At 54.1% G+C, this 109,998-nt stretch overlaps 3 protein-coding genes and 2 long non-coding RNA genes across 10 annotated transcripts; all 5 read right to left on the reverse strand.

The window, feature by feature from the left end:
• Positions 1–6,167: 6,167 nt before the first annotated feature.
• On the reverse strand, positions 6,168–13,924 carry RBM15 (RNA binding motif protein 15). The gene has a single exon (XM_038168250.2). It carries the CDS (start codon positions 13,802–13,804, stop codon positions 10,925–10,927), a length of 2,880 nt encoding a protein of 959 aa, XP_038024178.1. The 5' UTR covers positions 13,805–13,924; the 3' UTR covers positions 6,168–10,924.
• Positions 13,925–21,954: 8,030 nt separating this feature from the next.
• Positions 21,955–24,068, reverse strand: LOC119713986 (uncharacterized). The gene is made up of 3 exons (XR_005261135.2): positions 23,796–24,068; positions 22,178–22,324; positions 21,955–22,091 (listed from the first exon to the last, which is right to left on the reverse strand). It is a non-coding gene; the product is annotated as an uncharacterized lncRNA (long non-coding RNA).
• Positions 24,069–24,160: 92 nt separating this feature from the next.
• Positions 24,161–26,343, reverse strand: LOC119713987 (uncharacterized). Its single transcript, XR_005261136.2, has 3 exons — positions 25,746–26,343; positions 24,473–24,575; positions 24,161–24,370 (listed from the first exon to the last, which is right to left on the reverse strand). It is a non-coding gene; the product is annotated as an uncharacterized lncRNA (long non-coding RNA).
• A 9,363-nt stretch (positions 26,344–35,706) lies between these two features.
• On the reverse strand, positions 35,707–61,709 carry KCNC4 (potassium voltage-gated channel subfamily C member 4). Of its 5 annotated transcripts, none has more exons than XM_038168451.2 (5): positions 61,395–61,701; positions 58,702–59,448; positions 51,194–52,130; positions 49,501–49,686; positions 35,707–36,783 (listed from the first exon to the last, which is right to left on the reverse strand). In XM_038168451.2, exons 1-5 carry the CDS (start codon positions 61,560–61,562, stop codon positions 36,722–36,724), a joined length of 2,100 nt encoding a protein of 699 aa, XP_038024379.2. In that variant the 5' UTR covers positions 61,563–61,701; the 3' UTR covers positions 35,707–36,721. The 5 variants fall into 5 exon arrangements, with proteins under 5 accessions (XP_038024379.2, XP_038024377.2, XP_071884566.1 ...); XM_038168449.2 differs by lacking the exon at positions 35,707–36,783 and adding an exon at positions 43,224–43,905; XM_072028465.1 differs by lacking the exons at positions 35,707–36,783; positions 61,395–61,701 and adding exons at positions 43,224–43,905; positions 60,413–60,732.
• A 3,232-nt stretch (positions 61,710–64,941) lies between these two features.
• Positions 64,942–86,724, reverse strand: SLC6A17 (solute carrier family 6 member 17). Of its 2 annotated transcripts, none has more exons than XM_038168436.2 (12): positions 86,453–86,724; positions 79,321–79,727; positions 75,934–76,091; positions 75,579–75,705; positions 74,695–74,876; positions 73,491–73,601; positions 72,197–72,438; positions 71,271–71,463; positions 70,703–70,895; positions 70,349–70,508; positions 69,580–69,742; positions 64,942–69,185 (listed from the first exon to the last, which is right to left on the reverse strand). In XM_038168436.2, the coding sequence occupies exons 2-12, from the start codon at positions 79,604–79,606 to the stop codon at positions 68,817–68,819; spliced, it is 2,184 nt and encodes a 727-aa protein (XP_038024364.1). In that variant the 5' UTR covers positions 79,607–79,727; positions 86,453–86,724; the 3' UTR covers positions 64,942–68,816. The 2 variants fall into 2 exon arrangements, with proteins under 2 accessions (XP_038024364.1, XP_071884732.1); XM_072028631.1 differs by lacking the exon at positions 86,453–86,724 and adding an exon at positions 84,618–84,726.
• Between the last annotated feature and the right edge of the window lie 23,274 nt (positions 86,725–109,998).

A 109,998-nucleotide genomic window follows, 5' to 3' on the forward strand; every position in this document is an offset into this window, starting at 1 on the left:
GAGCAAAGCTTGCTACTGATGCAGCAGAGCAATAAAAGCTTTTACACAAAGCCTAATGAAACAGCCTCCAGTTTTTACCACATCTCAACAGAAACCTGGTGCAACATCCCTGAACGCCTTTGAAAAAAAAAATCTACTTTATTTAGATAAAAAGTCTTCTAAGTAATGGCAGACAGGGAACTGTTCGCCTGCTTCCTGATTAATTTTAGCACCATAAAAATGAAGAAAGAGGGGAGGAACCAAACACAGGCTCAGCTTCTCCAGTGGGAAATCGCAGCACCTGCTGCTGTCACTACAAATCAGCTCCTGCTGGGATGTTGAGAAATGCACAACTGAGGCCCAAAGAGCTTGGCTACAAGGCTGCAATCCTTCCGGGGAGCTAAAGGGGCGACAAATGTTTTTCCATCATTATTCACATTCTGCGATTTACTCCCACGTATAACCCTGAACAGCAGCAGCTCTGGCCAAAAGGGAGCGAGGAGCAGCAGGAGCTGGGCCAGGCATCCCTCAGGAGGGATCAGGCAGCACCTGGCAGACCTGAAACCCACATCAATGGACTTTGCAGAAGCCAAGGTAAAACGCTGGTTTAGATGGGATTTATCAGCTCTCGCTCTAAAAACTAAGGATGACAGTGCGATTGGAGATCGTATCAAAAAGCATACGTACTGTGTAAGTCCTCAACTCATATTGCAATTTTTATACAAAGGCACACTCAGTGTATGCTTTCTAGGGCCCTGGCTATCAGCTGTAGCCTCCTCTTGATGGTTGTGCGTTGGTGGAGGCCTCTTCTGCATCATCAAAAGGCAGGGCAAAGATTTAAAAACTCAGCTTCGGCCGTTCCTCACTATACAAGCAAGCCTCTCCTGTCTTGCCCCCAACATGCTCAGCCTGTCTTAACAAAGAAGATCTGTGATAACCAAGCCGGGGACTTCCCCACCGCTGCTCTCAGATGCTGCCAACTGATAACCCCAGGCACTGAACACGGAAACCCAATCCTGATCTTTATTGCGTAAAAAGCAACAATCTTTATCTCGGAATAAAACACGCTCCACAGGCTGGGCTCGGTCATTTCCATCCCTTCCCTCACGTGCACGAGGTGAACTTTGAGACCAGGCCAAGAAGCTGCAAGCCTCCGGGAGGCACGAGCAGGTCGGGACGCCTGGGTTCAGCCCCAGCACCTGCAGCCGGCTGCCCTGCGCACAAAGCCACACCAAGGCTGCTGCCTGCAGCAGGACCATGAGAAGCACTGCCTTTGCAGGACGCTCATTAACTATGAGAGAAGTAAGGCCTGCTTAATTCAGGGACAGTTTAAAGAACAAGAATGTTCGCTCGTTGCTCCGTGAGCCTTTTTGGGTGGCGATACCCAGCACATCCACAGCCAGGCGTGCTCCAGCTCACGGCACTGCTGAGGTCTCTGCTTTTACCTTAAGCCACAGGGACAAAGCGGAGAGCAGTCTAAAATAGCTCGGTAAGGATATGACAACACAGCCTTCCAGCAACAGGAAACAAGGCTGTTCTTCCTTCACCCGCTTGTTTGGCAGATACCGCATGCGGTTTCTGCTGTTTACTCGCCCTTACGTACGCTGATAACAGGCACGCTCGGCTCCTTCAGTGCTCGCTTCCCTCCTGCCCACAGCACACCCCGTGTTGCAGCCCCTCCAGCACTGCTCTGGTGATGCAGGCTGCCACTGTGTGGAAATTCAGCACAGCCTGAGCTTGGAAATTTTACTTCCAGCCACATGAAAGCCACCCTTGGAGGTGAGCTGCTTTGGTTTTTGTTTTTAAAAACATCTTTAAAGGTAGTACAGCTACTTTCACTGAAGCTGATGGGAATTTATCAGCTACCGTAACGGGAAAAAAAAAAAAAAAGATGTTTGAAAATGCAGACATCTTATCTAAAGCTAAAATAAGTTTACAAAGACGGAGCCTCACTGAAAAGCTTTCAAGCCTGCAGCAACCACAGAAGATGAGGAATTCATGTTCAAGCCCATGGGCAATTTCAGAAGCAATTCATAGGTCAAAGTCCCTATTTCCAAAGCAATGCAGACTTTGCCTTCTAAGTCACCTCTGAGCTTTTGAGCACTTTCCCCTATAGATGTATCTCATATGAGCAAGATAGGGCCAGGGAGGTGTCTGCACAACCCTCCAGTGACCCCATCGCTCCAACAGCTCCATCCCCATGTCCTCAAGCCTTTAGCCAAGTAAGGGAAGGGAACTATGGAGGAGGAAACAAAGTCAAGGAGGAAGAGAAAAGGCATTTGTTATCAGCTCCCTGACAGCCGGGAACACGTCACACCAATTCGGTTTGAATCATGCCTTAGTGCAAGAGAAAGGGAGACAGGCTGGCAGACACAAGGAGCGAGGTCTCTCGTTCACCCAGCCAAGGGAAGCAGCACAAGGGACGGTGACGTCCCCTTGTCCCCTTCCTCACCATGCCCAGGCTGTTCAGCTCACCCCGCACCAACACTGCCTAAGGTGAGGACCATGAGCAGCTCCCAGGCAGTGCAGCTCCACCACAAGCACCCCCGGGGCACTGCTGCTCCACCAGCCCCCAGAGCTCCCCAACAGCCTTTGGGAAGCTCAGCCAAGTGAAACGCAGGCTCCCTAACCAGCAAGCCTCCTGCACCCACAGGCAGTCCCGAGGCACGCTGCAGTTTGGGATTTTGCAGGCCTGAAAGGTGGTGCTTTCATAGGAACAGATACACATTTAAGTACCCTGATGCTCACTTGCTACAAATTGCAGGCGTTACGGGAAAGCTGCCAGCTCAGGGCAGCACACAGGGCTCTGGCTGAAGCCGTACACACTGCTAAGAGTCAGCCCTATTGCTGTGTCTGGGGACAGGAAATACTGGAGGTGGCTCCAAACCTACAGACTGACCTTCCAATCCGATTGCAGAACTAGGTATGAAGGTCAAGGCAGGGAAGAAAGCAGCTGAAATACCTGGCACCCACAATTAACTGTGGCTTACCGGCAGAGCCACAGCGGCTGCACATGGTCCCTTGCACGCTGTCCCAACCTGGGATAACGGTGGGATAACGTGCGACAGCCCCATGCCAACACGGGCACAGCCGGGAGCTCAGCAGAGAGGCGGCCGCAGCACCACCACCACGTCACCGCACCCACGTTTAATTAACGCATCCATCACTGGTGGAAGATACAAAGGGCTGTTAAAAGACATTGTCATAAATGTCAGTGCCGCCCCGTCCTCAGCCTCCGCTCCTCCTGCAGGCACCAGCAGCGCGCAGCCCCACAGGGCAGACCCCGCACCCCGTCACACAGGGGGACACAGACAGACCTCCAGCAGCTTACCCTGCCTTAAGAGTTTACCTCACCCATTTCTCAAGCTGGCTATAATTACAGACAGGCCCACAGCTAACAGACAATAAAAGGAGGAGATACAATAGGAATCACAAAGCCATCTGCCCAAGGTGCTTTCCACTCCTTTCCCTCGCCTTTCCGCAGGCGACTCGCCCAGTCAGCTCGCCCCGACGTGGGACACGTGGCAGAAGTATATCCTCAAGGAGCATTTTGCTATTTTACAGTAAACCAGTAACATGAGGCGAACATAAGCTTGTTATTAGCTAAGAGCAGAATCTGGGCCATCTGATGTTTAAAACTTACTTCTTAATTCAGCTGCGGCTGGTAAAAGCGCAATTCTGAAGAAATGTGTGAATTCAAATCACCGGTTCCCCATCTAAGCCATCGCTTTCTACTGCAGTGCAGTTAATTAAATGGTTCTCTTTACAAATCCACTTTCCCCAGATTGCTTGCCTGAAGTCTCATTAGCCAAATTAATATGATGCATATAGAGCACTTAACCCTTCAGAGGGCCCAGCTTTAACAAAAGCACAGGTTTTCCTGGAGCCGAAGCATTCCTCTAACCAATTCAGCAAGCAGATCCAGCACACAAAAACCAACCTGGTGTTACAGAACAGCCGCAGGAGAATCACCCTACACCACATCCCACAGCACCTCCGAGTCTCCAGAATAACCACGTAACACGAAGGAGACGGCACCAAGCCCTCAGTTCAGTAACGGAGGAGTCTGAGTCAGAGCCACAGAACCCTCCTGGAGCAGCCGCCACCGGCCCTGCCTGCTGCACGAGCCAAAGCACATCCAAGAGGTGGGAGCACGCCCAACCCCGAAACACACGCCTGGCTGCCCAAGCAGACGGCCAGCTTCTGAGAAGCATCTCCTTTACTTGGGTTATGCTAACAGATCGCTCTTCTCCTGGTGGCATCAACCAGCAGCCAAGTTGAAGCCAGAGAGGCTCAAGAAGCCTCCAGTCACTGCTGCGGGCCCTGCACCTTCTGTACAACGCTTTGAGTTATCACAGATTCAGAGGTCACATTTCAACAGAACATGAAATACATTGCAAAAACATCAACTTCAACTACAAACACCAGCTTCTGGAAGAAAATCCCATCTCAGAAGTCTCCCCTCATTACCAGCAGTATCTAAAAACGCTCTCATTTGCAATAAACAGCTTCATTTAAATGCTTACACCAGCATCCCATAAACACATACATAGCTTTGCCTAAGCATCGCTTGGCTTTCCACATCAACATCCACAGATTACAGATAGCGCTTGGTTACAAGTCAGTGTTAATTCAGCAGTTCATCAAGTTACAATAGCAGCTCCAGCTCTCCACACCAAAGTCCTGCAGCTCCACTCCCAAGGCACCTTGCCCCATGGGTGAGGAAACCTTGTGGTCACCAACAGGAACCCCAAAGCCAACACAGAACGTACATCGAAGAGTTTGATCCGGCGCTACCATCCCCAGCATGGATGGGAGCGGCACGCTGACCGAAGCAAACACACATTAGTAAAAGTTAGTAGGCACTCAAGGCTGGAGAAGCAAAAAAAGGTGAACAACAAAACTATCTCCTTTTACATTACAATTCAGTTCAACCTTTTAAACCCCCTTACCTGTTTGAGGGATTTACACAGCTCTTTGCCCCAGGAACAGAGACACCTTGCGGAGCACAACCACGGCATCCTTTTGCTGGAAGGCACCTGCAGCCTAGCAGTGATCCTGCACGGCTGCAGGACAGCACTAGGTTCGTTATCCACAGGAGGTTAAAGTATGTCAAGGCAACCAGGGCAAGCTTGCATTTCAAGGTGTCTTCATCTGCATGTCACATTAACTCTAACAGACCGGCAAGCATAACACAAGAGGTGTCTGAAGCCAATGATGCCGCAGCGTTAGCTTCCTCTTCGTCTCAGCGGATGTCAAATGTGCCCCGAAGTCTCCTGCAGCGAACATGGAGTTGAGCTCCTGCACTGGAACAGCCTTCCACAGCTCAGGAGCCCCCATACAGGAGAAGGCAGGACTACAGCACACAACATTGTCAGGATGCCTCCATTTTTTCCTCTCACCATCTGTACTACACATTGTGGTGACTGCAAGCAAACATGCAGCCGTACCTGGGACGCGATCAGGGTGCATGCACATCCGAGGCATGTGGAACATTTGCTTCAAAACCGGTCAAAATAAGGCACTGACACCAACGCAAAGGTTTTAAATTACCAACTCTAGCTCTCAGGAACTCTTCATCCATTCAGAACTAAACCCAGCACTGCATAACTGCTGAAAAGCCCCTGGAGATGGAGGAGCGCCTCGCGTATGTCAGGAAAGGCTTTATTAACAGCATTTAAACACTCCTAAGGACTCATTTCGCTTTTTCTTTTGGCAATTTGGTGCAAAGGTTTACGTGCAAGATTCAACGCAATTTCAAACTTTTTCTTCAAACTTAAAAAAAATCAAAACTAAAGCCAAACAAGTTGGGTGAACAAAATAAATCAGAAACATAAAATTCAGGAACTCCAGCTCGTCGAAGCCCCAGACTTGTACACCGTTCTGAGATGCAGGGTGGTGCTTCCCTGCTTCTTGCATGCCAGCATCAGCACCGCTTCCTCGTAAGGATGAGGAGTAAAGCAGCAAGTGACCCCCTTCACCGCAAACCAAGGGGGTGCCACAGCCAGACAATCAACTAGATTCTTCAGATTTGGTAAAACACGCTGGTCAACGCGAAAGTGCCAGTCTCCCTGCTTCTTGCTCAAGACCCGCAACTATCATTGAGCAGTAGCAGCAGCAAGTACCCCTCTGCTGCAAACAAAGGGGTCAAACGTTTGTCGTCAATTCACTTCCAGGCAGAAAAACCATTTTCCTCAAAAGAAACAATTTATTTAGAATGAAACAAAATCAGCTCAACTGTGAGCGCATGTTTGAGTGACAGCTACTTTTAAGCTGTGTGAGCCATAAAAAGGGTATTCCTTTACTTTTCCAGCAATCTTGTGTACACAGCACAAAGCAAAGAGGTCATTTTTTTTCCACTTAAAACACGGGCATTGGCATCACAATAGCAGATACACAACTTTTTTTTTTTTTTTTTAAAGCTGCCATTTTAGTAAAATGCACAAATACTAAACAGATAAGCTTTCTTCCATCAAGAGGCCCATGTAAATTCCACACAAGCCACAGCTTCTCTTCCCAAAGGTCCATTAGAGCTTGGTATCCCACGTGGTTGTCTTCTGCAGTCCACCAGCTTTGCTTGCAGGAGGAAAGAAAATGTTATTTCAATACAAATGTATACGACAGATTTTCGCCTCCCAACGTTATACCACCCACGGGCACGAAACCTTGCAATGAAGTCACCTTCTATGTATAGATGCATAACAAGTAGTGCAGGGCTTGTTTTTGGACCGAGGTTAAACTAGGCTTACAGTATTGATGGTTATTCAACTTTCAGCAACAGTTAATGGGACACGTCAAAATAATTAACCATGAGAAAAATCAGCGGAATTTTTGACAATTCAGTTGACTTTCCTCAAAGAACATTTCCCGAAGGCAACTTATCAACAGAAATGTGAAATGTAGTGTTCACAAGTTTCTCTTTTGTTATTATTTTGCTGCATAATTCCAACAGCAGGCAATTCCAATATTAAAGAGGGCAAATCAAAGACACACCTAATATCATTTAAAACTGTTACTATTCAAGTAATATTTCTCATCCATAATTTTAACACAAAACTGCAGGAAGTTGCATATTCAATTAACCATTCAGTTAATTCTACAATACAGTCTGCTTTAAGCCCGATATAAAAATCATCTCGTCATTCCTTTTATAACTCATTGGAATACCTGTCCTTCGGTGCTATCTGCAGAAAGTTGTTAGAAAAAGGGGAGACAAGGGGGAAAGAACCCCAAAAACTCTGTAATTGTAGCATGGCAACGATTTTCTCCACTCTTTTTTCTGTTCAACAGGCGTACAGCAGACTCCCCATGAGTACTGCCCTCAGCACTGTTTGTCTTAAAAGCCAGGAACTACAATTTTCCAAGCCATTTTCCCTGAGTCCTCAGAGTTTTTGAACCTGTCTTCACAATTTTCACTGGTTCCTCCTTCCCATTAATACTTAAGGCCTTTCACCTCAGTTACCATCAACTAGATCGTTCCACTGCCAATGCAGGAAGCCTAAACTCTCTTCTTCACCCTCCACAGGAGGTTGAGCAAGTTGTCACCAAAGTATTTCAGCCTTTGACAGCCGTATAAAAAAAATAGGGTTAAGATTTGCCTGGCACATAAATCGCTTCTCCCTCTGCAATGCTTAAAAGGCTGCACCAGGAGTCATAAGCCAGGAGTCTGAAACCTCCAGAGCTGATGGTAACCTCAGTGCTCGTGCTGCACTCCCAGTCCACAGCAGACCGTGCACTAGACCGGAGCAAACAAAGCCACTGGCTAGCACCCAAGGAAGTTGCGTAAAGTTTCCAATTAAAAAAAAAATAATTAAATAAAATCTTAAACAAAAGTATGAGTCATTTGAGGTTCTTTCCCCAAAGCATAAAGCACAGCTACAAAATGATTCAGGAAAAGGACATCCTTTTTCCACATTAATTCAACAAACTAACTCGTGAAATATAGGAACATCAGCTGCACATAAAGTTTGAAGAAATACTGAGCTCTGACTAGAGCAACATAATGCCAAATACGACAAGAGAGCTGAATTCTGCTACATCTGTTTTGCTCTATACAGAAGTGATATTACAGATGGACTTCTACTTGCGCTCAGCCCTGGCCAAGGTGACTTTTAGTGGACAGCTACTCCAATGGTGCACACTTCAGAGCTTAAGAGAACAGCACAGCCACCAAAGCTGTACCAGACATGATGGCAGCACGTGGCCAAGTGCCGGCAAAAAATATTGCCAGTCAGCTATGTTTTGACATTAAATACCCTCAAAGGGTGTTAAAATCCTTGCTTACAAAACAAGAGCAGCAACCACAAATAAACCAGATTTAAAGAAGCAGGTACTCCGTTCAGTAAGAAACCAGAAAACCTGGAGTCAAATACAGCCTTGCCTGTTCCTTATTGCCCTCCAGTGCAGAGAACTTTGACTTACAAAAGCCAGTGGCAGGTACAACCACTGTTATTTTACGAGGAAGAAGGAAGTGCACCCAAGATGCTCCTCCTGAAAGGGATCCCACACCCCCCCAACTAGCTGTCAAGAGTTTGCTTTGACAAGCTGTGTTGACCCCAAGTTTCACGGGCTTTAAAAACAGGTGTCTGCTGTGTGTCAGCATAACAAACACTGTGCTTCACAAGTTGAAGTGTTGGACACAAACGATGTCAGTGCTTCTTTTTTGGTGTTGGACAGGTTTGAATTCCCAGCAGTTCAAGTTTCTTTCCTTTAAAACTCCGCACTTGCAAGTGACTCACGTCAGATGCCACTGGAGAACTCTCTAAATGCAAGAAGCACTCAGAGCAAGTTAGCAGCAGTGTTGATTACACGCAAACACACAACAGACACCTGCAAGAATTAAGACAGACATTCTTTGCAGTAAGTGGTAAATATGCTGTATCTTCTCAAACACAGTTATTTGCATTATTGGTGTCATTTCAAGAAATCCTCATTGTTAATAGCAAGATGAACAGCTGAGTTCTGCCATCTAAATCTACTACATTCACGTGGAAGGACAACAATCCAGAAATCCTGGATTTCACCCTCAAACACTTAAGAGCATTAAATGAGGCTTGTTTGTTTCCACTTTAAAAGAAAAGTAGCTCTAAAACCAAAATTTGTTTTCAAGATATGCTGCCACATTCGAGTTCTCAGTTCACTGCGATGCCTGGGACACAACATCTACTCCTGCTCTGAAAAAGGAAATCACACCTCACAGAAACAAGAGCACTCTCTGAAGAGTGGCTCTGTAAAGTGGCATTACAGAAATTCACCTCTCTGTGACAGCAAATCTCGAACAAGTACTGTCAAACTTGACAACTTCTGTATCCACAGAATACATTCAGTGCCTCTCCTCCTTCAGGTACTACTGGCAACCCATCCCACATCTGAATTTGATTTTTGTGTCATCTAAGTTGAAGCAGAAGTCAACTTGCCCCACAGCAGTTACCCATGGGACGCATCGGAGGATCAATGGAGGGAAGCAGCATTGTGTTTACATTGCCCATCTCCTAAAATGTGGCTAAGTGCAAGATTACATTCTGGCTTTAAGTGCAAGATTATATTTTAGGGCCTTTATATGGATACAGTCAGATTTAAACTTCAGTTTAGAAGCTAGCTGCAACAGCCTTGCAGTTGTTAAACAGTACGAGAGATCTGGATCCCTTAGAGAAAATGAACGACGTTCTCTGGGAAAAAGGCAAACTGCTTCCTCCTAGAATAACATGAAAAAGAACTCTCACCTCAGCATCCCAAACTACTTTTAAACTTCTCCAAGATGCTGAAAACACCTTGCTCCAGATTATCAGAGAACCATAAACCTCATGTAATGCCCACTGTACTGTACCTGAAAAGTCTCTAGCAGACAGCAGTTCCTTGCTATTAACAAAAAGGTAAAATGATAATGAGAACTTTTATGTAATTAAATTATTACAGAATTAAAACCATCTCTGGAGAGAAGCACACTTGCTCAGAGTTTGCACTGTGGAACCAGACCCCACTGTACCTGCAACTCTTTGAAAAAGGCAGTAAAAACAAAAAACCACAATATAACTAAAGTTATTCTTAAAGCACCTCCTTGTTTCTTGCATACCAGAGTAAGCACAAGACATTCATGGTTTGTAACAAAGTCCTCAGCAATTTACCAAACATTGTCACTGCTACAAACCCAAAGTGCATATATGGGATACAACAGAACTCAGAGAAATAGGAGAAATACACCTGTTAAAAAAGCATACCTTCAGTGCATGCATTTCGTGGGGCTGGATGAAATTATCAAACACCCAATAAAGGAATTCATGTTCTGCAGTGTACCCAAGAGCAGGTGCTGGTCACCTGAAAGAAATCAACCTCGAGCCATGCAACTCAAAGGGAAACCATTCAGGCTCCTGAGGAAAGGGATCATGCGTGCCAAAGGGCCGCTGGCCTGAGGCCGTCACAGAATTTCAGTGACTCAAAAATGAGTTGACACCAGTCCACTAGCAGGGATGTGGTTTTCCATTTAAAATACTGAGTGCTTTAAATCTGGTCTTTCAGGTTTGTAACTCTAGAGAATGAGCTATTGAACTTGCTTTAAAATACATGAAATGAAAAAAGGACACGAATCAAAATTACGAAGACGGGAGTTTGTTCTTCCACCCCCTCCCCCCGTTTTTTTCTTTTTTTTTTTTTCTTTTTTTTTCTTTTTTTTTTTTGTAAATCAAAGCAGGCCTAGCCTCCCAGCTATCCCCATGGATAAGGGATTCTCAAAACATCCTATTCACACTAATGGCTAACCAACCTTTCTGGCTTCTAACTTTATAGAAAAATGTAGTAACAGAAAAACGGGCAGGGAAAGTCACCTACAAACAAAGATCTAATTAAAAATAATGACAGGGCTGGCTAAGGCTGTATCCCATAGCACCTGGCACACGCTGGAGGGGCTGTGTGGAGGAGTAGGCAGGGTTGGGTACAGAACACGAGGGCCTTAGGATGCCCCACGGACAATGATCATGACCAGATAGTCGTCCTCTGATTTGGCCAGTGCCTTGGCCGTGGAGTCCAGGAACTGCTGGGAGAAGTCACAGGGTGGAAAGGCGTGCAGGACCCCGCTGTTCTCCTTGTCTTTGTTGCCCCCCACAGGGAGGCTGATCACCCCAGCAGCCTGCTTTTGCTTTAGGTAGGACACCAGATTCCTGAGTGGCCTCTGGGTGGAGGTTGTAGCGGCCTCGCTAGCTCCAGTTGCGGAGCGGTTGTCTGATGTGCCAGGCACAGCCAAAAGGATGGCGTAACCATTGGGGCCCGCCACTTTGATGCGGCGGTTCACCTCATCCAGCTTGGGCTGGTCCAGACGAAGACGCTGGGTGATCTTGAGCTGAGCTACTTTCCCCCCAGTAGCTCCTTCCACGAGGAGGCTGCTGGCAACTCCGAGGTCCCCCTGAAGCAGATGCATATTGGACGGGAAATTGCTGTTCTTCAGCAGAAGCATCCCCTGCCAAGCCAAGCACAGCTTGGAGGCTCCCCCAGCCTGCGACGCTCCATCCTGCTGCTGTTTCTGAGGTGGAGGTTTGAGCCGGGAGCCTCCGCCACCTCCTTCTGCAGCACGTTCATCCTTTTTGGCTGGACTTTTGCACTCCTGTGCGGCGGCTGCTGCAGAAGCACGATGCTTCCGCTCCCTTTCAGCGGAATTCTTGCGGTCGCGCTTTTCGTTCTGGCCCCGCTCCAGGCTGCCCCTGCGCGACTCCCGAATGGGTGAGGGCCGCTCCAACAGGAGCAAGCGGGAGGACGAGCGCTCTGGGTCACTGCTGTAACGCTCCCTCCCTCCAAGGAGCTCTGGGCTGCGGTCTGGGGGGGAGGTGGTGGCCAAACAGTGACGCTTTCGGGAGGAAGAGGAGCGCTCGCTGTCTGGAGAGCGGTCCAAGTGCCGGCCTCCATCCTCTGCCAGCCTCCGTTTTCTAGGCTGCTCCCTACTGCTACTGCCCAACTCCCGCTCCCCTCGGTCCCGCTCCAAGGACCAACCATCCCGACGCCGTTCTAGGCTTTCCAGCGGGTCATAGGCAGCTGCCCGGTTACTCCTATCCCGTACAGGGGGCGGGGGTGGCACCCACTCTGTTTCGGGATAAAGGTCTCTGTCACGGTCTCTGTAGAGTAACGGTGGCGTCCTGTCCCGGGCCCCCCGGAGGGGATCAGGTGGGGCCCCCCGGTGAGCCCCAAAAGCAGCTGCCTCTGCCACTAGCTCGTAATGAGCAGGGGGTGGCAAGGGCAGAGGCTGCAGGTAGGGCTGCTGGTACCGATGCTCAGTATCCGCAAAGTCCACGCGGAGCCGGCGATCCGGCCCACCCAAGGGAAAGCCTCGCATGTGGGCACAGGCCGCCTGCGCCGCATCCAAGCTCTCGTACTGGATGTAGGCCCACGAGTCACCTTTGCGGTAATCAATAGTGCGAATGGTGCCAAAACGATCAAACTCCCTGGCCAGGGCAGCAAGGGGCACCCAGGGCCCAAGGCCACCCACCCAAAGCCTGGTGGTTGGAGTGGCTTTACCATACCCAATCTTGATGGGGTTGCGCAGAAGCACCTTTCCTGACATGGCCAGCTTGGCCCGGTGCGCCATGTCCAGATTTTCAAATTTAAGAAAACCGTACGTGCTGGTTTGCCCACGACCCGGTCTTTTGATGTCCACCTCAGTGATGACCCCAAAACGGTCAAAGGCTCGGCGTAAATCTGTCTCGCTCACAGTGATGTCCAGGTTGCCCAGAAACAAAGTGCGGTTGGCTCTCTGGTCGTCCTCCGGGCTGATCTCCTCCTCACTGGCGGCTCCAGCACCCCCACCTCCTCCACGGAAGCCCCCGGCAGCCGCCACACCAGCCACCCGCTCCAGCCCATAGGCCGGCCGCACTCGCGCTTCGTAGAAGCCCCCGTAGTCCCTCTCCCTTTCCAGCTCCCTGGGCAGAGGGGGTGGAGGCGGCAAGCGGCCGAGGGCGAGCTGCTGCAGCCGGTAGTCTCGATAACCCAGGGCCCCGCCGCTGCCGGCGGGGGACAAAGCCCGCTGCGTCGCCCCGGCCGGGGGGTGCCGCACAGCCGCCGCCGCTGCCGCCGCGACTCCCACGGCCGCCGTGCCGTAGGGCGACTCCTTGTCCAGCAGCGCCGGGGAGCGGCTGCCACGCCGCCGGCTGCTCCCTCCGCCGCTCCCCACGTAGACGGCCTCGATCTTCAGCGGGCGGTCGTAGAGCACGAGGCGGCCGCGGGCGTGCTTGGCGGCGCGGGCGTCCTCGGGCCTGCGGAAGTTGACGAAGGCCACCCGCTCGTCGGCGGCGCCGGTGCCGGGCGGCAGGCGGCTGATTTTGACGCTCACGTCGCCGAAGCGCTTGAACTCGTGGAAGAGCCCGTCCTCCACCGCCTCGTCGCTCAGCGCCGAGCCCAGCTCGCTGATCTTCAGCGTCTTGTACTCCCCGCCGCCGCCGCCCGACTCCGAGGACGGGGCCGCCGCCGCCGCCGGGGCCCGGGACTCCCCCCCGCCGCCGCCCCGGCTGCCTCCGCTCCGCGACGCCTCCGCGGCTTTGCCTCCGCCGTAGCCGTGCCGCCCGCCCCCGCCGCCCGCCGCCGCCGCCGCCGCCGCCCCGGCCTCGTACTCGCGGCTGCCGGCGCGGGCGGCCTTGTCCGGGTGCGGGCCGCGCCGGCCGCTGGTGCTGTCTCCGGAGGCCGCCGCCGCCTTCCCGCCGCCGCCGCCGTTGGAGCCGCCGGAGCCGCTCGGCTTCTTGCCGCTCCGCTCGCCGCGCGCCGCCGCCGCCGAGGAGGAGGAGGACGCCGAGTCCTCGCCGCCGCCCCGCGACCGCTTGGCCTTGGCGGGCGAGCGCTCCTTGCCCTTCATGGCGGCGGGCGGCGGCGGGGCCCCCCCTGCGCCCCGGCGGCCTCCCCGACTGCCCGCCCGCCGCGCTCACGCACCCGCCGCCATCTTGGAAGCCGCGGCGGCCGCCGGCCCCGCCCCCTCGGCGCCCATTGGCCGCCCGGCGCCGGCCCGCGGCCCCTGTTGGCCGCCTCGGGCCCGCCGAGCGGAAGACCCGCCCGGCCCCGCGCTCTCCTCCTCGTGATTGGCTCGAGGAGCTGTCCGTCTGCGGGCCGGCCTCCCGCGCCCGCGAGGAGGGGGCGGGAGGAGCCGTGCCCGCACCCCGCCCCGCCCCGCCCCGCCCGCTCATTGGACGGTTAGAAAGCGAGCGGCCCTCTGATTGGGCGCGGGACCTGTCAATAGCGGCTGCCGGGCGGTGAGGGGACCGCCTCTGCTCGCCGCCCATTGGGCGAGCGGATCTCTTCCTTCTGATTGGCCTTATTGCCTGCCAGTTGTAGCGGCCCCGCCCCGCCCCTCCCCATTGGTCCACTCGCCCAGACGCGGGTTCCCGTCGTCCCTCTCCAGTTCTCGCGAGCAGCGCTCTACCCGCCCCTTCACCCCATTGGCCTCCGCTAAACCAGCCCGCGCTGCTCCTATTGGCCGAGCGCGGCGCCGCTCCCGAAGAAGCGCGGGCTGCGCCTCACGCCCCGCCCTTCGCTTACCATTGGGCGAGAAAAACCTCCTCGGGCATCTGATTGGGCGCGGCAGGAGAGCTTGCGGATAGGCTGGGCGGCTGTCAGTCAGGCGCTCTCCGCCTCTGATTGGCCTTTGCTCGGGGAGGGGGCGGGATCCCGGCAGGGGGAGCTCAGCAGGCGCCGGGCGGGGGCGGCTCCGGGCGGCCGCGGGGCTGGGGCCTGGCGGGGCCGGGCCTGGGTCCCGCAGGGAGGGGGCGGGGGGGCGGCAGGAAGGCCCCGGCCCCTGGGCCCCCTCCCCGCGCATTACCCCCAGTGGTCAGAGGTTGCACTCGATGATCCGTGGTTCTCTGATGTTCCCTGGCGCTGAGGGGTCCCCGCAGCTCCCGTGGGATCAGACCTCCCCCCGGGAACGTCTCAGTCTAACAGCAGAATCGGATCAGGCCTTAACAGCAGCCCGTCAGGCTGCGTTCCCCCCTGTCCCCTCACCTCCTGACAGGGACGGCGCGCACAGGCTCCCGAAACCGCGGGTGGGTTCTGAATGGTGGGTAAATGGCTGATAGCTAAATAGAGAGCTGGGAGGGAAAGGAATCGTGTTTGAGATGTGTGTTGAGCGTTAAAAAACGAGTTCCTCCTGTGTAACAGCACTGGGGTAACCTAACAGGCGAATTGGAGACAGACCCGCAGTGACAGCGGAGACAGCTCATGTGGATGTGATTATTGCAGACTGTAAGGGAGACTGATACAATTACATGGATGTGGGCAGCCAGATGAAGTGATACAAAGGTATGTGAGGGAGGGGCAGCACCGCAGGCACAGGAGAGCAGTGGGTGAGTGAGACACAGAGAATGGGCCAGGAGCCTGGCAGACAGGCTTATCGCAGCCGCTGCTCATCTGATCCCTGCAGCTTTCCTGGGGAGACACATGAGAAGGAGAAAACACGGCCACTTTTTATCCGATAGAAAAATCACTGCTCTGTCAGGGTGTTACCGTTTTACAGAAATGCCTCGCTTCCAAGGCCGGTGTTGCTGGAAAGGATTCTGGAGCCTGGGGTAGGATTGCCTCAGGGAGGAGACCTTGCCTGGCACAGCATGCTTTGGGGAACAGATTATCACGGTTTGAAATAAAAAGCAGCATCACCTTGTTTTGGAACAGACACACCCATGTTCCATGCAGGTACCCTCCCTGCCAGTACCTCTCCCGTGCATCCCATGGCGTCTGTCAGAGCAGAGGAGGCACTCCTTGGCCAGTCACAATAAAAAATATGGGGAAAATCTTATATTGACGTATTTGAGCTGCACCTTTGAGGCTACATCTGGTAAAACCTGGCACAGCTCCACAGGCTTGAGAGGAAATGCATCACTTTAAACAACTAGCGATAGAGACTTCTATCTGCCGAGGTTCTAACTGTTTCCTTGTGGTGCCTCAGGTTGCGAGCGAAACCCAAATTAAAATTCCACAGCTGATAAGTCACAGTTTAAGAGACACCTTGGAGGAGCACTGGGCCACATCGCTGAAGGGACAGGCTCTCCTGACCAGCATTTCATCTGATTTCTGTCCTCCAAGCCTGCTCCTTCCAAGCAGAGACATCTCCAGAGTTTTTCCACCTCTGCATCAGCCGGCAGCAGACTCAGACCCGTCTAACGTGCAGTTTGGCAGCACTGGTGCATTTGGAAGAGGGTTTTGGCAGTGGGGAAAGGCAACGCAGCACCCAAAATGAGCTCTGGAGAAAAGCACGCTTTGTCAGACCCAAGAAATGGTCCTGCATAAGCAGGAATCGCTCCCCAGGCCCAGGCTAGATAACAAGCACTCTGTCTGCATTTATTTACGTGTATGAATAATTAAGGAGCCAGATGGCCCTTGAGCCCCTGGCCTAGATAGAGACGTCTAATTACATTTGGTGTCAGTGGGAGTTGGGCATCGAGGTCCTGTCAAGCTGGGCTCATCCTGGACGATACTTGGGTGTTGCAGAACCGGAGAAACTTGCTGTTTTCTGCAGAAACCTCTCTCTAGAGCTTAAGCGTGCGACTCCTTCTTAAAGCCTGGATGGAGATGACAGCAGAGGAGCCAGTGAGCCTGATGGAGGAGAGGCAAAGAGGGCTCCCATCAGGATGCTGAGCCCCACAGCCTGATTGACGTGGGCTGAAGACGTGCAAGCATCTCAGCTGGGGAGGTGACTGCTTGTTGGCAGTTTTGCATTGAGGCAAGCTGCGTTTCTTCCTGGAGATGCACTTGCATCCCAGCTGGCCATTAGAGATGTCAAAATACATTAGCTTCACTTAGGTGAGGCTACAAGAGCCATCCCAGGAGCTCCTGCCAGCGCAAAAGCGAGCTGGCTTGCACCCTGACCCTCAGCACCACAAAAGGGAGGCAAAAGCTTCCCCCACACAGTCACTGCAGTTCTCACGATGGTCTCTGCCTTCGCCAGCAGCAAAAAAAAAAAAAAAAAGCTGGAGAATGTCCACCCTGCAGGATCATAGTGAGGTTTGGCAGCGAACTGTGAGGCAGCTCCCAGAACCTCAAGGAAAGCCAGGAGAGAGAGGGCTCCTTCCTCCAGCAGAAAAAGAGGTGCCTGGGGTTTGCTTGCAGCCTCCTGGGGAGCCAGCGTGGAGATGGGGGTGAGTTCAAGAGTCCTCGACCTGCCCCAGCTCTTGGCTCAGTTCTGTTGCGCCAAGTGGTGCCAGTCCCTGCGAACATCTCAGCCCTGAGGAATTGGCCTGGGCTTTATTCCTGGTTTGTGCTGGTGTGCTCGATGGGGAATGGTCCCTGTAGGGACTGGTCCCTCATTGCCTGATTTTCCTCCCAGCGCCAAAATCAATCAGGAGCACCCGATAGCTGCCCAGCTAAAGCCAAACTCTCTTCCCCGTGCTTCAGCCCAGCTCGGCACCACCTCGCGGCCTCTGAGGACAGCTTTTGCAGCAGCTCCCCGGGCAAGGTGTCCCCCTCCATGCCCCAGACCTAGCAGCATCTTCGAGCTCCCCTGGGCACCCCACTGCTCCCCAGTCCAGCCCCGCTGCCGGCAGAGGGCAGCGGCAGCCCAGGAATTGCCGGACGGATCCGTTCCCCGGCCCTTCTCCACCCTGTTTCGTTGCTTTTCCTCCGCTGCGCGGGTTTAATAAGTAATGAAGGAATTTATGGAGCCATTAGCACAGTAATTGTTCACTTTCCACCTAATAATCGGAGATTAATGGAAAGGGAAGAATAAACCCCAAAGTAGAGAGAGGATTCAGGCAGCATCAGGGAGCCAGGGCCACATCCTGCACCGAAGCCCAGTGCCCAGAGGACACCCGTCAGCGTCCAGCATTACAAAGTCTCGAGCAGCTGGGGCTCCTCTGTGCTCTTGGCGTCCTGCCCTTCCCTGTCCCCAGCTGCCCTCCTCAGGGACATGCTGGGGACAACCCCCCTCCTCTGGACACCAATGTCCACATGGAATGGAGGCGCCAGATGTTGGGGACCCATCCCAGAAGAACTCAATGTACCTGCACCCACGCCAAGAGATGAGACTCATCACTCTCCTGGCATCTTTAAGCACTGGGTCCTCCGCTCCAGCCATTGCCATGTCACTGCACGGCAGCATGCTGCCACGCCGCGACACAATGAGCCAGCACTGCAGCAGCTTTGCACAAGCTGTGTTCTGCTGGGCAGACAGCAAACAGGTGGCAGCTCCAGACAAGGAGGACTTCACATCACCCCGGGGCCCCAAGATGCCCCAAACACCAGAGATCTGGCTCAGTTTCAGCCAGGGCTGTCAGGCGCCTTTTGGGAATTTGGGCAGGGGAGGACTCCTCTTGGATAGGGACAGGGGAGGCCCCCACCCCTGCTGCGAGCTGTAATGTCACCACCAAGTGTGACGTGCTTGCAGGACGAGTGGCTTGCTGTGGAAGGAGAAGCAGTGCAAAGGGATGCTGTGGAAAGCCAGCCCTGCTCTGAACTGCTGGGACCTGTGGCCTTTCCCTGCTGTCCCAGTAGGGTGGAAAGCGCAGACACAGCCTGTGGCAGAGGGTAACTCTCAACCCTTTGCACAAGCAGCTGGGAAGGGATGAGCTGAGCAGCAGCTTGCAGAGCCCAGCACCTGCATGGGGGGACCACAGAGATGGCCCTGTGAGCCAGCCCGCATCCAGGCACCTCACACCTCTCCTCCACCCTCGTAAGCATCCTTACCTCATTCTCCATAGTGCCAAACACTGCCACGCACATACAAAAGTCACCCATCTCTACAGGCTCCGGGGTGCCCTGTGTCATATCTTCCCTGCTCCACGCTCCACAGGTGGGAGTGGAGAGCAGCGTGCCGAGCAGCATGTCCTCTCCTCTAGCACGGCCTATCCTTTCACAGCACCTCTGTCTACAGGCATACAGTTGAAAACACCAAATCTTCACAAAATGTTCCTCCCTCTGACACCTTCCCAAGCAAAAACGGTGTTGTGCTGAAAGGCATCACCCCTGCAGCAGGCGAGGAGGCCAGAAGGTGCCAGGGAGCCCTCCAGTACGAGGACACATGCTGACCACAAAACGCAGACTTTGTTTCCGTTTATCCTCCTTCCCCAGCCCATGCTACACATGGGCAACCTGATGCTGGTTTCTCTTCACTGTCACCCAGGGACTGGTTCCCACCTCCTCCTAAGCACTGCCTGTGCCTCGGTTTTCCCATGCTATGGGTTTTCAGAGAGGGCTTTTCCTGTGCTGGACAGGTGGGGAAAGAAGATTCTCCAACCAAGATAGTTCCCTCAAAATCACCAAAATGCCCCCAGCACCTCCCAGATCAGGCACTCCAGCACAGGTTTGTTGTGCCTCTGCACTGTTAGTGGGAAGAAAAGATGGCAATTAAAATAAATTAGAGGCTGGCAGCCCCATTTGTCATCAGGGAGCTGTTACAATCTGAATAGGGTGGGAACTCAGGCAGGAGACAATCAATAAAGCAGGGCTGTAAGGAGACACCCACCAACCTTCAGGCAGAGCCCCGAAATCAAAAGCCTGCCTGACTTTGCTATTGGAGCAGTGCTGGCCCTGAGGAAGGAAGGCGTGAGCTGAGTTCCCTCCAGCCCTTGGGTTTCCAAGTTGCAGCTGTGGGTAAGGCTTTGCTGCTCAAGGAGACCCTTTTGCACGGCGTAACGGGATCCTCTGCAACTTGGAGGAGCAGTGAATAATTCATGGGCTCTGGCAGATCACGCAGCCTTGGGGCAGACCTGGGATTTTACCCTTCCTTCAGCCCAAGATGCTCCTAGGAACAAGGGGACCTTCCTACTCCTGAAGCACTGGGGACTGAAAAACACTTTGGGATCTCAGAGCCAGTGGGGGAGCTGAAGCAAAGCGCATTGTGCTGCTCCCAGCTGTCCCAGTGTGTCACCTGCCACGCATCAGCCCTGCAGCAGCTTCATATCGTCCTCCTGGGGGAACCCTGCTGAGCGCTTGTCTCTCTCCTTGAAGGCATTTCAGGACCATTTCAATCCCGTGCATGTCCACCTCTCCTGGTCCACCAGCAGCTCCATTGGTTCCCCTCCAGAAGGGCCAGGCTCAGCCCTGTACCTCTGTGGCCATTCCCAGCTGCTGTGGCCCAAGGAGCAAAGATGGACAGCTCTCAGGCAGGCAGTTACTCCTGGGGGAGGAAAACTGCGATGAACTGGGTGGTTACACAGCAGGTGCCCTGGATTTGGCCTGCTGATGGACCCTGAAGGAAGATGACCTTGTTTTGGAAGCCCCAAGGGACCAGCACGTGGCTGCATGCTGCATCGAGGCAGTTGACAGGCACGGGGAGGTGGCTGGGAGCCACCTTGCCACCCCTGCCCCACATCTCCCCCTCTTCCACCCCAGCAGCCTCCATCCCTCCAACCTGCACTGGATCCCGTGGGTCTTCATCAAAAACCGTTCTGTACATTTGGTGCCTGGAGCTCCCTCAGCCATGGACTATGAATTCTTGCTAAATATATATTTAAGGGAGTCATGGGGATATTTTTAAATGACCCCTGAAGCTATTTCTGCTTAATCTCCCTCACTTTTCCTCTGTCTCTCTCCCTGATCTCCTCCGCAGAGGATGAGAGCTCATTTTCATCTCTCCTGTCTGGGCGACAAGGAGCCTGGCTGAGCGCAGACAAAAGCCAGTCCAAAAATGAGCAGACAGAGCTGAGAGAGAACAGCACCCGGGTCTGCTCCAGCCCAGAGCAACCAGGGCGAAAAACCCCTCTGCAGCCCTGCCCAGGTATGCAAGGGGCTTTCGGCCCCTCTCTGATCTGAGAGGAGAGGAAACCCAACCACTCAGCGTGAGACCCATGTGCAGTCCTGGTGCTGGGGCCAGCCTTCAGCCCACGCTCAAAAGCAAATACACCCCCGGCACGCTCCACTCACAGCCCTGCCCGCAGCCCCGCCACTTTCTCTCCACCCAGCCCAAGCCATTTCACTGCTCTGTGTCCCAGTTCCCCCACTGGACACCTGGGGGTAATCACCCGGCCCTGCGGCTGGGGGGCCCCGGTGCCTCCTGGCCCTGCAGCTGGAAGAGGTTATTTTCTGAGGCAGCCCTCAGGGGAAGGGCACTGGGTGTGCACTCACACACATGTGGATTTATTACACCTAAATGCTGCCAGGAGAGGCATACAAATGAGTGAAAAAGCCAAGGAACTATTTGTTTAACCCTTTCAGCCCCATGGCAGTCCCCTGCCCCATCCTCCTGCTGGTGCCCTTGAGAAGCTGCCCTTGTTCATCGCAGGCAAATGCTTGTTCATCTTCCCTGCAGGTGTGATTTGCCCTTCAGGCTCTGCCCATGGCCCATGCCATCAGTCCTGTTCACAGGCCATTAACTTCAGCATTGAGCTCTACCCCTCCCTCCCCTTTCCCCGACTGTTTCAGTTTGTGCATTTCTTAGATTTTTGCCTGACTCCTTTGGGTGGGTTTAGTGGAAGCAGCAGGATTGCCTGATGGCTTCCAGCAGAAAAGGGAGAAATGTTCCTCCTCTGTTCTCTCTCACTGACTCTCCATTGCTGTCTTCCCTCCCAGATTTCCTCACATGGAGCCCACCATTTGCTTTCTTACAGCAGTTCCCCTGCTGCTCAGGCACTTCCAGGTGCCTCCAGCCTGCGAGGCACAGACTGACCAGGCTCCCTATGGGAAATGCAGACAAGAGCAGGTAGTAAAGCAAGGAGGGAATCTAACTCCCCGAGCCTGAAGCAGGATTTAACCCACATCTGGACCATCCTGAGCGAGCAGCCTCATTCTGAAGCCTGCATTTCTCCAGTAAGATTTAACCATCAGGGTCCAGCCTGGACTTCTCACACAGACTCCCCCAAAGCATCCCACAAGGCACGTGGAGGAGCATGGACATGGGAACAGACGTCTCACAGCCCAAGGACACTCAGAGCTTAGGTTTTGATCCAAATCTCTCCAGAAAGCTTTATGAGACTCTAGTTGCTTTTCCCTGGTGCTTAATGACCTCGGGGGTAGAGGCTGCCAGTAATCAGGTTACCATCACTCTGCCGAGATGCAATAAGCGCTGCTGACACTCACAGTGCATTCATGGCAAGCTACATTGCGTGAGTTGGTGCAGCCTGTTTCTCCCTGGGTGCTTGCTACACATTGAGGAGTTTGGCACTGCAGTTGTTTCTCACACCTCAGTCAAAGGCAGACTTGAGCTGCTGCAAATATTTGTCTGCTTTCTGGAAAAAAAAATAATCAAAAATAATGGCTGAGAGATGGGACATAGGAGCTGTGAACAGGAGAAACTGCATGGCTTACTTCTTACCACAGGTCCTTTGGAAGCCCTCTTGTGCATTCAGTCTTGGAGATGCTTCACAAGCTGTTGCATCCACATTTCAGCACAGGACAGATCCAGGATCCTTCTCTCTTGGGAGCTCAGCAGCACCCACATACTACATACAACCCAGCACACCTGGTGAGAACAAGTACGAATGGGCTGAGATGCCCTGAAACACTTCTTGGAGGGGGGACCTCTGACCCCAGGAGACCACTGAGATGAGGAGAGGAGACCCTACAGCTTCACCACACGTTACACAAAGTGAGAAAAATCTTCTGCCGTGACCTGCACACAACCACTCTGCTTCCCCACTGCTGAGAGCTAGGCAGCCCCAGTGCTGCTGCTGAGGCTGGGACATCCCCAGGCCATGCCCACGGACCAGCCAGGATGGCTGCAGCTGCCTGCCAAGAGCTTCTGTGACAGAATTGCTTGCAGATGCTCTTGGTGCAGGTCCAGGACACCCTGAGCTTCTGCAAGCCAGACCTGGGCACGCAGCACAGAGCAGACCTGCACTGCCTTGTCCTGGCTCCAGCTGCGCTTCAACAGCGTTGCTGCAGGAGGCCGAGTGATGGAATGACAGAGGGAGAAAATGGTCTCCTTACTCAGTTTTAAGTGAGGGACAGCAGAATATTGTGCATGATGCTGTCACCTTTTACATTTCAGAGGAACCAGAGGTTGCTGTTGCCTAACAGCAGCATTTGGGGACATGGCGGGATGGAGCTCTACAGGACACAGGAACTCTGTGGGAACGACCCATAGAGCAGTACTGGAGACACAACCTCAGCTGGGGCACTGCAGAGCAGGGAGGTCTTTCCCTGAAGTGCCAGCACCCCACCGTATCCCTTCGTTGGCTCCCGAGGGAAACCCAAGTATGTAGGCTGTAAAACAGGGCAGTTCAGAGCCCTCAGTGTCCCCTCTACCTCACATTACTTTTCCTTCTTGCCCACTTCTGTCACCCGCAGGGTGCTGGGGTCAGAGGATGGCTCATGGCGAGCTGTGCCCAGCCACCCACATGTCCCCAGCACCACCCTGGGGACCTGCTCAAAGACTGAACACCACAGTACAGCGATGACAAGAGCTGGGTCTCAGTGAGGAGCTAGCATGAAAACCTACATCCTTTCTGCACCCAACCAGTTGCATGGAGAGGATGGCTCTTTATGGGATTCTGATGCAGCACTGAGCACCACATTGTGGGGAGGTGGCAGATGTGCATATTGCTGGGAGGTGACATTGCCACCACCCAGCATGGACAGGAACAGAGGGGACTGGTTTAAAGCCATATCCATCACTGCAACCCCACTGCAGGGTGTGAGATTGGCTCCAAGCTGCCCAAGGGGAGGTGGAGCCCACCCAGCACCTCAGCACCCAGAGAGGCTTCATCTCTGTAGACATCCCCAGAGGACCAGAAGGGTCTTGCCCAGCTCAACAACATGGTGAAAAGCCGTCCATTTGTGAGTGCCGCTTGCAAAAAAACAAGCATGCAAGCTGACCAAAACCAGGTCCTGTCTTGGTCATTCCCCTTGGCAGCCCTGCTGCCTCCGTCCCGGTACACTGGGTGCCTTCATCACTCTGAGCCAAAGATTCACGGCGAGGGCTCTCAGCTCACCACTCAGGCAGGCGCTGTGCTGCCACCCAGAGAAGGACTCCCAAGGACGTGAGCTGAGGGCGGTCGCACTGCAACTCGCTCTCCTCCATCAGCTGGATTAAGGACCATTTCCCACTTCTTCACCAAGGACAGTGGAGAAGGGCTGTGACCACATCAAGGTGACCAGCTCCAGGTTGCCAGGGGCTGACCTCCAGCACATGGAAGGGGAGGTGGCACAAACCTCCACGAGAGCATCACACACCCCAGGTCCCAGCCAGGGGCAGCTCTGCAGCCTTTACCCCCCCCCCTTCTCTCCCCTCCTCCTCCTCCTCCGGCCGCTTTCCCCACAGGGAGACAGGCAGCAGCTGAGATAATTTACCATTTAATGTGGGCAGATGGCTTAATTTAAACAAAATCAGAGAGGAGGGAAGCCAGGCTGTGAATGCCTTGATGAGTTCAGGCTGTTCTCCTTTCCCTCCCCCTCCCCTTTCTTCAACCTTTCTTCAGCAGCAGGTAAGGTCCCCAGTGCCAGGATCCAACGGGGCTGGATCCAGTCCCAAAGGCTCCTTGGGTCCCGTCATCCTCCCTGAGCTTCACTGTGTGGGAGGAAGAAAAAAAATCCATGTGCAGCAAAAGTCAACATCCCCCAAGCCCTTTTGCAGCTCAATTTGGAATACAGAAACCCTGGAGATCTTCACCTGGAGGGGCTGGTTTGGCTGGCAGCAGGTATGAGGGTGGGTAGAGGTGGTAGCACGGCCACCCAGAGCTTGTGCCCCAAGGACTGTAGGGACAGAATGTGTCCTGCAGTAGTGGGGATAGAGAAACTGCGTAGGCAGATTTAAGGATGAACCAGCTGTGGTGGGGAGGCTGTTGAGGGGAAGAAGGGATGGACGGAGACCAAAGGGACTGCAGCCCCTGTGCTGCACCAGGCTAAACCCCTTCCTTCACCTGTTCTGTTCCTTGAGGTCAGCCCAACGGGCAACATACCCACTAATCCCTTCCAAAACTCCCATTCAAGCTGTGCTCTGCCCAAGGCTTCATTGCGCTCCCAGCTCTTCCCCATCTCAGGGTCTTCCACCCCCAACCAAAGCCTGCTCAAGCTTCAGCCGTGCAGGTCCCATCTTGTGCCCTCTGAGCCCCTTTCATGGTGAGGTCCTGCCTAGGCTGGAGCTTCCAGGGCTGAAACATCCCAGCTCCCCTGGGCCGCAAGGGCCAGCTGGGGTGGGAAGGCAGATCTGAGCTGAAACCATGGCCAGGGCCCACTGGTGAACACGGAGGATAATCAGCAAAGCTATCATCAAGCATTTGGTGTTCAGCACTGCTGTTTCCTACCAGGGTATTAACCCAGCACGGCTCCCTTCGCTCACCAGGAGAGCCAGGCAGCTAGCCCTGTTCCAGGCCAGCATCGTCGACCACCACCATCCCCTCCTGCAACCCTGAGAGGGGGAAAACACCCACAACAATTGCACCAACCCCCGTAATTTCCGGAACAAACACAGCGAGATCTTATCTGTCAAGAGACAGAGATTTTCCTATAATTACCCACATCCCCTATGCACATAACAAATCCATCTCGGTTATGCAGAGACTTTTCATAAGAGGTTGCATGGCCGTAGGTGATTGCTTTAAAAAGCTACCCACCCATGGAGTTGTGCTTTCTGTGCTCGTTCCCTCCACAGTAATAAACGCTAATAATAAAGCTTAGCACCACACAGCATTTCATGGCCTGTCTAATGCAGGAAGTCAAAGTGGCTGAACACAATGGTCTCTTCTAATCACAAAAATAATAATAATCCAAGGAAAAAGCCAATGCAGCCTTCTGGAGGCGCAGAGCATGGTCTGAAGGGCTAGCAGCCTTGATTTGGGATTTAAAAGCTGAGTCTGGGAGTTCAATGAGGTGCCCTCGGCTAAAAAGTGCATCGATGGCAGAAGCCAGGGCTGGGGGTTTGCAGCCCCTTTCTGCCCTCCCACCTGTGTCCATGAGCCTGCCTTGGGTTCAATGAGCTTGTGCCAAATGTGGCTGAATTATTCCCATCTCCCCCCAGCAATTTTCTCCACCATTACCCTAATTAGCCCCCCCCCCCCCCCGCAGCCCTGGCGGGTTGCTCAGTCGAGGCTGTGGGGGTCTGGGGAAGAGGCTCGGTGTTGGATCTGTGCAGAGCAGCTGCTTTGAACGGTGGCTGCAGGTGGTGATGAGCAGGGCTGATAGCCAGCACGGCTGCCTCACTGCCGCTGATCCGAATTTCAATCAGGTCAGGAGAAACCCATCCAGCTGCATCCTCCACGGGGAAGAAAACAGAAAACAGTCCTTGGGAAGCTACTGAGATGCAATTAGCAATGGGGCACGGAGGTGGAACATGGGGTAGGGTGGGCTGGAAGGTACCTGCTGGGGAGGTAGGAGAGTCAGAGAGAGTTTTGTTCTGCTCTCTGGACACCTGGAGCACAAAAGCAGCAAGGAAGTGTGGGGAGAGGAGCCAGGAGCAAAGGTGATGGGGCTGATTTGGAAGCTTCTCTTTTTCCTTTCACCTGGTGAGGTTTTGGTCAGGGACCATGGCCACAAGAGGCAGAAGAGCGTCCCTCCATGGCTCAGCTACTTGTTGTGGAAGTCAGGGATGCACCTCTTTAGGATTGCCTGTCTGAGCTGGCAAGGAGGGAGCATGGCAGCAAGGAGGGACCCAGGCACCTCAGGGACATGTGAGCCAGCTCATCACCTGCATGTCAGCTCATCCCTGCTGGCCTGCCATGATCCTGCCCAGCCTGTCACCCTGAGCCTGCCAGGGCAGTGCCAGCTCTGCAGCAGACACAAGGGGATTTGCATCGATTTGCCGAGAGCAGCATCCTTGGCACAGGCTCCTCCCCGAGTGGCCAGAGCTCCCACTAACCCTGGGGGCAGTGGCTCCCTCCTGGCTGCTGCCCACCCCCTGCCCTCCCCAGCCACCAGCAGGTCCCTCTGCAGTGTCCCGGCCCCGTGCTGCTCCATCAGAGGGTACAGAAGTTGAGTCCTGACCCATACACACGGTGTGGCTTTGAGAGCTGAGTCCTCACATGCTCATCACTTCCCTCCTGCTGGCGTGGCTTTTTGTTGCAACACAAAGCTGTTCTAAATGGAGAGAGAGAAAAGCATCTTTAGGACCAACCCAAGCTGTTTTACCGCAGAGGCTCATTGACTGCAGTAACACCTGGGCAACCCCAGAGGGACAGGAAGCCTCGCTTTGTCAAGCTCGCCTTGATCAGACAATGGAGCCAGACAGCAAAACTCTCCCTGTCCTCCTTCCCCACCATACACCTTCCTCTGTACACCTGCCACCCAAAAAGAGACAAATTTAGAAGCCCCAAATCGTGAACTGCAATTATGGGATAGTGGACACTGCCTGCAAGCCGAGCAGCAGCCCCACGACCGGGGCTTTAGCAGAGGGTGGGGGGCATCAAGGGGAGCCCTCAGTGTCCATCCTCCATTTATACCCAACATTTTCTGCAGTGCAGGAACCCTCATTCTGCTGCACAGGACCAGCAGGTTTCCCCATCAAAGCCATCACTAAGACTGGAGAGGACTTGCCCATCTCCTCCAGTCTCTCCCTAATTGCTTCCCACATCTGCTCTGCAGGGGTTGCTCCAGTTCAGCCCAGACTCTTAAAGCACATTTATTGCCCCAAACCCAGCCCTGCCAAGCCCATCAGCACACGCTGGCTTTTGGCTCACCAGTCAGCACTGAGGACACATTTAAACAGGAATGTGACGTCCTTCTCTGAGAGAGACAAAGGCTTGGGGAGCACGAAAAGCCCCCGGTCCAGCTGACTCCCAGTTATTCTGCTCAGAAATTGGCAGAGGTATTTTCAGAGCCGTTAACATCCAATTAGCATCTCTCCGTTCAGCAGGGCCCCGGGTGAGCTGGCAGGCGAAACAGGGCAGATGTGAGGCTGGAAGGAACTGCAGCTCTCCCATTATGGTAAGTTTTCCAAAACCCACTGGTTGTGTCCCTAAATAGTTTCCTTCCGTGAAGAGTGAGATGGTGTCAGCTGCTTTTTTTAAATTAACATCAGAAAATAACAAAGAGCTGCAACCAGCAGCTATAAATGCAAAGCAGAGGCTGGAGCATTGGGGTCCCACGAGGAGGGAACAAGAGGTCTGCACTGAGAAGGGGCTCAGCAAGACAATTTGCAGCGTTTAAAGGGGACAATGCTGGCACCAGCCCTGTAAGACACTGCTGCAGCCTTCCAAAGCTGCTTGGCCATGGTTGACTTCCCCTTTCCTTGCAAACCGGAGAGAGGGAGACGGTATTTACCCAGCTGGAAATAACCATAGCATCCCTACTGCAAGGTGCTCTTGGGATTCTCCCTTCTTACCGTGGCCAAGCCTCCCGTGGTCCCACTGTATAAAGGAGAGCACGACGCTGTGCTGCAAACAGAGCAGCATTTCCCACAGGGCTTCAAGCCTGCAGCTCTCTGATATTCCCCATCCCATGCCCTGCCCAACCATCCCTGCCTCCCATTGCTGCAGCATTGCGAATGGAGCAGCAAAGTCCCCCTCTTCCCTAAAATTCTCAGCATGATGGAGAATTTAGGCATGTTACAAAAATATTAGTGTCAATAGACACCTGGAGTGCTGCATTTTATTTTTTTTATTATTATTATTATTTTCCTGCCAGCTGTTGAGCAAATATCATTTTCTGTGAGCAGGAAGCGAAGATGAAGAATAGCTCACCCCAGGAACAAACAAAAGACTAATGACAGAGGGGGCCCGGTTGGGTGGCGGTGATAAGAGGGAATTCATTTGTATGTGTTCCTGCAGCATCATCGAGATGTGGGTTTAGAAAAGGCTGTAGTTACCATGAGCATCTGGCAGGGGGAAGAGTACAGTCCCATCACACAATCCCTGACCTCAGGGACACAAAGGACTCCTTGTGACACAATGCCCCAGCACCCAGCAGGGTCTCACCTTTCTGCCTGGCTGAACCCCAACCCCAACAACATCATGGGGGTCCTATACCAATCAATGGCAAGCAGTGGGGAAAATAAATAAATAAAATAATAATATTAATAATAAAAAGTTAAAAAAAAAAGAAAAGAAAAAGTGACAAGAGCTGAAGCAAGAGCCTCAGATGCTAGAGTACCTCTAGTAGCGTTTCCTTGACTCCATGGGCACAGAAAATTTCCAGGAGCACACAAACTCAAGGAGTTGGGTTGAAATATGACTTACTCCATTTTACTACCCGGAAAAAGGAAACCACACCATTTTCTGAACAGAGCCTGCACAGTAGCAGGTCTGTCTAAGTATGTCGTGAGCGTAGATAAGAGCCCATTGTGTCTGCTGCTTCCAGTGCTGGAGAATAACCCATTGGACAGGAGTTGTTTCAGGCATGCTGAGTGCAGCCTAGGGATGGTAGAACAGCTATTAATGAAAATGGAAGTGGTTTTCAATTAAAAAAAAAAAAAAAGCCAATGACAACAGTTTCTAGATCTAAAGAAACCTATTCACAAAAAGTGTTCTGTTTGGGCAAAAATGTTAATAAATCAGGCTGAAAAATGCTGCTGTAAAAATCATTTTTTTTAATACAAGTTCTCAACTTGGATTTTATTTCAAGTACATGAGGTTTTAAACACCTATTTGTCTTTTATTGAAAAAGGCTTTGAAAAACTGAATACATTTTTCTGCAGACAGGATTTCAATTTTTTCCTAGGTGAAAGATGGGAAAGCAAAAACTCTGCTTTGAAAACTGAGCAACGTTGTTCCTCCATGGCTGTTCTCCGCTGGTTTAAAAACCAAAACACCAAACTGTGTCACAGAGGCCGTGGTGGCTTAGGGTCTGCTACCTTGGGTCTGCCTGAGGCCTTGCTGTGGGGTCTCTGTTCCACCTCCATGAAGCCCAATGGCACCGAGGACCTCACCAGGAGCGCTGGATCCAGGAAGGTCAATCCATGCCAGCCCTGCCCAGAAGGTTCACCGTGTTCACACCACCACTGGTCTGCCCCTGCAGCCCCAGCAGCCCCATGCAAGGAGCTGGTGATGGGGTTGGCCACTCCAAGACCTGGGCTTTGTTTTGTGCTTTTATCATCACACTTCTACTGCATGGTTTCAGCTTCTGTTGGGGCAGCTACACGTGGTCCCAAGCAGCTTTGCTGGGTCTCTGCTCATTCTACATAGGAAGAGAATTTGCTAATTTAACTCATTGCTCCCTCTCCCCACACCAAGAGCCTCTGCCAGCCACCACCAACTTTGCAGATCCTCCCAAAAAGCACATCCAACCCTAAAAAAAAACACATACCAGAAGGATGGGACAGGATTTAAAGCCCGGCTTGCACCCATTCACCTTTTAATACCATTTTGCAGCCTAATGCCCTCCTCTCTGCATCCCAGATGAGAAGGGATCGGGATTTATAGCCACCATTTGCCTTCTGGAGCCGGAGCTTGGCCATGCCTTGCGCCCGCTCCCTACCTGCTGCTTTTTTACAAGGAAACGGGTTGCCCTGGAGCCGGGTCTCCATGGAAACTCAGGTTTTTCAGACACTCAATGGAAGATGCTGGCACAGAGAGGCTTGTGCAGGAATACTGATTCAGCCCCAGCGTCTGTAACACTGACTGCATGTTAATCCTGCTCTGCTACCCAGCGAGCTAAAAATACCCCGTGCACTGTCGCCTCCTGAGCTCGCGTAAACAGCTTAAAGCAACACGGCACTGCCAGAATGGAAATTTCATGAATCAGCTAAAAAAAGGGAGATGGGAGAGGTGATGGAGGGGTCTCAACCCTTGCTGCAGCATGGGAAGCACGTCCCTGCTTGAGGGATGGAACAGAAGGATCAACAGGAGATGGGAGGCTCTGCACCACACGGGTCTGTGGGGGTTTGTTTCACCTCTCCAAAGTGGCCCTTACAGGGGTAAAGGCAAGAAACCAAGGTTGCCCTCAGTCCCAAGCCATCTGGGAGTGCAATGCATTAATTGACATGCCAGGCTCAACGTGTAGCAAAAATGTGGGCTGTGGCATGCAGCCACCTGTCCCCAGCAAGGGGCTTCGGGGTGGTCTGAGGAGGGGGCGACCTTGGTGAGTAGCAGCCTGGCATGGTGCTTTGCCTTCTCACATCATCACTCTGCAAAAAAGATGTTGGGGTCCAGCAAACAGAAACCTTGGGGATGAGGACACTGGGGCTGTGGACGTTGCCAGTGCCCTCACTGCACCCGAGCTGCATGTCAGCCCAGCATTGCTGGGACCATAATAGGCAAACAAGATCATGCTCTCCTCTCTGCAGTTAGTCGAGGCTGTCCTCAGCTGACTCCAAGAACATCTTTTTGCAGAATACACATATACCTCTCTTTTTTAAAGGTTTTCTCCCAGCAGCACACCATTCCCTGGGAAGCAACACCCAGATGAGGAAACTGAATCATGAGCCTGCTTGCTCAGCACCACAGAAACATGGCTAAAAGCTGGGAGTGGAAATCCAGGTTTCCCAACATCCCCAGCTATGCCCCAGATGCTGCCCTTTGCCTCCAAAGCCACTGAAGCCTGAAACACCCCTGCATGCATCACAAGCACCCTGCTAACCCCAATTAGCTCTACCTTCTAAACAAAAGGATCCCAAAGCCCAGAGCAGTAGGATGAGCCCACATCCAACAGCACTGAGGATGCTCATCCAATGTAGCAGCTGGCTGTAGAGTTGCTTTTTCAGGGGAAACTGCATTTGTACTGGGGAAACTGTTCAGGGGAAACTGCTTTTGTCCCTGGCACAGAGAAACAGCCAGCATTCCCAGGGCCTAGGGGAAGGTGCTTTAATCCTTTGCTTTCACTTGGAACCAGAGAAGGGGCAGAAATGCCATCCCCAGATCACAGTGGGAGGATATAAGGTGGGTGATAAACAGGGCTTTGTAGTGGAAAGTTCCCCCCTTGCACTGCCCAGAGCAGGAAAAAAAAAAATCCCAGTTAAAATAAATAAATAAATTGATTAAAATCCAGGCATCCACTTCTGGGGACAGGGGAACTTGCTACAGAGTTCCTTGCTGCTGGCTCAGGGAGGGGAAATGGCACCCGGACACCCTGCTGTCCCCAGGCATTGCCTCCCAATGCTCTCCCTGTGATCCGTCTGCTTTCTCAGCAGTGTTACAGGAGTGCAAGTAAGGGAGGAGGGAAAAAAGAACATTCTAGGTCACTTTTTTTTTTTTTTTTTTTTTTTTTTTTGTGGGCTCTTGGAGCTTTCCGAGCTTTCCCCCAGTGATGATTAAGGACATTGGCTCTGAATAGCCAGTGGTGTAAAAGAAACCCATGCAAGGCTTGCAAGGTCTGGCCAAAAATGGGCTGCAAGCTCCAGTGCATGCTGTAAAGAAAAGCAATTCCAGGCTTAATTTATTTATTAAATTTCATCACATTAAATGAGTGGAACTGGACATAATCAACCCCACCATCCTTAGCCCTCCCTGCCAAAACCTCCGCGCTAACCCCACTAGACTGAAACATCACAGCAGGGAGCGGGCAGTGTGGGGATGGGGCAGCCGGGTGCTGCAGCCGAGCTCAGCCCCTGTGCTGGTGACAGTGTCATGCCAGAGGCGCTGGACCCCCGGGGGCTCGCCGGGCAGCAAAGTGCCTCTGGGCCCACAGGGTCCCAGGCAGAAATGGCTCCTCTTGCCCCAGGAGTTCAGCAGGCTCCCCCGCTCCTAAATCCCCCAGGCAAGGCCGCAGCCTCCTGCCATGGCTGGCAGAAAGCCCCTCGCTGTGCTCAGGTGCAAGAGGAGCGCAGGGGCTGTGGGGAGCGGTCTCCCCTTGGTTTCCACAGGTGGCCTCTAACCGGCTGAGGAGCGCACACGGGACTGCGGGCACCGAGCTGTCTGCCCACTCCAAGTCCCTCAAGGAGGAGCTGCCCACTGCTGGCAGCACTGCCGAGAAGGGGATTCAAGCAATCTCCCTGCTCCGACGTGCCTGGTGGGCTGCAGGCAGCTTGGTGCACCCAGCGTTATGGCTCCACCGCCCCCAGCCCCATGGCAGGGACAGGGCAGCAGCACAAAGCTCTGGCGCTGCTCAGCCCCGTTTATCTGCTCACAGCCAGGAGGCTCAGCACTCACTCCCCTCTCCTGGGCTTTGCCCCAGGCCGGTCCCTCAGTCCCTCGACACCTTTGCAACCCCTTGCCCTGCAGCATCCCCAGCCCCCTCCCGCTGCAATGGGGCCCCAGCAGGTTCCGGGCTCAGAGGGGCAGGGGGAGCCCCTTGGCCAGCACCCCAGGAGCCAATGCCCGGCCACACTGCTCCCAGCCTACTTCCCGAGATTAAAAATAACGTGCTCATCATGCTGGCATGGCACCATGGAGCCTCTCGCTTGTTTTTATTGACAGCACCATCTTCGGCTAATTAAAATTCCTTTAAGTGAACCCGCCAGCTGATCCCAGCCCTGTGGCCAGCAATGCTGTCACAGACTCCCCCCCCAGACTGGGGATTTCTGCCCATTTTCCCTCCCTGCCACGTCCTGGCCTGCAGGCCCTGCTGCGTGCCCCCCCCCCCCGCTCCACCTGCCTTCCCTCCCCTTCTGTTCTTTGCTTCAAAAATAAAGAAAGCATCAAAAATGCTCAGGGAGATCGGGGGTGGGGATCTATTTGGGAAAGGAAAGCAGGAGGTGTAAGAACGTGCCAGACCCCTTCCCCATCCCTTGTCGCCCTCCTCCTTCTTGTCTTGTGCTGGGTTTGTACCTAGAGGGGCCGTAAGCCAAGGGACGCTGGCCAGGAGGGGACTCGTGCCAAGCACGCCTGAATCCAAGCCTTGCTGCGAGGAGCAGCAGTGCTCGGGAGACCACAGGCAGCTCCCAACAAGCTGCAGTGCTAGCAATGGCTCCACCTGGGATGAGCAACTCTGCAGAGACGTGGGGAGCATCCTGCCGCTGGTGGCAGTGGTGGGAAGGTGACATTTGGATCCCTTCCCTGCTGTCTATCTGCAAAAGTTTTTAGTTCCTCGTGGGGACAGCAGAAGTGAAACCTCCTTCCTGCTCCCCACTGCTCAGCCAGGAGCTGTTGCTCCTCCATGCCTGGCGTTGGCCCCCCTAAGAGGCTTTTAGCCTCCCCAGAGGCCTGGCCTCTCCCATCTCCATCCCTCCACCTGCCCTGACCCTCTTGGGTCTCGGGAGCCCATGAGAAGTGGGGATGCCCATGGCCATGCCCTGCCATGGAACAGCCGGAGGAAGAGCTGCCAGGAAGGGGCTGCACCCCCTGGCACAACACTGGCCCGTCTGACAGGGCCCACTCAGACCCCCACGGCACACAGCGGGAAGGATCTCACCTGGCCGATGTCTTGCCCACCAAACACGTGTCTTGGTCACTGGTTATGCTCCAGAGGCAGCGTTGTCCTTCAGCTTCCCAGCCTTGGGCTCTCTGCTCCCCCTTCACACCCCCTGTGCCATTTGCTCTTCTGCCCAGATGTTCCAAAGCCCCATCAGGATCAGAGCTGCAATGGGAAGGGCTGCAGGGTGCAGAGCTGCTGGGATGCGTTGTCCCCATACCTCCATGGTGCTGTAATGGGATTTGCAGGGGAAGTACTAGTCCCTACAAGATTTCAGGGTTTAGAAGCAAATGGAAAAAAATCCAGACTCCTCCTAAATGAGCAGCATGAAGCCATCCAGGGGTGCTGCTGATCCCTGGGGATCAGCCACAGGTCCCTGACCCACAGGTTTGTGCCTCCTGATTAATTTGTGCACAGGAGTCAGCAAGAAACAGGTTGTACATTCCTGCTGTGACATGGACTGGCAATGGCAAGAGGCTTTGTCTGTGTTGGAGAAGAGACTTTGTCCTGCTGCCCGGGGACACCACAGGGACATCTTCAGCCAGCTTTGGACCATCTGCCCACCACGTGCCCACCTGTCCCCAAACCCACCTCCCACAGGGCCAGGCTGCACCTGCCCCCTGTGCATCACCGAGATGCTCCGAGCACTCCTGCCACCACCCCAGTCTCCAAACTCTGCGAGCGCAGCCCAGGGGGATGCAGCTGCCCGACATCATTTGAATGAGCATCCCTGACCAGACAACCCGAGCACTTGGCATCAATCCCAGCACGCAGCCACCTCGGCGCTGGAGAAGGGTCACAGTGCTCAGCGTCCTCAGGGACACGGCAGCCATGTGCGTTTGCAAATGGCTCTCTCCAGCCGGAGTGGGAAGCAGAGCATCTCTCTCCCAGCCTCAGAGGAAGGCTCGCTCTGTAATTGTTGTTTGGCTACCAGCCACTGATTGCTCACATTTGTGACTGCTTTCTTTTCGGTTTTGTAGCAGCAGCTCTTTGGTTCCTCTGGTTTTAACCTTCCATTCTCCCCCTGCACCACCAGCCCCAAATAAAAGTCCTCATACCCCCAGGCAGGTTGTCCAGGGAGGATACATCCCGGGATCATCTTCCTCCATGGGGCTCCAGCTGAGGCCCCCCCAGCTCACTGCAGCAGTCATGCCCGGCTTCTGCAGCATTCTGGGGGGTCATGCAGCACCTGGGGGTGCAGAGGGTTTAAATTGTCTGTGGAGCCATTCAGAAGGTGACACCAGCAGCAACCCAGCTCCAAAAGGGTGTGAAGTAGCAGCCGTACACCACCAAAACAGCTTCACTCCATCTGCTTGGTTCTGCTGCCAGTCTGCCCAGGTAGCTCAGGGAGCATTGCTCCCTTCGCCTCAATGCAGTGTTCACTCTGAAACCTAAGGATGGCACCAGTATGGCCATAATGTTAATTATTTCATCTTTGCTAGTCAGAGCAAGCAGAGCCAATGCATTTGTCAGCTCTGTGGTGCCTTTTCTTCAACAAATGAAGATTGCATGGATGTTGAAATCAATCTGCCGTGGGCTTTCCAAGAGGGCTCTGATCCAAGCTGTGCAAGGAAGCAAGGAGCCACAACATGCAGGCAACACAGCTGCCGGAATTGCGATCCTCACTGCCAGGGACACATGGGCTTGGGGCTTCACAGTGCATGGAGAGGAAACACCGAGGCAAGAGGGTACGGGAGCTGACTCAGCTCGTGGATGTCTTTATTAGAACTCTAGTACGGCTGGACAGGTAGAGGCATGCGTACAGGACAAAGGAAATGGGAGTAGTATTGCCTTGATCACAGAGATATGTAACAGCATTAGAAAGACACTGACCCTTCCAGGCCAGCCGGGCTCACCCCACCATGGCACCCGCATCTGGCACTGCTATTGCTTCCTGTCCCTGTCCCCATGCCCCAGCCAACCCCGTCTGTCCCCGTCTGCTTGGGGCACAACCACCAGGGGGGCGATGGTGCAGCAACCCGCTTGTGGCACCCAGAATCATGGAGAGCCCCTAGTTTGACGACAGAGATGGTCAGAGCATGGACGGAGCCACGGGCGGGAGTGAGGGGCGAGCAGCTGACGAGGCTCTGTGGTGGAGGCTGGGCTCCGGCCGGGTCTCTCGAGCAGGACAGCAGCAGCCAGGGGATGCATCCGAAAGCATGGGCGAGAGGAGGGGTCAATGTGTGCAGAGGGCTGGTAGCAGGCAGGGGAATGGGGCAGCCCCCAGTTCCCCGACCTCCCCTCCTGGCCCTGCTGCCCCTCTCTGGCAGGGAACCCGGCTGCCAGACACTGAGGGGGCAGCCAGAGCTTCGGGTTGCTGCACTGGGCAGGCAAAGCTCATTGGAGAGAGCAGCCTTTGGCCTCAGGGAGAGCACCCCTGGGGGAACATACCCCTGAGCCTTGAGCAGAGCATCCCTCGGCACTGGTGACAGCATCTCCCTTGGGCAGACCATACCTTGGTCTTGGGCAGAGCATCCCTAGTGGGACGCATCACTTAGCATCCCTTGGCCTCAGGGAGAGCATCCCTTTGGGAAAACATCCCTTAGCCTCAGGGAACACATCCCTTGGGGTTCACATCCCACTGCCTCAGGGAAAGCATCCTTTGGGGTGCACATCCCTCTGCCTTGGGGAGAGCATCCCTCGGGGAGAGCATCCCTCAGGGCACACATCCTTCGCCGGGGTGCTGCCCGCATCCAGCCGGGGCTCAGGAGAAGGTGACCACCTCACCCTGGGGGTAACTGGAAGAGAGGACGTCTTGGCAGGTGTCTGCAATTAAAGACAGAGGTATGAAACACACCATTAGAGATTGCTTTCATCAGCTATTTGTGGAGAAAGAGAAAGCGAGGGAGAGAGAGACCAAGCTTTATGGGGACCAAAACTTTGTAGGGCACAGAAAACAGAGGAACTGCAAAGTGAAATAATCTTCTCTGGAGGGAGAAAGTGCTGCTATTCTATCAGTCAAGTAGGCAAAATTGCTAAAAATGCCTCTGAATAGACCCAGAGACACCCCCCGCAAGGTGGAGACATTTCCCATGTCTCCTTGGATTCTCCTTAGTTTTCTTTCTTGGGAGAAACCAGAGAAACCAGAACTGAAGTTGGGGCAACTTTGAAAGTAAAAACGAAGAACAGAGGAAAGAAGTCTTTTCACTGCAAGAACGCTGCTTGTGACCAAAAGTTTCCAAACCTACCCCAAGCCAGATGTCCTAAAGCCAAGCCTACTGCATTAATATCTCACAGTGTTTTTTCTTCTCTCTCTCTTGCTCGCTCTCTCTCTCCCTCCCTCTCTCTCCCATTTGTTATCATTAAATTAATTAACATTGATTGGAACTCTGAGTCACAACAATGCCTCTACCAATGTGCCAGGTTTCCAGGCGAGGGGCTGTCAGACAGGGAGACAGCTCCTGATCCACCCGATAAGCCACGGAACTGCCCTTTCCAGCCAGTAGTTTTGCTGCAAAACCCAACGCTGAGCTCCAATGGCTGGTTTCACCCTGGCTTCCCCCCCACAGTTCCAAAATCAGCTTGGTTTCCCCAAAAGAAATGTCTTATCCTCTGTCAAGCATCACAGCTGTGTGATGGGCTCTCCCTACCCACTGCAGAGCCTGGATGTTCACTCCCCACACACAGTCTTTGCAAGCCCCCAAACAGCCACTTCCCAGCTAAACCCCTAGGATTGCAGTCCCTAAATTCCTTGGTAGTTTGTCCCCAAACAATGAACCAGTTTGGGGGACCCAGATTCATCTCCATTAAACAATTTGGGGTAGATTCTGATACACCCTGGGAAAAGACAGCACTGGCCGTGCACAAAGCAGCTGCTGAAATATATTGCTGCTCCTGGTTCAATCACTCCTGCAAGCAGCTAAAAGCTCACTGCAGGTCTCGTGGTTGGCCAGAAACATTCCCCGTCAGGTCTATTGATTTACCAGGGACACGACTCGGCTTTTAACTCCCATCTCCTCCTCCCTGCTCAAAGCCATTTTATGTGCTAGCTTGAGACCTGCTGCCCACATCCCCCAGGGACCTGCCTTGGAAAGCAGCTTCCCAGCCTCAGAGAAATTAGCACGACTAAAAATAAATAACAACAGCAGAGAATTTTGTTTAATCGCCATCCCCAGACAAAGCCACCATGAGAAATCCGCCCTCCTATCTTGGCTCATCGTTCTCAGCTCGATTACACACCACCAGCAGGTTTCCAGTCCTTCACCCTCACAGCCAGCCATGAACCAGCCCCTCTGCAGCTCAGACCCAGCACAGCCTAGCCCCAAAATCCCCCAGGTTTGCTGGTGGTGCTGCCAAGGCCACCCCTCAGAAATTTCCAGGGACAGAGGCTTTCCCCCTACAAGCATCTCCCCAAACAGCCCCAAGCACTGCCTCCACTGACTACCAGCCTCCGGCTGCTCCAGTGCAGCATTTGGGTAGGTCCTACACTAAAACTGTTTGGTCTGATGGTGGGTTTCCTTTTATTGTTTTGTTTTTTCATCCTTCCCACTGTAAGCTCCATTTGAATACAAAAGGCCAAAGTGGTGCTGAACAAGAGATCTCTAAAAGCCAAGGCACTGCCGCAGTACTGGGTGCTGCCAGGCTGGGCACTGCCTGATCCCACAGAGGAGCTGGTGTGGCCACCAGTGCAACGGGCAGCACTGGGACAGCTCCACTTGGGCCCCCAAGTGCCTTTGAAGGCTCTTGCCTCCAACCTGCACCATTTTGCAGCTCCCTCTTCTTTTTGCCACTGCAATGGGGTGGCGGGGGGGGGATTTGTAGAGTGGGCAGAGGACCCTGGTCCCCACGAAGCCATGAAACGCCTCCCAGTGAACATCTGCCCCTCCTGCAACGCAGTGCCCATCTCCACCAGCCAGGGCTTTCATGAAGATGGAGCAAAAGCCTGCAGCCACCGTGCTGCAACGGGCAGGGAGCTGCTGCCTAACAGGGCTGTTCTTTTGGAAAGCCACCTCAGATATCATCCACGCAATCAGGACAGCCCCAAGAACATCCCTGTGGGGTCGTCACTGAGCACTGCCCCTGCCTGAAGAAGCACCCAAGTTCTCAGGTGAGCCTGGCACTGATCTGAGCCTCCCCACCGGGGCAGGACTGTGGCCATCGCCTGCTGGCAGGGACCAGAAGCCAGCACTGTTCTTCTAACAAGAATCAATTGCCTGAGCGGAGGTAACGAAGTAACAGACTGGGAGCTTGGAGGCTCCTATTTTTAAGCTCAACTACATCTTATTTTGCATCTGCCTCTGCTCTCCGCATTCCTCGTCAGCATGGGCAAGGAATAGGGTTGCTTTTTTTTAATTTTATTGTCATTAAATAAGCACTGAGGATTTTTCCTGGCAGTGCTGGGGAAGTCAGAAACAGGCTGCTTCTGGGTAGAGCAATTACTCTCTTGACTTCTTAACCTCCTGCCCGGCTGACAGACAGGCCTTTCTATTTTCGCAGCTCTTTCAGGCATCTCCCGAGAAACAGAGCGGTTGTTGCAACAATAACAATTAATACTTTGCACGCAACCTGGGCTTTCACCACAGCCTCTGTGCAGCACAGGACGGGGATGTGGGATCTCAGGCAAAAGAGAGGAGCAGGAGGCAAGTCTTGAATGATGGGTGGGGAAGGAAGGGGGGAGGAAGGGGAGGGTGAATTGCCCCAAAGCTCCCTGGTTCCAAAGAATGAGCTGCTTTTGCCCCTAGCACAGCTGTTTTGCTGGTCTCAGCAGACAGACATACACATGGATACAGGACAGATGGATGCAAAGACTCCAAACAACAGCCAGGAGCTATGCAGGGAGGAAGAGGCATCTCTGATCCCACGCTCAGTACTGAGCATCACCTGTACCTGCAGTGGGGAGAAGAGCATGGGGCACAAAAGCTTTCCCTGGTGCCGTGCCCTACGCAGGTGAGAGCCCTGTGCATGTGGTGCCCAGGGCAGGGGCTTGCAGTGCTTCACACCGAACTGGGTGCTTGTGCCCTGCTGGGATGGGGACAGCACTTCTGATGGGAGCAAACATCGCATCCGCAGCACCAGCCACGTCCTCAAAACACGCCAAAGCTCTGCCTTCTGGGCCACGAGGGCAGCAGCAAGCTCAATCACTGCACACTGGTTTATTTTTTAAATGCTGTTTTAGGACTTGGGCAGAGGCAGCTGTACTCCTATTGATTTATTCAGTTCGTCAAGAATAAATCAAACAACCTTGCTTTCTCCCAGTGCGTTTTGCCTTAGCTGGAACGTGCACTCTTCTCCAGATCCCTAAACATAGATAAGTGGCTGGGAGGATATTCGGGGGAAGTATCGTATTCGCTTGCTCTATTCTTATCCTATTCTCCAGGCAGCCAATTTTGGCCACTGTTTGAGATAAGACTCTGAGCTACAGAGAGGTTTAGCAGTCTGCTCTCCTGAGCTGCTACAGCTCCTCTTACGTTATCAGAGGGATTAACCCCTGCTAACTCACCCCCCAAGCCCTCTGAACCCCCTCCTAAAAATAACATCTTTTTCCCCCTCCTGCATCCTCCAAATCACTTATTCAGAGGAAGGCGGGGGGGAAGAGAGAGAAGATGCAATGGGTTTTTCAACAGTTTGGTGCCTCCCACAGAAATGCCTCTGTCTCCCATTCGGGGCTCTGTTGTTTTAGAGGAGCTTTTGCACATTAGTCATGCTTTCCACTGAGTTGCATAATGCCAAATCTAAAAATTATGAAGCACAGCTCCATGTCAGCTCTAATATGAAACCAGGGAGAAATCTCATGGTCCACTGAGGGTTTTCCACACTGGACCTGTGGCTGTACCTGGTGTGGGGTTAATGTCCTGCTTGCAAGTGCCTCCAAACCCAAAGTTTTTCTGCATGATGCAGGGCTGGTTTCTGGGGCCTGGCTCATCTCCAAAGTCAGCATGTGACCTTGGGACTTACCCATTTATCATTTATGATTCAGAGACCAGGGAAGGCATGGAGGGTCACCTTCTGTCTCACACAGACTCAGGAAATTTCAGCTCCTCCTGCTCCAAGTACAGGAGCCCCCTCCAAGGGGTGGATGCAGCATCTCACGTGCCTTTTGCATGGCTCACAAACCTGTGGAGTTACCTGAACTGTTGGGTGCATGAATGCACTTTAATTATAGGAATTCAATGAGCACAGCTACATAAACCATATACGACGAGCCCATGTACTGTCGGTGAGAGGTAGCTCACCACAGCAGGAACCCTATGGGACACCCTGGGGAGGACAGCAGGGGATGGTGTTCACCCTTAAACACCAGCACCAGGTCTGTTTGCTGCCCGGTCCTGCCTTCAGTCTCCCAGGAAGTGGCTCAGCACTGAGCTGAGCTTTTCCCCCTCTTTTCTTCTTCCCTCCTTTGAATCTCCCTAATCTGCTGATGAGGCTGGGGCAGAAGAAGGCAGGAAGGAAGAAGGAAAGCAAAATAAAAGGTGAGGTTTTCTTGTCAGCTTCGCAGGGGTCTGCTTTCTTCCCAAATGAAGGGGGACACATTGACTGGCTCCTCCTGTCAGCTCATCCAACTTGATGGAAAGGAAAATAACAAAGCTCAAGGGAGGTGATTCTCCCCCTCTATTCTGCCCTGGTCAGGCCTCACCTGGAGTCCTGTGTCCAGTTCTGGGCTCCCCAGTACAAAAAAAGACAGGGAGCTCCTGGAAAGAGTCCAGCGGAGGGACACAAAGATGATACGGGGCCTGGAGCATCTTCCCTATGAGGAAAGGCTGAGAGACCCGGGGCTGTTCAGCCTGGAGAAGAGAAGACTGAGAGGGGATCTCATCTGTGTGTGTTAATACCTGAGGTGTGGGAGACAGAGGGATTTGGCCAACCTCTTTTCAGTGGTTTGCAGGGACAGGACAAGGAGTAATGGTCACAAGACGGAGCACAGGAAGTCCCGCACCAACATGCAAAAGAATTTCTTCACAGTGAGCGTGATGGAACACTGGGACAGGCTGCCCAGGGAGGTTGCAGAGTCTCCTTCTCAGGAGACATTTAAGGCCCGTCTAGGATGCCTACCTGGGCAGCCTGCTCTAAGGAACCTGCTTTAGCAGGGGGGTTGGACCCAATGATCTTTCGAGGTCCCTTCCAACCCCTTCAGTTCTGTGATTCTGTGAAACTGGGTGAAGCATTTAAACTTTCTCCTTGTGTAGCATCTCTTATACTGTGGTGGCAACAAGAGTTACTGCAGGATGCTCTCATTGTTAGCCCCTTCTCTACACAGAGGGAAATTAAGGCACAGGGAGCCCAGGAAGGAGCAGAAACATCCTGGCCACAGCATCTGCCAAAATACTTCAGGAAGCAGCCTTGCACCATGGGGATCTTCACTCTGCATCATCCGATGAGCACTGCCTTGGCTGTGATAAAGGAAACAAGCTTGATCTGTGTAAACTTTTGTGGTTTTTTGTTTGTTTGTTTGTTTTTAAACATAGCCAAGGCTAAACTTCGGTCCCCATCCTCTGGCTGAAGCCCCCAGGTTCCAGTTACCCCAAGCTGGACTTGCTCAGAGTAAGGAAAAAGGATGAGTGTGCTGGGATGAGGGTTGGGGCCAGGGCTGCCAGCACTGAACTGCTCCATTTCCAGTCACCCAGGACCCAGCCACCTCTGAGGAGGCAGAGCCGGAGCAGCCAAGCAAGAAACAAGCCAAAATTCAGGGGACTGCAGGTTTTGTTCTAGATCAGGAGGACATCTGAGATCATTCAAAATCCTAAACATTGATTTACATGAGCAAAAAAACAGAAGTGCACAACAAGGAGTTCAGCACTCAGACATCACCCTCCCAGGATGGGGGAGGACCCGGGTCACATCCAGCTCCCATCCCATCAGACGTGGGATTGCTCTGCCCCACCACCCTGGACCAATCTCAGAAGACAACTCCCCCATCCATCCGGGCCTCATTTTGTCTCAACTCTTCCACTTCCCCACTGCTCAACAGCAGCAGCTTTTCCAGTCGCTCCAACGGACACACATTTCCCTCCCCATCATCTCCCAGCTCTTTATGGAACATTCATCGACATATTTTACTGATCCTTTATCCCAGCCTCCACATGCTCCCCATACCCATCCCAGGGCCCTGCAACCTCCCACCTCCACAGGACCTCAGGATGGTATTTAGGACTGCAGAACTACTCAGTACTGGCCTGGGACCATCCCCAAGGTCATACAAAGAAGCAGACACAAGCAGGGAAGCAGAGAGTGTGATTTAGGCAGAGAAAAGCACAAAACAAGATGGGAACTGCTGCTGGGCAGGGAATAGAGATTTATTCATCTGTTGCCTCCAGAAATTCAAGGCTGATTTAAAAGAAAACCTAAAATGATATCAACTCAGCCATTTTCCACCACGATGATATATAATTTTATGAGTCAACATGTCCTTCTTACATTTTCAGCCTCCTTTGCCCAGCACAAACAGCCCACGGGAAGGAGGGCTTGACACCGAAGAGGATTGCATGCCCTTAGCCCAATTTATTTAGCATGAATAAAGTTTCCAGGGGAATAAAACCACTGAGCAGCCCTCCGACCCCCCTGGAAACTGTCCCAAACACATGGACACGAGACGACGAGGTCAATGGAGACATGACACATCCTGCAAAGGGGCAGGGGGAGCACAGCTGCGGCGCTCGGCTGGAGGTCAGAGCCCACTTCTCAGCGATGGGGACGTCCCAGCTCGGATCTCCTCTGGGCACGGGCACTGCCGGGGACATGGCGTCACGGGGTGGGGGGGGACAGAGCAACACAGGGAGCACGTGGCTGACACAACAAAGCAGGATCCAGGTGGCGTTTAGAGGATGGAGGGGACAGGAGAGCAGGGGCGCCGCAGAGGACAGGGAGAGCTGTAGCGCGACGCAAGGGGAGCCAACCCCACCGTGGATCCTGCCACACCATCTATGCTGCTTAGGCTCCGGGATTTTCCATAGCCTTTGTGAAGAAAATGGACAGAGGTGAGGTTAGAGGTGGGGAGGGAGGAGCGCAGAGCGCCAGGGGAGGCATCACCCAGCCCCTCACCTGACTTCAACCCCCTAAAAAATCCAAAAAGGGCACTGTTGGGCCTTTGAGCACAGCCAGTCTCTGCAGATCCGAACAGGTTTCAGAGCTCCCCTCCACTCCCCTTGGATCCCTATACAGTCAAGGGGGGCTGGCCAGATCCAGGACTGGAGAGTATGCACCCCACTCAGCTCAGGGCTTCCCTGCCAGAAACCCAGCCCGAGGGGCCCTGCCTCCCCTGGCCCCTTTCCTCCCACCCCCACCCCGTGGCCACCCCGGTTTTCAAGGCAGGAGCTACCCACGAGCTAGGTCAGGAAGGGTCCGTGCTCCTGGAGCAGTGGCCAAACATCCACCAGCACTGACGTTAGGGCAACAAGTAATCCCAACATTGGTCCGGGGAGGGGGAGGTCAAGCTTTGTTTTCCAGATCTCTCTGAATGAGGCATGAGTCTGGGGATTTTGTGGGCTGAAGCAAACAAGGAAACAGCAAAATTCAAACAAATGTGAGATTTGGAAGGAGTTATTCCCCCGGCTCTGGTTTTTAAGCCCACTGCAGCAGCAAGCTGCTGCTGAGACCTCTCTGTATGCAGAGAAGCAGGTAGAAATGCTTGAGATTTTCCATGAGAAATTGCACTGAAGAGCAAGAATTTCTATTTCTTTAAGCATGGAAACCCTTCACACTCCCCCAAAAAGCCAGAAATTGCTCAAGCTTATAATGAAAAGCAACAGCCAGAACAAATGTTCTTCCAGGTCAAAAGTCACTTTTCTTTGGGAAAGAAAGTAAGTATTTGCACTGAAAAATGGATTTTTAGATCCAAACAGAAGTCCTGTTTGAAGATGTTCCATGCGAGCCCAAAGATCTGTTCTCTGGACTGCTGCAGCTCACAGGGCCAGCTCTGCTGCCAAAGCGAGGAAAGCTGAGGATGCTCGTGGTCATCAGGAGCCAAACCACCCTGCAGCGCTTGCTGCTGTGCTCTCCAGGTGGGAGCAGTGGGGGACAGCACCCTGACAGCAGAAAAAACAAAGCAAAGGATGACCCCTTCAGCAGTTCCAAGCTCCCAAACCATTCCCCCATCTCTCAGGGGGTTGACAGCAAGTCCCTGGGTTCTGCATTGGTGCAGAGGCACCCACAGTGGGTGTTCTGGGCTTGGCTCAGGGCTGGCTGCACACAACAGCTGCAGCTTTCTCCCTGCAAGCACCCCTGAGGAGGGTGCTGGCACAAGCACAGTACTGAAAGGCTACAAAACACCGGGGGGGCTTTCCCATCTGAAAGCCCCCCAGCAGCAGGGAAGGGGCAGGGGACCAAGAGCCACCTGCTTAAACCTGTTGCTGACTCCTGCAAAGCTTTTGTAGTTCCTGCAATGGAAGCAGGAGCAGTCTCCAAACAGAAGAGCAATTTCCTTATTTACATTTTGGCATGAAGCCACTGGTCTGAATCCATGCAGCACACCAGGGGGAAAGCGAGCATGGCCCTGGGCTGGGGAGAGCCCCATGACAAGCAAGGGATGTGTCCCAACTACAACAAGCAGGCAATGCACAGCCCACTTGCCCCAAAACACCCCCCTAACCACGGCACTGGGCTCATCCTTCAGCAAACCTTGCTCTTTTCCCAGAAGTGCTAAGGCTCTCTGAGCATTTCTCTGCCTGCTTTCTATCCTGAGAAACACCCCTGGGAAGTGATCATGCCTGGCTGCAGCCAGTCCCCAAAAACTCGGGGTAGGTGATGGACCTACCACCCAAACAACAGAGGCAGAGAGGGCTTACAGGGCAAATCATGCTGCCAGTTTTGATTAAGTCTTAAGCATCACAGTTTGGGGCCACACCTCATAAAGATGCCTGATCGCTCCAGGGCCTCCCTGACACACCCAGAGCCATGCACAAGCACCTGAGAACAAGCTCAGGATGATGTTCCTCAGCCCTGAAGGCTGTCATGGCTTTCCACCAAGCTCCAGGCCAATTGCCACTAAGAAGTCAAGCTGCAAAGCGCCCAAGGGCCATACTCTGCTAATTGCTACCGGTGCAGTTCATTAGTGGAGCTGGTATCCCAGCAACTCGAGTAGGTGCTAATGGAGGTCACCAGGATTGCTTTAAAAACAGGTTTGTTGCCAAGGAGCTGCGTGGAGGCATCTCACAAACAGTGGCAGGGCAGGCTGTGTCCCGGGGGCTGGCAATGCTGTGCTCCCCATTTTGCAAACATTTGCGGAGCATGAGCACACGTGCACACTTGCACATGCTTTGAGCTGGCAGCAGATGGGGATGGGGCAATGCAAGCGGGTGGCATCGCCCAAAAACGTGTGTGTGTTTATAACGGCAGCCTGGCGCTCGCCTGCTGGTTGCGCATACTTGCACGCGTGTCCCCATGCAAACGTGGGTTTGTCCCTGCTCCTTCCCAGCTAAGCATCGCTGGCAGATGCTCACATGAGCATTCCTGCACTTGATCCCACACTGTGCCATCCACATGCTGGTCACAACTCTGCACTAATAGCAAACAGAGTAAAATCAGCTGCATGATGCACTGGGCTCAGGCAGCCGAGCTAAAGAACTGCTGCTTTACAATGCTGGGTGCTGTTGAAGAGAGGTGCTGGAAGACCTGACTGACCAGAAGGGTACATCCCCTTCCCTACATTTAACCCCATTCCCTGTAGCTTCTCTAGAAAGTCCGCTCTGGTTTCGATCACTGTCTTGCTTTTCCTAGACCATCTTAACCCATCTTGCTTGCTGCTGGCCAGGGGTGTGCTGGACTCATCCTGCCTTCATATGCCTGCATGCAGGCAAAGGGCTCACATGCCAAGACAGACCCATGCCAGTCTTTGTGTCCCAGCAGGATGCATTTGGAGGAACTGTTGAGCAGGCTCTGACTGCTGGAGGGAGATAAGCCAGTGTGAAGCAGACCCCAGCAGCAGGGGAGCAAGGTGACACCACTATGAGCAGCAACAGGGACAAGAGAACATGCCATGGTGCAGGGGCCATGCTGCAGTACAGCCCAATCCTCTCCAGGGCCCATGTCCAAGGGGTAGTGGGCAGGGATAACTCTTCTCTTCAAGCTGCCCCAGAGAAACCAACCACTGGCATCAGGCTCAAACCATGATGGATGCCAAGATCTGCAGCATATTCCTGAAGCAACCCCATCTCCTGATTTCCACAGCTTGTACAGACATCGGTACCTGTCCCAGGATCTGACAGATGGCCATCAGCAAATCAGGCTCAGAACCAAACTCATCTCAATTTGTAGAGCTGCCAACATCCCAGTAGCAGAACAAACAGCCTCAGCAGGCGATAAATCAGGACTGAGGGAAGAGGCGCCTCTGCAGCTCCCAGCACCTTTGGGCAGGAGCACAGGAGGATGCTCTGCCACTCAGACCATCGCTGCCCACCCTTAACCCTGATGACACCAGAGCATTTCACCGGTGAAGACATCAGGTTGGACCTCCGGGGCAGTGTCTCATCTATCCATCCCCAATGGCACAAACAGGATGTAGATATTGAGGTTTTCTCTTCCCAAAAGGTCTCACACATTGCTTGGGCTCCTCTAAACACCAGAGCCACTTTTCATCCCCTGCCTTGCTGAAGTGATCTGGTGAGTGAGCCACGTACATGTTCTTAACTGTATGTGGCACTCTGATGTTTGCAGGAAGGACACCAGAACAACCCAAGAAAGATCACTACAGTGCCTTTTTGAATATCTGTAGATGCCACCATGCATGGAAAAATAAAATAAAATAAAAATCTGGCCTTCTGCAACCCAGTAATGTTATTTGGGAGCCCAGCAAGAGCAGCATTGGATCCTCAGCAGTTAGATCTCCTGTAGTTCCCTTGGTTTCAGGGGGACAAAGATAAAACGCTTCAGCTGAAGAATTGCCCGACTCGAGCATCTCGTAAAGATGAAGATCAGCATGGGCTGTCATTCTTCTCTCCCATCCATTCCAGCTCAGTGTCCTCCCCAGATCCAAGGCAGGACTAGAGCCCCCTCACCTCTGCTCATCAGCAAATATTAAAAGAACAACTTTACAGAAAATGGTACTTCCAGGAAACACAAGAAGTATTTCAAGCAAATATCTGTATAATACTCTTCTGCCCAAAGATGAACAAGGCTTTTTTTTTTCCCCCCCTCCTCTTCTTAAGGGAGAAGGTTGAGCAGGAACACCAAAGGGAATTGCTGATTTCACAGAACAACACAACCAATTTGCTTCTGCTCATGTAATAACTGTGATTGCCCCCAGATGCCTACCCTCAACTCCAGGACTGCAAGAGAGCCTGGCCCAGGGAAGCCTGGGTCAAGCTGGGCTGCCTTGCACATCAGAGCAGGTGACTCCCACGTAAGAGATGCCGGGGGCATGAGATGGACCAGAGCACCTAGACTAGAGGTCACAGACCCAAAACCAAGATCCTTCCTACATCCTAAACCCATCCAATCCAGTCTTTACCATCCCAAGCAACACTAAAGCAGCAAACCTGTGGGGGTCTCTAAAGCACCAACACCTCAAGCCAAGAGGCCTCAGTGCACAGCTCAGAAATACAGGGCATCATCTTTTCTCCTGCCTGGTCCCAGGTCACTTGCGACGATCCCAGTAGCTAGGACTACTTACTGGGAGTAACTGGGATTAGTTGGTGCCAAGGAGGCAGAAGTAGGTCAGACCTGCAGCTACATCTTCCCACGTCACCTTGAATGTACAAATGAGCAAGAAAACTGCAGAACTGAAGAACTGAGCTATGTCCTAAGAATTAGCCTAGCAACTGAGAGTGCAGACAGATTCTGCAGCTCAAGGTGGGCAGTGGGTGCATCCTCCCAGGGGCTGGGGTGCTGGGAGGGGGACTCCAAAGGCTGGAGGGCAGTGTGAAGGTTCACAACTGAAGATAGCGGTCATTTTGTCACACGTAGAAGAATTTTATGTTTTCCTGACTAGTCTCCCCCACAGTTTCCTATAGAAAACCTCAACACTTTACAAAGCTCACTTTCCAAACCTGGAGGAGACAGGCTTTCTGGCAACCTGGTGCTTTTGGCAAGGCAGCAGTTGACACATCGCAGTTCCCCACGCTCAAACCCACCAAAAGACATCAGAGAGGGAGAGAAAAAGAAAAGCCTGTGGGCTCTTCTGCTTACTGAAAATCTTTTGACCTTCCTCAGCCATGATGTCAGGAGAGGTATCCTCTCAACCCTGAGATGGGTGGGTGAGGACCAGGGAGCAGAGTTAGAGAGACAAGAGCCAGAGCACTGGGCAGCAAAGGGACAGGACTGTCCCCAAGGAGGGCAGTGTGACCAGCACGAGGTCACAGATCCCTGATGGTGGCAGCCAGGGGAGGAGGACATGGGGGAAGAGAAAACAAAAAGGATAGAGCTAGCACGGAGAGATGTAGCGGACAGGGATGAAGCAGATGGAAAGGCAGGAAGGCAAGTGGCTTTGGAGGGAGCAGAGAGCAACAGCCAGCTGGGCAAATGGAGATGAACCACAGTCTTGGACAGATGCAGTAAACCTCCACTTCCCTCCTCCATCTGGCCCTCCCCAGCCCACACCTCCAGTGCCAGCCGTACCTTTCTGGATGCCTCCATCCGCTGCACAGGAGAAGTCACCCGTGGCCAGGAGGAAGCACGTGGAGGATTTCTTGTTCTTATCCCGGGTGCTAGAGCGCCGCATGGGCCGCTTCTCTTCATCAGATGGTGACAGCGGCTGCTCCTCATCCGACAGCACTACGTTGGCCTCGCCGTTCTGCTTGGAGTCTGCAAGAGGGTGGCAGACAATAATCAGCAGCTGATAAACCCATGGGATGACATGCTCAGGGTGGCCAGAGGGGGTTGATTAGACCATGCAAGGATGCAGAAGACCAGACTGCAGAAAGCCTACAGCAACTCCCAAAACTTCAGGCATGCCCCAACTGGATGTGCTAACTAGGGAAGAAGGACCATGCTGAATTTTAATCCCAAGCAGCAAATAGCATCTCTTGCTCCTGCTGAGAGTTATACACCCTGCACAAAGCCAAGCAGGGCTGGCCAGGGAAGAAACACCCCTGGTCTTTGAAAACCATTCCCACAGTTGGTGGGAATTAGCTTTTCTAAATTCACACCAGTTGAGACTGGGGCTGTTCTGGGTGGTGGTGAAGTGCTAATTTATGTCATGTGACTGTGGTTTGTTAGCTGAGATGCTGCACCTGGTGAGGACCTGTCTCAAGCTCCTGAATCAGTGTAGGGTTAGAGGGATAGGGTTGATCTGCTCCTGCAGAATGGCTCCTCCTGCTTCTCCCCATTGATGGGTCTCTTGGGGCAGATGGGCTGTGCAGGCACTTGGAAAGGGCATTTATAAGGGAAAGCACCCATACAGGGCATTGGGATCTCCCTGTGTCCTCACAGGTGAAAGGCCAGTATTAGGCAGATGGCCAGGTAGGTGACTTAGTGAACACTGTGTAGGACACAGCCCTGTCATGGTCCCTCCCCTTTACTTGCTGCAAAGCTGGCTGCTCTGGGGCAGCAAACAGGTGAGAAAGAAGGGCAAAGCAGCCTCCGCAGCAAGCAGAGACACCATGGAGAGGCTCCTTCGATCCCCCAAGCTCGGCCCAAGCCATGTTGCCCACAGCAGGGCTCTGAGCTCTCTCCTGACCCAAAGAAAAAAGACTGGAAAAGCCCCAGACTTCATCTCCTTACATGAGAACAAAGAAAAAATGCACAGAGGCTGATTTTGCTCCTTCCTGAGCAGCACTGGGCTTGCCATGCAGGAATGCCATTATTTACTAGAAGATGAATGAGAAGGTGAGGTTAGGCCCCAGGGTATGTCTATGATTTTATCCATTTTGGTGAAGCTGGCCCTAATTTACAGTCGTGGGAAGTAAAAAAAAATAATAAAAAAATAAATCTATCCCAAGGACTTTGCCAAACTTGGATGGGAACTGAGCCAATGGTCCAATCTCTGTCAAGCTGAACAAGGTAGGGACACCCTGAATCACACCAAGGGGGCTTAGTGCATTTCTGGAGAGCAGAATATGGCCCTTCCCCTGGGGCTATGCCCACCTTAGGTGGAGGGTCCTGATCTTCAGCATCCTGGTCCACCAACACAGCCCCCAGTACCCAGGTGTCCTGGCCCATTCTGCACCATGAGCTCATCGCCCCAAGAGCCAGGAGCCACATCCTGCAATGGGGAAATCTCCAGGGCCTCTGGGACACAGGGGAACACAGACATAGCCTTGGGGGCTCCCAGAGGTCTCCCACTCCCTCTGCCCAACCTTTGGGGTCTCACCTGACCGCTTCCGCTCAGCCACCCCTTCCTCTACTGCCAAGGGGCAGGTGTCACTCTGGGTGCTGTTGCGGGGGGAGTTCTCCTCGGATTTGCAGTAGGTAGGGGAGTCCAGTGGGGCCGGACGGGGTATATGCTTTTTCTTCTTCTTTGGCAGCTTCTGCTTGGCCATGGCCAGGGAATAGTACATCCCAAAGTTATTGACAATGACGGGCACAGGCATTGCAATGGTGAGCACCCCAGCCAATGCACAGAGAGCCCCCACCACCATGCCCGACCAGGTCTTGGGGTACATATCACCGTAGCCCAGCGTTGTCATCGTGACCACAGCCCACCAGAACCCAATGGGGATGTTCTTAAAGTGAGTCGGGTCACTCCCACTGGAGTCGGATGTCTTAGCTCCGATTCGCTCAGCATAGTAGATCATGGTGGCAAAAATCAAGACCCCCAAGGCAAGGAAGATGATGAGGAGCAGGAATTCATTGGTGCTAGCCCGGAGCGTGTGGCCCAGCACCCGGAGGCCCACAAAGTGCCGTGTCAGCTTGAAGATCCGGAGGATCCGAACGAAACGGACCACCCGCAGGAAGCCCAGCACATCCCGGGCAGCTTTGGAGGACAGGCCACTAAGACCTACCTCCAGGTAGAAGGGCAATATGGCCACAAAGTCAATGATGTTGAGCAGGTTTTTAATGAAGAGAAGCTTATCTGGACAGCAGATGATCCGAACCAAGAACTCGAGGGTGAACCACAGGACGCAGACCCCTTCGATGTAGGTGAGGATGGGCTCCGTCTCCACCTTATGCGTTAGCAGGATTGTCGTGGTGTTGCCAACCACGAGGGTCTCCGTCACGTTGACATTGATGTTGAAGGCCTCGTGTGTCTCCAGGCAGAAGGTTGTGATGGAGACCAGGATGAAGAAGAGAGAGGCAAAAGCAACTACCTGCAAAAGTTAAATCACACAGGCCATTAGCTGAACTTCCTGGGAATACGTAGAAAGATTTGGGTCAACTGGTGGGGGAGAGCAGTAATTTTATGTACCATGATGATGGTAACTGCAGGGCAGGCTGAGGCACACTTCTGCTGTCACCTGTGTTTGGCACATCTTTTCTAATCCTTGCAAGTGAACAGCATCAGCAGGGATGGGAGAAGGCCTCATCTGACAAAAATGAGGCTCCAAACACCCCAGGAGCTGTGCTGCTTGCCATCCACTCAGTCCCTGCTTCCTCAAGACCAAGGATGGAGAATGGGGAGCATCCCCTGGACCTCTCCCATCAGTTGTGAGCAAACCTCAGAGTCTGGGGTCATCGGTCCAGGACCTTTCTCTAAGAGCTGTGATATGGATGCAGGAAGGTGCGCTGGGCTCCAGCTGTGGCTGGAGATGTGCTGGAGATGACAGGTATGGGAATGAAGGGAGACCTGCAGCAGCCTGTGTTTGGAGCAAGCCTCCACTTGAGCACATGAAAAGAAACACACGTGAAAGGCAACTTTCAGAGGACTAATTCAAAGAGCTTTCCCCCACACTCATCCAAAATCCCCCAGCTGAGATATCCTTGTAGGTCCCTTTCAAACCAGGATGTTCTTCAGATTCTATGAACCTAATGTGTGGTCTCGGCGTGGACCAGAGATGTATGTCCTTTTGCCCCCTCACTACTCTCTGAGTAGTGAGTCAGTGCTGGGTGTTTTTCTCACAAGCAGCCCCAGGAACTGGGAGGGCAGAACATGGAGAGCAGTTGGCAGAGCTCAGCCCAGCATTGCACTTATGCTCAAACCCAGTAACACACGGGTGGCTCCCACTGCTTCCCTCTCTCCAACATGAGAGACCTTTGTCTCCTCCCCACGTCATGATGCCACTTCACCTCAGGTGTGAGCTAGGAGGGGCCAGCAGCATGCAACTGTGTCACAGAAAACACTGTCGTCCTCCCTATCGATCCCTGCTCAGCCCTCTCCTCCCCAACAGGATGAGCTCATGATGAGTCCATTCCCCAGAGCATCTGTTTGCAAGAGCCCCTGAAAAAAGCCACTTGAGCAGAAAAACCTTCCTTCTACCTCCCTCCAGCACAAAAGCACGGTTGCTTTGGCTTCTCAGGAGCAGATCCTTGCTGCTAACACAGCCTGGACACACTGGGCAGGATTTGACCTGCTGCTCGCAGAGCTTCACGGCTCATTTTGCCATCAGACCAGCTGTCCGGCTGCGTTCAGCAGGCAGCCGTGCCACAAGCCTGCTGGAGACGACAACCCAGGTCCTCGGCTGGAGTGAATAAGCAGTGGAGACAGCCTGAGTCACGCTGGAGAAAAAAAAACAGCCCCAGACACTGGCAGTAACATGAGAGTATCCTCACAGGGTGTCCCCAGGGGTAAGCCTGTGTGGGTCCAGTGTAGGAGAATCATTCCTCCAGAAGTGAGGTGTGAAGTTTAAGCCAGACTCTAATTGAGTGAGAAATCTCTGGAAGATGATTCTCCCCCACCCCATGATGGACACCTGCCCAGGGATGGGCTGAGATGCTTTGTACCCCCCAGACCAAAGCATGCCGGACCATACGCTGTGGGGCCTCTCTTGCCAGGCAGCTGCACTCAACGTTGCACAACCGGGGAAGCAAATCCGACCAAAGTGGGATCTTAAACTGAGGCCATTTTAACCAGGCAAGAGTGTCTACACAGGTGGTGGCATGGCCAAAATAATCTAATTTTCATCTGGGTCCTGAGTAACATTCCAGAGTTTGCCCATAAGGGTAATCTCAAGGACACATAAAGATTAAAAGCTTAGACTCAAAGCAAAGTAGGAAAAACAAAATTACCAAGAAAGATAGCAAGACCCTGCTGCCACTCCCCCAGAGGAGCAAACACTCAAGCAATGAAACAGCCCTGCTGTGTGAACTGTGGAGGTGAGAGCTGATTTAGCCCCAGGTGCAACAGCATTCTCTAAAAATAGCAGAGTCACGTTCACAGCCAGTGCCAACCACTGTTCCCCCTCCAAAGCTGACAGTGCTGCCCCAGTTTTGCGTCAGCTGAAGATCTGACCTGAGACATCTTACATCAGCTCTAACCTCTGTCTTGCTCGCAAAAATGTCTTTAAAATAACATAAAATCCATGTCTATACCTAGCAGTAACCAATACAGCACTACAAGTCCCACCAAACAAGTTCTCCAGAATCTGCTGCTGATCTGAATGGCGGTTCAACATAGTCTGTACAGTTTGGGGTGGTTGTTCCCAAAAAACATGACCCTACAGGTTGGCCTGGAATTTCCAATGGAGGTGAGGTCAGGTTTAGCTGCAAAGGGAAAAAAAAAATAGGAGCTACACATGAGCTGAACTTGGAAGCAGACCAAACACCAGAAGCAGAGTAGCTTCCAATGCAGAACAACAGTTTTACACTGAGCTGGGATGGCAACTACACCAGACACCGTATTTTCACTGGCACCTCTGAGACTGGATTAGATAAAGCAGGCAATGAACCCATGGGCTTTGGCACTACAAGGAAAAGCAGTTCAAAATGTGGGGGGAAAATTTCTAACCACACGCTCATGCAAGTTGCCAGGTCTCGAGGTGCAGGGATAGAGATGCTGGAAAGAGGGGAAGATGGAAATAGACACAAGCCAACCAAGTCAGGGCCAGAGGGGCTGCTCTGGGGCTGGGGAGGAGCAAGGACCAGAGAAAATTAGCCCTGAGACTCTTAGTCACTGCTGTTACAAGATCTAGGGAGGGTTTTTCTGCACACAACCTGGGACGGCTCTCCTTCCTGCTGATGCTAAGATTTGGCAAGATGCACCAGACCGGCTGCTCCAGGAACGAGCACCCACAGAATCTACTGCTCCAAAGCTGCCCTGGGGAGGGTCCAGTGCATTCCCAGGCCAAATGCTGATGGTCAGCACTGACCCTCTGCTTTCCCTCTGAAAGAGAGCAGAGAAACTCTGAAATGGGGTAGCAGAAAAAAGCCCCACTTCAGCCACTCCATAATGGGGTGGCTCATTGGACGCTGCACCTGCAGAGGTGCTCGTGGGTCTCAGAGCATCCTTGTGCCACACAGTGGCACCAAACCAGTGACACCATAGTCCACCACTGCACCCAATAACTGGGTGCACTAGACAGGTTGTTGTCAATTGGGTCAGGTGCACCTCCATGTGCTTCAGTTTCTGCTTCTGCCAAAGCATTTTTCCTAAGCTGTTGCAAAACCACACTGATATCTCAGCATGGAAAATATGACCCAGGAGAGCCTGAGAGCATCACTGCTGGAGCAACTTAAAGGTGGCCATCCCCAGCGCAGTGCTAAGCTGAGCCCTTATCCAAGAGAGACATAAAAGAAGGAAGCAGGGAGCTCCCAGTGCAGCCCAGTCCCGCTCCATCCCACCATTATCTCCCCAGTCAGAGCTCACATCACAGCCCTCCCTGCTGCCTCCGACGCACTCCCGCCGTTTCTGTTTAGCGAATGCCTTTCAGACAGCAGCCTCAGCGTGCATGAAAAATAACATGAAAATCTGAATTGAATTATTTTTCTTGATTGTTTTTTGTTTGTTTGTTTGCTTGTATTGCTTTGTTCTGTGTTCTATTTGAAGCATTTCAACACTCAGAACATCTCAGAGGCAATGAGCACTTGAAGATGGAGAAAGGATCAGGTACCCCTTTTAAAACGAGTAAAGCTCTTGCTGCCCAAACATTTTTGTGTGTGTGCATGTGTTGTTCCTACGTTAGCTGCAAAAACACCTCCTTGAGAAACCGACCCCCTGCCCTTTGAGCTGCTGGTGGGTGTGAAATGCCTGCAGGATTTCTTACCATTGATGTTTTTTTACACCTCTAAAGGCATCCAGAATTCATTTAGATCCCAAATGCCTGCATGTATGTGTGCGTGCATGGCAGATTTCAAAGCTGGGTGTTACAGGGGGGATGTGCATGGATGGCTCTGGAACTGCGTGGGCAGGTGTCTGAGGGTCAGTGGGCAGCACTTTGGGGATGATCTAAGAGTATCTGCGAAAGGAGACACCCATGCAAGATAGTGGCTAGGCTGGGAGCTCAAAGACGCTCCTGGTTATGGGGAACACGTCCCAGGCACATTGGTGTCTATGGATAGGGACTGTCTGCATCTGCAAAGGGGTCATGAGGTGGGTGTTGGCACCTGCATGTGCTCACAGTGTGCGTACACGCTGTACTGAGTCCCCAGAGATGTGCATGGATGAAGACTCACACCACCCAAGTCACAGAATCCAAAGGCAGGGACTGGGAGAGTGAAGAACCACCCACTGTAGGGGAAAATCAGGTGCAAGGGCATCTGAGGAACCTGAAGGTGCACAGGTCCATGGGACCTGATGAGATACATCTGCAAGTCCCGAGGGAACTGGTGGATGAAGTTGCTAAACTACTGTCCATAATATCTGAGAAGTCACGGCAGTCCAATGAAGCTCCCAGTGACTGGAAGAGGGAGAATATCACTGCCATTTTTAAAAAGGGAAAAAAGGGAGACCCAGGGAACTAAGGGAACTACAGGCAGTCAGTCTCACCTCTGTGTCTGGCAAGGTCATGGAGAAGATCCTCCTGGAAACTCTGCAAAGGTACATGGAAAGCAAGGAGGTGACTGGTGATGGCCAACGTGGCTTCACTAAGGGCAGATCGTGCCTCACATATCTGGTGGCATTCTATGACGCGGTTGCAGCATCAGTGGATAGCAAAACAGCAGCTGACATCACCTACCTGGACTTGTGCAAGGCACTTGACACTGTCCCCCATAGTATCATTGTCTCTAAAGCTGAGAAATATGGATTTGATGGCAGGACCATTCAGTGGGTAAGGAACTGGCTGGGTGGTCGCACTCAAAGAGTTGCAGTCAACAGCTTGATGTCCAGGTGGAGACCAGTGATGAATTGTGTTCCTCAGCTGTCAGTACTGGGACCGGCCCTGTTTGGCATCTTTGTCAGCGACATGGACTGAGTGCACCCTCGGCAAGTTTGCTGAGGAGACCGAGCTGCATGGTGTGGTCAACACACTGGAGGGAAGGGATGCCATCCAGAGAGACCTGGACAGGACTGAGAGGTGGGCCTGGGAAACCCTCATGAGGTTCAACAAGGCCAAGTGCAAGGGCCTGCACCTGGGTCGGGGCAATCCCAAGCACAAATGCAGCACAAATACACATGAGTAGAAAGAGAACATCCTTGAAGAGAAGGCCCTGGGGGTACTGGTGGATGAAAAACTGAACACGAGCCAGCAATGGGCGCTTGCAGCCCAGAAAGCCAACCGTACCCTGGGCTGCACCAAAAGCAGCATGGCCAGCAGGGTGATGGAGGGGATTGTCCTCTCTGCTCTGCTCTCATGAGACCTCGCCTGGGGTCCTGCTTTCAGCTTTGGAGCCCCCAGCATAAGAAGGATGTGGACCTGTTAGAACAAGTCCAGAGGACTTGTTCTCTGGAACAATGAGGATGATCAGAGCCTGGAGCACTTTTGTTATGAAGACAGACTGAGAGAGTTGGGGTTGTTCAGCTTGGAGAAGGGAAGGCTCCAGGGAGACCTTACAGTGGCCTTCCACTACTTAAAGAGGGCTACGGAAAAGCTGGGGAGCGACTCTTTGTCAGGGGGTGTAAGGAAAGGACAAGGGGTAATAGCTTTAAACTGAGAGAGGGAAGGTTTAGATTGGATAGAAAGAAGTCCTTTACTATGAGGCTGGTGAGGCACTGGAACAGGTTGCCCTGAGAAGCTGTGGATGCCCCATCCCTGGAAGGCCACATTGGATGAGGCTTTGAGCAACCTGGTCTAGGGCGAAGTGTCCCTGCCCATGGCAGGGGGGCTGGAACTAGACTGTCTTTAAGGTCCCTTCCAACCCAAACCATTCTGTGATTATGTGATTCTGAGAGGGGTGTGTGAATGTGTGTTTCTGTGTGAGAACCACAGCTGTGAGCCTGTGCTCAATATGCTGATGGGGACCATATGTTGCATGTGGGCTGCATCAACGTGGTGATGGTGGTGGACATGGGTGCAGGGACAAGGGTGTTGGCAGGGATGGAGAGGGCATCTTTTGGGCCTGAAGAGGGATACGAGCTCCTTGGGGACAAATGTGAGGATCCCATTTGCTTCAATGGGACCCAATTTTAGTATTTCCCTACCTGCTGACACACGTGCCAGGGCATAGGCCCTGTCCTGTGTGATTAAACACTGTTTTTGGTGTGCGCACACATACAAGGAAGAGGAAACTAGACAGTCCTGCCTGTCCTAGATCATCCTAAAACTCCACCAGGGCTCAGCCCTGCCAAAGGTTCTCACAGACAATCCCTCACCTCCATGACAGGCCAGGAGATGCCTGGCAGCACCCAAGGGTGTGAAAGTGGCCACCAGTCTCAGCCCATGTGCAGTGAGTTGGGAGGGGACAGGGATATGACAGAAGAGGCTTCCCATAAGATGGGAGACGGCCAACATGCCCCATGTCAGTAAGGGGACACCCAGTGGAGAGTCCATCTCACCCACGGAGATGGGGAGATGAAGGTATCACCAGCACGGCCCCATCCCCATCCGCCAGAACTTTTCGGGAGCTTACCCTTGCTGCCTTGGATGAATAGGGATCCTCAAAGAGTGCCCACATCCTGGGCTGCCAATTCCGACAGCAGCCACCCCCTCCGGCAGCCCCTGCCGCCCCTGGCAGCCTGTCCTCCATGCCCAGGCGTTGAAGGGCCATCTCCCTACCCCCTTCCTCTTCAGGCTCCTCTCCACCAGCCCCTCCACCGGGCTCAGGACTCTCGAAGATGTCCAGGGCCTCTTCAGCATCGCGGTGTTGGCGGTAGGTCATCCAGCAGCAGGGCTCCACGTCGGTCTCGTCAATGCCCCAGTAGGTCAGCTCCTCCTCGAAGAGAGGCCCGCAGATGTCAGCCGGGCAGTGCAGCTTGCCAGTGCGGTAGTAGTTGAGCACGTAGGAGAAGATCCCAGGGTGGCGGTCAAAGAAGAATTCATTGCTTTTACCATCAAAGTCAAAGTTGCTCTGGGCATCAGGGTCAGCGAGCCAGGCCAGACGGGTGCCCGGCAAAGTCCGCAGGGTGCTTTTGTAGGTCTCATGCCGGGTGCCCCCTACATTGATGGTGATCTTGTCCGAGTCTTCCCCTTTGCCCATCTCTTCCTTCAGGCATGTTTTGGAAGGTGGTTTGTTCCCCGACTTGCGTCCACGGTAGGAGGAGACACACACCGAGCTGATCATAGATTTCGGTGGATGGGAGGCGCACGCTTCGCGCACTCTTCCTCGGGGCGAGGAGCTGGGGGTCGGCGGAGGCGGGCGAGGGGAGCAGAGATGGGACTGGGGAGGGGAAAAGGGGGGGCTCAGCCTTCGCTCCGGCCTCCGCCAGCCCCGGTGCCGGGCGAGGGGGAGCGGGCTGGAGCCGAGCCGGATACCGCTGGCTGCCGGAGGCCGGCAGCGGAGGCTGCAACCTCCACCCCCTCCAAAACCACCCTCCCAGAATAAAACCGCCCTCCGCCCGCAGGCAGCCCAGCCCCGCCGGGCAGCAACAAGTGGAGGAGGGAGGGGCGCGGGGGGGGAGCTGCGGGCAGTGCCGGGGGGGCCAGGCCGGGAAGGAGGATACCGCCAAGGCCGGCGGAGGGGGGGCAGCCCCCGGTACCTGCAGCGCCAGCCGCGGGGGGGCCCCGCCGCCCGCCCCTCCCGCTCCGGCGGCTCCGCGCTCCCTCCGCCCCCCCCCGGGCTGAGGGGCAGGGGCCCCTCCCCGATTCCCGGTGGAGGCGGCGGGGGGAGAATGGATGCTCCCCCCCCACACACCTCCAAGCGGGGCCCTGCCCTTCAGAGGGGGCTGCGGCGGCGGGGAGGGGGGGGGGGGTGCTGCTCCCGCGTGGCCGGCCCGGGGGGGCCTGTTGCGCCCCGGAGGCTGCCGCCCGGCTCGGCTCAGCCGGGGAGGCGGCGAGGGCTGCTCCGGGGCTCGGCGGGGAAGCGCCGCCGCCCGGGGCTTTTATAGGGCTGGGAGCGAGCGGCGGGGTTACAGGAGCCGGCGCCGCCCCGCCGGGGGGCCGGGGACCCCCCCGCCCCAGCGCCCGGCCCCACGGCCCCCCGCTGCCGCCGGCACCCCCCGCTGCTGCCCTCTTTCCTTCCCTCCCTCCCCGCCACGCTCCTCCATCCCCGCATCCCTCCCTCCATCCTCCCAGCCATCCACCCCACCATCACACCCAGCCGTCCGTCGGTCCGTCCGTCCATCCCTCCGTCCCTTCCACTCCCCCCTCCACCCCCCGCGGCAGCCCCCCAAGCTCCGGCTCACCTCCCCGCGGGGCGCGGTGCGCAGCGAGGCTCGGGGGGCTCTGTGTCAGTGCGGAGGGAGCCCCGGACACCCCAGCTCCGCTTCGCGCCGGAGGGGAAATGCAGCCCAGAGCTGCCTGCGGATCTGGAGCCAGCTCTTGGCAGAGGCTCGAGCAGATCCCATCCCTCCCTGGCTCACAATCCCTCGCTCACCGAGAGGTCAGCAGAGACCGACCCTAGGTGCGGATCGGCGGTTGACGGGGAGCCCGGCAGCACCAGTCAGCCCCGGCCCTTCCCTCCCACGACCCCCTCCCCGAGCATCCCTCTGCCCTGCAGCGGCTCCCGCATGAAATTCGTCCCTTCCCCGGAGCTGTGCCCATGGGTGCTGGGACTGGGCTCAGCGCAGGACGCAGGGCATCACCCACCCCAGCCCCTGGCCCTTCCCCTCAGCCCCCTCGCTGGGGGCTCTTCCACCCCCGGGGGATGGTGAAGCTCAGCTCCTCCTGGGACTGGGGAGGACGTGCAGAGGGACAAGCCTGTCACCAAGGCAAAGACCCCAGGGACCCGGTCCTGTCAGCGCTGTTTACTCCAGCACCGGCACTGCTGGTGTTGGCAGGGAGGGGGGCGGAGGGGGTTGCAGGTGTGTGATTTGGGGTTATAAGTGGGATCAGAGCCCAACACAGGTTTGTTACTGAGGGGGGAGGCCGGGGAGCAGAGGGAGGGGGACACAACTTAGCAATGGGTCAGCACCTGGGTAAGGAAGTCCTCAGTGCAGAGTGAGGGGACAGTGAGTGGGGAATGCTGCCCCACTCCCGCACCAATCTGCACCTTCCTGGGCTCTGCAGAGGGTCCCCACGGGGTCCTGAGCCTCCCACCCCCACCCCTTGCGTGGGTTTGTCCCCTCTGTGACATGATCACCCCCCTGCCAGGGGTGCTGGGGCAGACACTCCACCCAAAAGGCATCAGAGACATCAGAGACATCAGAGCCGCGCTTAAAATCTTACCACCAAGAAAGCCCTGCTCCAACTGTAGCTGCAACTCGACAGCTTCCAGGGCCGAATCCTGAGCGGGTGGAGGCTGGCACGGCTCCACACCCAAACCACCGGGGGCTGCACCAGCAGGGGAGCACGGAGCCCAAGGGAAAGCCGTGCTGGAAAAATCGAGCCTTGCATCACTGGCCAGGCATCACAGCTCAGCTCCTCATCATCAGTAATGTGAGTTTGGCCAGGAGGAAGGAATGCTGCGACCTGATGCTAATATTTTATACAGCGACTTTCATCCCAACAGATCGCCGTGCACCCAAGCACAGCCGCTCCTGGGGCGGGAGGGGGTGGCCAGGCAGACAAATGGGTTGTATCTGGGGAAGGAAAGGATCTTTTAGCCAGCAACACCCGCCCAAAGCTGTCTGCTCTCTAAATATGCCTTCAGATTTTTAATGTCCATGGAAAAAAAAAAAAAAAAAAAAAAAAAGAGAGAGAGAAAAAATAGCAAGAGCTTGATGAATAAGGGTCTTTTTGGAGAGAGAGGGAGTCACTTCTGCAGGGACCTCCTTCATCCCCACTGCAAGGCTGACAGACAACCTCCGGGTAAGGGATGGATCAGTAGGATCTGGAAGATTTCATGGAAGATCAGCTGCAACCTGAAAAGCCAGAGCCCTTGGTCCCGAGGATGAGGTATGGGGTTCCCAGGTTCTCCCCACTGGTCTCTGCACTGTCATAGGGCCCACAGCCCAGTGAAAGGGGCACATCCCCAGCTTGGCACACAGAGAGTGGCATGACAGCCTGTGGAGTTCTTGGAGGGCTGCATGACCTGAAGGAGGGGACAGGGAGATGCTGGGAACATGTGGCATCTCTGCCCATGGAGGGACAGAGGAGGCAGGGGAACTGCATCTGAGTTTAGGGAGACAATCCAGCTTTGGGGTAGAGATGGACAAACCAACCACACCACGTACTTCAAGACTAGGATCTATTACTAGAAAAACATGTTGACAGCAGCCTACTTGCCCCAAGGTCTCTGCCCTCTTCCCTTCATGCTTTTGGTGGGGCAGGCCAGCTTCTGGGCAGGAGGCGGCGGCACCCACTGCACCCCAGGGTGGGAGCCCACACAGCCTTTCAAGATGCTCTCTCAGAAGCGGGTTTTCGCAGAGAACCTATTGCAGGCTGTGAGCCAGGCACGTCTCTGCCGTGCTCCTCTGTTGGGGTGAATTTTTCAGCTAAACTTGCTCCTCGCCGGCCGGGCACGGACAGCGGGGCTGCGCTCCCTTGGGAGAGCAGGTTGCACACCCCGAGTTTGCCTCCCCGTCCCCACGCCACCTCTGCCGCGGAGGGGACACGGCTCGTTTCCAGCCCCAGTCCCTCCCCCCGGTCCCCGCGCCGCTGTGACACAAGTGCCACCTGGCGGGGCTGCCGCGCAGGGAAAGCGGGCGGCGGAGGGCGGCTGGGGCCGGCGGCGAATCTGGCTCCATCCGTGGCGTCGCTGATGCAATTTTGCTCCGCCAAAGCAATTTCGGGGCTGGAGGAGGCTGGGGCTGGAGCGGGAGCAGCAGAGGTGCTCCAGTCGCCTTTGTCTGCCGTTTGGATGGCTGCGAGCAGCTCCTGGCTGCATGCCGTGCCTCGGTTTCCCTGTCTGCAAGAGCTGGGATCACAGCTGTGCATTTCTTCCAGCACCGCTCAGACCCACGGTGAGACTCTGCTCCTTCACACGGGCACCCCTGCACTGCGTCTGCACCCACCCCATGTCCACACTCCAGTCCAGGGATGTTTTGAAGTGAGACACCCAGAAATCACCCCCTGATCCAGTGGTACCATCCTCTGCCTCCTGCCAGGCTCTGTGCCTCACTGTCACAGGGAGTCTGTAATAGTGTTTTTTTAAATCACACACGTGGCTTAAATTTGCCTTGTTTCTCCAGGGCTTTTTTCCAGCCCCATGTGGGCCAGAATCACCCTTTGCCGTTTGTTTCAGGCAGGTTTTGTGTGGAGCCCCTGCACCAGAAGCTGGATGTTTCTGCCCCCATATCCCCCCGCAACCCACTTTCAGCCCTGGGACTCCTCAGAGTGAACACAGCTGAAGCCTGCCCTGCTCTTACCCTCCCGGCCTGGGGCTTTTCCATGGCAGCAGCTCACTCATCCCATGCAGTAACTGCAATCCCAAAGATGCATCATCTTTGCTGCTGTTTTTTTTTTTTTTTTTTTTTTTTTTCCCTGGGTTTGCTTTTGCAGATAGCTGCAATATTTCCCTGCCTGAGAGAGAAGGGGATAAATCAAAATGACTCCCTTTCTACACTGTGGGGTGGCCTGGGGACAAGGCCCTCGTGCCAGCCAGCCACTGCTCACCCACAGTCCAGCAGTGGGAATGTGTCACCTCCCTATGTCCCAGGTCTGAGCCTCTTCCAAGTTCGTAATCAGGCAGCACACACTGCAGAGTGAGCACAGGTTCAGGCTGAGGCCTGACAGCTCAGCACAGCAGTGAACAGCCACAAGTGGGTACCGCAGGGCCTCAGACATCACCCTGAGCTGGATTTGATGGGCTCTGCACCCCTACTCCTTCATCCCTCTCTGCTCTGCCTCACTGGGGATGTCTCTGAGACTGGGGAGGAGCTGGGAGCATTTCCACCCCTGATCCCACAGATGGGACTGTGCTGGGGCCAGAGCTGTCCTCTGTGTCCCATTGTACTGGCCATTGCCCTGCAGGATGTGCTGCCCCAGAGCCTGGTCCTGGAGGGACCTGTGTGCCTCCTCCTGCCTCCGCCGTGGGCAGTGCTGCTCCTCCAGCCCTCAGTGCAGGTCCTCGCCCCAGTGCTGCACCAACACCTCCAGACAATGCAGCGCTGGAGGTGCTCAGAAAACCTGACCTGCTCCTATGCAGCTGCCACCACAGAGGGGATGCTCACAGTTCACAGCAGCAAAGTACCCCAATGGCATCCCCACTGCTGGCACGTCTCAGCTGGTCCCAACTCGCCTCTATTCTTTTACCTCCCTCCTTGCTCCCTGGTATCAGACCTGGGGAAGCCAAAGAAGCTACAAAAGATGCAAGAGAAGGGAAGTGAAGGGAAGCTTTTCCCACCAAGCTTGTTACTAAGCTGATATCCAGCAGCTGAAGTTATTTGGGTTTGCTGGAAAGCTCCAGTCCTTCTCCAAGGTGGCTCTCCAGACTCCCGGCACCCGCAGTGCTCTGAATGAGACATCAGCGGTGTTAGCAGGGCATTGGAAGAGGAACATATGTCTTACCAGTGTATGTGCCCCGTAATGCTGGTGTGTACTGGTTGAGCTGGTCCAGTATGCAAGATCACCTCTGTGATGCTCCTGGAGAGCCTATGGGCAGCCATGCCCACAGCGGGCTCCTTGCAGGGGCTGATGGAGGCACAGGAAGGGGATCAAAGAGGAGAAGGGGAAACAGAAGGACGATATGGGTGACTGGACAGGACAGGGAAGGACAGAGACATCCATGTCCATGGGTGCTGGCAGCCTTGGAGCCCGTTGCTTTAGCTCTTTGCAACCTCAAACCTCAGAGAGACCCCAAAGCCCACCCCAAGAAAGGAAACAGGCAAAGAGACTTGGTAAGAAGAAACTTTTAATCAGACTCCATTACAGCTCTTACAGGGTTTCTCTCGACTGCCAATGAGTCCGGCCAGCACGGCACGTATGTTAAATACACTGGCTACGAGGATACATGGGACGAGTTTCTACCAGATCTGTGCTTTTACCTGTACAGAAGGGCTTTGCCAGCCTTGTGCTTACCCACAGGGGAAGTGGCCACAACCCGTGTGCTGCCATGTCTCTGCCCAGGCTGGGCCGTGTCCCCTGGGGCTGGCAGTGCCACCAAGGCCACCCAGCCCTGCCACCTGTGCCCCATTCCTGCTGGCGAGACCCAGGCTCAGGGGAGGACAGGGGCAGGAGTGTGGCAGCGGGAGCAGCTCCCAGGAGGAGCTGGGCTTTAATGTGAGCTGCCAGGGTCTGTGTAGGGGCAGGAGGGTAAGCCTCTCTCCTCAGTCGGGACTTCAACCCATCCTGATTCAGCCAGCATCTCCTGTCGAGGACACCATCCCCTTCCAAGCAGCAGGATCCAGGCTGGGAACCAGGCAGGGAGCAAGAGGAGGGGGCAGGAATATCGGCAGCGGTTCCCCCCTCCTGCTCTGACTGCCTGGATGAAAACTGAAAAGTGTCTGTGCTCACAACTAGCAGCTATTCCCTGTGCCTCTGAGGGGGAAAAAGAAAATAAAAGTGGTTGCCAGGGCTAAAAGTCACCAGGTTTGTCCTGATCCACAGCCCTGGGACCCCAAGAAGGTGCGTGGAGGAGAGAGCCTGCCCTGGCAGGTGGGAGAAGGCCCCACTGCAGGCTTCAAAAGTGGCCAAGAACAGCAAGAAGTGACCCCAAACAAAACACATACACACACACGTACACGCGCACACCCCCACACACAGCATCTATGGACGAACATGCGCACGCTCACACGGCCACGACACGGATCACCTACAACTTACCCCCCCACAGACCCCTGTGCCTAACACCAAGCAAATACCACACAGAAATACAGTACTTCCACAGATAAAAAGAAAGGCTTCCTCCCCCCTCCTCCTCTCTGTGGTCCCCATGCTAGGGGACCCCTTGAGGCTGGGGAGGGGCATGGGGGGAGGGATGGCCACCCACCACGCACAAGAAATGAAAAGGTAAAAATATGTCTGATATACAGTGAGAACTGATCTGTACAGCACTGGGAATGAAAATAGGTCATGGGCCACTTTGGAATACATTTTGTCATTTAACATCATTTACAGTGACATTTACAGAATAAATATACAATAGAAATAGAGAATCTCTAGGTTATTATTCCATCTCCTCTCTCTGTATACATTTTATATATATATATATAATATAGCTTTTTGTTACCTTCTTATTGACTTTGCCTCTTATTGGCGCTGCAAGAAGAGGGGAGGAAAGCAAATGCTTTCCTGGCTGGTTTGGGAACAGTGATGGGAGAGATTGAGGGACGGATCCTTCCCCCCAGGGTTTGAGGAGCGTTGTGCCATGGGAACAGATGGAACCACATGTGTTGGCTGCGGGAGGTGTCCTGCCCCAGTAACTCCATGGGAGCTGCAGTGGGAATCCCCTGGGCTCAGGGGTGTGAGTCTGACTTGCATCGGAAGGTGACATTTTGCAATGATTTGGTTCATCCTTTGTTCTGCTGGTCAGGAGGAGGAAATCAGGGACAGAGGGAGAAATAAGAGATGGGAGGGAACATCTCACCTGGTGTTGGGGAGAAATGCATAGGTTTTGTGCTTCTCCCATTCAGAGGTGGTGCAGTGGGGATATTTCTGTGTTCCTCTGTAGGGACAGGAGGAGAGAAAGACCAAAGTCACAGCGGAGAGGATGGTGAAGAGATTGGACAAGAGATGAGAGCATGGCTGATCCTGGGGATGGTGCTTCTCAGAGCTATCAGCAAAGACTGAGCTGCTTTGGTTCAATCCATGCCTCCATTTCCACCTGGAGAAATGGCTAACAAAGGTCCTGTGCTAATCTCCCAGACGGAGCCCCCAAGTCACCAGCTGAGCTCATGACAAAAAGGAGAAGGACTATAAATAAAGGATTACAACCCACAAGAGGAATGTCACTGTGGGGGACGTTGTACACCCTAGGGTGCCAGGAGGAGTCAAGGATGTGGCAAATGGGCCAGATACTGTCTGCCTTTGACTCTCAGCCAAAAGGAGAATCAAGGTGGAAGAAAATCTATTGATAGGAAAGTGGAGGAGAGAAGGGCTCATGGACAAGCAACCATGAACTTGGCCTTCAAACTAGCTTGAAATACTACCACACATCATCTAAGCCTAGCAGAACTGAAGCTAAGGAGCTCCCTCAGCTTTTGAGACTGTAGCAATGTGCTGAGAGGGAGAGAGGTCATCGAGCAGGCTGCTTCTCCCCTGCACCCACCAGGAAAGGAGGAAAAGGCCACATAATACTGGTGCCCTTGACAGAAATGCTTGGCTATATATATGATTCAGGGAAAAAAACATTAGTCCCAGTGGGAAAAACTCTGAGCTGGGAGGCCCCAAACTTTCCTAGACAGCTTGGGGAGAAAAAACGTAGCATCACCTTCATCTGGTCCCCATAACATGGATGGGCATGATAGAGGCTCCTGGGCTCTAACAGGAGCTCACCAGCCTGGATCAAGAGCTAGCAGGGACATTGGGACCCGGCACCAACTTCTGGTCATCGCAGCTCAGAAAACATGTCCTCCATCTGCTGTCCCAAAAAGCTGGTTACCCCCTTCCACAGGCTGGAGAGCCCCTGCACAGGTGCAGCAGCAAGGCAATGCAGGCACCAGCTCGATGCTCTCAGAGGTGAAGACATGTCCAGAGATAATCACTGCCCAGCTCACCTCAGATGGTGGGTGCAAGGGAGGTAAGATAGGGGGGTGGTTTCCTGAGAGCTACACCAGGACTGTGGTAGGACTGGATGCCCCACAGCTCTGCTTGTCCCACTGGGACATCTAAAGTAAGTGGCAACAGGAGACGATCCCACGCCAGGGATTTTGGCTCAGCAGAGCATCCCACATGTCAGGAGTCATTCCAGGAGAATGCTCCTGACACCTATCACTGTAACCCTGGTTCAGACCTCACACATGCTCACACATCCAAAATCACTCACTTCAGAGGTCCTGCTGCCTCTCAGCACAATAACTGCCCAACCACAGAGCATGCTGTCCACGTTGTCTCATGGACATGATATCTCCATGTCTCAGAACAACCCGCAGACACCATCACCATGCTGGTAGTAACAAAGCAGACACCAAGGATCCACCAGCTGCAGTCCCACACACCACAATGACTCAGCCAGCCCCACACTGCTCCCTGCCAACCCTGGTCAAAATGTTGGGGTTATCTGTGTGTGTCCACAGCTATAAAAACTACAGGAGATACAACAACGATGGCAACAACAACAGCACCCTTTTGTGCTATGAACATCGATGGTTAATTGTGCTCGTTGGAATAAGGCCGTGGCTCCTCCCGGCTGAAGAACAACGGACAGGGAGGGCAGAGCACTGGGCTGCAGGAGGAAGCGTGCTTGGCTTTCCACCTGACACCAGGTCCTTTTTCCAACCATCAACTGTTTAGAAAGAGAGGTTCTTTGCTTCGGATTTGGGCTGCAAGAGAAGGACCCTCAGAGAGGTCCTGCATCACCACTTTTTCCTCCTCCCTTCCCTGAAGGCAAGCCCTGGAGGTCCCGCCATTCAGCCCAGGGTTGTCAGAGGAGTCCTGCCCCTCCCGCAATCCATTCTTCCTGATGTCATCTTGGAAATGGCTGCTTTGGGTTACGATTTTAAGAGGGTTTTCTTCTTTGTCTTGTCTTTATTAATTTTCCCATTGCCTGGAAAGCCAGGATCCACTCCCCAGTGACCTCCTCTCCCGATGGGGGTGGTTGGCAGGCAACAGTCACAGTTCAGATTCAGGGGTGCTGGCCATTAAGTACCCACTCCCGTATCGTCCGTTGGGGGCACTGCTCATTTCCATGGGGGAGTTGCTCCCTGGACCCAGGTAGGAACGGTGTGTGGGCATGGGGGATGGGGTCTCACTGGGCACTTTGCTCAGGATGAAGCGGGTCTCATCGTTGTCTTCCAAGTTGGAGATGTCCTTCATCATCCGGCCCTTCTTGTAGGTGACCGAAAGTGTGTTGGAGCCATCCGACACTAGGTGGAACTGCCGGAGGATGAAGACCAGAGGCAGAGGGAGGGATGCCAGGATAATTAGAGAGATAAGAATAGCCATGGCCCAGGTTGGGTAAAAAAGGAACTTCTCTGCAGCCTGAAAGAGAGAGAGAGGTCTGTGTCAAGGGATTGTTACAGCAAAGGTGATGCACATCAGGTACAATATATCCTATGTGCTAGGCAGTCCCTGCTGCCTCCTGCCAGACTTTATCTTGAGGGGCATTACATGAAACTAGCAGAAAGAAAGTTAAAAACAGGAAAAAGCGCATGGTCCTGCACACAGAGGGTAGCTGTGGAACCGAGCCAAAACCCAAAGGTCAAACTTCAGCCCGTGGTCAGAACTCAAGACTTGCAGTCTCAGACAGGACATCCAGCAGCAGGAGGAGAGACGAGCAGAGGAGGGAAGAGCAGGGTGGTCTGCAGCCCTCAGCTCCTCCCTGCTCAGCCCAGGCCCGGGTGGGGGCAGCAGCAGGGGCTGGGGCTGTGCTCACCTCCTCTCTGATCCAGGCGCTGTAGCCCGGGGGGCTGACTCCCAGCTGGATGATGCTGGCAGTCATGAGAACGGCCATGCAGATGGGAGAGACGTACTTCCAGGTGTAGTAGTAGAACTGATAGGGCCGGAAACCCAACATTTCTGTCAGTTCCTGCATGAACCTGCCAAGGGAAAGAGATGGAACCACATTGTTCCCACTTTCAAAAGAGAAACTTCCTCCCAGAAGACCCTGTTGTGGGTTATGCTCAAGGTAGAGCCTGAAGAGCCCAGCTGATCCAGGCGTCTCAGTGTCCTTCAAACCTGTAGCACTGGTTGGGAACCTCTCAAGGAAAAGGCTTCCTGACATAAGTCTGAGCCTCCCTCGCTCCAGCCAGCACTGGGGCAGACAAGGTGCCCTTGGGAGTGACCCGGAGCCTCAGACAAAAGCATACTAACAAGTAAGAGAGCACCATAACCAAAGTTAGATACCCGCTAGAAGGATGTGTTCTTGGGGCTGTGTTACACCTAGGGACAGGCAGAGGACTGATCCTAGACATCAGTGAACAGACATCAGACATCCCTCCTCTATAAGGTAATTGCTCTCGGGGTATTTGTTCAATCAGAGCTTGCCTCCTGGGAAAAAAAGTCCCACAGGAAAGAGCTAGAAGGTAGGTTTGGTGTTTTTTTGTTTGTTTGTTTGTTTTTTGTTTGTTTTTTTTGTTTGTTTTGTTTTGTTTTTAGCCAGGAGTTATAGCACAGATATTCTTTTCCCTGTGCAAAAGCCTTACTTCTTGGTGCCATATATCCAAGCCACAGCGATGTTCTCCAGGATCACTACAACCGTGAGTGGCAGCGTGGCTGAGTAATCATCAAACATGGTGACAAAGTAATTCCCAGAGCGCTGCACGAAGATCAGGCCGATCACAAAGGCGAAGATGCAGCAGCCGACTGCAGGGAGCAAACAGGCACGGTCAGCAGAGCACTCAAGGGGGAAGCAAGGCCTTCCCTTGTGGAAGCAGGTGGTCCATTCCCCCTGTTAACAGGACCTGGTACACCTCCACCATATCCACGCTCTTCTGGAATGACCCCCAGAGCACTGGGGAACCTCCACCCCTTCCCCAGGAGGATGCAGAAGACCTCACCTGTGAACACTTCCTTCCGCACCTTGAAGGTGTCGATGATGGGCGTAGTGATGCCTGACATGGTCCCAATCATGCTGCCCAGCCCCAAGTTTATCAGCATCAAGAAGAACATGACAGACCAAAATGGTGAGGCCGGAAAGTGGGTCATGGCTTCCGTGAAGGCGATGAAGGCCAGCCCAGTTCCTTGCACTGACTGTTTGGGGGAGAGAGGCCAAAAGGAGAGAAGCAGCATGTCAGAGACAAAGCCTGCATGCCCCTGCAGGCCCCAGGTCTCTCTTGTCCCACTGAACAACTCCTGAAGGAAACAAAAATCCACTCCTGCACCCCAGCCTGGAAGGGATGATGTGGCTGTCAGACTCACTATGGGCAGACCATTTCTGCACCCCAGGAAAGATCCCTGTGCACTGGGAAGACCACAGGGAAAGGGAATTCCCATCCCTATGGAGGGTCTATAAAAACAGTTTCTCCAGATCCAAGTGCCAGGAGCTACCCAAATAAAGTAGCTCCTTCCTGGGACTGGCAATGGACATGGTGATCTGCTTCTCCTGTTAGGAATGCCACCGGGTACCTTGTCGAGTTCGTCCTCCAGCAGGCAGGCATCCAAGCCCAGTTCTTTGAAGTGCCCCTCTTTCACTGTCATGATCACCCTGTACATCTCATTGTAGTCCTTGGCTGTGAGGTGGGAGAAGTTCACGTGGGGAGGGATGAGGTCGTGGCTTAGCACGTTGGTATTCAGGTAGCCCAAGATCTTCTCAGCGTTCCTAAGGGAGAGCAAAGACCAGTCACCTGGAGATGTCCCCTTCCTCCTGGGAAGGGGGACAGCGCCTGACCATGTGAGTCCTTTGCATCAGGCAGGATAAACCTGCCTGGGCCACATTGCCCAGGTCCCAGCCGTGACATGCTGTCCAGCCTCTTAGCAATTTGCACAAGCAGATATTGCATTAGGCCACATGACAGAGGATGCAACCGGGACCCTACCAGGGGACAGGCTCTCTGCAGCCTCTGCTTAGCCACATGTTGTTGTGGCTTCTCTTCTGCTTTGTCACAGTCAGGATTTTTATGGATGCAGCTCACTGTCCAACAATAACACGAGGTGCACAAATTCACCTTCCTCCAGCTGTTTTTGGGGTACAGCACAGTAGCTCTTTAGTCACAGACAAGGAGACCCAACCATGAGTAGAAACTCAGGGAAACCCAGGTGATGCGATCAGTCACGGGCTCACCAATAATGTGCAGACTAACAGCCTGCCTCATGGCTGAACTTTAGGCTGGAGGAGCTAAATGCCCAACTCCCTCATGGAGCTAGAAGAATGGAGCTCTCAGCTACAATAGGACATCTCTGGAGATCCAGGCCTTGACCTGGGTCAAAGTTGAGTCCACCAAAACACAACATTACGCAATTCTAGATCACTTACTCCATTGCCTCAGACCCACCCCAACCGGCAGGAACACAGACTTCCCCACCCCAGAGAGACAGAAAGCAAATCCACCTACTCCACCACACATTTCTCGTTCATGATGTTGGCCTTGAAGCCCAGCACGGCAAACACAACCAGGGTGGCCAGGACAGAAGTGAAGAAGTTGATGAAGGAGACGAGCGTGGCATCGAAGTGGCAGTTGTTGTCCTGCTTGTTGTAGCTGGAGAAGGCGATGACCCCACCAAAGCCCAGGCCCAAGGCAAAGAAAACCTGCGTGGCTGCCTCCCGCCACACCTGGGGGTCCAGCATTTTGTCCAGCTTGGTGGGGACACAGAAGAAGAAAATAGGTGGTTTGGTGGTGCCATAACTCATCCTCATGGAGCCAGAGCTAAACTAAAAGACTGCTGTGCCTGCAACCAGGGCTGGCTCTGGAGCAGCCATGGGCTGGCGTTGTGCTGCCACAATCAGGTTCTGCATTACACACTTGTGGAGGTCCTTTTTCTCTTTCCTGCACAGGAGGACACTGAGACATGGAGAAGGGCAAGCAAAGATTTGGACCACAGACCACCTGGTATCCCAGTTCCCCCACCAAGGGAGCCACATGCATGGCAACGGGGCTGCATCCTGCCCCTGCCATTGCCCACCTCCATTGCCTGGAGTGTTTGGAACCCAGTGGCTGGGCTGGGGGTTTGGTAGCTGCCCATCCCCTGGACATCATCCCCCTTGCCCTGATGCAGGCTGGAGGCCTCCAAGCACTGTTCATCAAGAGATCACAATTAATATCTTGTAGCAGCCTCCCTGGCTCAGCTGATTCATCTACATCTCTGCTTAATTAATTAATTAGCTGGTTAATTGCATAACATTGGTGGATATTTTGCTGCCAGACAGTATCGTCTCATAGAGTACTTAAATACATCACCTAAGGGACCCCTCTTGCCCACCCTGTTTCTGGACACCTGAAGGCAACAGGAGCAATGCCAAGGCTCAAAGCAGCACTAGGATGGCAGTCTGCGAGTCCTGGCTGTATTCAGGGTGTTGCTAAAAACTCCTGGCTGATTTATTGGGACCTGTGAGGTCAGCTGGGATTGATGCTCTATTTTTTGAGGTGTGGATCATAGAGGAAAAGTGGGGTTCTGTGAAATGATGTGTGTGTGAAGGGCTGAGCACCGGGTAAAGGAGCCCTCTGCAGGCAGCTGTTACCCAGCCTCAGATGTGAGGGCAGAACACTCGCACCAGAGCACATGGGCACAGTGAGGGTGTGCTGTGGGGTACAGGGAAGTGACTGCAGCCTCTGCGGCAGCTAAACCTCCCCCCTCCAAACCAAGCTGGTGTGATCAGCCTGGAGGAGAACCTGGGCATGGGGTTCTTACCTTGGGTGTGAACATGTGCATGATCCCATCCACCGCCCCGCGCAGCAGAAGTCCCCGCACCAGGAAGCAAACCAGCACCACGTAGGGGAAGAGTGAGCTGAAATACATCACCTGGGGCAAGAGGGATGCAGCATGGGCACAACCTCATTTACTGCCCCCCGGGCTCAGCTCCCTCCCCGTCCATCAACAGTACAGCACAAAAGGGGTGAAAAGGGGGGACATGGCCCAAGGCAGGACATTACAAATGCTGAAGCCTGGGTAGACCTGCAAAGTGCTTGGACACACTTAGGAGAGAGAAGGAAAATTTGCTGAGGCTGCAAAGGTGTCAGCACTGGCTCAGAAAATCCCTGGAACACAACTGCCAGTGTCTGGCAAGCCCTAGGGAAGGCCAGCTCTGCTTTCCCACCCCACTCTCTTCCCCAGCATCAGCCCAGGGCTGCAGGCAGAGCAGATGTGGTTGGGGCTTCACCCTCAGCAGGGGGGATGTGCTGCCCCAGCCCCACTCCTGTGCCATATTCCCATCCCACAGCTCTCAGTGCTGCAGGCAGCAGTCTCCTTGCCCTGTGCTACCTGCTAATGTGCCAGATGTTTTGCAGAGCACATCTGGAGATGAGGATGTTTGAGGGTCCTGGGGGAACCATACCCTTCTGCACCTGGCCCCACTGCTTTCACTGCCTTCCTTCATACATCAACAACTCCAGCAAGGTCTCAGCATCCCTCTCCCAAATATTCCTGCTCCTCCCAGCCCTGCTTCTGGTGTGCAGTCCCAGTGCTTCCCCCATGGAGGAAGGCTCTGCTCCTGCACCTAAGTCCTATGGGTGAAGCTGCCTTTGGGATCTGCAGGTGAAGGAGCTGCTGCCTCATTCAGATCTTCCACACCTCTTTCAGTTACAAGGCTCATGATGCTCAGAGCATCCGTTTGGATGGTCTGGACATCTGACAGCCCCCAAACACAGGGACTTGCACAGGTGCTTTGGCTGGCTTGTGGTGGCATTGCTGCAGGTGTGCTGGATGAAACCCCTCCCCTGTGACCCTCTCTGATCTCATTCTGGGCCCCCAGGAGATGTCCCCAGCTCTGGAGCAAGTGTGATCATCCCAAAGAACACAGACACCCCAGAGCAGGGCAGGAGAGTGTGGACCTGGAGGTTTCTGCCTTCATGTCATAGGAAAAGCCTGGTCTGGAGGATGGACTGCAGATACCCACCTTCCCCGAGGACTGGATGCCTTTGATCATGGCCAAGCCAACAAGACTCCAGGCCACCAGCAGGCACAGGGTCATCTTCCAGTTGAGTCCCCCACTCTCTGAGATGGAGTTGGAGATGTCCAGGGCCTCCCGGTACCAGAAGTAGGTGGTGGCAGAGCTCCTCTCACATTCAGCCTCCACAACTGCAAATGAACAGAGGTACCAGAGAGTGAGGAGCTGGGGGAGAGTCATCCATTGTCTTTTAGGGGATGAACATAAATTAATGTCAAAGACCTGCAGGAACTGGCTAGGGAAGGTAGGCATCCCTGGGAACTGAGGGACAGGATAACAGCGCTGATTTTTATCAGGAAGAAGGGAACAGGACATAAAGCCATTGTCATGTCAAAAACAAGATGTTAAATACAGTTGAAGACATTTGCATTTACTATAAAATTTCCCAGATTGTCCCAAGGAGATGCTCAGATACTACTGAGCACCACTAGTTCCACCAGAGTCTCAGTCAGGCACTGACAAAGCAGCCAGACAAGCCCAGCTCAGTTTCCTGCACAGCCCAGGTCAGATCCTGGTCCCAGGCACCAAGGCAGCCTAGAGACCCAAACTCTGGGTCCTTGAACAGGCATCAAACCCCAGCCATGGGGAAAGAATCTGTCTGAGAGCATGGCCAGGACTTGTCTGACCTGAGGAAACATCTCCATGGGGACAAGGCACCCGGACTGCAGAGGACCCAGTGGCACCTTCTCCCATCCAATCCATGTCCCCAGGAGACTCCCCAGCCTCCAGTGTCCCCAGCCTCCAATAGATGCAGACATCGGGGGTCTCCAGTGTCCTGCAGCCCCCCCTCCCCAGGAACTGTTCCCTCCCAGCTGCATCTCCCCCATCCTCACCAGCCACTGAGCCATTCCTGGCGATGGGGCACTCGCTCCAGGGAAGAGGGTACTGGAAGGACTTGAAGAAGTAAAAGATGCTCCAGCCGATGATGACATTGTAATAGAGACCGACAAAAAAACAGACCTGGGGGGAAGAAGGAGGACACGGTGTGAAGTCGCAAGGCAGTGACACAGTCTCTACCCCACAGTGTACCCAAACCAGCCCCGGACCCACGGATGGAGCTGGAAAAGCTGCCATCCACCCCTCAAATGCCCACACTGGGCTCCTCCAGCCCACCCTCCACTTTGCAGGTTGCTAAGCGTCCCACACACCCTGAGGTGGGGGCTGGAAGGGGCCCATGGGTGCACTTACCAGGCAGCTGGCATAGCCAATGCCCCCGAGGCGGGGACAGATGTAATTCCAGACACCGATGCTGCCCCGGCGGATCCGCTGCCCCACCGCCAGCTCCAGGAAGAACAAGGGGAGCCCAATGATGATGAGTAGGACCAGGTACGGGACCAGGTAGGCACCTGGCAGGGGGGAGAAAGCTCATCATGGACCCGTCTCTGCCTGCTCCCGTGCAGCCAAGCACAGACAGACAGGGAGGGACAGGCAGAGCTCAGACAGGCTCTGTCTGGTCCATTCATTTGTAACAAACACACATGCACGGAAGGGAAGCGTGCAACATCCCTGACAATGTGGGTACATGCAGGATACACCCCTACAGCACACCACACCCGTGCAGACCTCAGGACACACCAGGAAACCAACGGGTCCTGCCTGCACACACACCTGAGCACAACTGAACCCCCTGCACTACAACAGCCCCGCAGCAACACTGGCCACGCCACGTGCCACCCTGCACAGCGAGGTCCTCTGGTAGGGGTAGAAATAGCTCAAAATAGAAAGGCAGTTAATCTCTGCCTAATTGAGGAGACCAGAGAGAAATTAGCAGTTCATGAAGCATAACCAAATGGCCGTAAAGGATGCGATGACTCACGCTGCAGCGCCTGGCTGATGAATTACTCCAGCCTGCTGCCGGGGGCTGCGGGATGGGGCTTGGAGCACGTGGCCACAAAGCACATGCTGGAGCCCGGGCACTGTGGGCAAGCTCCCGGCTGGATTTACTCCCTGGTGACAGGCATCAGCCCTGGGCCAGGGCAGGACCTGGTGCTGATGCTCCACCAAGCAGCAGCGCTGCAAAGCAGCTCAACCCACGATACTGCCATGAGGCTGCAGCGTGCTCTGTTCGCAGGACGAGTGCCCTCACAGTGGGTTAGGGATGGATGTTAGAAACACAGGGGGGAGGTAAATCAAGATGCAGCCACCCAGGGTGATTAGGAGGGTGAAAGCAAAGGCAGAGTGCAGCGTGGAGCTGGACCCTGGGAAGAAGCACGAGCTTCCCATCTTTGCAATACCCTCCTGTGCATCTGCACCTCAACCCATCAGCAGACAGAGCAAGAAAGAGATGGACAAGTTTGGAGGCAAATTTCTCCAACATCAGAGATTTTCCTGCTGTGACCCCTGGGAAGATGGGCACCATGCCCATGCATCATCACCAGCCTGCAGTGGCTCCCAGCACACCAAGTCCTGAGAATTTGGCTCCAACCCATCTTGCTGCCAGCACACAGCCACTCTCCCCCACAGACAACTGTAAGGGGAGTGGGACAGAAAACAGCCACTGCCACCACCTCAGCAGCCCAGAAGTGGTCTGTCCGTCACTGCCCAGCTCCCGCATCTGTCTGCCTGGCACCAGGCTCCCTACCCAGTAGGAATGTCACCTGGGGGCCAAGAGGGTTAAATGTAGTGGGGAGAAAAGGCAGAAAAGCAGCATCCACACCAGGGGACAGGCAAGATGGTGCCACTTGTCCAAAAAGCTGAGGGGACTAATGTGGGGGTCAGGAGAGTTCAGCATTCTGCTGCTCAAGCCAGTTCCTAGCTCTGTGCCTCAGTTTCCCCATCATAAAATATGGAGGCAGCCTGTAAAGCCTGTCTGGAGACCTGCTGCAGGAAGGCATTATACAGTAGCATGGATCTCCTAAAAGCTGCTGCTTGCCCTGGTATCTGCCTGGCTTTGTGCCCCTATGTCCCAGAGTAGGATGTGGCCAAGCTGTCAGGTTCAAACCCAGCACACCCATCTCCACCACAGCAGGTCTCACAGCTGTCAGAGGTACAATTCCCCATCCTGACATCACATCTCATGTGGCCTTTTGACTAAAAAGCAGCTGCTTGATGCTCCCCAAACACCGTCAGCAAATTCAGCCCTGGCTCTGCGAGGTGATTCTGATCAGGAATCACCCCAGCCTGGGAGCCCCTCACATTTGCCAGCACTTGAGGTGGACAAGGCTAAAACCCCAGGACGCCAGAGACCCTCAGAGTAAGCTGAGAGAATTTCATTCCTTGCACTAATTACAGGTAATTACTGGCTGTTGTGGCAATGTGGAAACTGAAGCATGGAGGGGTTAAGAGAAGCCTAGTTTATAACCACCTGCCCCAAGCTGGGTCCTGATCCCATTTAATCAAGAAAACCAGGAAATAACAGGTGTGAGAGCTCTCTACCCAAGGCAGCAGTGCTCCATCAATCTATCCCAGCCCTGCATTCACCCCAGGCTCAGCCTCCAACCTCCCTGGGCCACGCACAAACCCATCCTGCTGCAAGAGATGCACGTGTGCCAGCACGTGCAATGCAGCCGGTGCATGCATTCAAGCCTCAAGCCCTGCACACCTGCAGATGAGTGCTGCAACCTGAGACAACGTGCAAAAGCCCTCCCCCCCCCCCCCAAGCTTTGCAATACCACAGCTGCATTACGCAAAGCCACACTGCACCAAAACCCAGACATGCACCTTCTGCATGGAAACAAAGCAGGGCACTGGGAGCTGTGCGTGTCCCCTCGCCACAGGGACCAGGTGCTGGGGACATGCAGAGGGGCAGGGGCTGGCCACAGCCACAGTGCCCCAGCCAGGACAGGTTGGCGAGGGGTGTGGGCAGCCCTGACAGCATGGGTCAACCTGGGAGGCTGACTCATCACAAAGATGACACCAGAGATGTTTTAATTATTGAGGGCACTGCAGGCTTGCTGGGGCTGGGGGCACACTGAGCGATGTAGTGCCAGGAATATGGTGAGCATGAGGCAAAAGCAAAGCAGAAAGCTGGGCTGATCCTGGCCCCGTTAAATGCTGCTCTGCAGGGGATGCTTCCCATCACTGCAAAGGTCGGTGCTGCGGTGGAGAGGCCTCGGGGTGGGATCTGGATTATGGACAAGCAACCCACCCTCCCATCAGTGACACGAGCAGTACTGGGTCTCAGCACAGCTGGAGGAGACCTGTCTGCTCCTGAGCTGGCTGGAAGTTGAATTTGGGGAGGGACAGGAGCCTACACAATGCATATTTTGGACAGGGAAACAGAGGGATGCTCTCTTCTTTTTTTCTCACTAGCTTCCAAATTGCCCCAGCAGGAATCAGGGATGTAGTGAGAAATCCTGGCTCCTGGCCTGGGACTTGTCTTGTCCTCGAGGCCGGAGGGTGAGCATCCTTTCAGAAGAGGCTACCCTGGGGGTTCCTGCATCACTGCACCAATACACACTGCAGTGAGCAGCATCCACACCAGGCTGTCCCAACTCTTCCAGCTGCCCCTTTCCTCCTTCAGAGCCAAAACAAACCACATTGCTCCCTCCTTGCCCAGCAATCCGCACCCTGATGGAGGCAGGACCATGCCAAAACCCACACAGGACCTGAGCCCATCCCTGCCTCATCTCTCACCTCCTCCATTCTTCTGGCACAGGTAGGGGAAGCGCCAGACGTTGCCTAGCCCCACGGAGTAGCCAATCTGTGCCAGAATGTACTGCAGCTTGCTGTTCCACGCCGGCCGGTTCTCCGCATCCAGCTCCTCCTCCCCGTCCTTCTGCTTGTCCCAAGCCTCCCCCGTCACATTGAGCACACTGCGTTTGTAGTCCACAGGCTCCTCGTGAGCCAGCAGGTCGGCCACTGACTCAGTGACATGCTCGTTGCTGTGCTCCCGCTGTGTCACCTTGCTGTTCTTCGGCATTGGGATGGCTCCGTGTGGCCCTGGGGGGCAGGATAGGGCAAGAGGAGAAGACAAATGTCCCACAGGGCACACAGCTGTGCAAGCTACAGCTCAGGGCTCACCTCCTCTTCATCAGCAGGACCTGCACAGGGAAGAGGTCAACAGAGAAGGAGGTGATTTTGCCCCAAGGCACAGCAGGGTCTCCATCACCCCCATTTAGCTGGGGTTAGCACCCCTGGCTGGGGGGTGCTAACAGGGAGCACTCCCCTGGTTCCTCATTCACAGAGAAGAGCTTCCTAGAACCTCTGGAGGGACCTTCCCCAGGTGCAGGGTGATGGTGGCAGGTGACAGAGACACCTTTTATCCTCTCACAACCCCACTCCTCATTCCCAAAACTCCTGCATCAGCCCCTGTGGGTGCTGGACTGGGACAGGCACAGGTGTGTTTATTTTTGGACCCACAGAGGGGAGCGTGGGGTGAGTGTGGGGTTGCTGCCAGTGCCGGGACAAGTAGGAGGTGAGGAGGGGTGCATTGGCAAACACAACCCACGTGTTTGCACCAGGGATAACTGGCTGCATGAGTAACCCCAACACCAGGCATTTCAGAGAGTGCCCATGGCTCAGCTTAGCCCCACAGCGTTCATCCCCCTTGAAAAGCTGTGAGGCATCAGGGAGGTCTATGTTGTTCCCCGACCCAGAAAAACACCAAGTACTGCCCTTCTTAACCATACTGGAAGAACTGGGGTCAGACTGGGTGTTTCTGCCCCATCTGGGACCATGGAGCTTCACCAGCTGGAGAGAAGATGGAGAAAACCCACAAGAAATCTCAAGTCTTGAGACGATTCTTCCAAAGGGTCATGCTTGCTCTTTTTCTCTCTTGACCATCTCAACTTTCTAGGGACCTCAGGATGGTCACCAGTCCCTGGAAAAGCAATAGTGTGGGTCCCCCACACAGGGACCCATCCTGCCCCAAGCTGGCCATGGGGTCATTTCACCCTCACCGGTGGCTTTCTCATGTAGCTGAAGGCTGGTGCAGCACCCATGTGGCATCCTGAAGGTGACACTGCACGCACAATCCATCCCTGGGGTCAGCACAGGCAGCTGATCTCCACTGGGATGGGCAATATGGGACAGACCTCATGCTCTCCATCCCGGCGAGCAGGAAGAAGACCCCCCCATGTTTTCCCTCAGCTGTCTCCATCTCTTCTTCCCTTTGCAGAAACACCCAACTTTTTGATTCAGCTCCAAGCAAATCTCACAATCCTGCACCCTTTCAGAGCAGGGGTTCAGGCCAGGCAGCAAAACCGATCCCCAGCCAGCAGTCCTGGTGCCAGAGGGGAGCGAAGCATCAGCCACAGCAGGAAACCTCACCCTCACCTTGCTGCTTTCTCACCCTGAAGAAAGTTCCCCATCTGCCAGGCCCCGTTCCTATTACAAAAGCTATTTTCAGCTGAAAGCTGCATCCGTTGCCAGGCAACAGCATCGGCTCCACCGCCTTGGCTGGATCAGCTCCTCCGGAGAAGCCGATTGAATTATTCTTTCCAGCCTGGTCCAGCGATGTTTAATTTCCTAACAAGAACCATTCACGTAAACTGTTCACAGCTCGGCAGCAGCAATTACCGCACGCGGCTGCCCGTGACAGAGCATCCTCAGCCCCTGGCCAGGGGCTGGCAGCTGCTGGTACCAGGAACAGAGGGCAGAGAAGGTCTCATCCAGCAGCCAGGAAATCACCGGGATTTCCATTGATTTTGGATCAGATTCTGTGCAGATGAATGTGGACCTTGAATTTAGGCACCCAGTTGAACTGCCTATGGGTAGTTTGCTGCTCCCTGTCTGCTCAGCTCCTTCCAAGGGTGACTCAGCCCTGAGTAGGACTTAGCCTTGGGGGCTAAAGTCTCTTCTTTCATTAGGGACTGAAAACCTACGATCTGCTGGCCAAGTCCCAAAGCTCAGCACCCCGTGGCTCTCCTGAGACAACTCAACCCCCTAGAGCAAAGCCTGGGAGATGCCCAGCTCCAGGAAGAGAGCGTGAAGCCAGGCCAGCATGATGGGGACAGGGCAAACCCCCAGCACCTCTCTGGGTCTCTGCCTCTCCCCTCCTCGCTTCGGGTCAGCGTTATCCTCAGGAGTCATGGGGCACCAGGACACGGTGCTCCTGGAAAAGGAGGCTTCAAGCACCTCCAAAGCCACAAAGGCTCTCAGTTCCTTGAAAGAGCAACATTCCCAAAGGATTTGGGGACCAAAATGGGTGCTGAGCTTTTCTCCTGGGTCTAGGGTAAGAACCAGCCACCTCGCATGGCACCAGGACCCAATCCAGGGGACAACAGGGCCCTTTCTATTAATTTTCTTAGGATTTTACATCAGCCCCAAGACCTGCACCCCTCAGATTGGAAAGTGCAGTTCAAATCCATCTGAAAAAAGGTATTTCTGCATATTTATTTAATTGAATGAGGAATTTAATAATAAAAAAAATCTTTTCCCAAAATAATAACTATGATGCAAGAAAGATGAAGCAGATCAGCTGACAACCAGGAGCTTTCTGAGCTTAAGAAAGATAGAAACCCCTCACCACTGGCAGATGGAAATTCAGCTTGTTTACAAAGCCTCTATGACCTTAATTTTCTTAAATGTGTGTTTTTCCTTCTTTAGATGGAAGACTGGGGCCTTCCAGAGCCCCCAGCTGCAAGAGCCCCCCTGCGCTGCAGGACCAGGTGCCTCTCTCAGACACAACCCGCGCTGATGTCCCCATTGTGGGTGCACAGAGAGGGGCCGGGCAAGGCACCAGTTTGTTCTGGGGTCAGCCCTAGTGCCTGAAAAATGACTTGGAAGCAGTTGCCAACATCCCAGGGGGAGCCACAAGGGGAGAGCATCACTGGGTTGTCTCTGGGATTAACTACCTCCTGCACCTCCCACCCTTTAGCATCCGCAGGACCCTCCTTGAAGATGATTCTCACTTTTACACACTTCATCCACCGTGTCCCTTTGCTCTAGCAACCCAGGAGCATCAGGCTGAGGGCACACGGCCATAGGTGGCTGTGGAATGAGCAGTTTTCACCCCATGCAGGGAAAGGGCATGGAAGGAGAGGCTCCTGTTCTGCTACACCCAGGGGTCTGACACCATCAGGAAGCTTGCATTGTTCCCAGATGGAGATGGAAGCCCCCACTGTGGGAATGCCACTGTTTGGGAGCTCAGTGCTGTGCATCCCCCAGTGCTGCCGGCAGCTCCCCACATTCCTGCATGCTCCCAGGGAAGGGAGCTCTGAGCTGTGTGTCCTGCCTCGGCCCATCCTTGCTTTCTCAGGGAGGTGGCTGGGAATCATGTCAGTGGATCTTTCAGTTAGGCCAGGGAATGCAGATGCAGGCAGGGAGGAAAAGTGGATTTACAGCAGCCTCCACGTAGGGCAGGCACCAGCAGCAGCTGTGCTCTGGGTCTGGAGGGTGGGCACCAGGGAAGGTTTCTCCTCTTCCAGAGACAGATCAGCTCCTGTGTCCAAATTCTGCACTTATGCCCCATTTGGGTCCATAAAGAGGAAAGTGAAGGAGGGAGCGGGGGGAGGGGGAGAGACAGGGGAAGAAGAAAAAAACAGACTCGGATTTGGTGAATTCAAAATAACATTTAAACCATGGGGACTCTGCTGGTCCTTCCCTACCCCACCACCTTTGCTCCTTCTGCTGCTCCCAGGCAAGACCCCAGCAGCTCCTAAAGGAGAGGAGATGATGCTCCCAGCCTCTGGAGATCCAGACCCAGGAAGGTCCAGCTTGCTCCAGCAAGATCAGAGCTAGGAAAAGGGAGAGCAAAGGGTCCAGGGCACAGAGGAATTGCAGGAGGTGGAATGCCGTTCTCTTGTTCAGGCTGTGAGATCTGAGCATCTGTTTGCAGCTCCCCATCCTCACAGACATGCACAGGGACAGGGAAACCTTGCACCAAGGGCTGGGCTTTTTTATGCAGATGGAGAGGCTGAAGCAGGGAAGGGATGGATCCAAGGTCACCCAGGGAGCCAGCGAGCCCAGGAAGGAGATGTGGAAGGACAGAGCAGACACCTCTCCCATCTTCCCTCTGTACCCTGCAAAGCCAAGCAGCAAAGGGGAGGAACTCGAGGTGCATGTCCCAGCTTTGAGGTCAAACCACAAGAAAAGTAGCTCCAGGACCCCGCCTGCCCCGTGCCACTGCCCAAGGCTGGGAGTGCAGCCCAGCTGGCAGCAGGATCACCTCTGCAAATGCTTCTCTTGTGAGGCATTGCAGTGCGGGCCTGTGGAGCCCCTTGGCTGCAAGAAACCAGGGGCAGGACCCTCCAGGCAACATCTAAACTCCACTGAAAAGCCCCAGGAAGAGACTTTTGCCCCATAGGGAGACACCTCAGCTCTGACCTCCCCAGCCCTTCTCCAGGGGCTCTTCTGCAGTCTCCTTTAAGCAAACCTCCTGCCATGAGTAGAGGCCAGGAAGAACTGCCTCCATCTTAAAGCTATTCAGAGCCGAGGCTTGCTTACAAACCAGGAAATTCAGAGCTCCAGCTCGGATCTTCCTCTCCCGTGCTCATCCTCACTGGCTCCACAGGGAAGGTTTTTGCCATCTGGGCTCATTAGGGCTGCTCCCTCTCTCCTCTTCCTTAAACAATCCCTGCTAATTAGCGCCAGGCTCTTGCCACCCCACGGAGACAACACACGGTGACTCAGTCACACCCAGCCACACTGCTCACAGTCCCACATCGCGGGGTCCCACGGTGCTCACCCCTCGCACCCACATGTGAGGAGGTGCAAAATTCAGACAGGGACCATGTGAGCACACACAACAGCACAGGGTAGCCGAGCACCACACACATGCGAGGAGATTTGCAGGAAAGCGGGCTTCCAGCCCCAGCAGACGTTCGTAAGCAGCTCAGCGGCACACACCAGCAACTTCCCTGCCGGAGGAGCGGGATACTCTGCGCCGTCCTTCCTGTGCAAACGTTCAGACCCACTTTAGCACCATGACACAGGATCGATTCACATTCACTGATGAATCAGAGCTGCCTCCGCTTCTGTCTTACACCTACCCAAGTGCCGTTCGACAGCCAGAGTGTCCAGATGTTATAAATAGTCCCCAGCTCCCTTAAAGGCATGCAGAGGGGTGGCTACCATAGCCCGGCCACCACTTGCCACCTGCTCATCCTGGAGGTGGATGCGTTTCCTACAGCCCCCAGCTCTGGTCTCTTACCAGCAATGGCAGGCTGTGGTTCTGGTGCCACTCTTTTCTTCAGTGGATGCCAGAAACCCTCAGAAAGGGCAGTTTTGCAGATGGGTCATGAGACAGACACAACAACACCGGAGGAGGGGGAGCCTCAGCGCCTTGTTTGTCAGGAAGTGTATGAGCCCATTGATTCATCAGATTTGGTCTCCTTTCATGTCTCATTTGGTATCATGAAAACACACATCAGCTGCAGCAGTGTGACACCATATCAAAGCCAACCGTCATATGATTCCTTCAGGGCTCCACTAGGCTCACAAGATGATCTTTTTCCAGTTAGCTCTCAGTGATCCCTCTTAACTCACCCAATCTGGCTGAAGGTCAGTGACTGAACCCAAAAGCAGCCCAGGTTTATTCTGAAAGGCAGCAAATGGGCACCATCCAAATCCCTCTGCAGTCTCTGCTCTGTAGTTCATGAAGCATCCATGTTTGTAAACAAACAAATCCAAATGCAACACAGGATGGGGTAAAATCCGAGCCCCTGCACCCAAGGCAATTGTTTAGTCTGGATGTGCGTAGGTCAGCGCCTGATCTGGGGTAAATTTAATCCTCATGACTCTCACCTGGCTTGGCTCTGCTCTGACTCCAGATTCCCTGCTCTGTGCAAGCCTGAAGTGGCACTCGAGTCACTCTAGATTTAAACCAAACCCATTTGTTCCTATTGATTTCTGTGGAGCCATCTCTCCAATTTACCCTGGAGGACAGACAGACCCAAATTTTATTTCACTTCCGAGCAGCTGAGCTCCAATCAAGCCACCATCCAGCTTCCCTGACCTAGTCCCAACACCTCTAGAGAGAGATTCACAAGAAACTCTGCACCCTCCCGAGAATAGCTCAGCTGCCTGGCATCTCAGGTTTTTTCCTACCAAAACCAGAAATAGTTGCATCAGCTCCTGACGGATTCAAACCTCAGTTGCCTCTGACACAAGACAGGATCCAAGAAGCAGAACAATTTCATTTTCTGTGTCCTTTACAAAGAGCTGGGACCAGATTTCTTGGCTGGTTTAAGCCCCACATTCCCAGAATGATGCAAATCTGCACCTGGTCGAGATGCCAGCCCAAAACACACACCTTTGGGAATCAGCAATGCAATAAATGCAGAGAAGCAAATAAGGACTCCCCACACCCAATTGCATGAAACCAGGACCCCAACCCTCATTTTTCTGCCCCAAAAGAATCCATCCAGATTCAGAAAGTACTTAAAAAAAAAAAAAAAAAAAGAGAGGGTAAATAAAGCCCAAACACTTTGGTGGCTGGGAATTAAATATTCATTGCAGCCAAATGCTTTCTCTTCTCCCAATGTTATTGTCAAGGTCAGCCTGGAAGCGGCATTTCTACCCACCCTCAGGCAGTGGCTTGGGGGGGAATAAGCCTCCCAACAACCCACAGCAGGTGCCTGGTGCCACCCCCCGGCACCGGAGTTACCCCCCCCCGCTTCCCCAGTTTGCCTCTAACGGTTCCCCCCAACCCTCGATGCCAGCAGCCGCAGGGCCATGCTCGATGCCTCCAGGCTCAGGCATCCCCCCCAGCTTCTCCCTGGGCACCTTCCCTCCCAAAAAAACCCCGACAGCTGGAGAGGGTTGGAGGTGGGGAATTAAAGCAGCCAGCCGAGGGGCAGCGGGGCCCAGGGGGGAGCATCCTTACCTCTGCGCTGCGGCTGAAACCGACCCGGCGCCGCGGGAAGCGGAACGAATTCCCGGCACAGATTGACCGGGGGGGCCCGGAGAAATTCACCGGGGTCCCCCCCCACGCCCGGGCGGCGGTGGGACCGGACACCTGCGAGGCCACCGTGGGAGCCGCCGCCGCCGCTGCCTCCGCACCCCGCGGCCGAGAGAAGCTGCGCGGCACCGGGCTGCTGCCGGCCGCCCCCCGCCGCCGCCCCGCGGATGCGCGCTCGGCTCGGCTCGGCCCCGCTTCCCCTTCGCTCGAGGGGAGGCAACTCCGCTCGGCTCGGGAAAAAAAAAATAATTAAAAAAAAAAAAAAGCACACTAAAATAAATAAATAATGAGGGACACGCAGCCCCTGACGCAGGCTTGAGTCACCATGGCTGCACGTCAAAGCCGGGGTGGCGGGCCGGCCCCCCCACCTCTCCGAGGGGGCTCTTGCGTAAAAAAGAAAAAGAGAGCACCGGGTCCCGGCAGGAGAGGCGGGTTCACTTCTGCCCACCTTGGTGCTGCAGGGAAAGGCACGACCTCCGTTGTAATGCCGAGAGGAGCAGCCCCGGCGGTGCTGTCCCGGTCGCCGCCGTGTCTCTGCCCCGGGGAGTGCTTCGAGGATGGGGGCACAGTGCTGTGACTCTGACCCGGGCACCACTTTGGGGTGGGAGGTGGGTTTTGGTCACCCCTCTCCTCCAAGGAGAACTTGGTGCGTGGGAGTCGTTGCTTTGCCTCAGACCACGCAGGGAGGGACGGCAGGAGGAGTGGTCAGGACCCGAATTCTGCTCCCCAAAACTCAGGTGCTCATCTGGAGCCCGTCTGTGGAAGGCAGCAATGCTCAGGGCTCGCTCCAAGCCCAGTGGCACTCAGGGGCCACAGAGCCAGAGCTGGGCTCAGAGGACACCACGTCTTCTCCAGCTAAACTGGCTGCCTCTCACCCCAGAGCCCATCCCAGGAGCAGCACAGGCTGGAGCAGGGCTGAGCTGGGGGCTAAGTCACATTTGGGGATGAGGCAGCAGCACTTATTAGTCCACCTTTAATGCTGAGAATGAAATTCTGCAAACAGAAGGGTCCCACCCAGTGATCCAATTCTCCCAGTCCATCTCCCAACTATCCATGGTGGGATATAGTGACTCCAGGTATTTTATTAGGATGAAGACATAGATACATGCACCCAACCAGCTCTTTGGGACAACCAAACTTCAAATCCAGCGCCTTTCACAGGCTTAATTTAACACAGTACTTTAGGCTCCTTTGATGCTGTAGCATGTCAAACAGAAAGCCCAGGCACACCTCTGGACATCAGCCCTCATCCTTTATTCAGTGCTGCAGAGAGACCAGCCATCAGAAAGCATCTAATTGGGTTCATCAGGAAGGCCAGAGGGCTGTTAGGTTGGTTTACTGGTGGGGAAAAGAAGTATTCAGTAGAGTTTATTGCTTGTTCAGCACATGATGGAAATGATTAAGGTCTATGGGAAGTCCTGAAGACCCAAATTCAGCCCATCCAAACCCCACTGGTGTAGCCTAAACACTTTTCTCCAACTAGTGTGTTTCTGGTGCAGGGGTACTGGTACCAGTATCCATCTCCTGGAGTCTGTGAGAAACCCTGGCAGAAGGAAAAACACATTTGGAAGAGAGAAAAAACGTGGAGGATTCAGACCTCTAGCCCCAAGACATGCTCCCTCCAGCCCCTGGATTTCAATGGTTATACACTTTTCTGGCCTCTGGACCCATTTCCCTTTCCAGCCTATTAGGCACAAAATGATCAATCCTCCCAAGTACTTGGGAGCTCAGCCAGCACCTGCACAGAGATCCAGCTCCTGAGAGCAATGGTTATAACTCTTCCTTCTGTCCCCCAGGAGAAGCAAGACCGTATACCTCATTAGATCTGCACCCTTACCCATCCCGGGCAGCAGCAAGGCAGAAGGGGCCTTGGTTTTTGCTGGTGTTTTACTACCGTGCAGAATCCCCAGTGCCTGCTCGCTGCAATGTCCCTGCACTTCTCACGAGGGCTGGTGCACCTTGGCGGAGGTGAGGAGGTTGGAGCTGAAGGTGCCACCCCAACGGCAGTGTGGCTTCTGCATGTCTGGATGACACCACGAGCCCCCTCCTATGGGGACATGCAGGGGACAGGCAATGGCTGAGACAGTGCCACCAGGTCAGGATGGTCCCCCAGCCCGGCCACCAGGCTTTCAGCTCTCTGCCTATCGGGGAACCCCAAAGCCATCAGGGTCCCGTCTGGGTGCCAGGTGACAGCCACACCCGTGCAGCTGTACCACAGCTCATCACACTCGCTGGGAAGAGCCTGGCAATGGGAAGAAAGGTCCCACTGCCTGCCGGTGAGAAGGAACCTTCCTGACTGCAGACAATGGGGATTTGTTTCCGCCTTCATGGGGCAATGGGTGCTGGCTTTGCTTGGCAGGGCTGGGGAAGGGGAGCGGCCAAGCCCAGGGCCACTTGCACCAGCAGCTACAGCTCTGCACAGCCAGAGGCTGAACGGAGGCAGATCAGATGATCTTAAGAAGGTCTGAGGCAAAGGAAAATCAAGCAACTCTAAGGAGCTCTGCACCAGCCATTCAGCTCTCTGACCTTGCACATCTTAGCGTGCCAAAGGAGAGAGGCTTGAGCCGGGATCACGGAAGGTTCGATGACACCTCAAGGTGGGATAAACCCATGCCTGAGGATTTAAAGAAATCCCTTTAGCTGGCTACACAACCACCGAAATGAATTGCTGGTTGGTAAACTGAGGCAAAGAAAGGTTCCCCAGCTGGATCAAAACTATAAAAAAAAAAATAATAATAATGACCAGGCCAGGCTGAATGTGGACTCATGAGCACACTCGGGACCAAATCAAGCAAAAATTTGACTTATTTCCAAGCCACATGATGCTGCCCAAGCTGTCACACTGTGGACGGTGCCAATGATGAGAGCAGAAGATGCCACAGGCAGAGGCAAGAAGCTCTGGCTCCGGCTGCGTTTGTCTCACTTTTCATAACAGCAGGGACCAGGCAGAGGCTGATCCAGAAACTCAGACTCAGAAAAAAACCCAAAGCCCTGTACTTTTCCGCCGCCAGCCCAAGCAGCCAGCATGGGCGATGGGACAGGCTGGATGAAAGCGGAGCATGTGCATGAGTAATGTCTCTCCTGGAAGAGCAGTGCCCCGGAGAGCCAGCGAAGGGCTGATATCGCAGTCCAAGATAGACGCATTTCCATAAACGCTTGAGCAGCAGCCTATAAATAACTGCCTGAATTTACCGCTGCTCTCATGTGACCCTGATCCCTGCATTTTCAGCTGCCATCTGTCACCATGGCAATGGCATCACAGGGCCACCAACCATTCATTCATAAGACTGGCCCAGGGGAGGGGGCCTGGCACAGGGGAGGCACCGCCAAGCTGCTTTAAAGGATGAAAGTTGCAGATTCAGGGGAGGAAAAATACAGGAGGTTTAACAGGAGCATGTGACGACCGAGCAGCCCTCCCCACCAGGAATGCAGCACAGCCCGCATTTCCAAACCACCGTGGCGGGTGCGTGCTGCCGGCAGGCGGGAGCACCTGCAAAATGCAGAGGCAGAGCTATGGGAAGGGAGGGCTGACAGCTGAGCATGGACAGACAGACATCTGCAGGGAGCACAGGGATGAGTGACTCCCTCCCAGATTGGCCCCAGGAGCTTGGAGCACCACAAGGGTGCTGCCAGCATGGCAGTTTTTGCCCAAAGCGGGGTGCATACAGAGTGGATTAGTGGGGCAAGTGAGTGTGGAGCTGCTGGTATACTCAGAAGATGGTTTTCCACCTAAGCTGTCAAGCCAACCTATGTTCAAGTGATAATAATCTAAGGGGAAAATGCCCTCCAGTTTCTAAATATGTATTTGCCTGCAAAGCCACAGCCTGTCATGGCTCATTCATAGTCCAGCACTGCTAACACAGAGGGAAAGGGATGGAGCCTGGAAAGGAGCACCCGTCCTGGCTCAGAGCAGAGGAATTTCAAGCTCCTACGTGGTATTTTCCACCCAAGGATCCCAACTCATTTTGCAAAACGCAGCCTGCCTCGTAACGCTGTAGACTGAAGGGACTTACTCAAGGTTCCAGGTACCACAGCTGAGATCTGTCCTTCACCTCTCACGGAGAGGCTCAAACACCTCTTAGAAAACGATGAGTTCCTCTACTACAGGAATTGGAGATGTTAGAATGTAAAAGGATGCGTCAGAGGTGCCAGGCATGGCTGTGATTTGTCCAAGTGTCATTATGGCAGGGCCAGCGCAGCCCCGGCAGTAGCAGGTGACATTTCCCCTTGGGTTTGTCCCTGCCCATCCCTGGGCAGGGGGGCACATTTGGACCAGTGACTGTCGCACCTGGGCCAGCACAGGCATGGTGGCACTTCCAGGGCTCCCACACCCAGACCTCACACTTTTGCCATCCAAAAGCAGGCTGCTGACCCTGCAGGGTGTTGTGTCCCTATACAAGGAATGAGTGCCAGGCAGCCCCAGCTGGAAACATCAAGAAACATGGCAGAAAAAATGACCTTTAGAAGAAATAAATGCCATTTATTAGTGATCTCAATAAAACTTTCCCCCTGCCACTCTGTGCTCACCTGTTGGCCATTTTTCCCCAGGGCTGCAGATTGCTGGGGAGCTGGACTGACTCTTTTTGGCCTGGAGATCATGTCTGGAAAAAAAAAGGGGGGAGGGGGCAGGGGGGGAGAAAGGCAATAAGCCATGGCTGAGTGGAAGAAGGAAAGCACGCTGATTCACTCAGCCCCAGGGGAAAGGCATGCAGGGAATAAAGGGGACTGCACAATGGAAGGAAAAATAATAAACACCAGCACAGGCGCAGGAATGAGAACCATGTCTCGCTGCCCCTGGGCGAATGCTCCTAGCAGCAGGACAACACTCTTTAAAGTGCTGCTGCTCCTGCTTTCTGGTCTTAATTTTCTTCACATGCTTAGCCGCCATCGGATCCGATGCGGCCGAGTTTGCATTGTGCAACGGAGGGGGAATTTGTGAGTGCTGGGCCCGTCAGCGGCGCGTTGTCGGCAGCAGACGGTGGGTGGGGAGCTGCAGTTTCCCACCACCTTGGAGCATCGGGCTCATCTCCCAGGTGGTTTTGGTGGTCAGTTAAAGAGGGGCCTGGGATTGTAGCTGGGATCTGGGAGGGTTTGGGGGGCTTCTTCTGAAGCTCTGCTGCTGCTGCTGCTGCTTTCCACCCCAGCCCTCCAGTTGCCCCAGCAGTGTGTCTCTGATGGATTTGCAGTGGGGCAGGTCCCAGCTAGCCCCACAGGTGGGTTTATGGGGAGGTACCAGCACCCAGGCACTGTCCCTCGCACAAGCCCTCCCTCATGGCCGGATCCAGCTCAGAGGCCACTCAGGGGATCTGGGACAGTCTCAGCAGTGCTTGTGGCTCCAGGACCCACAGGGTCCTTGGACTTTTTGTCCTTGGAAATGAAAACAAATCCCTTCAAAGGGCTGCTCAGCCTAAGATCTCCCAGCAAGGACGCTGCGGGTTGAATCCCCAAGGGAACAGAGACCTCAGCCTGCCTTTGGGCTGGCTCCTTTGAGAGGGGGCGTGTCCCCTTCCCAAATACCAAAGGACACCGTGTGAGAGGACACAGCCCAGAGGGGAGGGCATTTGCCATGGCTGTGCCCGATGCTGCAAAGACCACAATGTGTCTCATTCCTCCTACACTCATTTCAACCATGCAACCTGCCTGCCATGCGGAGCTAAAATTGCCCAGAAGTGTGGGGTTTACACCCCAGTGTGCATCCCCTGGGGGAAAAAAAAAAGAATGCCCTGAGCACAGCCCCTGCACCACCACCATCCAGCTGGACCTCATCTCCCCCAGCAGCTTGGCTCCTGGCACCCTCCCCTCCCAGCTAACGAGCAGCAGCCAGGTGCCACCCAGCGAGTCCCCACCAGTAGCTGCTGTCACCAGAAGTCACCCAGGAACTGCCTGGGGCTGTGATGCCGTGGCTGGCGGGGAGCAGCTGGGAGTGAGCTGGCCACAGCCATTGCCACTGGTGTCCCTCCCCACTGTCCCCAGCCTGGCACAGCCACTCCTGGGTCATGGGGGGACCCAGGGAGTGGTGAAAGCAGAGCTGCCAGCTTCAGACGTTTCCCACCGCATCCTGCAGGTTCCCGCAGGGCTCCGTGCCTGGAGCCCGCCAGCTCGTGTCGCACCAGCTGTCGTGTGATTTTGCCCTGGGTGTATTTTAAGCGCTGCCTTTGACGTCATGCCTTCTTCCCCATCTCCCCGGGATACTGCTTTCTATATGTTTCTAGAAAAAATGGCCCCCAAATCTCACCTTCAGCTTCCCCCACTTGGGTTCTTCCTGCAGCATCACCGACACACCGACCCTCTGTTTCCTGCATGCTGCACAGCCAGGTCACCCTTCAGCAGCTGAACAGAGATGGGGAGGAAAGAGGTGATATTTAATCTTTTGGGAGAACAAGGAAATGTGGAAAAACACAGGCTGAGGTGGCCTGTTCACCTAGCACTCAGACTCATGGCAGGAACAGTCCACTGGCCCCAAAGGGTGAATGGGGAAGCTTCAGGAGATGGGGCTACCACACCCTGGTGGTGTTGGGTGTACCTTGCTCCAGCCTTGTTTTCAAAGCTGGATACAAGTGAAACATCCTCCCCACACCCCAACAAGCCCCATGAGGAGCCAGATCCCATCCCCTCCATCCCAGCCACCCTCCTAGACTGGCCCCAGCCCCAAATGAGCTGTGTCCTGTCCTGCCAAGGAGCAAGAGGGAAAGTCCCTGACCGCCTCCCATCCTGGATGGGAGCAGAATATGGTCATCTGGGGATGTGGAGGCAAGCAGGGATGGAGCAGTGTGGCCATTGCATTGTTCCAGCAGCTGGGACACCTTTCACAGCACTGCAGTGCAGGTACACGCTGAGCTTTTCGCTTGCACGTCTTGTCCCAGAAACAGCCTCTGGAGATCATCATCATCTGAACTGCAGGTCACCTCCCACCTGTGCTGTTTGGGTAGCACCATGAATGATGGAGAGCAGCACAGGACAAAGATCAGAGATATTTTTCCTCCTGAGAATTTGTACCTGCAGCTCTGTGTTAACAAATCCCACTGGCTCTCAGTGCCAACACCAGTCACACGAGTGCCTCTGTGTCCTTCCTCAGGGGTGCCCAAGGTCGGGAGCATCCATCCCAGCTGGGGGTTACCCACTGCCTACCTTGGCATCCCTGCCCCAAAGAAGGCCCAAAACATCTGGCTGAGGGGCTATTTCCTTATCCCAGACCCCAAGCACACCCTGATTTGTCTCTCAATCTCTTGGCCATAAACCCAGATGAGCACTTCTCCATCTCACCCGTGGCGGGACATCTCACACCCCATCCAAGGTATGGCAGAGCTGTGAGGGACTGGTGGAGGGGGAAAAGCAGGAGGTCTTGGGGTTGGGAGAGGTCACTGAGAGGACTAAAGCAGCTGATAAAAAAACCCATCCCAGTGCCCCAGCTGGAAATGATCATCCACATGAAGACAAGCGGGTTTGGGCAAGCCTCTCCTCCTGCGTGTCCCCCAACCCTCCGAGCTCCCCGCGCGCGGGGTTTCACTGCGCTTTAAGGACAGCACAGGCCCCAAGGTATGTGAAACACTGCTGGAGAGAGGAGTCTGGATGCCATCCCGTACTCTCCCTGCTGAGCTCCCATCGCCAGCCCTTTCATACAGTGGCTCCCATCCACCCAGCGAGACAGTTGCCTGCGGGGCCGCTGCTCCCCGCCTCGGTGCAGAGGAGCCCGCGCCCATCAGGGAGAGCGGGGCTGCCCCTCTATAGCTGGCACAAGCAAAGGCATCTTCCCCTCATTAACCCCCCCAGGGTCGATTCTTCTCTCCCATAGAGCAGCACAACAGGGCTGGTTGCGGCACGGACCCAGACCAGCTGCAGCAGGGCAAGAAAGAGGAATCGGGGGCTTAGGAGAGCTTTCAGGAGCACTTTTGCCTGGGTAACACCCCTGGGCTGAGCTGTGCAGGTCCAGCACGGCCACGCTGCCCCAGCCAAAGATGCAGGCTCATGTCATGAGCACCCTGCAGCATGGCTGTGTTTGCTCCAGCTTTGCAAGGAGCTGGGAGAGGGAGATTTTATTTCCCAAACCTCCTCACTGGGATGGGGGTGACAGCAGGAGGCAGCTCAGCTGCAGGGAGATGTGCCGGCTGTGCAGCGGGATGGGATGCAACCCTGGCTGTAGCACGGCTGGCCGTGATGTGGGCTCTGGCTTCATACCTCCCTGCTCCCCCTGTGTTTCTCACTTCTCCTTCTTCTCCCCAGTTCCCGGAGCTTTCTGTGCCAGCTGCATAGTGCAGAGGTCCCCTGCCCGATGGGTGCAGCCCGGGGACAGTGTCTGTGCCCCATGCCACCCCTAGGAATGCACCTCAAACCCAGCAACCCAGAGACCTCCGAGGGCATCCTCTGCCTCCATGCGGGAGCTCATCCAGGCCCCACCGCCTGCCAGGCCCCATCCCATCCCCCCCGCTGCCCCACGGCTGTCAGCACGCAGGGCCATTGCCAAGACAGCAGCGCGCTGCATTGTCCGGGTCAGGCCCAAACACTGCCACCCGAGGGGAGCTTTGGATGCACAACAAAACTGGCAACACGAAAGAGACCCCAGAGGGGGGAAGAGACAAACAAACAGAGAAATCAACCCGAAAAAACAATGAATCTTTCTGAGCTGGGACAAATCCCATCGTCTCCGCTGCAGGGCTCAACCTCTGCTGACTGACATGGCCACCGCCTCTGAGAAAGGGACCGGAGAGGAATGCAGCCACATGGGGGTCCCCAGGGGAGGTCGGGGGATGTTCGTGTCTGGGAGGGGGCTGGCACAGGGATTGCAAAGCCTTTCAAGCCCCATCCCCATCGGAGGTGAGTGCTTGTGGCCCAGTTTTGGCTGCAACACCTGCACATCTCACCCCTGGGCAGAGGAGGAGGTGGGGAGGGGGCTGCAAATCAAGGGGAGGGCAGCAGGATGCAGAAGGATCCTGGACCTGATGGGAGACATTTGCTGAGGATGATTTTATGGACATTTTAACCTCCCCTTTTCTTCATTACCTAGAAGTTACAGCCCCTTCAAGATGCTCAAAGCTAGAGCTAATGGCACAGAGCATGTAGCACAGACTCTCTGCAGCTGGGAAAGGGGGCAATTGGCATCACCCTGGGGCCAGGGTGTCCCCAGACACCAGGGCTCTGTGCCCAGCTCTTTCAAGGGGAATCCAGAAGGTCCCAGCCCCCATCACGCCTTAATTTCCCCATGAAGATGAGGACTTTCCTCTTCCAAACACCCAAGCTCAGCGGATGAGCCTTCGGCTTTGCACACTGAGCCTCCCTTTGGGCTGGAAATAGGGGCTGGTGTGCAGGGGATGGTGGGGTCCCACCTTGAGGAAGGTCTGGAAAGTCATTGGGAGGAAGTCAGCAAAAACAAGAATAAGACGAGCTCGGGGAGAGGCTGGGGAAAGGGAAGAATGAGGAGGCGGCGGCAGGGAGACAGACTGCGCCAACCATCTGCTGCGGGCACTTCCAATTCCTTGGGCTCGTTTCAGCTCTGCTTGCCTCAGCTTTGCTGTGGGAGCTGCCACATGGGAGCTTGTCCCCAGCACCAGCCCAGCCCTCAGGGGACACGTGGGATGGGGCAGGATGGGACCCAGCCTGGGACAGACAGATGGAGGTGGCATCTGTGCCTAGGACAGGGCCAGCCAGGGCTCCTCCCCACAGCACCCACAGGGGTCAGAGACCTTCAGCAACTGATTCCTGAGGCTCAAAGCCAGCCTGGAGCTGCCCAGGGGAAGGAAAATCTGCTTGGAGAAGCTGGGATGCTTTACACCACGAGGCAGGTGCCCCTTGGGGTATTAAAAAAACCTTGGGGGCTTGTTAATGATACCTCAATTCAAGCACTCAAGCCTGGACAGGGGACACGTACCTGGGGCTGCCAAGTTCTGCTCTGTGCTAGAATTGCTCCCCACCTCCCCAAGCAGCTTCTTTGAAACCATTTGCACCTCCCAATGCTCCCCTCACCCTCCCCAGTGCTGCCTTCCTGCCTGTCCCCACCTCAGCCCCTCACCCTGGCCCTGGGGGTTCCCACAGCTCCCACGCCAGCCAGCAAGAGCACACACAAAACTCTCCAGCCACAATTTGGGCAGCCCCTGTCCTCCTCCCTATGGGATTTGTCTCACTAGAACGGAGCCCCCCGCCATGGGGCCAGTATTATGCTGGTGGCTAAGGCCACCAACCCCTGCCATGCTGCAGCCCACCCTGGGTGCCTTTGGGGGGACCCCACCCTCATAAGGGACCCACAAGGTCTTTGTCTTGGCCCTACCATAACAAAAGGATAACAACAAGCCATTGTGTTCTGCACAGCCCTTTTATCCCTCATTTGGGGGATCAGCATGGGAGGGAAAACCCAGCTGTTAATTATTCCTTCATCACATATGCAAAAAGCAAGCTGCCCATTGGCCACACCACAGGAACCCACTCACATGGTGCAGCATTTGCTCTCCATTGGCTTTGTGGCCAGCAGTGATTTAGGAGGCCAGGCATCACCTCCCTCAGGGCTGTCCTCGCAGGTCCCCAGGCTCCCTGAGGGATCCAAATCTTTTGCCAGTGCCTGCACGATGCACACCTCTAATGCAGACCAGATGAGCCTGATGTGTGCCTTCAACTGCCAGCTGCTGGTGCCGCAGGGACCCGGGTGCTCCAGCTGCAGCTCCGGGCACTGTGGGCTTTTGCAGCAGGATCCCATGGGGAAGACAATTGTCCCAGTGCCTCCACGCTGTGAGTGCTGACTGCCCTTTGTTGTATCATAGCAGGGCTTACCTTTATCCTACAAAACTGCTGGCGTTTAGGAGTTCAGAGGGAAAAAGAGTTTGCCATGAAGGCAGCCCCGCTCCTCAGAGGGGCGTGCTGGGCAGCAGGGACCAGGGTGGTACCCAGGGGAGCAGCACGCACCCCAGTGTGTGCCACCAAGTCTTTCACCCCCAAAATTGCACCCATCTTGTCTTGAACAACCCAAAGCACCCCAGGCTGCAGTGGTGGCTGCTTGCCAAGGCACTCAGAGCCACACACCCCTCGCCTGAGGTTTTGCACCCAGGCTCAGCACTGCTGCAGAGGACACACACCACGCCTGGGCTTTCATTTCCCTCCTTGGGTGAGCTTCATGTTTAGCCCCAAGACCAGAGCAAGCTGCAGCACTGTGTGCTGGCCTGGGCTGACTCTCTCCAGCCTCTGCGTGGGTGCTTGGGCTCTGAGCCATTCACCAGCACCACAGGGTAAAGCCACCAAAGCCAAAAGCTGCAGGTGGTCCTGGGGGCATGGGCAGAGGCAATAGGTTGAGGGCAGCAGAGGGGATTTGAGAAAAGTGGGAAGATACATCAAAAGTGATCACTCACCAAGTGGCTTAACACAATCAGCTTAGAGCACTAACGAGGAAAAACAGCCGCTGAAAGAAGTCAGAGCTTTAATCTTGGAGCAAATCCTGGCACTCCCCTCCCTGCCCCGTCCATCCCCCAAGTACTTTGCCGTCTGTCCCCCAGCAGCCCAGGGGATGTTTATTTGCATGGACTGCGGTGAGCAGGGTCTGCCCAAGGCTGGGGACACCATCACGGGAGGACAGGCAGAGGGGAGCCAGGGCGGGATGCTCTATGACCCCGCAATAGGTAATGCTACAGGAAAGCAGGGAAGGAGGCAACTGGAGGGAGAGGCCACGGTCAGGGGAGAGCCGCTGCTACTGGAACAAACCCCACAGGTCAGGACTCAGCATTACAGGGTGACTAGAAAGAGTGTGAGCAGGATGTGGCCAGGACACCATCCCACAAATGCTGGGAAACCAAGCCAGCCCCTCTTCCTATCTCATTTCACCAGGTAATTGCCTCTTCCAATTACACAATTACTGTGAGCAAAGGTAATTACAGAACAGAGGCGTATAATCATGCTGCGACTGCCATAACTCAGGGTAGCAAAACTGAGGAGCGAGACACATCCAGTGAGATGATGCTGGAAGGGAAATCACCTCCAAAAAGGGGGGACAGGGACAGCACAGCAGCAAGGAACCACTGACAACCCCAGGGCCATAGAACAAGATCCCCTTGGCACAGGGGGATGCAGGCAGCACATGCACGTTTGCACACACGTGTGCACCAAAAGATGGTCTCTTAACTTTGACAGCTGGGTGGAAGGATGAATTACAGAGCTAGGCAGCTACCAGCGGTTTGGCATCATAGTGTGTTAATTATTTTAACGTATACAGGTCCGCTGCCCCATTTCTTCCTTTTCCCTAGGCACAGGGCTTGGTTTCGCAGCATTTTTCTGCCAGGTCAGGGCTGCTTTATGATTGCCCAGAGGGAGGTATTAATGGCTGGGTGGAAGGATGAATTACAGGGCTGGGCAGCTGCTAGCAGTTTGGGATTGCAATGTGTTAATTACATTAAAGGCACTAAATACTTTCCCTGTGCTGATGAGGGAAGGTGGAGAGACACTTCAGGAGGCTGTGGCATGTCCAAACCCCTAGTGGGAATTGGGGTGCACAGACAGCTCGTCCCCGCCAGCTCCTTTGGAAAAGGCAGGGTTTTAACACCCTGACCCAGAGATCCATAAAGCCACAGCACCACGCACTCGCCCTCCGGACGGGCAGGACTGGAGGAAGCATTTTCCTTCCAGTTTCTCCGACTTTACACAGCCAGGTGCCCTCCGGAGCCGGCACTGCGGCTTGGGGGCAGGAGGGAAACCTCCGTTCCTGCAGCAAAGAGAAAGCAGCCTCCCCGCCAGCGGGGACAAAAACCCCAGCTCCCGCGGGGCAGGGGGTGGCCCCGCAGCTCCCGGCCCCCTGTCGCTAGGTGGCGGTGCCGCATCTCCGCCCGGAGCCCAGCCCGGAGCCGAGCCCGGAGCCGAGCCCGGAGCCGAGCCCGGAGCCGAGCCCGGCGCCCGCTGCCGCAGCGGCGGGGGGAGACGGCGGGGGTGGGGGGCGCGGATCGCGGCAAAGCGAAGCCGCCAGGCATCTGCGTTGCCCTGGAAACGGCCCCTTTCCTGGCTGAGGCTTTATTTGGGTGGGAAAAGGAGGATTTTGGCTGCTGAGCTGGGATTGCTCCTGAAACCGTCTCGGCTCTGCGCTCACGTGCGCTGCCCACGTTTCTGAGCATGAAGAGGATGCGGGTCCCAAATTCCCCACTCGGGCCCACAAACAGCCTACCGGGTCCTCGTGCAGACCCCAGCTGTCCCCTCGCAGTGGGGATGGGGCCCCGCGTTGCACGAACTCTAGGTCGGGCAGGCGAGAAAAGCTGCCTGGTGCTGCTGCCCCCCGTCCTGCGCCCACACCCCTCCGGGGTACAAAAGGACCGTGCAGCACAGGCAAACACCCAGCAGCAGCAGAGCGGCCGATGCCAGCGCTCCCAGCTGACCTCCCAGGCGTGGAACCCCTTAAGGAAATCAGTTTATTTCAATCGTGTCTGGCACATGGTACAAACCAATCTAGAAACCAGTTCCATTAAATCAGTGTAATTTCTGGGCATGTAACAGCTCTGGTTTAACAATGCATCACACAAGAGGCTCAATCCACATCAGACCATGCCAGCCAGACTTTCAGAGCTGTTTTTCCTGCCTAAGCCTCACACCTTCCTTCCGCTCTCCAGGACCAGCAGCTGTGATGGGGCAGGCACAGAGCTGAATCAATACCTGCTTGGGAAAGAAGCAGCAAAACCTGAAGATGGTTTCTCTCTGCTGTGGTCAGGTCTGGGAGGCACAGCTGGAGACTGAAAAACATGGTTAAAATGCACAGGAGTAGCTGAAAGGGGAGAAATTCTCCTCAAATTCAAAACAAGCTGGAGGACTAAGCCCATGGACTTGGCAGAGCAGAGAGATGTCACAGTGCAGGTACAGGACGCTGCAGCACTGGGATATGGGGATGGAGGTGAAGTCAGGGAATGGGCATAACCTGGGCTCCAGCACAGGGCTGATGAAGGATGGGAGCAAATAAGCCGGAGTTGCTCAGCTCCTCTGGTTCACTCTGTGCAGAAAGCACCAAGATGCAGGGCTGTGAGACATTGTCTCTGAGCCCATAAATCCAGTATCCAGACAGCATCTTCATCTGGAAAAACCCACAGCACTGACCACCCACCCAATGTGGGCAGTTTAGGGAAGAGATTTTAGGGCTTGCTCCCTCCTTTCAAACATGATCAGGCCAGACCCCAGACGGGATGATGGGAGGTGAAGAGGGACAGGAAAAACACAGCCTTTGTCTGCAATTCTTGTCTCAAATCTCACCAGGGAGCAAGTGGGACCCATGAGTCCCTGGGTCTTCAGAGGCAAGGTAAAGGGACCACAGCAAAGCCTAAAAAAGGGATGAAGTTAAACCACAATGAATAGCCAGTTATTTCCTGGATGCTTTCGTGTCCAGCAGCTTTTAACCACACTGAGAATGGCTCCACCAGCAGAAATCAGGGCAACGCACTCCAGCCTCAGTGCTGGGGAGCGGCACTAAGACCATACACATCCTCCAGCCACTCGTTTCTTTGGCAGAGGGGACGAGGGAAAGCAGCAAGATCTGCTCATTCTCAGCTGTGTTTCCACAGTCCCTCAGGATTTCATTCCCTGACACTAGGGCATCGAATTTCCATGACTGAGGATCAGCCTCTTATCATGGGGGCCTGCAGGAAATTGGTGCTGATGGGAGGCCATGGGAGTCCACAAAGCATTTGGAGGCTGAAGCCTTCAGACCAAAGTCATCCATCGTCCCTGCTGCTGCTGGGACAGGCACAGAGCCCAGGCCCCTTTGGGGCACCAACCCTATGGGCTGGATAGAACACATCGGGGTGCACCCAGGTGGGGTCGTTAGGATTTATCCTGGGAATTGTTCATTTGGGGAGGGCACAGCCCTCACCTCCTGTTTTCTTACATCACCATGCAGGTGCTGGGAAGGGTACATCAAATGGGGCAGGTACATGAGACCTGGGACAATCTAGGGATTGGACACAGAGTCAACAGCCTGCTGCAGCCAGCATGGCACAGACCCCTCCTCACCCTCTTCTACAACAAGAAGGAAGCAGAGGTGTTGGCAGGGAGCATAGCCCCACGCACTGTTACGCCAGGAGCAGCACTCAGCCCTCAACCCTTACCCTACACCAAGAAAAGAGCAGACAGAAGCAGGTTAACAAGAGCCAACCCCCTCCACCTGCTGTCAGTCACCCTGACTCAGGACAGTGGATGACAGTGACTGACAGCCACTCAGAAGGGATTGATCCTCTTGGAGGAGGAAGAGGAGGAGGAGGAAGAGTAGGGGAACTTCCCCCACACCAGGCCTGTCTGCTCCATATTTATTGAAACAACAAACACAGGCTCTGCCTCCAGGTGCTCCTGCACATTCCTGCATGGCTGGCAGAAGCTGGAGCCAGCAGTGGGTGTGATTCAGCTGGCCTCCTGGAAAAAGGCATCATCCCACAGGTGGCTGCTCAGCATGTCCTGCAGAGCTGCCCCGTGCTCGCCGCAGGCAGGGGGGGGCACACCAGGTCTGCTGAGCGGAGATGTCCAAACAAAGGGGTGGTGGGATGTAGGGTGATGGATTTCATGTTGCTCCTGCACCTATAGAACGGACATGTCCTGCAGACTAGCTGCATTTTTCTTCCCATAGCATTTTTCTTCCTGCCCCATTCCCATCCAGGGAGGGTATTTCTGCTGCTATTTGCCCCACACACACACTTTGGAGCTAGATCCAACTCTGCTCCTTCCGAGAATAAATCACTGCCTTGGGTGGTGAGTAAAAGTCTGCCGCGCTCTCACCCAGAAGTGTTCACATTAACGGGCAGGGGGGAATTAATCCTCCACGCGCAGGCAAGAGCTCAGGGATGTCCCTGCTGGAATCAATGAAAGGAAGGATTTCAGCCCAAAAGACATCACGGCCTCAACAGGGTTAGTGTGTCACACACTGCCGCAGGCTGCCCCGTTTGAATTAAATGAGTTAATGAGATTACTGCAAGCCAGGACAGGGGGGGTCAAGAAGCTCCATGCCCCCCTCTGAGGAAAAGTGTTCCTGCTCGCAGCTTACCAGCACTGCCTCTGTGCCAGGGACTGTGGGATGCTTCACGGGGCAGGGGATGGGGCAGACGCTGCTAAACCCCCTGAGTCTCCTCTCTTGGTGCCCTGCTCTTGTCAGGGTAGGCAGTGATGTAGAGAGGGTGGGAGCAAATCAAGCAGCACTACAGAAACCTGCATAGCAAAGGAAGGTGCAGCAATGTCATTGTTCCCTGCTGCAAATTAACCTTCCTGTGCAATTTTATCCTCTGGTGGGATCACCAGGTCCCCGTGCATGGTTTGGGATGGGTGGTGAGGATGAGGCAGCCTCAGCTCAGCTCCCTGGGGTATAAGGCTGCATTTTCCAGGGCAGAGGCACAGAGAGGGACATTCTGCATCCCCTTTGGTGCCGGCAGCCCCAGCTAATAACCGTGACTCCTCCATGTGCAGAGGAAGCAGGGTTAATGCTGAGGGAAGCCACACTGAGCCCCTGCCCTGGGTGAAGTTATTGAATTCAGTTCATTGGAGGAGAGAGCCCAGCACGCTGCGCCTGGGAGCCAGGTGGGACCCATTAAAGCCTGTCCTGGGGACAGGGCAGCGCTAGCCCCCGGGTCACAGGTGCTCCTGGGTCACACATGCCCTCGGGAGAAGGGAAGGAAGGAGGGGAGCCAAGGGGACCTGCTGGTGCAGCCTGGATCCTGCTGACAGGGTAACTCCGTCAGCCTGAGAGCAGCAAGGGGTGTGCTGGGCCCCTCATTACCCCAGTGGGCAGTTTTAGACTCAAAAAAGGTGGTCACCTGAGCAGCAAAGTGTAGGCTGCATGAGCCCCATGGTGCTCTGAGACCCTCTGCCCCTACAAGCATTGTCCCCAAGACCCCAGCATATTCTATGATTCTATGACTGAGAAGAAGCAACGTCAAAAAAGCCAACAATAAATCAGTGCATTTCCCCAAACACAGCCTGATTCTGCTGATCTCATTTTATCACTGAACAAGGAATGTAGTAATCAGATCCCATCATAATTTTTACTATGACCCAGTCCCCTAAAACATTAACTTTCCCTCAGATTACCTGGATCTGAGGACTTTCCCACAGACTGCACATCCCGGGACCCTGGTTCTCCAAACCCCAGCCCTGGTGATCCCTCCCAGAGCATCCTTTCCACTAACTCACAGGATCGGCTGCTGGACCATTATCCGTGCTCCCTCAGGTAAAGAGCTAAGGGCTGATCCTCATGGTTTCTTCCTCCCCAACTACTCTGGGCTCAGAGTTTTAATGTGAAAATGCTGTGGGTTATTTCAGGAATGGGAGGAAGACATCTTTTACTCCAATTTGGCAGGGGTCACCTCCGCTTATTGCTCTGAGCTTCCCCCCCTGCTGCTCCAAAGGCTTTGAACCAGTTCAGATCCCATTAATGCGGTTAACCAACAGCAGGGAAAATGTAGGTTTAATATCAGGGGGAATACAGGGTGCCTGCTGGTGTTTAGGGCCTGATTCAGTGGGACGCTCAGACTCTCCATCACCCAGGCAGCCCCCTGTTTCATGCATGGGTGCTGTTCTTGATAAACACCCAACACAAGGAGAAAGAGAAGCTCAGATCATGGAAATGAAGCAGCTCTGCTGGCCTCAGCGCCGCCACATCTCCCGCTGTTGTGTTGATGCCAATTAGCTTTCTTAGAGCAATTAATGAGCTCCAACACCTCCAGCCATCACCTTCCTATAGCTGCAACAGCCTGGAGAGCAACACACGCCTGTTACAGGTTGCAAGCTGGCTCAGGCGGCTTTGGGCTAAGAGAATGAGCAAGGAAGGAGGTTTGCATCGTGCATCCGCTGAAATCTCAAGGCTGAACTGGAAGTCACCAGAAGGAAGGAGGGAGCACAAGCCCAATATGCCAAACAAGTGGTTAACCCAGGGCACTGCCCATATGAGCTGTACATGCTGGCCTGGTTCCTCGGCACGGACACAACCTCCCAGTGACATCCAGCTGAGCTTTCCTTGGGTGCCTGAGAATTCTGGGGGGTGAAACTGATTAAAAGTTCAATGGTGTGGTTTTGTTTCCTATCAAGGGACGTTTGAGGCATGGAACAGCTTGCAGCTCCTCTCAGGGAGATTTGCAGTTGAAAGGTCAAAGCTGTTTCTGGTTCCCCTTATCAGAGTTGGCCGAGCGAGAAGGAAACCTTTTGCTGTCTGGGTCGGGTAGGAGAGGTCACGCCGAGGACAGAGCACCGAGGCACTGGGGGTCCGGAGATGAGGCACCGATGACAGAAGGTGGGAAGAAACCCAGGAGACAGGAACTCTGCCCTATCCCCAGTCCTACAGACAAAGCAACAGAGGGGAAGGCAACCCTCCCCACCACCCCTGCATGCCCCCATTGTCCCTTCCACAGGAGAATTAAGGGCACTGGGGTGTGATGGCTCAGGTACCATTACCCAAAGTGGATTTGAGCAACACAACCATGGGGTTGGCCCCACGGGTGGTGGTGGTGGTAGCCACTCAGCTCCATGAACCTGCCCCATATCCCTCCCAGCACTACTGAACTGGGTTGAGTTTGGTTTGGATTGGTTTGGTTTGGTTCGCATCATCGACATGGATGTGGTTTGGGTGCTGGACCCAAACAGAGCTCAGGTCTTACCCAATTCTGCCTCATTCTCAGATCTCATCCTCCTCTCTCCAGCCATCCCAGCCTGTAGCAGCTTGGAGACAACCCAACCCATGCTCTGAGCCACGGGGCACTAGGATTTCCCCTTTGCCTGCTCCCAGCTGTCTCCCAGCTCCTTCCCGTTCCCACCCAAGTGTGTCCTCGCTCACCTTAAATCAGGCAGTGGCTTGAGGCTGGGAGCCAGGGCAGGCAGGCAGTGAAACAGGGGTGGGAAGCACGAAGCCTTGACAGCCCATCTGGTGTTCGCTTGGTGTTGTCACCTTTCATTTACCCTGACAGGTACAGGGCTCACCACCACCCCACTCTCTTGAAGTCCTGACATGCACAATTTGATGACAGAAGCATTAAATGCCTGCCGATGTGCCTGCTGCAAAAGCACTCACCCTTTGCAGAGCGTGCAAACAGAAAGCACGGGACGAGGAGGGGAAGAAGAGCCCCCAGCATCATCACCCCCGCTGCATCTGCATGAAGATGGGACCCTCCAAGGCTCCTCCAGGCCAGCCTCCGTCCCCAGCTTCCTTGGGCAGCCCAGCACCACCAACCCATCACGAAGACACCAGACGGAGGGATGGTGGGGTGTCTTCTACCCTTAACACAGCAAACAACCCATGCTGGTGCCCCGTGCCTCAGTTTCCCTGTCTGAAAGGGGAACCTCTGCACCCCCTGCTGAACTGCGGCTTGAGATGCTGAGAGACAGAGGCTCCCGTGTGCATGCAGCACCACGCGCCGTGCAGCCGCTCACTCCACACCGCGTCCGTCTGTCTGTCCCAGCAGATCCCAGCCGGCAGCGGGGCTCACACCTAAGTGGGAGCGACAGCGGCGAGAAAATACGGCTCTGCCCAGGCTCCCCGCCGAGCCCCCGGGGACGGCTCCCTCCCACTCTCCCCTCCCTCCCTCCCCCCCCACACACACCAAAAAACGATTGCTTTCAGGTGTCGGCCAGTTCATAAAATAAATCTTCCCCTTAAGGAAGGGGGAGGTTTGCAAGGGGGTATTTTTTCCAAAGGCTAAACACAAACCAGAAGGCAGCGGACTGCGGCACGTTGGCTCTGCTTAGATTTCCTTGTCCTTTCGGGACATGGTTGGAGACACATAGCTTGATTTTTCCTTTTGTTTTCTCCCCCCAAAAATTCTCCCCTAATTTCTAGGGGCTGCTCCAGATCTGCCTTAGTAAGCACAAGGCAATGCCAACCCGGCCCCCAAGGGTTCCTCGCATCCCTGTTTGTTGTGGACTTTTCCTTTCCCTGCAATAAATTTTCCACTTACATTTTAAGGAAAGAAAATGTTTTCCGGTGCTTTTCTGGCTCTCTGTCGGGAGTGATTACTCCCAGATTTATTGGGATTTGCAAGGCAAGCGGCGATACCTGGGATCTCCGAAACGCCACTCACCAGGATAATGATGCAGGGAGCACTTGTCAGCCTCAGATCTGATTTATGGAGCAAGGTTTCATCCGTCCTGGTGCGTATAATTTACTGGGCTCTGGAAGTGGCTCATTAGGGGATGAGACGAATAAATCCATCAGTCCCGCGGGGAGGGGAAGAGCTTTGTCCGGCCAAGCTTCATGAATGGCTGGCGAATCCCTGGGGGGGTTGGGGTTCTCCCCAGAGGGCTTGACAGAGCCACCAAGGGGGGAGCATCCCGGCACGGTGCGGATCTGGCTCTGGGTGCAGATCAGGGGGTGCTTCATGGTGCAGTTTGGGAGCTGCTCCCCGAACACCGAGCATGCAGGAGAAGTTCAAGCCAAGTGCATTTGCTCCTACAAAGCTGATTTCTGGAAGGGCTCAGGTTTATTCCTGGTCTGTCCTGGCATCAGAGTCAGTTCAGCCCTTTCTCACTACGCAGACAGTGCAAAAAAAAAAAAAAAAAAAAAAAAAAATCTCTCCCCGACACCATCTCCCTTTTTCCTTTTTCCTTCTTTTTTTTTTCCTTTTTTTTTTTTTTTTCCTTTTTTTTTTTTTTTTTTTAGATTTCCACTATTTTTAGGGTGACTTTCCAGGTAAGGGCTCAATTCTGCCTACAGTCACCCCTTATAAATGCAAAATAACTGCAATCGGGTGAGCCCAGCTCTCCACAAAGGGGAATAAACCCCCGGTGGGACACACAGCCAAACAGGCAGCTGAAATCTGCAAGAGCCCTGACATGGAGTTACTCTGATTTAGACCCATTTAACCAACTGCTGCATTGGATCAGGGCCGGATCCAGCTCCCAGTTACATATTTATTAATTCTAAGTGATACTGCTTGTTTAGTGTTATTATTTCATACTTATGTTGTATAACAGTAATATTCTAAAATTAGAAGTAAAAATCAGCATCCTTGAATCCTGCCACAGTCTGGCCACTTCCCAGCAGAGTCAATCTGGAATAAATTCCATTTAATCCCTAGATGCATTCCTGATTTTGCAAATGCTGTCAGAATTTAGGAATTGAAAGTACTATTTCCATGACTTTCAACAGGATTAATGCCCCAAACCCAACCAGAGCATGTCGAGCCCAGCATCTCCCCTAAACCCTGGCTGCCGCCACTTCCAGGCTTCATTTTGCTTTTTAATTTAATTGTAATTTTTTATATTTATTTATTTATTTATTTATTAATTTTATATGTATTTTTACGGAGCAGCTCTGAGAAAAACCAAGCCTGAACTTGGCACCCCCAAGCACTGTCCCAGGCAACCTGGAAATCTCCGGCGTGCCTGGTGCTCTCAGTACAGATCTCTCCTTACAGCACGGAGCAGCCGGCACCGCGGACGGAGGGGATGGTGTCCCTGCGGAGAGAGGCTCTGCTCCGGCATAAAACCGAGCTTACAGACACCAAACAACTGCCCGGCTAACTCAGCAGCCAGGGAAACCCAACCAGCCGGCGTGAATCCACCCCGGGTTCTCGCTTGCAAAGACAAAGGCCAGACCCTGTGCACGTTTAAAGCAGCCCGGCCACGCTGAGCCCGGGGGAATTAAACTGATTTACTCCTGCAGCTCCTCTAAAGGCCACGGCATCACCGAAGCACTTTGTAAACACTTCTGTTTTGTTTTGTTTTTTTTTTTTTGTTTGTTTTTTTTGTTGTTGTTGTTGTTTGTTTGTTTGTTTTGTTTTGATTTGGCAACTACAGAAAATGGGTGGATTTTACACTGCTCTGAGTCAAGCCGCTGCTTTTTTCTTCCCCTCAGTCTATCTCCGTAAAACGCAAACGAAAACAAAAGCAGTTCAGCTTGGCTTTCGAGCCGCGTTTAATCCTTAATCCCATTCACAGCCATGCAGTTCATTTTCATGGGTTTTGTTGCCTTGATTGTTATTGCTATCATTAATTTAAGGCACGCTTTGACACTGAATGTTGCTCTGGAGTAAGAACTCAAGCCGCTGCCGGGACTACACAATAATTTAGAGATTTCGGTAACGATGCTGAAAAACTTGCCCAGAGCTGTACTCTCAACAAAGCCACAATTTGCCTGAAAAGTTCCCCCCATTGCCAGTGCCGAGGGCATACATGTGCTATTGCAGCACACAGATATCACTCCTTAGCTATTTCAACAGAGCTGTAATCCAGCCAGGCAGGGCTGGATTATATAGGAAAGATGATCACAATATATATAGAAAAGATGATCACAATATGTTTGGATTATAGGAAAGATGATCACAACATGTTTGTACAAATGTGGATATTTCTGCTGTTGTGCGGGTGCAACTGCCACACGCTCATCTGTGTCTCCGCAATCTAGATGCATGCTTGCACGCTTTTGCTGTCCATGTGTTGGTAACACACACTGATACAGAAATGCCCTGTGCTGTGTGCACGTCTGTAATACGTATTTTCATGCAATTGAATTATCTGTGCATATCTCTGGGTGGCTATAAGTACGTGTGTGTATATCGGTATTTGTGCAAAGCGTGTGAGTGGCACGGAGGCTGCCGTTGCCTTTGTGCATTGTTACTACATGCAGGGATACGTTTGTGTCTGCGCTTTTCCTTTGTGAGACCTGGGAACGGGACCATTTTCTACTTCGCCAGCCTCATTAAACAGCAAATCTGGCTCCGGCTTGGTGGAACCGATGGATTTCCGGCAGGGTCAGGCCGAGGGGCTCTGTCTCCCACTCAGCCTAACGCAAACCAGGATCGCAAGCAGCAAGGAAGATTTCCCCAGGTGAATTAATAAAGTCATTTTCCTGCCATCACCACACACATTCCTGAGCAAGATCGAACTTTGGCTGGAGACAAAGCTCTGCAATGAATCAGGCAACAGAAATTGGGGGATTTTCTGGGGTATTTCTGAGGAAAAGAGGGACATGCAGACAGGCAAAGGCTGAGGGGTGAACCCATGGTACTGCTGCAGCTTTAGGAAAAAATGTGAGCAAAGAAACAGCTTCCTTTGCTGCTCAAGGCTGGCATCAGGCTGCCTGGGAATATGGAAAATGCCCCTGCCCCATGCTACTGCTGACCCAGAGGGTGAGAGGCAGGGATGTGCCCCAGCCCCGCACCAGACCACACTGAGCCCAGCCAGGGTGAATCCCCGCTGGGGACCAGAAGGTTCCTGCCCTGGGGCGCAGAGTCTGGAGGAGCCCTGACTGGGGATGCAGGCAGCCGGTACAGCCAAGTCTCACATCTTGGTTGGGGGAATAACCTCTTGGGATTCCCCACAACACGTCCTTGCCACAACAGGCAGAGGCCTACGGCACATCCCACCGCCTTTTGTCCGCACACAGCAGACATGGAGAGGTGAATCAGAGCTGAGCAACAGCCTCTAAGCCCTGCTCCAGGCTCAGTCTGCAATTGCCCAGCACAGCCGGGGATGCCACGGGCTGGGCTTTGGTGCCCCAGTAGCATCAGGAGGGCAGTCACCCCCACACCCAGCCCTGCCCTAACCCTGAAGCCGACGCGCAGAGA

Source organism: Anas platyrhynchos, chromosome 27 (assembly GCF_047663525.1).
Source record: "Anas platyrhynchos isolate ZD024472 breed Pekin duck chromosome 27, IASCAAS_PekinDuck_T2T, whole genome shotgun sequence".
NCBI classification, from domain to species: Eukaryota; Metazoa; Chordata; class Aves; order Anseriformes; family Anatidae; genus Anas; species Anas platyrhynchos.

Excerpts from the sequence above, each read along its gene's own strand:
- RBM15 (XM_038168250.2), bottom strand. The coding sequence starts at position 13,804 with ATGAAGGGCAAGGAGCGCTCGCCCGCCAAGGCCAAGCGGTCGCGGGGC.
- KCNC4 (XM_038168449.2), bottom strand. The coding sequence starts at position 61,562 with ATGCAAGGCTCGATTTTTCCAGCACGGCTTTCCCTTGGGCTCCGTGCT. Across the intron at positions 52,131-58,701 it reads ATTCATCCAAGGCAGCAAGG|GTAGTTGCTTTTGCCTCTCT; the intron begins GTAAGCTCCCGA and ends TAACTTTTGCAG. Across the intron at positions 43,906-49,500 it reads GGATGGAGGCATCCAGAAAG|GCTATGGAAAATCCCGGAGC; the intron begins GTACGGCTGGCA and ends TTCTTCACAAAG.
- SLC6A17 (XM_038168436.2), bottom strand. The coding sequence starts at position 79,606 with ATGCCGAAGAACAGCAAGGTGACACAGCGGGAGCACAGCAACGAGCAT. Across the intron at positions 73,602-74,694 it reads GCATCCAGTCCTCGGGGAAG|GTGATGTATTTCAGCTCACT; the intron begins GTGGGTATCTGC and ends CTCTTGCCCCAG. Across the intron at positions 70,509-70,702 it reads GCGGAAGGAAGTGTTCACAG|TCGGCTGCTGCATCTTCGCC; the intron begins GTGAGGTCTTCT and ends TGCTCCCTGCAG.